Below are 144,179 nucleotides of genomic sequence, written 5' to 3'. Positions count from 1 at the left end.
CCTAAACTACCATAAGTTAACGGGAATTTATTTTAAGAACTAGAACCCATGAGAAAAAAGGGCAGGAACAGCAGCTAAGCTTCATTATTGTGTAGAATGCAAAGCAGGAATGCCTTCAAGAACAAAGCCATCTACTTTCCATCTCTTGTCTCTCTTTTCAAGCATCTAATTTTTACTCTTTTCTGGATTTTGGCCCCATTTACCTGCTTCTATCTGCAGAGTGCTCCTTTCTTTGAGGTCTCAGCATACAAATAGCTGCTGCAAAATGACAGTCATACACTTGTATCTATAGTGTCATCCAGGCCCAGTAACATTAGGTAATCGACTGGGCTGAGTTGCTGAGTCTTAAATCCAAATTCCTTAGGCAGATAATCTGATTAATCCAGCTGGGTCAGGTGTCTATCCCTGCCAATCAGCTGTGTTCAGATAGATGGGGCCAGCTACTCAGGGAGATGTGGCATAGTGGACTCAGGAGATCTAACCAAAGGAAGTATATGGGTAGATGGGAAATGATGGACAAAATGAAGATTTATAAAAGGTGATTTAGGCCTTTTTATTGAGGGCTTTAAATGCTAGGCAGAAGGGCTTTAATTTTTAAATAGTAAATAATTGAATCCATTCATTTAAGCCAAAAATTCAAACCATTTAGGCAAAAGAGAGTTAAACAAAGCATTGCTATTATAAGATTGCTTTAGCAGTAGGAGAATTTGAAGAAAGGAATGACTGAAGACACAAAGATCAGGATAAAAACTGCAATAACAATAGTTCAGTATAATAAAATTTTAAACTGGGTGATGGTAGTAAGAGTAGAAAACAGAGAGAAGGGTTTGGGAGTCATCCCACTGATAACATTGGCTACACCCTGGTTGTAGGAATCAAGATAAAGCATGTGAATGCATGTTAAAACCAAAAAAGAACTATATAAATGTACCAATAAATGTGTCTGAAAGGATAAGCATGATGATATTTTAATGCCAGACATGGATTTGAAGAAAATCCATGTGATAAAGTCTGACAAACTATTGGGAAAGCAGGTCCCAAGGTTAGGGGAGAGTAGAGGCTAAAGATAGGACACTGGACAACCCTCTAGGACTTGAATTTCAACTATAATAAAAGGGAATGTGGGAAAATTTTCTTTAAAAAAGTTGATATAGAACATAAGAATGCCTAAGGGGGATAAAATTATTTTTACCTATTTATAAAATAATTATAATAACAAGACTCCTTCCTTTCACTTTCTCCTTCAAAAGAGTTTTATCTTTTCTGGACTGATCATGTGAATCCAGCTATGGTTATGAAACGAAAATCGATCTTGCTGGTCTTAAAGTGATGTCTCCTCCTCCCTGCTAAAGAAGGAATGGGCATGACCTCACATAGCTGCCTTTCATGGTCCTTTGATAAATTTTTGATTGTGTAATTTCCCTATTGCCGGATGATTATGCATGGCAGGCTGATTCAGAGGCCATTGTCTGTTTTGAAATGAACCCCTAGAGTGCACTAATGGGATTTTGTGCCATTAATGCTGAATAGGGTGGGATGAGAAATCACTTTTCTGATCTGCCTGCTCCTTAGTCTCAGTGCTCAATGAGAGTACAAGTGACTACTGTGAGAAAAAGGATTCACCAAGATGTTGGCCCCGTCTATCCTCCCCCTAAATCCCTACAGTGAATTAACAGGGTCTTACCTTTCCCATCTTTTTATCTCTTCCGGTTAACGTGAACATATCAAGTCATGAGCTCTAATTTTCAGGGTGGGTGAGTCATCTGTCACCCTCTCTATAGCCCACTTCATCCAGAATAAAAAGCATTGTGCTGTGGGGACATTTTATACCAGGGAAAATCAGCTTTGTAGATCAGGCCCTTTGCCAAATTTCTTTTCAAAGGCTTTCCTTTGCAGATTTTCCTTTTCTGGTCCTTCTAACTTTGAAGAATCTGACTGTTTTTGTGCCCTGTGTGAAGGAGTCAAGATGAGCTGAGTCATAGCTGAGCTGTTTATACTTCTTTTGTCTTACTACCATGTAAATCACTCTTCAATTCTATTCTGCAAGAACAAAACCTGAGAAAGGTTGGAAGCTCTGAGCTGGATTTGTGTGCCTCCTTCCCTGCAGGACAGCTTTTCAGTTATAAGCTTAGAACTTGGAGTTAAACCTGTTGTTCCCTCTCTGCTTGCTAGAGTCTAAGAGCACGTTTGCATTCAGTGTGTCCACAATAAAAGTTGTCTTAGTCCTTTACATGGTTTTACATCTAGAGGATGATAAAACAGAGGTAATACATTTTGTGCCTATAGGAAATGGAATTTAACAATATGCACCTACACAGAATGAAAACGAAAACCCGACCCAGAAGTAATACTCTCATAAAATGTAAAACTAAATCTATTTGCTGACAAGCACCACCTGGTGTGGGTATTTCCTTCCCATGAGCTAAGGCACTCTGCGGCCTTGGGAGTTTCCTCTGATCTTCATCAGGAACGTGCATCCTTCCACATGCTTTTCACTTCTGGACGGCTCTGGGTCTCTAAAAGGCAGGGTGGACAGAAACATGCCACCTCACTCAAGACATGCCTCTGTAGAACAATCTGTGGGAAGCATAGAAGGCATATGAATACCTGATAATTGGGATGATTCTGGGAACATTAGGAAGATTTCATGGCAGTGATGCACAAGCTGTGAATGCTTTGATAAACATTTCCCTCTTGGAGAGTGTGTAGGCAGTCAGATGAGTATTTTCATGACACGAATAAATATGTGAGTGCCGTGGCCTTCGCCCCCACTCCACCACACTACCTTCCAACCTTGTTATGAGAAAAGGGGAGGGGGGAACATGTGTCTGTGTAAGTATATGCATGTATATGTAAGTGCACACACACACACATACACACACACTTCCACATAAATATAAATACATACTTGTGCTTAGAAAGAAATGAAAGAAGAAAAGACTCTTATATCCTAAAGTACAGGCTTTAAAATATATGTTTGAAATGATAAGTTCTGGACTCTACCTGCAAGCAGAGTAGACTAGCCCACTGAATATCTCTCTGTAGATTTGAATAGGTCTGTTTTGCTGATAAGTGTGGGGAAAGGAAGTGATTCATTTCAGACAACTAGTTGAAGCTTTAGTTGTCCCAAATAATTATCTCCTACTAGCCGAGCACGGTGGCTCACGCCTGTAATCCCAGCACTTTGGGAGGCCGAGGCAGGCAGATCACGAGGTCAGGAGTTCAAGACCAGCCTGACCAACATAGTGAAACCCCATCACTACTAAAAATACAAAAATTAGCTGGGCATGGTAGTGTGTGACTGTAATCCCAGCTATTCAGAAGGCTGAGGCAGGAGAATCGCTTGAACCCGGGAGGCGGAGGTTGCAGTGGGCTGAGATCTTGCCACTGCACTCCAGCCTGGGCAACAGAGCGAAAGCTCTGTTTAAAAAAAATAATAATAATCTCCTACCACCCCCACCCACTCAAATGTTCTACATCGAATTATATTGTCCTTAAACCAAAGGACAATATCCAGGTATATAGTGGGCAGTTTGAACCATAAAGCTTTAGCTCAGGATGTAGTCTAACCTTGAGATATAGCGTTTGGGACTAGGCACAGTGGCTCATGCCTGTAATCCCAACACTTTTGGAGGCTAAGGCAGGTGGATTATTTGAGCCTGGGAGTGAGCCCAGGAGTTTGAGACCAGCCTGGGTAACGTGGCAAAAACCAGTCTTTACAAAAAATACAAGAATTAGTCAGGTGTGGCAGCATGCACCTGTACTCCCAGCTACTCCAGAGGCTGAGATGGGAGGATCAATTGAGCTCAGGAGGTCAAGACTGTAGTGAGCCATGACCATGCCACTGTATTCCAATCTGGAAGAGAGAGCGAGACCCTGACTCAAAAAAATAAAAATGAAAACTAAAAAAAGATAAGACTTTACACTTATTGGCATAGGAAGTAGATGAAGCAATAGAGGAGGAGGAGATTCACTAAGGAGAATGTACAGTCTGGGAAGGAGTGAGGATTTAGAACAAAGTCCAGAAAACATCAGAATTAAAGAACTGATTAAGAAGTCTTGAAGAAGGCTGAAAATGACCTTTTCAGAGGTGGAAAGTAATAAAGAGAAGTCAAGAAGAGACGGGGTTTTAAGTGGGCACACTGGGTAAAAATGAAGCATATTTTTTGTTTTTCAAAACAATTAATAAAGAGAGAAACTATCTTAGTAAAAGTGCCGAAGAGAAAGAGAAATGTTATTTGAGTACCCACTGTATATCCGGCATTGAGCTAACCACCTTGCATGTATGGTGAAACATGACAACATTCTCAGAACTGAAGTTTTATGGGTAATAATTCAAGATTTAAGAAATTATTTCTAAAATGTGGGACTGTAAGTGCATTTTCTGAAGAATAATGAATCCTCAGAATCCATGATATTCCAGATACATTCACAGTGACCTGAAACAAATCACTCCATCTTTCTGGAATTTAGCGTTCTCATTCATAAAATCAATCAGAGAGTTTGAAAAAATCTCCAAGTTTCTACCCAACTCTATGTAAGTGCCCTTACAGTATACTATTGCATGCTGAATATAGCAATATGGTACAATGGTTAATGACAAGACTCCTGAGGTCCATTAGCCAAAGATCCAATCCTGACTCCACAGCATTGATTTTCTTATTTGTTGAGGGACCTTATGGAAATTAGCTTTTCTGTGCTTTAGTCTCTTCATGTATGAAATGCAGATAACAATAATGGCTCCTAGCTTACAAGGCAATTGTAAGAATTAAATAAGCTAGTATTTATATAGACCTTTGCAGCGTTGCTGGAACATATTAAGTTCTCAATAATTGTTTTGTAGTTGGTGGTGGTGTTATTACTATAATCATCCCAGGTAAGGCATTCACAAGCATTGATATTTTTCAATTTCTATTTCACAGTCAGGACTCAGCAGGAAAGAAGCAGTCCAGTAGAAGAAGAGTTGTTTCAGACTGTGCTTGAGTGAGTGATTAAAATAACAACTTTTAAAATACCTGGTTAACAGCTAAGGAATCAGCAACAACTTTAAGCATCAACTCTGTGCAATGCTCCTTATAATCCTATCCTTGAATATATTGGGAAATTCTCTAAATTTGATTTCAGCTAATAAACAGAAACAGTGGTAAGGCCTGTGTATCACATCAACACATGTTATTAATAACAGTGTTGACACTGTAGTCCATGTATCTACTCATGATGGTAGATACTTTATAAAGTTGGACCATGGTCAACCCAGATTAAAACTACCCAAGGCCATGGCAGGATTGTTCTTTACTTAAAATCATACTAAGATTTATGATCAAGTGTGTGCTCATGCTACAGTTATTGACAGTAAGTTTAATGTTATGCACCTGTATTATGAAAAATATTCTCAGAATAAGGGCACATTCCTAAAAAATATATCTGTAAAATATCCAACTGCCAACTCACCCAACCTTGTGGGAGAATTTAATGTGTTTTCAATTTAAGAAAGATTTGGCCAGATTTCTCTGTCCCATTATTCCCTCAATTTAAAATCTAAATCAGGATAAAAACAGTTTGCCAATACATGATGTCAAATGAGCTACGAGGCTTCCTGAAGAGCAGGTAATTTAGGCCATCACAGAGAATCTTAATGACCATTCCACACACACGTGTTTAGTTTATTTTAAAAATTTTTTTTTTCTCAACTGGAAATGGTGTGGCACAGAAAAATGTAGAGTTGTGGTTGTCAAACTTGGCTGCACATTAGAATCACCTGGGGAGCCTTAAACAATCCCAGTGTCCAGGCCACACCACACACCAATTAAATTAGAGATTCTGCGGCTTGGACTCAAGCTCAGTATTTTATTTTTATTTTTATTTTTTTGAGACAGGGTCTCGCTCTGCCACCCAGGCTGGAGTGCAGTGGCGTGATTTCAGCTCACTGCAATCTCTGCCTTCCAGGTTCAAGCGATTCTCCTGCCTCAGCCTCCTGAGTAGCTGGGATTACAGGCACACGCTGCCATGCCCGGCTAATTTTTGTATTTTTAGTAGAAACGAGATTTCACCATGTTGGTCAGGCTGGTCTTGAACTCCTGACCTCGTGATCTGCCTGCCTCGGCCTCCCAAAGTGCTAGGATTACAGGCGAGAGCCACTGTGCCCGACCAAGCTCAGTATTTTTTAAAGCTCCCTTGGTGATTCCAGTATATAGCCAAGCTTTTGAACCAGGCCTTAGAATCTCGCCAATAAATCTTGCCAAAATTTGATTCATGGACTTTTATGTATAAATGTGTTTGTTTGTAAACTATTGCATAGTTTTAGCTATGAAGATTTTCCTTCCTAATTCAAAAGAAAGGGATTATACTTTTTAGTTTTAGTTTTAATTTGTAAGTTCTATGACTCTAACTAGATAGAGACAAGTTCACTCAAAAGAAAGTATGCACTTTAAAGTATGAGAAGGGAAGACTTAGAGCATTGGTTCTTATCTGTCACTATGAATCACCAGAGGAGCATGTTAAACATGCAAATTCCAGGTGCCTGCACCTCTAATTGGTGATTTAGGCCTGCGATAAATCCTAGAAACACGCATATTAAACAAACATCCAAGATTTGGGTTGTGATATTATAAAGGTGCAGAAGCCTGGGTTCCACTTCTGGGCCTTCTGATCCAGAGGATCAAAATAAGGCTCAATGTATGCATAACTCCTTGATTCATAACAAACCATCCCCATACTTAATAGCTTTGGACAGCGTTTATTATTGCTCAGAAGTCTACGGGTGGTTCTTCTGTTCTTGACTGGCTTAACTCATGCATCTACAATCAGGTGGGTATTGTCTTTGATGAAGTTGGCTGGATTCTCTCACATGTTGGTTGCTGACTAGCTGTTGTCTGTGTGTTGCCTGGTTTAGGACAATTTTGGTTCTTTTTCATGTTTGTCTTACATCCCTCTGACGAACTAGTCCAGGTTTATTCATGGTAAAAGCAGCAAAGCAGTAAAGAGGCACGTCATCTCTTCTGCCACATCCTGTTGTCCAAAGCAAATAAAAGACCAGTCCAGGACACAAAGAAGGAAACAACACACACCAGGGCCTACTTGAGAGTGGAGGGTAGAAGGATGGTGAGGATTGAAAAACTACCTGTTTGGTACTATGCTTATTACCTGGGTGACAAAATAATTTGTACACCTAACCCCTAGGACACAATTTTATCTACATAGCAAGCCTCCACATGTACTCTTGAACACAAAAGTTTTAAAAATTATAATAAAAAATAAATAAATAAGACTAGTCTAGATTCCTAGATTGGGAAATAGACTTCATCTCTTAAGGAGAGGTGCCCCAAAGTCACACTACAAAAAACTTGGACATAGGGAGAGGTCAAAAACTGCAGCCATTTTTACAATAAACCTACCAGATTCGGACATCTATTTGTTCAAACATTTCTACATAAATTATTTAATGTAATTGTCACAATAATCTGATGATGTATGTAGTATTAGCTACATTTTACCAAAAACAAAGGACTTCAGGAATCTCAGAGGATGGTAAAACAGTTGCTAAAGATGTGTAAGGATGAGCTTCAGCTATACTTTGCCGATAAACATTTTAACTTAAATGAGCAGCAGAAGATGAGGTTATTACCCATTTGGCAGTGAAGGTCTATTATAAGTGGAAATACACTGATTATGTGAGATGAAGATATTTTATGAAAGAAGAGGTACCATTCAAATTCAGATCATTTAGATCTCACAAAATTCTTCCATTTAACATGATCCTCATCCAGATAGATTGCATTGGGTCTGACACAGTGGGACATACGCAGCTGATGCCCAATGCTTACGTTTGGCCCCATCTTAGGACTTAGAGGTGGGAAACTGGAAGATTACATTTATTTGACCTTTGGGGAGAAATTAGGAAAACTACCAAACCTCTGACCCAGCCAGGATGGTTTTGTAATATCATTTTGTGTTTTAAAGTCTCTGCAAGAAAAGTTAACTTTTATAAAGAAAAGAAATACATAGCAATGAGGGACAGAACTTTGATTCTGACCCTGTACCAGCTCATTTAATCTGCTGTGCTGTTTCTCATCTCTAGTTCTCTTATCTCAGTAGTTAAAACAGGGGCCTTACCCCCTCCTTATAGAACCAAGGGAGAAAAGCTCTATTTTTATATGTCCAGACAGAACTGCCTTTTCAGCATATGAGGGCAAGTGAGGCAAATGGTTTTGCAGATAAAATCAGAGCTCATTTTTAGACCTAGCGTTGATTTTTACCTTTCTACCTTAGGAGGTTCATTATAGAGAATGGTGCAAAATACTTTAATGATCTTTTATACTCATTGGACATTTTTAACCCAAATAATTCGGTAGCAATTCAACATTAGGTCTTTACTGGGGAATAAACTCATTTTTTTTCTGGGCTTCTGGGGCCTTTCTTCACTGGGATATCAATATAACACAGGATATTTGGGGGGCTTGGGTTGGAGGAGATAGGTGACAGTCTGAACTCAGGCTTTATTTCCTAGGAGACTGTGACATCCTTAGGAGAGAGCTATATGTGTCTTCATCATCTTGTGGCCTAGTTCAGAGACTCTATCTACTTCATATCACTCTGAGAATTTAATGAAACAATATATCTAAAATAATTAGATCAGTGCCTAGAACATAAGTACTTAATAAACATTACTTATCATTGCTTGAAATATATATTCAGTGAATAGAAATGCCATACTAATATCATATAATCTGACTACAGATGATGTTAAGTAATAACTTAATTTGTAGATTATAAAGAATTTCTAGGAGAAGAGAGAAGAAATTTTAAAGCGAAAAGAAATAGTATTGAGGGCTAATCTCAGTTTTTTTTAGTTACTCTTTTCCTATCTTGCTTGCTTATTACATTTTTTTTTTTTTGAGACAAAGTCTTGCTCTGTCACCCAGGCTGGAGTGCAGTGGCATGATCTTGGCTCATTCTAACCACTACCTCCTGAGTTCAAGCAATTCTCCTGCCTCAGCCTCTTAAGTAGCTGGGATTACAAGTGTGCACCACCACACCTGGCTAACTTTTGTATTTTTAGTAGAGACAGGCCTTCACCATGTTGGCCAGGCCAGTCTCAAACTCCTGACCTCAAATGATCATCCCACCTTGGCCTCCCAAAGTGCTGGGATTACAGGCATAAGCCACTGTTCCCGGCCAGCATTTATTGCATCTTTAAGTTTTGTCTCGCTTTTTCTTTATACACATCAGTGCAATTTTACAGCTCCTTCTCTTAGGAATTCTTCCATTTAACATGATTTGTAGTCTGATTTATACTATGTATAAATCATATATACATGATTACAAGGAATAATTATTAAGGTTTTTGTTTCGTTTACGCTCTTAATTTATTTTTAACTTCTTTATTTAATTGTGGTTATCAAAGAATTCCCTGAAACTTAAAATTAGAGTAGCCCCATTTGGCTTGAAAAACAATTTTTGATTATTAATTTTTTAATGATATTAAAGGCTAGCAGTCTCAAACTTCCCGTAGCAAGAGAGGCAGAAAAGTTGAGATCTTGGGTGTTGGAATCAGAGTGGGGTTCCAATCATAGCTCTTCCAATAGAGGTTGATTTCTCTGAACCTTGGTTTCCTTATCCCTCAGAGATGGTTATATTTATTTGATAAGATTGGTATAGTACCTGGCACATAGTACTCAGTGTAGTACTCATAGTAAGCACTCAGTAAAGGATAGCTTTCTATTTTCATTTTGGTAAACCAGGATTAAAATCACTGAGAGGCCCTGACTGACAGGGAACAGCTGGATGATAGGAGGGAAAGGAGCTGGGTGAGTGGTCTGAAGGCAGAGCAAGGCCCCCAAAAAGGTATGAGAAGGTGCTATTTTGAGAAGTGTGAGGTCAAATAATACTGTTTTCTTGTTTGCTGACCTTTCATCAAACCTCTCCATGAAGACAACTTCTCATGATTCTTTTGGACCTGGGTAGATTCTTATATAATGAAGAGAGAAGACACAGGTTGAGAAATGACATAGTCAAATTCCTTTTCCCAGAATGTGCCATTTCTTCACTCCCTTTGATCTGGGGAAGGTAGATATATCAGCTCTAGAGAAAGAAGACCTGCTCCTTGGGAGATAAGCAGTTTCTTTTCTCTGCTAGAGCTGGGAGTAGGCAGCCACCACACACACACACACACACACACACACACACACACACACACACACACACACACACACACACACACACACACACACACATATCTATCTCCTGCACCAGTTTCTTCTTCTTTAGCTCCTCCAAGGTTTCTTTCCTAATGGAGGAGAAGGTGAGCATGAAAGAAACTGCTAAAGGCAAATGAATATTTCAAAAGGAAAAGCCAAGGGACTCCATTAAACCTTGTACACTATTCTGTAAATGGAGAAAGAAGCTGAATAATGAAATGCTCAGAGGTACTGAGGCAATTTCAGAGAAAAACAGGCAGATATAAAATAAAATGCTTCTCACCATGATGAACTCTCAAATTTATTTTTTAGCCTTCTCTCTCAGCCAATTTTTTTTTATATCTCCAACTCCTCGTGCCTATCACTACAAAAAGGCACAGAGGCCATACTGCACAGTGGCTAAAGATAGAAACTTTCTAGTCTAAGAGTCGTGGCTGAGATCTGGTGTCTCACACTGATTGTCTGCGTTACTGTAGAATTGTAGGTTATTTTATCATGGTGTCAAGATGAAGATAGTGAGGGAGAGAGAGAGTGTAATACAGTCCTCACTTTAGAATAGAATGACATATGGCAAAGCACATAAATCTCAGAGCATGGGCTAATCACTTATTAAATGTTTCTTATTATTATGTATTCCTCATCCACATTTTTTCTACTTTCATAAAAAGTGTCTTCTTCTCCCAACTTCTTTACAAACCACAGCTGTGCAAGGCACCTGCCACATTGATCAGGTCAGTAGGCAGCCCTGGCATTTCCAGTGGTAATCAGCCAGTCTGCCCAGCAGACACATATGTTGTAGCAGGCCCACTCCTGTTTCTAATGGCCCTGGGGGAACAGGGCTTTTAAGCCTGTACATGCATGCGACAGGCTAGAAAGCTTTTGTTAATGGCCCATGCACTGTCAGGACCAGTTAAGTCAGTTGGTGTGTAACAGGCAGTACCTTCTGCTTTGTGGTCTGGGCTGCTTTCTGGTCTCTTTTCTTTCCCCTTTTTTAGCTACCTCCACAAAATATAAAAGTTGCTTCTGAATTTCAGACCATCCATGTTTTTCATTATCACCTCAGAGTGCAGTTGGATATCTGTTTTGAACTCCAACCTTGGTGGAATAGGAAACGTGAGAAATATTCTCCTTTAAGGTTCTCTGTATACATTTCTTGAGGGCAGAGATAACAAAGGCACTGACCAAGATATTTTGGAATCAGTTAATCTATGTTCTCCAGATTACAAAATGTTCTGAGTCATTAAAAAAACTGCAATTTCTACTCACAAATATCATTGTATGCCCACTAAATTGTCATCCACAGTGCTAGATGCTTGTTATGCAAAGCAGCCGTGTTCCCAGCCCTTAGTGTCTTAGTGTCTAATAGAGAAGGTAGAAAAACTAAATGGGTGATTATGATACAGTGGAAAGCTAGTATAGCAGTTATATGCCAGAGCAAGATATATGTAGGAGGTGCCCTAAAGTAGATGAGGGAGTTGGGAAAGACCTCTCAGAGGTGGTAGCATCTGAACTGAGCCCTAAAATATGAATAAGAATTAACCAATTGTTTGGTACAATACACAATTTCTACTTTTATCAGAGCAAATTCTTTCAAATAGAATGCTATATATTTGCTCTCAAATCTCATCTCCTACTTAAGATAATCTCACCTCTTTTTGATATTCTATAGCTTATTCATTTACACCTACAATTTAGAACCTAAACAAAACCAAACCTTGCATTGCTGTTTCCCAACCATTTTCAGTCTTTTCAATCCTAAATAAAATGCAGGTTTCCCAAGAGTAGGGGTTTTATTAATGTGGATTTTATATTTCCAATGATTCCTGTGTAGTTTCGTCAAATGGTTGCCTATCTGGAAGGCAAAAACAATGGGATCTATTCCTGACTCTGAAAAGTGTTTGTATGACTTGCTGAAATCCTCATAGAGAGCAATTGCTGATTTTAGTTGCTCCATCTGTAAAATGGGGATAGTATCTCTCTTCTAGCTGTCACATGGGATTGTGTAATGTTAATGATAGACTACTTCTAAAAACATTTAAGTAGTAAAATTCTGTAAAATGGCTTATGGAACAGGCCTCTGATAATTACCCTTTATTGAATGTAATGCTAGACACTCTGCTCGTTGTCCCCTGTATCAGTTAGAACAGGTGAGAGTAGGTTGTGATCAAGAACATCCCCAAATATCAGTGACTTAAATCGACTAGGGTTTATTCTTGATTATTTAACTTGTCCCTTCCAGAATGTGGGTAGAGAACGGGAACTCTGCTCATTGCAGTCACTCAGAAACACAAGCTGTTGGCCAACCACAATTTTGAGTATTGCCAGATGCAATGACAGAAAGAGAATTTGAGGGTCTCACATGGGCACGTACTTGCTCATGCCAGGAAGGCACTGCTACTTACAATTCAATGACTAAAATTAGTCCCATAACCTCATACAGTCACAAGGAGAACAAGAAGTAAAATCTCACTATGTGCCCAGAAGGCAGAAAGCCATAAAGATTTGGTGAACAGGAAGAATGTTCAAAAGACACAGTATATGAATGGTCTACTTTGAACAGCCCTCAGCCAAGTGAAGGAGGTGGACAAAGACCATGCAATGAGTATAGTAAGGGGCGACTTCATGAACTAAGGGACACACATAGTGGACCAATTCATTCATGCAAGAAACATTTATTGAGTACCTGCATAGTACCAGGTACCAGGATCCCAAGAAACCAATCCCTGACTTCAAGGAGCACATGGTCTTAACAAGATGTAGAAAGAGAGAAGAGCATGTATTGAGTGCCACTAAGTGTCAAACTCTGGGGTATCTTTCTGATTTAGTCTCTACCACTGTCCTGCATAATTGCTACTGTTCTCCCCATGTCATATGTACCCTAGTCATTTCTGAGGTCACAATATTATGGTGACAGAGCTGGAAATGGAACCAGGTCTGTCTACTTACTTCATGAGCTGTGCTCTTTTCATCATGTCATATGGATCCCTTGGTCAAAAAGAGAAAATATATAAGCAGCAAATTACAACATGGGAAATGTGATAGCAATATGAACAGTTTATGTATTGTGTACTTTCACAATACCCTGGAGATGCAACTAAATGCCTGGGGAGTATCTGAAAGGCTTCTCCATGGAGGTGACATTTTAGCTGGGACTTTTGAAAGATGAGTCAATATTTGCCATGCAGAAATCAATTCAGTCTAAGTAGTAATAAATGGGGCTTAAAGAAGCAAACAACCAAGTTGTTTATCTAATGTCAAATATCCCTGCAATTACATATTTCCATCTGGCTTCCTTGCCACCAACATCCTTCTAAAATCTCAGACTCATAACCTCACAGCAACCCTCAATTCCCTTCTCTTTCACCTTTACATACCGTTGTGAATCTATTACCAAATTTGGACAAATTCTTCTCTGCATTGTTTCTCAGAACTGCACTACAAGACCAGATCCCAGAGGGTGGTTGTCTGGAGGAGAGGAATGTTGCCTGGTGTAATCATGGACCTTCTATCTGCTTATGGTTTTTTCAACATCAGCAGAGCTGAAGTCATATCAAGGGGATAGAGAAATTCTATTTTTCTCACACAACTTTAGCAACTGGAAGCTTATCTCTGGCTGATTCTGGCAAAGGAAGAAGAAAGGATGCAATGTGATGAATTGTTTCTAAAGGTGTAAGCCTGAAGCTGGAATAATTGTAAAGGTATCCCCATTTATAATAATGTTGCTTCAGCACTTCCCTGCAGATGCTTCCTTCTTTTAGCTCCTTACAGAAATAGAAGAGATTTTTGTTCTTTTTAAAAAATTTCCATTTCCATTTGCTAAATGAGCCAATTTAACTTATAAAAAGAGATTTAAAAAAGAATAAATATAAAATATTGATATATATTTTGGAAACTCTGGATTTATGTTCTGTTCACTCTCTTAACAATTCAACTTGGTCATTCTGATCAGAACATGTTCTTTTATTTTCTCCAGTGGTCAACATTATACATTTTATCCATTAGTGAAAAATCTACCCATTCATTTGTTTATAATGAAGTATGAAATAAAGACCAAACAATTAGAAATAATCTGGAAATTTTGTCAATAATGAACAATTCCATTTGCTATTACTTTGCGTTACTTTGGAACATTCTCAATTAAGAGCTGACCCATGTTAAGGGATATTTATCAGGCAGTTGCTAAAGTCATGAAGAGTGGTGCTATTTTGCAGATGGCATGGTATTTATCTGTTTTCTAAGCAATTGCATGTATGGTAGGTAGGTGCAAGGAACCTGGAAGATGGCCTTTAAACTAGGATGGCAATATTTAAAACAATCTCCAATGACAGATTTTTGGAGGCCTTCAGCGATGTTGGGAATAGTGCCAGCTCTGAATCCACACAGAAAATGAGAACAAACAGGTCCTCTCCAATATATCTAAGAAAGGTTTGTAGGGGAACTGAGAATCAGGGTCTCCCTGAGTGACAGGACAGTGATGACTTTAAAGTGGGAAAATGGGCCCTTGCCTATCTATGTTACACATTTATATTATAAATATACACATTTATAACAATATATAATACATTATATTAATGTATATGTTTATACATTATTCATTTCCTGGATTCCTAAAATGATATAATAATATGTTAATATTTCTAAAATGGGACTCATCTTCAAAAATGTATATACCTAATGTGATAATGCTCTTTTTTGTTATATATTTTAAAGAATTTTTTTTAATACTTTAAGCTCTGGGATACATGTGCAGAACGTGCAGGTTTGTTACATAGGTATACACGTGCCATGGTGGTTTGTTCCACCCATCAACTTGTCATCTACATTAGGCATTTCTCCTAATGCTATGCCTCCCCTAGCCCTCCACCCCCTGACAGGCCCCAGTGTGTGATGTTCCTCTCCCTGTGTCCATGTGTTCTCACTGTTGAACTCAGTGAGAACATATGGTGCTTGGTTTTCTGTTCCTGTGTTAGTTTGCTGAGAATGATGGTTCCCAGCTTCATCCATGTCCCTGCAAAGGACATGAACTCATCCTTTTTATGGCCGCATAGTATTCCATGGTGTATATGTGCCATGTTTTCTTTATCCAGTCTATCATTTGGGCATTTGGGTTGGTTCCAAGTCTTTGCTATTGTGAACAGTGCTGCAATAAACATATGTGTGCATGTGTCTTTATAGTAGAATGATTCATAATCCTTTGGACATATACCCAGTAATGGGATTGCTGGGTCAAATCGTATTTCTGGTTCTAGATCCTTGAGGAATCACCACACTGTCTTCCACAATAGTTGAACTAATTTACACTCCTATCAACCGTGTGAAAGCATTCCTATTTCTCCATATCCTCTCCAGCATCTGTTGCTTCCTGACTTTTTAATGATTGCCATTCTAACTGGTGTGAAATGGTATCTCATTGTAGTTTTGATTTGTATTTATCTAATGACAGGTGATGATGAGCTTTTTTCCTATATTTACTGGCCACATAAATGTCTTCTTTTGAGAAGTGTCTGTCATATCCTTTGCCCACTTTTTATGGGTTTTTTTTTTCTTGTAAATTTGTTTCTTTGTAGATTCTGGATATTAGCCCTTTGTCAGATGGATAGATTGCAAAAATTTTCTCCAATTCTGTAGGTTGCCTGTTCACTCTGATTATAGTTTATTTTGCTGTGCAGAAGCTCTTTAGTTTAAGTAGATCCCATTTGCCAATTTTGGCTTTTGTTGCCATTGCTTTTGGTGTTTTAGTCATGAAGTCCTTGCACATGCCTATGTTCTGAGTGGTATTGCCTAGGTTTTCTTACAGGGTTTTTATGGTTTTAGGTCTTATATTTATGTCTTTAATCCATCTTGAGTTAATGTTTGTATAAGGTGTAAGAAGGGGTCCAGTTTCAGTTTTCTGCATATGGCTAGCAGTTTTTCCAACACCATTTATTAAACAGGGGATCCTTTCCCCATTGCTTGTTTTTGTCAGGTTTGTCAAAGATCAGATGGTTGTAGATGTGTGGCATTATTTCTCAGGTCTCTGTTCTGTTCCATTTGGTCTATATATCTGTTTTGGTACCAGTACCATGTTGTTTGGGTTACTGTAGCCTTGTAGTATAGTTTGAAGTCAGGTAACGTGATGCCTCCAGCTTTGTTCTTTTTGCCTAGGACTGTCTTGGTTATACGGGCTCTTTTTTGGTTCCACATAAAATTTAAAGTAGTTTTTTTTCTAATTCTGTGAAGAAAGTCAATGTTAGCTCGATGGGGATAGCATTGAATTTATAAATTACTTTGGGCAGTATCGCCATTTTTATGATAGTGATTCTTCCTGTCCATGAGCATGGAATGTTTCCATTTGTTTGTGTCCTCTCTTATTTCCTTGAGCAGTGGTTTGTAGTTCTTGAGTAGGTTCTTCACATCCCTTGTAAGTTGTATTCCTAGGTATTTTATTCTCTTTGTAGCAGTTGTGAATGGGAGTTCATTCATGATTTTGCTGTTTGTCTATTATTGGTGTATAGGTATGCTCGTGATTTTTGCACATTGATTTTGTATCCTGAGACTTTACTGAAGTTGCATATCAGCTTAAGGAAATTTGGGGCTGACATGATGGCGTTTTCTAAATATACAATCATATCAAATGCAAACAGAGACAATTTGACTTCCTCTCTTCCTGTTTGAACACGCTTTATTTCTTTCTCTTGCCTGATTGCCCTGGCCAGAACTTCCAACACTATGGTGAATAGGAGTGGTGAGAGAGAGCATCCTTGTCTTGTGCCCTTTTTCAAAGGGAATGCTTTCAGTTTTTGCCCATTCAGTATGATATTGGCTGTGGGTTTGTCATATATAGCTCTTATTATTTTGAGATGTGTTGCACTAATACCTAGTTTATTGAGTTTTTAGCAAGAAGAGGTATTGCATTTTTTTGAAGGCATTTTCTGCATCTTTTGAGATAATTATGTGGTTTTTGTCATTGGTTCTGTTTATGTGATTATGTATATTGATTTGGGTATGTTGAACCAGCCTTGCATCCCAGGGATGAAGCCAACTTGATCATGGTGGATAAGCTTTTTCATGTGCTGCTGGATTTTGTTTGCCAGTATTTTACTAAGGATTGTTGCATGAATGTTCATTAGGATATTGGCCTAAGGTTTTTTTGTTTTGTTGTATCTCTGCAAGGTTTTCATATCAGGGTGATGTCGACCTCATAAAAAGAGTTAGGGAGGAGTCCTCTTTTTCTATTGTTTGGAATAGTTTCAGAAGAAAAGGTACCAGCTCCTCTTTTTGCCTCTGGTAGAATTCGGCTGTGAATCAATCTGGTCCTCGGCTTTTTTTGGTGGGTAGGCTATCAATTACTGCCTCAATTTCAGAACTTGTTATTGGTCTATTCAGGGATTCGACTTCTTCCTGGTTTAATTTCGGGAGGGTGTACGTGTCCAGGAATTTATCCATTTCTTCTAGATTTTCTAGTTTATTTGTGTAGAGATGTTTATAGTATTCTCTGATGGTAGTTTGTATTTCTGTGGGATCAGTGGTGATATCCCCTTTATCATTTTCTGTTGTGTCTATTTGATTCAACTCCCACACAATAATAATGGGAGACTTTAACACCCCACTGTCAACATTAGACAGATCAACGAGACAGAAAGTTAACAAGGATATCCAGGAATTGAACTCAGCTCTGCACCAAGCAGACCTAATAGACATCTACAGAACTCTCCACCCCAAATCAACAGAATATACATTTTTTTCAGCGCCACACCACACCTATTCCAAAATTGACCACATAATTGGAAGTAAAGCACTCCTCAGCAAATGTAAAAGAACAGAAATTATAACAAACTCTCTCTCAGACCACAGTGCAATCAAACTAGAACTCAGGATTAAGAAACTCACTCAAAACCGCTCAACTACATGGAAACTGAACAACCTGATCCTGAATGACTACGGGGTACATCATGAAATGAAGGCAGAAATAAAGATATTCTTTGAAACCAACGAGAACAAAGACACAACATACCAGAATCTCTGGGACACATTCAAAGCAGTGTGTAGAGGAAAATTTTTAGCACTAAATGCCCACAAGAGAAAGCAGGAAAGATCTAAAATTGACACCCTAACATCACAATTAAAGGAACTAGAGAAGCAAGAGCAAACACATTTAAAAGCTAGCAGAAGGCAAGAAATAACTAAGATCAGAGCAGAACTGAAGGAAGTAGAGACAGAAAAAACCCTTCAAAAAATCCATGAATCCAGGAGCTGGTTTTTTGAAAAGATCAACAAAATTGATAGACCACTAGCAAGACTAATAAAGAAGAAAAGAGAGATTTGATTATTTCTTTACCTCCTGCTTTTAGCCTAATTGGTATTTTAGTGGGCTCTCTTTACAACCTGATCGGTCAGATGTGAGCTGAGTTACAAGCCCTGTGTTTAAAGGTGGGTGTGGTCAGCTTCCCCAGCTAGGTTCAGGAATTCTTAGTGGGCCTAGGAAATCCAGCTAGTCCTGTCTCTCAGTCCCCTCTCTCAACAGGAAAACCCAAGTGCTGTTGGGGAGGTTGGCTGACGACTGCTCTAACTGCTTTCTGCTGAATTGGGGCATAGCAGGGGTCATGCTGTTGAGATTTCCTTGGGAGAGGTGCCCTCGAAGTCATCAACATCAGAGCATGGGCTAGCAGGCCAGTCCAGGGGTCCGCAGTAGATCTTAGTCATCGACTGCATCTGGGGCTCCATTTGAAGAACGATTTGTAGTTTTACACCTTCAATTCTGGAAGAGACAAACTTAACAAGGAGATTAAAGATAAAGGGATTGAAATGTATGGCCTAAATGCAGGGTGAGGCACATCCAACAGTTAGTAGGGTTTTGGGCTGAGGCTTCATGGAGCCCAGTGAGAGTGGTATTAAATAGGCTTACTGGGCGAGTATGGGTACGGGGGGTGAAAGTGGGATTTCCTTTAGAAAAACTCCTATACAATGAGGCGTCAGTATTTCTGGGAAGCTGCATTATCCATAGAAGCTCTTGGTGAGGGGAACTACTGGTAGTACAGCAGCATGGAGGAGGTGCAATGAGAGTGAAAGTGGGTAAGAGAACAGTAAAGAAAAAAATATGACAAGGGAGGGCCACAGGGATCTACGATTCTAGTTACTTTCCTCAAGGTTGTCATTTGAAGAGCAGGCACAGATCCTCTAGAGGTTCACAGGAATAGCTAGCATTGTCTCCTGCATTTTCAGGTTCCTTTGGCAGTATCCAGCGTTGTGGGATGAGGATAAGCCAGTATAGGCTGGATACATTCCTCACTGAGGGCCCTGGTTCCTTTGGGTAATTTTAGCCCTAAGTGTTTAACCTGCTGTGAGCAGAGCTGGGCCTTTGGTTTGGAAACCTTGTAGCCACAAGTGGTGAGGAAGTTTAAGAGCGCTTGGGTGGCTTGATGGCACAAAGTTTCTGAACAGGAGGCTAAAAGTAAATCATTCACATACCAAAGGACAAGAGTGTCCAAGTATGAGATTGGGCTAATGCCTGGCCAAATAGATGGCCTGAAACCTTGGGGTAAAACAGTCCAGGTGAGTTGAGACGTTGGGTTCGAAGGATCTTCAAAGGCAAACAAGAATTGAGAGTCAGGATGTACAGGGATGCAGAAAAAGGCATCCTTAAGGTCCAGGACTGTAAACCATTCTGCTTCCTCTGGTATTTGGGAAAGCAGAGCATAAGGGTTAGGTGCAGCTGGTTATACAGGGACAGAGGCCTCATTGATAATCCTGAGATCTTGCGCTAATCTCCACTCTCCATTGGGTTTCTGTACTCCTAAAATTGAAGTATTGCAGGGACTATTGCACGATTGCATGATTTTACTAGGCCTTGGGCTTTTAGGTCCTTAATCTTTTGAAGTACTTGTTGGGCCTCAGGTCTAAGGGGGTACTGCCTTTGGTAGGGAAAGAAGGTGAATCTTTTAGTTTAACTTGAAGGGAATGGGCATTCTTCGCTCATCCATATTGTCCTTCTGTTGCTCAGACTTCAGGATTAATTCCTTCCTCAAGCAGGGGACAAGAAATGTGTGTTCCTTCTCCTATGTTCAGGTGTATAATGGCCCCTGCTTTTGCTAGGATGTCTCTCCCTAACAAAGGAGTGGGGCTTTCAGGCATAATTAGAAAAGCATGTGAAAAGAGTAAAGTTCCCCAGTCACAACTTAGTGCCTGGGAGAAGTATCTAGTGACTGCCTGTCCTAGGACCCCTCAGATAGTGACAGATCAGGAGGACAGTTGTCTGGCACAGAAGAGTAAGACTGAGAAGGCCGCGCCACTGTCCGGGAGACAGTTAACCTCCTGGCCCTCAATGGTCAAGCATACCTGGGGCTCTGTGAGGGTGATGGCATGGGCTGGCGCTTGCCCCGGGCACCCTCAGTCCTGTTGCTGGATCATCTGGTTAGTGGCTTCTGACTCAGAGGACCTTTGTCCCCTGGGGCAGTGGGCCTTCCAGTGATTCCATTGACATAAGAGGCGTGGACGAGTGGGTGGCTTATTTCTATTCAGACAATCTTTTTTTTAAAGTGTCCTTACAGACTGCACTGAAAGCAAGCCATATTAGGCATTCAATTTGCCCAGTCTTTCCCTTTTCCAGAGCCTCCAAAGTCCGCTTGCCTGAGGGCCATGACTTCTTTATCTCATCTTCTTTTATCTCCTATATCTAAGGTAGTATAAATGTTTAATAGGTTTTTGTGGATTCTATTGATGATGTCTTGAACTTGTAGTAGTTTCTAGGCTCCTGTGGAGTACCCTATAAAATACCCTATAAAACAAAAGTTGAGGCCAGGTGTAGTGGCTCATGTTTGTAATCTCAGCATTTTAGGAGGCAAGGCAGGACAATCGCTTGAGCTCAGGAGTTTGAGGCCTGCCTGAGCAACATAGAGAGACCTCACCTCTACTAAAAATTGAAAAAATTAGCTGGGTGTGGTAGTGTATGACTGTAGCCCCAGCTACTCAGAAGGCTGAGCCAAGAGGATCACTTGAGCCTGGGAGTTCGAGACTGCAATGAGCCATGATCATGCCACTGCACTCCAGCCTGGGTAGCAGAGCAAAACCCTGTCTCGGGGATGGGGGGAAAAAAAAGAAGAAGAAAGAAAGAAAGAAAAGGAAACAGATATTGAGCATGTATAATTTGGAGAAGTGAGTCCATCCAAGTTGCCCAGGTCACGGCTTTAAAGCAGCAGATGAAGACTTGAACTTAGTAACACACAGCATGATGTGATAGCTCCAATTTAGTGGTCGCAAGGTTTATCTGGAGAAAAGGAGCAAAGGTAGGTGGGGACAACAACATGACTTTGCCTCTTCAGAAACACAATAAAACCCCTTTCCAGGGCAGTCCTTGGTGCTGGTTAATGATCCCTATTTAATTTTTTTTTTTTTTGAGAAGGAGTCTCACTCTGTCACCCAGGCTGGAGTGCAGTGGCACAATCTCGGCTGACTGCAACCTCTGCCTCCCAGGTTCATGCCATTCTCGTGTCTCAGCCTCCCGAGTAGCTGGGACTACAAGCGCCCACCACCACACCGGGCTAACTTTTTGTATTTTTAGTAGAGACAGGGTTTCACCATGTTAGCCAGAATGCTCTTTATCTCCTGACCTTTTGATCTGCCCGCCTTGGCCTCCCAAAGTGTTGGGATTACAGGCGTGAGCCACTGCACCCAGCCTGATCCCTATTTAAAAAAATGTTCTGGTAAAATGAGCTCTTCCTGTATCCTAATTCCTTTGGAAAAGATTCAAAATAAGTACAAATGAGACTTGATTTTGTGTTATAAATGTTGAAGTGAAGCTTCAATGGTTCTGTTTTATTTTGTTTTCAATTTTGTATTTCTCATCTCATTTTTCTATATCTTATCAAATTATTACATACATGTATATACTATGTATATATACATTTTTATATATGTACCTGCATGGGTATACACATATATGTGTATATATGTACATAGATACATAGTGTTTTCTACTCCAAGCAACAAAACCATACCAATTTTCATTTCATTAAACACCCACTCTATTGTGGCATAACATAAATATATCCAGAGTAAATATTTAAAAATATTTGTTCAACATAGTTTGCTAATAGGAAAGAATTCATGTTCATTAAAATGTATAATTACTTTTACACCATATGCTCGTCTGATGTAAAATAAAGTTAGAGTTTTTAAAGAGACACCTATGGCTTCAAAATTAGATTGCATAGAATATCCTGTTCTTCTAAGCATAAAATGTGCTTCATGACTTTCACTGAAAGTCTGGAGATGGGAGAAGTGTCATTGGTAACACCTAACCTCAATTCCAACTTTAGTTGTATATTATTACATGTTCCTTCCTCTGCAAACATAATGCTGTTGTCCTTCAGCATTTTTAGTTTGTGGATTCAATCTTGAAAAAATATTGGTCTCCAATCAGCTGCAGTTGGAGGCTCCCACTGAGAAGAATGAAAACAGTGAGTGAATCCTGCACCAGCAACTAAGGTATCTAGGTTCTCTCATTGGGACTGACTAGGAGGTTGGCACAACCCAAGGAGAGCAGGGAAAAGCAGGGTAGAGCGACGGCCCATCCAGGAGCTGAATGGGGCAAGGGGAACTCCCACCCCCAACCAAGGGAGGTGTTGGGTAATTGTGCTGCCTCACCCAGGAAACCATGTTTTTTTCCATGGATTTGTGCAATTGTACATCAGGAGATCCCCTTGTAAGCTCATGCTACAAGGTCCTTGGGTCCTAAGCACAGAGCTGTGCAGATTCTCAGTAGCTGCTTGGCTGAAGACTGCCTAAAACTACCCAGTTCCTGGGAGCATGGGTGGCTGTCATCACCGTGGCTGCCTGCTGCCTAAGATGACTGAGCTCCCGAGGGGAGAGACAGCAGCCATCACTGTAGCTCCAGTTGGCCTTTTTCTCTTGCCAGTGCTGGGGAGACTGGGTGATTTGGCCCCAGGAGGAATTCCCCACAGTGCAGCACAGCAGTTGTGGCAGATTGTGGCCAGACTGACTCTTTAGGCCGTACTAGGAGCCATCCCTCCTCATCAGACAGGGTCTGGGAATTTCAGCAACTATAGCCAGGGGTTTAGGGACAGAACTTTAATCTCCCTGGGATGGAGGCCCTGCAGGGAGAGGCAGCTGGAGTCCCCATGGATCAACAGACTTAGTCTTTTCCCTTACTGGCTCTGAGGAATCTGGGCAGTCCAGACAAGTGGGATTCCCCCAAGCGCAGAGCTCCTCGTCCACCAAGGGGCAGCCGGAGTGCTTCATTAAGCAGGTCCCTGGTCTTGCACCTCCTGACTGGGTGAGACCCCCCAACAGGGGTTGCCAGACACCTTATACTGGAGCATTCCTGCTGGCATCAGGCTGGTGACTCTCCGGGATTGAGCTCCCAGAGGAAGAAGCAGGCAGCCATCTTTGCTGCTCTGCAGCCTCCACTGGTGACACCTCCAGGTGTGGGAGGGACCCAGGCAAATAGGATCTAGAGTGGCCCCCCCAGCAAATCACAGCAGCCCTACAGAAGAGGGGCCAGACTGTTAAAAGAAAGACAAACAAACAGAAGGCAACAAAAACAACACCATCAACAAAAAAGTACCCATAAAAACTCCATCCACACATCAGCAACCTCAAAGATCAAAGGTAGATAAACTTGTGAAGATGTGAAGAATCAATGAAAAAACACACTGAAAACTCAAAAGCCAGAGTTCCTCTTCTCTTCTAGATGATGACAACACCTCTCCAGCAAGGAGCCAGAACTGGGCTGAGGCTGAGCTGGATGAACTGGCAGAAACAGGCTTCAAAATGTGGGTAATAATGAACTTTGATGAGCTAACAGAGTATGTTCTATCCCAGTGCAAAGAAGTTAAGAACCATCATAAAATGTTAGAGGAACACAAATGACTTGATAGAGCTGAAAAACACAACATGAGAACTTCACAATGTAATCAGAAGTATCAATAGCCGAATAGACCAAGCAGAGGAAAGAATATCAGAGCTTGAACACTATCTTGCTAAAATAAGACAGGCAGAAAAGATTAGAGAAAAAAAATGAAAAGGAATGAACAAAACCTCCAAGAACTATGGGATTATGTAAAAAGACTGAACCTATAACTGATTAGGGTACCTGAAAGAGGCAGGGAAAATGGAACCAACTTGGAAAACATACTTCAGGATATCATCTAGGAGAACTTTCCCAACCTAGCAAGGCAGGTCAACCTTCAAATTCAGGAAACACAGAGAACTCCAGTAAGATACTCCAAGAGAAGATCAACCCCAAGACACATAATCATCAGATTCTCCAAGGTCAAATGAATAAAAAAAGTTAAGGGCAGCCAGAGAGAAAGGCCAAGTCACCTACAAATGCAAGCCCATCAGACTAACAGCAGACCTTGCAACAGAAACCCTATGGCCAGAAGAGATTAGGGGCCAGTATTCAACATTCTTAAAGAAAAGAATGTCCAACTGAGGATTTCATACCCAGCCAAACTTTGCTTCATAAATGAAGGAGAAATAAAGTCCTTTTCAGGCAAGCAAATGCTGAGGGACTTTCACACCACCAGGCCTGCCTTGCAAGAGCTCCTGAAGGAAGCACTAAATGTAGAAAGGAAAAAACATTACCAGCCACTACAAAAACAAACTGAAGTACACAGACCAACAACACAATGAAGTAACTACATAAACAAGACTATAAAATAACCAGCTAGCATCATGATGACAGGATCAAATTCACATGTAACAATATTAACCTTAAATGTAAATGGGCCCAGTTAAAAGACACACAATGGCAAGCTTGATAAAGAGTCAAGACTCATTGGTGTGCCGTATTCAAGATACCCATTTCACATGCAAAGACACACATAGGCTCAAAATAAAGGGATGGAGGAAAATCTACTAAGCAAACGGAAAGCAAAAAAAAAAAAACAGGGGTTGCAATCCTAGTTTCTTACAAAACAGACTTTAACCAAGAAAGATAAAAAAAGACAAAGAAGGACATTATATAATGGTAAAGGGTTCAATTCAACAAGAAGAGCTGACTATCCTAAATATATATGCACCCAATACAGGAGCACCCAGATTCATAAAACAAGCTCTTAGAGACCTTCAAAGAGACTTAGACTCCCACACAATAATGGTGAAAGATTTAACACCCTGTTGTCAATAGTAGACAAATCATCAAGACAGAAAATTAACAAAGATATTCAGGATTGAACTCAGCTTAGTCAAGTGGACTTGACAGATATCTACAGAACTCTCCACCCAAAAACAACAGAATATACCTTTTTTCTCAGTGCCACATGGCACTTACTCTAAAATTGATAACATAATTGGAAGTAAAACAATCTTCAGCAAACGCAAAAGAACTGAAATCATAACAAACAGTCTCTCAGACCATGGAGCAATCAAATTAGAAGATTAAGAAACTCACTCAAAACCACAAAACTACATGGAATTTAAACAACCTGCTCCTGAATGATACCCGCTGGTGATACCCAGGCAAACAGCATCTGGGGTGGACCTCCAGCAAACTCCAACACATCTCCTGGGTAAATAATGAAATTAAGGTGGAAATCAAGAAGTTCTTTGAAACCAATGAGAGCAAACAAACAATGTACCAGAATCTCTGGGATGCAGATAAAGCAGTGATAAGAGGAAAATTTATTGCACTAAATGCCCACATCAAAAAGCTAAAAAGATCTCCAATCTACATCCTAACATCACAACTAAAAGAACTAGAGAACCAAGAGCAAACCCCAAAGCTAGCAGAAGACAAAAAATGTCCAAGATGAGAGCAGAACTGAAGGAGATAGAGACACAAAAGACTATTCAAAAAATCAATGAATCTAGTAGCTGTTTTTTCAAAAAAATTAATAATATGGATAGACTGCTAGCTTGATTAATAAAGAAGAAAAGTGAGAAGAATCAAACAGACACAACAAAAAATGATAAAGGGGATATCACCACTGACCCGAGAGAAATACAAACTGCCATCAGATAATACTATAAACACCTCTAACCTAATAAACTAGAAAATCCAGAAGATATGGATAAATTCCTTGACACATACACCCTCCCAAGACTGAACCAGGAATAAGTTGAATCCCTTAATAGACCAATAAAATGTTCTGAAATTGAGGCAGTAATAGTCTACCAACCAAAAAAAGCCCCGGACCAGGCAGGTTTACAGCTGAATTCTACCAGAACTACAAAGAGGAGTTGGTACCATTTCTTCTAAAACTATTCCAAACAATTGGAAAGGAGGGAATCCTCTCTAACTTATTTTATGAGGTCAACATCATCCTGATACCAAAACCTTGCAGAGATACAACAACAACAAAAAAACTTCAGGCCAATATCCCTGATGAACGTCAATGCAATAATCTTCAATAAAATACTCACAAACCGAATCCAGCAGCACATCAAAAAGATTATCTACCACAATCAAGTTGGCTTCATCCCTGAGATGCAAGGCTGGTTCAACATATGCAAACCAATAAACATAATTCATCACATGAACAGAACTAAAGACAAAAACCACGTGATTGGTCCATTCCAAGATGGTGGAATAAGAAGAGCTCCAGTCTGCAGCTCCCAGTGTGATCCACGCAGAAGATGGGTGATTTCTGCATTTCCAACTGAGGTACCTGGTTCATCTCATTGGGACTGGTTGGACAGTGGATGCATCCCATGGAGGGCGAGCCAAAGCAGGGTGGGGCATTGCCTCACCTGGGAAGTGCAAGGTGTCAGGGGATTTCCCTCTCCTAGCCAAGGGAAGCCATGACAGATGGTACCTGGAAAAATGGGACCCTCCTGCCCAAATACTGTGCTTTTCCAACAGTCTTAGCAAACGGCACACAAGGAGATTATATCCCATGCCTGGCTCGGCGGGTCCCATGCCCATGGAGCCTTGCTCCCTGCTAGCACAGCAGTCTGAGATCCACCTGTGAGGCAGCAGCCTGGCAGGGGGAGAGGCGTCCACAATTGCTGAGGCTTGAGTAGGTAAACAAATCAGCCAGGGAAGCTCGAACTGGGTGGAACCCACCACAGCTCAGCCAAGCCTGCTGCCTCTGAAGACTCCACCTCTGGGGGCAGGGCATAGCTGAACAAAATGCAGCAGAAACTTCTGCAGACTTAAACATCCATGTCTGACAGCTCTGGAGAGAGCAGCGGTTCTCCTAGCATGGTGTTCAAGCTTGGAGAATGGACAAACTTGCCTCCTCAAGTGTGTCCCTCACCCCCGTGTAGCCTAACTGGGAGACACCTCCTAGTAGGGGCTGACTGACACCTCATACAGGTGGGTGCCCCTCTGGGATGAAGCTTCCAGAGGAAAGATCAGGCAGTGATATTTGCTGTTCTGCAATATTTGCTGTTCTGCAGCGTCCGCTGGTGATACCCAGGAAACCAGGGTCTGGAGTGGACCTCCAGCAAACTCCAACAGATCTGTAGCTGAGGGACCTGACTGTGAGAAGGAAAACTAACAAACAGAAAGGAATAGCAACAACATCAACAAAAAGGATGTCCACACAAAAACCCCATCTGTAGGTCACCAACATCAAAGACCAAAGGTATATAAAACCACAAAGATGGGGAGAAACCAAACCAGTAAAGCTGAAAATTCTAAAAACCAGAGCACCTCTTCTCCTCCAAAGGATCGCAGCTCCTCGCCATCAATGGAACAAAGCTGGACGGAGAATGACTTTGACAAGCTGACAAAAGTAGGCTTCAGAAGGTCAGTAATAACAAACTTCTCTGAGCTAAAGGAGGATGTTCGAACCCATCGCAAGGAAGCTAAAAAACCTTGAAAAAAGACTAGAGAAATGGCTAACTAGAATAAACAGTGTAGAGAAGACCTTAAATGACCTGATGGAGGTGAAAACCATGGCATGAGAAGTATATGACGCATGCACAAGCTTCAGTAGCCAATTCGATCAAGTGGAAGAAAGGGTATCAGTGATTGAGGATCAAATTAATGAAATAAAGTGAGAAGAGAAGTTTAGAGAAAAAACAGTAAAAAAGGCCAGGCTTGGTGGCTCACGCCTGTAATCCCACCACTTTGGGAGGCTGAAGCAGGCAGATCACGAGGTCAGGAGATCAAGACCATCCTGGCTAATATGGTGAAACTCCATCTCCACTAAAAATACAAAAAATTAGCCAGGCGTGGTGGCAGGCACCTGTAGTCCCAGCTACTAGGGAAGCTGAGGCAGGAGAATGGCACGAACCTGGGAGGTGGAGATTGCAGTGAGCCAAGATTACGCCACTGCACTCCAGCCTGGGTGACAGAGTGAGACTCTGTCTCAAAAAAAAAAAAAAAAAAAAGAGAGCAAAAAGAAATGAACAAAGCCTCCAAGAAATATGGGACTATGTGAAAAGACAAAATCTACGTTTGACTGGTGTACTTGAAAGTGACAGGGAGAATGGAACCACATTGGAAAACGCTCTTCAGGATATTATCCAGGAGAACTTCCCCCACCTAGCAAGGCAGGCCAACATTCAAATTCAGTGAATACAGAGAATACCACAAAGACATTCCTTGAGAAGAGCAACCCCAAGACACATAATTGTCAGATTCACCAAGGTTGAAATGAAGGAAAAATATTCAGGGCAGCCAGAAAGAAAGGTCGGGTTACCCAGAAAGAGAAGCCCATCAGACTAACAGCGGATCTCTTGGCAGAAACTCTGCAAGCCAGAAGAAAGTGGGAGCCAATATTTAACATTCTCAAAGAAAAGAATTTTCAGCCCAGAATTTCATATCCAGCCAAACAAAGCTTCATAAGTGAAGGAGAAATAAAGTCCTTTACAGATAAGCAAACGCTGAGACATTTTGTCACCACCACGCCTGCCTTACAAGAGATCCTGAAGGAAGCACTAAATATGGAAAGGAAAAACGGGTACCAGCCACTGCAAAAAACATACCAAATTCTAAAGACCATTGATGCTAGGAAGAAACTGCATCAACTAATTGGCAAAATAACCAGCTAACATAATAATGACAGGATCAAATTCACTCATAACAATATTAACCTTAAATGTAAATGGGCTAAATGCCCCAATTAAAAGACACAGACTGGCAAATTGGATAGAGTCAAGACCCATCAGTGTGCTGTTTTCATGGGACCCATCTCACATGCAGAGACACACATAGGCTCAAAATAAAGGGATGGAGGAATATCTACCAAGCAAATGGAAAGCAAAAAAAAAAAAAAAAAAAAAAAAAAAAAAAAAAAAAAAAGCAGAGGTTGCAATCCTAGTCTCTGATAAAACAGACTTAAACCAACAAAAATCAAAAGAGACAAAGAAGGCCATTACATAATGGTAAAGGGATCAATTCAACAAGAAGAGCTAACTATCCTAAATATATATGCACCCAATACAGGGGCACCCAGATTCATAAAGCAAGTTCTTAGAGACCTACAAGGAGACTTAGACTCCCACACAATAATAATGGGACAATTTAACACCCCACTGTCAATATTAGACAGATCAATGAGACAGAAGGTTAATAAGGATATCCAGGAATTGAACTCAGCTCTGCACCAAGCAGACCTAATAGACATCTACAGAACTCTCCACCCCAAATCAACAGAATATACATTCTTCTCAGCACCACATCGCACTTATTCCAAAATTGACCACATATTTGGAAGTAAAGCACTCCTCAGCAAATGTAAAAGAATAGAAATCACAACAAACCGTCTCTCAGACCACAGTGCAATCAAATTAGAACTCAGGATTAAGAAACTCACTCAAACCTGCACAACTACATGGAAACTGAATAACCTGCTCCTGAATGACTACTGGGTAAATAACAAAATTAAGGCAGAAATAAAGATGTTCTTTGAAACCAATGAGACCAAAGACACAATGTACCAGAATCTCTGGGACACATTTAAAGCAGTGTGTAGAGGGAAATGTATAGCACTAAATTCCAACAACAGAAAGCAGGAAAGATCTAAAATTGACACCCTAATGTCACAATTAAAAGAACTAGAGAATCAAGAGCAAACAAATTCAAAAGCTAGCAGAAGGCAAGAAATAACCAAGATCAGAGCAGAACTGAAGGAGATAGAGACACAAAAAAACACTTCAAAAAAATCAATGAATATAGGAGCTTGTTTTTTGAAAAGATCAACAAAATTGATAGACCTCTAGCGAGACTAATAAAGAAGAAAAGAGAGAAGAATCAAATAGAGGTGATGAAAAATGATAAAGAGGATATCACCACCGATCCCACAGAAATACAAACTACCATCAGAGAATACTATAAACACTTCTACTCAAATAAACTAGAAAATCTAGAAGAAATGGATAAATTCCTGGACACATACACCCCCCTGAGACTAAACCAGGAAGAAGTTGAATGTCTGAATAAACCAATAACAGGCTCTGAAATTGAGGCAATAATTAATAGCCTAACAACCAAAAAAAGGCCAGGACCAGACGGATTCACAGCCGAATTCTACCAGAGGTACAAAGAGGAGTTGCTACCATTCGTTCTGAAACTATTACAATCAATAGAAAAAGAGGGAATCCTTCTTAACTCATTTTATGAGGCCAGCATCATCCTGATACCAAAGCCTGGCAGAGACACAACAAAAAAATAGAATTTTAGACCAATATCCCTGATGAACATCAATGCAAAAATCCTCAATAAAATACTGGCAAACCGAATCCAGCAGCACATCAAAAACCTTATCCACCACAATCAAATCGGCGTTATCACTGGGATGCAAGGCTGGTTCACCATATGCAAATCAATAAACATAATCCATCACATAAACAGAACCAATGACAAAAGCCACGTGATTATCTCAATAGATGCAGAAAAGGCCTTCGACAAAATTCAACAACCCTTAATGCTAAAAACTCTCAATAAACCAGGTATTGATGGAACATATCTCAAAATAATAAGAGCTATATATGACAAACCTACAGCCAATATCATTCTGAATGGGCAAAAACTGGAAGCATTCCCTTTGAAAACTGGCACAAGACAGAGATGCCCTCTCTCACCACTCCTATTCAACATAGTGTTGGAAGTTCTGGCCAGGGCAATCAGGCAAGAGAAAGAAATAAAGCATATTCAATTAGGAAAAGAGGAAGTCAGACTGTCCCTGTTTGCAGATGACATAATTGTATATTTAGAAAACCCCATCATCGGCCGGGCGCGGTGGCTCACGCCTGTAATCCCAGCACTTTGGGAGGCCGAGGCGGGTGGATCACGAGGTCAGGAGATCGAGACCATCCTGGCTAACACGGTGAAACTCCGTCTCTACTAAAAATACTAAAAATTAGCCGGGCGTGGTGGCGGGCGCCTGTAGTCCCAGCTACTCGGGAGGCTGAGGCAGGAGAATGGCGTGAACCCAGGAGGCGGAGCTTGCAGTGAGCCGAGATCGCGCCACTGCACTCCAGCCTGGGCGACAGAGCGAGACTCCGTCTCAAAAAAAAAAAAAAAAAAAAAAGAAAACCCCATCATCTCAGCCCAAAATCTCCTTAAGCTGATAAACAACTTCAGCAAAATCTCAGGATACAAAATCAATGTGCAAAAATCACACGCATTCCTGTATACCAGTAACATGCAAACAGAGAGCCAGATCCTGAGTGAACTCCCATTCACAATTGCTACAAAGAGAATAAAATACCTAGGAATCCAACTTACAAGGGATGTGAAGGACCTCTTCAAGAAGAACTACAAACCACTGCTCAATGAAATAAAAGAGGACCCAAATAAATAGAAGAACATTCCATGCTCATGGTTAGGAAGAATCAATATTGTGAAAATGGCCATACTGCCCAAGGTAATTTATAGATTCAATGCCACCTCCATCAAGCTACCAATGACTTTCTTCACAGAATTGGAAAAAATGACTTTAAAGTTCATATGTCTTAGCATTGCCAAGACAATCCTAAGCCAAAAGAACAAAGCTGGAGACATCACGCTACCTGACTTCAAACTATACTACAAGGCTGCAGTAACCAAAAAGCACGGTACTGCTACCAAAACAGAGATATAGATCAATGGAACAGAACAGAGGCATCAGAAATAACACCACACATCTACAACCATCTGATCTTTGACAAACCTGACAAAAACAAGCAATGGGGAAAGGATTCTCTTTTTAATAAATGGTGCTGAGAAAACTGGCTAGCCATATGTAGAAAGCTGAAAGTGGATCCCTTCCTTACACCTTATACAAAAATTAATTCAAGATGGATTAAAGACTTAAACGTTAGTCCTAAACCCATAAAAACCCTAGAAGAAAACCTAGGCAATACCATTCAGGACATAAGCATGGGCAAGGACTTCATGACTAAAACACCAAAAGCAATGGCAACAAAAGCCAAAATAGACAAATGGGATCTAATTAAACTAAAGAGCTTCTGCACAGCAAAAGAAACAGCCATCAGAGTGAACGGCAACCTACAGAAAGGGAGAAAATTTTTGCAATCTACCCATCTGACAAAGGGCTAATATCCAGAATCTACAAAGAACTTAAACAAATTTACAAAAAAAAAAAACCATCAAAAAGTAGGCAAAGTGTATAAGCAGACACTTCTCAAAAGAAGACATTTATGCAGCCAACAGACAAATGAAAAAATGCTCATCATCACTGGCCATCAGATAAATCCAGATCAAAACCACAGTGAGATACCATCTCACACCAGTTAGAATGGTGATCATTAAAAAGTCAGGAAACAACAGATGCTGGAGAGGATGTGGAGAAATAGGAACGCTTTTACACTGTTGGTGAAACTAGTTCAACCATTGTGGAAGACAGTGTGGCGATTCCTCAAGGATCTAGAACTAGAAATACCATTTGACCCAGCGATCCCATTACTGGGTATATACCCAAAGGATTATAAACCATTCTACTATAAAGACACATGCACACGTGTGTTTATTGCGGCACTATTCACAATACAGACTTGGGACCAATCCAAATGTCCAATGATAGACTGGATTAAGAAAATGTGACTCATATACACCATGGAATACTATGCAGCCATAAAAAATGATGAGTTCATCTTCTTTGCAGGGACATGGATGCAGCTGGAAACCATTCTCAGCAAACTATCAACTATCACAAGGACAGAAAACCAAACACCGCATGTTCTCACTCATAGGTTGGAATTGAACGATGAGAACACTTGGACACAGGGTGGGGAACATCACACCCCAGGGCCTTTCATGGGGTGGGGGGCAGGGGGAGGGATAGTGTTAGGAGAAATACCTAATGTAAATTACAGGTTAATGGATGAAGCAAACCAACATGGCACATGTATACCTATGTAACAAACCTGCACGTTGTGCACTTGTACCCTACAACTTAAAGTATAATTTTAAAAAAAGGGGGAAAAAACCATGTGATTATCTCATTAGGTGCAAAAAAGGGACTTCAATAGAATTAAAAATACCTTCATGTTAAAAACTCTCAATAAACTAGGTATTGATGGAACATAGTTCAAAATAATAAGAACTATTTATAACAAACCCACACCTAATATCATGCCGAATGGGCAAAACCTGGAAGCATTCCCCTGGAAAACTGGAATAAGACAAAGATGCCCTCTCTCACCACTCCTATTCAGCATAATATTGGAAGTTCTGGCAAGAGCAATCAGGCAAGAGAAAGAAATAAAGTGTATCCATATAAGAAGAAAGGAAGTCAAACTGTCTCTATTTGCAGATGACATGATCCTATATCTACAAAAGTCCATCCTCTCAGCCCAAAAGCTTCTTAAGCTGATAAGCAACTTCAGCAAAGTCTTGGGGTAAAATATCAGTGTGCAAAAATCATAAGCATTCCTATATACCAACAATAGACAAGCAGAGAACCAAATCATGAATGAACTCCCATTTACAATTGCTACAAAGAGAATAAAATAACTAGGAATACAGCTAACAAGGGAAATGAAGGACCTCTTCAAGAAGTACAAACCACTGCCCAAGGAAATCAGAGAGGACCCAAACAAATGGAAAAACATTCAATGCTCAAGGAAAGAAAGAATCAATATTGTGAAAATGGCCATACTGCCCAAAGCAATTTATAGATGCAATGCTATTCCCATTGAATTACCACTGACATTCTTCACAGAATTGGAAAAAAACTACTTTAAAATTCGTATGGAACCAAAAAAGAACCTGAATAGCCAAGACAATCCTAAGCAAAAAGAACAAAGCTAGAGGCATCACACTATCTGACTTCAAACTATATTATAAGCCTACAGAAACCAAAACAGCATGGTACTGGTAGAAAAACAAACACATAGACCAATGGAACAGAATAAAGAACTCAGAACCAAGACCATGCATCTACAACCATCTGATCTTCAACAAACCTGACAAAATCAAGCCATGGGGAAAGAATTCCCTATTTAATAAAGGGTGCTGGAAGAAATGACTAGCCATTGCAGAAAATTGAAACTGGACCCCTTCTTTACACCTTATACAAAAATTAACTCATGATGGATTAAAGACTTAAATATAAAACCAAAAGCTATAAAACCCTAGAAGAAAATCTAGGCAATATCATTCAGAACATAGGCACTGGCAAAGATTTCATGATGAAAACTTTTGTCAAGCAAAAATTGACAAATGGGATCTAACAGACAGCCTCCAGAATGGGAGAAAATTTTTCAATGTCTCCATCTGACAAAGGTCTAATATCCAGAATCATAAGGAACTTAAACAAATTTACAAGAAAAAAAAAACACACAAACAATCCTATTAAAAAGTACATAAACAGGCAAAGGACATGAACAGACACTTCTCAATGCCCATCAAAAACCACAATGAAATACTGTCTCACGCCAGTCAGAATGGCAATTATTAAAAAGTCCAGAAACAACAGATGCTGGTGAGGCTGTGGAGAAAAGGAACACTTTTACATTGTTGGTGGGAATGTAAATTAGTTTAACCATTGTAGAAGACAGTGTGGCAATTCCTCAAAGACCTAGAACCAGAAATACCATTTGACACAGCAATCCCATTACTGGGTATATAACCAAAGGAATATAAATTATTCTATTATAAAAATATATGCACATGTATGCTCATTGCAGCACTATTCACAATAGCAAAGACATGGAATCAACCCAAATGCCCATCAATGATAGAACGGATAAAGAAAATGTGGTACAAATATGCCATGGAATACTATGAAGCCATAAAAAAGGAACAAGATCATGTCCTTTTCAGGGACATAGATGGAGCTGGAAGCCATTACCCTCAGCAAACTAACAAAAGAACAGAAAACCAAACACCACATGTTCTCACTTATAGGTGGAAGCTGAACAACGAGAACACATGGACACAGGGAGGAGAACAACACACACACTGGGGCCTTTTGCAGGGGTCAGGGGAACAAGGGGAGAGAGAGAATCAGGAAAAATAGCTAATGCATGCTGGGCTTAATACCTAGGTGATGGGCTGATATGTGCAGCAACACACTTACCATGGCACACATTTACCTATGTAATAAACCTGCACATCCTGCACATGTATCCCAGAACTTAAAATAAAATAAAATATGAATAAAATAATAGCAAAAAAAAAGAAAATATATTATCAACCTAATGGGGGAGAAATGATGATATGCTATGCACATTGCATTAGACAACAAATGTTATTCTTATCCTACAAATATTGTGAAAATGTCCGAGAGCCAAGAAGTCAGGACCAGCTAGGTGGGAGCTTCCCTGGAGAGTCACTTATGCCTAGGGGTTTATTGGGGCTGGGGCAAACATGGAAAGGCTAATATATCATGAATCTTTTAAGTTGTAAATGATGGAAATATAATTTAAGCAAGCTTAAGCACAAAAGGGTATCAACACAGGTTACTAAGAGTCCAAGAATAGTACTTACTTCAGGCATTGTTACATCTAGAGGACAAATGTTACCAGGACTGTCTCTTTCCTTTTCTTGGAAAGGCTCTCTCCACATGGTGAGCAAACAGCCACTCTCTATAGAAGACTCACATTCCCTTGTTTAGAAATCCTACCAAAATGAATGGGGGGGGTTTGTTTTGTTTGTTTGTTTTGCTAGCTTTGGCAGAAAACTCCAAGGGAGAGCACGTCTAAAGTCACGTGTCTGTGCTTAAATCAATCATTGTACCAGGAGATGTGATGGTCTGATTGGCCTGACCTGGTTCTTGTATCTCTTCTATGTTGAGGGTGAGGAGAAGAATCAGAATCGGCTCCATTGAAGCTAAATAGAATAGGAAGAGGTAACGTATCATCAGAGGAATGTGAAAAGATGCTGGGTGGGCCAGAACACAGATGCCTCCTGCTAAGGAATGTAACAAGACAGTGGTCCATGGATGAATCTACAGTTAGAAAGAACCAATTTTAAGGAGCAAGTAAAGTACTTAAAATAAAAATTATTCATATCCCATTTATAGAGATCCTATTGGATGCTAGGAAGTGTCTTAAGAGCTAGAGATACAAACAAAACAGGGAAAGTTCTTACTTTTATGAAGCTTATATTCTAGTAATGGAAGATAGGTAAATAAAATAATTAAGTAAAGGATATAGTATTTTAAATAGAATTAAGACCTATGTCTATTTGAAATATTTTTATAGGAAGGGTAGTAGAAAATATTAATGGGCTGGTCTTTGAAGGCTTCAATGAAAAGGTAATATTTGAGAAATGACCTAGAAAGTGCCATGTGAGTATCTGTGGAAGAGCATTCCAACCAGAAAAAAAGCAGAAAGGCAAAGGCAGGAATGAAGTAATGGAGAGCCGAAAATGCAAAGTCAGGAGTGGAATAGAGAAGGATAACCATGAGGTCATTGTGGCTGAATCTCTCAGCTGGTCGTTTAGTGAATGAATATAACTTAGATTCATGTGGTAGTTTGTTGCCCCAAGTTCATCATCAGGTATGATATGTGAAAGCGCTGAGTTCTCATGGAAATACTTCTCACTCTTGGACAAGGGTATCTTGGTACCCCTAAGGGAAGTTTGTGAAGCCAAAGGAAGGGAAAAAGAGATAGAGACTGATAGACAAGAATTAGAAGTCATTTATTCATTCATCCATTCATCCATTTATTTAGTTTGGCCTGCTATTTTCAGATGCTTCTGGAGTACAGAGCCAAACAGGACAAAATATCCCATGCCATGCCTAAGGAATTTACAGTCCAGCAGGAGTCATCTAAGCAGACAGGGTGGGCTAAATCAAGGAGAAGAAGGCAGGATTCACAAGTCTAGGCTGGCAGTGTGGTTCAGAGGCAGGAGGTCAGAAAGTAGGCAAAGGCAGCACTGTAGAATCCTATTGGTGACCTCTGATGCTGAAGCAAAGGCTGCTGTTCCCCTTCAGGTGGAGGTAATGGTTACAACCTTCACTGAATCTTGATATTGCTAAAACTGGAACAGGGGTGCTGCCTCCCTATGCTGTCTCTCCATTTCCACTTACTTAGTGAACACTCCAATGTTCCTAGGCTGGAGATCTTTTGCTTATTTTACTTACTCTAGGAAGAAAGGAGAAGGCATAAGGGAAGGTAGAAAAAGAAAAACAGATGCCAGTGTTTCTCCTTTCATTTCTATGCTTGTTCTATTTTTCCAACGTGGCAGAAAAAAATTTTTAAAGCATATTTTTCCTCCCATGCTTTTTTTCTAATTCCAAAAGAGAGTTATATCCTTTTTACTTCTAAATGTAAAATGAAATAGCCATATTCTTATCTATAGCTTAAACATAAATTTGTACCCATGGTGAGTTAATTAATTAGCACTTGTTTCCCACAACACTCCAATTTATAAAAGGTTCTACTTGATCAGCTTCTTCAGGAGTACAATTTTTCTTTTTCTTTTAAACTTTTACTTTAAGTTCAGGTATACAAATGCAGGTTGGTTACATAGGTAAACTTGTGTCATGGAGATTTGCTGTACAGATTATTTCATCACCTAGGTATTAAGCCTAACATCCATCAGTTATTTTTTCCGGATCCTCTTTCTCCTCCCACCCTGTACCCTCTGGAAAGGCCTCAGTGTATGTTCCCTTCTATGTGTCCATGTGTTCTCATCATTTAGTGTGTGGCATATGGTTTTCTGTTTCTGTGTTAGTTTGTTAAAATAATGGCCTCCAGCTCCATTCATGTCCCTACGAAGACATGATCTCATTCTTTTTTGTGGCTTCATAGTAAGAACACAATTTTTCAAATGACCACGTCTAGTTTCATAACTGTACTCTTCCCAAGTGCAACCCTGAAGAGTAGTTGGCATTATAAATTGGTGCTTTGGTTTGATAGACCCAGTTTTATTCTAGTTTAGTTTTTAATGTATTTTCAGAGGGTTTAGATAGATCATGAATTCTCACTTCTCCATAGCCCAAACCAGTTTCTAACCACTCCTTGTTGTCTGTATCCAGCTGTTTTATAATCTATACTAAGTCAGCTTTGGCTGCAGTAACAAAAGTACCTCAGACCAGGTGGCATATAAACAATAGAAATTTATTTTTCACAATTCTGGAGGCTGGAAGTCTAAGATCAGGATGCTAGCATGGTCAAGTTCTGGTGAGGGCCCTCTTTCAGGTTGCAGAGGCTGCTATCTTGCTGTATCCCCACATGGAAGAAAGACAGAGAAATCTCATGTCCCTTCCTCATTTAATAAGGGCACTAATTCCATCGGAGTGGGGGGGGGGGGTCTACCCTCATGGTGTAATTACTTCCAAATGCTCCACCTCTAAATACCATCACATTGGAAATTAGGCTTCAACATATAAATCTTAAGGGGACACTAACAGTCAGTTAATAGCAATGCCTTCTCTAAAAAGCAGGGAAACTTCTCAGTTATCTTACTAACTTTCTAGGAATATTAGATATTCAATTCCCAGGTCCTCATGCCCCACCCATTCTCAAGCATTACAGTCCATGGTTATCACTAAGACCTCACATAATCACAGCTGCCTAATGGTCCTCAGAAAATGTTTGGGAACCAGTGATTCTACTATTCCCTTTGGGAGCAGCAGGGCCAGGATTAGGGTGAGGCAAGTTAAGGCTACTTGCCTTAAGTGCAAAATGTAAGGTTACATCAAAAAATTAGTAATCAAGATAGTATTGGGGCTGGGCGCAATGGCTTACACCTGTAATCCTAGCAGCACTTTGGGAGGCTGAGGGAGGTGGCACTTGAGGTCAGGAGTTCAAGACCAGTCTGGCCAACATGGTGAAACCCCATCTCTACCAAAAAATACAAAAATTAGCTGGGTGTGGTGGCAAGCACCTGTAATCTCAGCTACTCAGGAGGCTGAGGCAGGAGAATCACTTGAACCCGGGTGATGGAGGTTGCAGTGAAGTGAGATTGTGCCACTTCACTCCAGCCTGGGTGACAGAGTGAGACTGTCCGACAAAAAAAAAAAAAAAAAAAAAAGTATTTTAATGCAATATTTCAAAATTCAAAATTAATGCAAAAATATCTATGGAAAAACAAATACCAAAATTTTAAATAGAGACAGACTATTTGCTTTATGACTATATTATTGTGCAATAGAATAAGTCCCTTCCACTCAGCCCTCAGTTTACTGGTCTGGCAAATCAATACACTCCACCAGTCCACCAGGAGGCATGTTTACGAAGGTTGACAACAGCGCATCAACGGATTGGGCAACACAGGGTTTTATATATAATCATGTTTTTGTTTGTAGATCAGTTTTTAACTTTCTCACTTCATTGAAACTATGGGACAATACTCTGATAAGTGTATGCAAATGGTCTTCAACTTACAATAGGTTGACTTACGATTTTTCAATTTTACAATAAGTTCATTGGGACATAAACCAATTGTAAGTTAAAGAGCATCTGTATTAGGTTGCACATTTTTCCTTTTGTCTCAGGCTTCTGAGGCTTGGCATGGCACTGGAAAGTCGCAATGGAAACCACAAGATTTAAAGTCCTCTGTCTCTAACATGGCAATCTATATAAAAATTATTTAAAGTACTCATGTCCTTTGAGCTAATTTTTCCACTTTTATGGATCTGGCTAACAAAATTATATTAAACACATTATTAAAAATTTGCAGTTGAAAGTCTAAAGTTATTTACAAAACTGTATGTATAACATGAGTCCATGTTTGTCTTAAATAGATAAGTGGATGATATATGGGAAGAGAGGAGGCAGTTAGGCAGGTAGACAGATTACCTAAGGCTGAATCTTTAAATATAAATATGGCTTAATTCTGCATAGTAAACTGTGGATTATTTTTATCTTTTTCCTTATTTATATTCTCTACCTTTCTATAATAAAATAGTATTGCTTGGATAATTAAACAATCAAATTAACTTAAAATTTAATTACAATTTATGTGCTTCCATAGCCAGATCTTACATAATATGAGATTAACCGAAATTTTTCTCCTCTATGGAAAGGCATCTCACTTCACTGAAAATGTACTTAGTAAGGTACATCTGTAACACTAAACATGCTGTAATTACCAACCATGACACAAACCTGTAAGAAACCAAATCAGGTGACTAATCTGCTGGAAAATGTACATTCAAAATATCTCTGACACCTTGATAATGTTCTCCAAGACGATTTAATAACTCATCATTCTCATAGCTCAATCTTGTACTCATTCCTGATGACTGAATTTTTATCCATGAAGAAAGGGAAAAAATGAGGTTATATCGGGGTAAATATGTGACTGAAAATGGTGGTAGACATGGATGTAGGCCTTGCCTACATAACAGGCAGACGTGGGCTTTGACTCCCCAGGAAGAAAAATTAGGCAAGAATTCTATCTAAAATTAAAGACGCCCATGTTTCTAATGCTCATTAGCTGACATTTATCAAGGAGGATCACCAATCATTAAGTTATTTTTATAACCAGCTTAACAGAAACTGTGTTTCCATGACAACAGTCAATGTTGGGAAGGTAAAAAAAAAAAAAAAAAGAAATTAATGGAACTTGTGGTGATCTTAATAATGCTGTATGGAGCTTATTCATTAATCTGGTTTTCCTGTTTCTGGGCTTCCATGCCAACTGCAGAACTAACTGGCTTCTCTGGGGGTGTCCGACATTGGGAATAATGCATTTTTGAGAACTCCAAGTGCCTCTAACCCAGGTTACTGACACAGAGTTTTCTAATTCTTCTGTGATTTTTCTTTTGAACTGAGTGTGGGGTGGAATCATTGTAAAAGAACCCTTAGATCACCACAGACTGACCAAGAAAAGTGCAGGATTGGTCAGAGCAACAGGCACAAATTTTATCTTTATTCCCTTTTGAAATCCACAGCAGTAGATTTGCTCTCATGAATTAAATGTTATGTGAAAAAAAAAGAGGAATCAAGTTTCTTTCTAGATTTCTGACCTAAGCCACTGGGTAGATGATGGTGTAAAAGACAGGAAAATCAGCCAAATGTGGATTGGGTGATAGAGATAAAGAGTTCTATTTTAGAAATCCTTTTATCTTCAAAGAGACTTAAATTGTATTACATCGTAGCTGAACATTTTAGACCCAAATAATACACCTCAGTCAAAAGACCTTATTTCATACAGACAAGGAAATGATTTTGCTATCAATGAGATGTTGGGTCTGGAGCCCACTGTCTGACCTTATTACTATTTGAAAAAAAATCACCTGTCAGTGTTGAGGTCTTTTTGACTTGTCCTCAACCTAGTTTTTATTTTTCAAAGTAGTCCAGATTTAGGTGTTTCAGAATCAACAACTTAGGTTGTTTCTGAACAGAATTTAGAAACTGTATGTTTCTGTGTCTTGAATGGCCTATTCGTCCCAATTGCTCCCTGACTTTGTGTATTGTCTGTAAGTTTGAGTCACATTGTTTTGCATTTAGTGTTAGGGCTGCAATGATTCTTGGTATGTCTTTTGGGGGCCTCTCTATGGTGTCTTAGAGGCTCTATTACGAGCCTCTCTAATGTGTCTTCCTCCACCTTTACAATTCTATTGAGGAACTAAAAGTTTATAAATGAAATAAATTTAGATACTGATAAGTAAAAAAAAATTCCCAACCCTAACACAAGTAATAAGACCACTAAACAGTATATACTAATATGTGCCTAAAAGATCATAGGCTACTGCTTTCAGTATAAATAAAGATTCAGCAGAAGATGTTTAGAATTGTGTTTTGAAGAAGTTGAATTTTTCCAAGTCATAGGAATGTTGCTTTCAGGTATAGATTTGAGAAAGAGATTAAAGCATTTCTTACCAAAACACAAAAACAAAACAAAAACCTTTGAGGTAAAATAGAATTTTTAAAGCAGTATGTTGCCAGATATCCTATGTGATATAACTTCAATCTATGAATGATCTTTTCAGCAGCTTATTCCACATCTGATGAGACTCTAATCAGATCATGACTGAGCCCCAGGCATTCTTGCTTCCAAGTCTTCCATGAAATTCAGATCAACTCAGAATGAAATCAAACTCTTAAATTGTTTTAATATATGTTATTGATACTTTCTAACCTTTTTCTTTAGGTTGTTTCTCCCAATGAAAATTCGACTTAGTGTCAGTGACCAAGGAAAGACCCTGTTGATTCAGTGAGGACTCATTTTTCATATGGCTTCACCTTTCTTTGATTAATTAGGCACTAGCTCTACACAAAGCTGAGCATAGTTACCGAGGTACAGGTTGAAACTCCGAGGATGACTTATTTCATTGATCTTCATTAGTATGAGGACTTTCTCTTTGACTTAGTTTTCTCTTCCTAGCTAGGAAGTTCTATCTGCAGGTGAAGGTAGAAAGCTGAAGGGAACCCCCTGGCCATGCATGTCTATGAGAGGAGACTCAGGGCCAGAGCAGAACATGACATGTTAGGAATCTGCACCAGAATTGATTTAGAAAATGTAGGGAGGGATATAGAGCATAGATACTTCAGGACTTAGAGATATTGCTTTGTTTCTTATAAGAACTGTTTACCTTCTAATAGAAGGCATTTTAAAAACTGGAACTGGAAAGAAATTTGAAATGGATGTGCTAAATGTACAGCTTTTCTTTATATACTATCAACATCAGCAGGGAATCTGACAGCTGCCCTGTGTAGGAATTGTAAATTCAACATAATTTATAAGCTGAAAAAGATACAATGGACTGGCTCAATACTTGGGTTAAAATAAATTAATTAATCAAAAGCCTGGGGGTTTCCAAGAGTTGTACACATCTCTATAATGAATTTATTTTTTATAGACAGGGTCACTTTAGGTTGCCTAGGCTGGACTTTTTAACTCCTGAGCTCAAGTTATCTTCCCACCTCAGCCTCCCAAGTGGCTGGAACTACAGGCATGTGCCACCTCGCCCAGCTCCTCTTTGTAATATTTACCTTAGCAAAACCTAGAATAACTTTTCACTGGATAAACTAAACTTCTCTTACATAATGAAAATATTCTTGAGGTTATTTTAGTAAGAGTGAGTCTTAGTGTTTTTTTGTTTGTTTGTTTGTTTGTTTTTGAGATGGAGTCTCTCTCAGTAGCCCAGGCTGGAGTGCAATGGCACAATGTCAGCCTCAGCCTCCCGATTGGCTGGGATTACAGGCGCCCACCACCATGCCAGGCTAAGTTTTTGTATTTTTTGTAAAGATAGGGTTTCACCATGGTGGATACACTGGTCATAAATTAGTGTCTCTTATGGGCTGAATTGTGCCCTATCCCCCAAATTTATATGTTGAAGCCTTAAGCTCCAGTACCTCAGAATGTGACCTCATTTAAAAATGAGGCTTTGACAGAGGCAATTAAGTTAAAGTGAGGTCATTAGGGTGGGCCCAATTCAGTATCACTAGTATCTTTACAAAATGGGGAAATTTGGACACAAAGACAGGCATAAAGGGAAGATGTGAAGAGGCACAGTTAAAAGATAGCCACCCATAAGCCAAAGAGACAGGCCTGCAACAGACGTCTCCCTCGAGGGCCGGAGCTATTGGTCTTGACCAGAGCCTTAGGCTTCATCTGTGTTTTCTTTATCAGGGTTGTTGATGTAAAACTGAGAGAAGAAAAAGATGAAAATGCAAGACCCTAGCATGTCCAACCAACTAATGAGAAGGTAGAACAGAAACACAGAGCCATTGGACCTTGATTACTCTCATGATTTATTAATATTCGGGTTGAAAAAGGAGCCTTAGAGCCGCAAGTTTACGCTAATTGGCACATTTGCTTTATTTATTTATTTTTAAAACAAACTGGGTTTTTTGAATTTTTTCCTTTTTGTTCATTCCATCACATTGAAAAGGAGGAAAACAAAAATGATTTTGAATTCACTCGATATTTTGGACTCCTCAGATGAACGGAACATTGCACACACACTTGGAACAGAGAGAGAGAGAGAGAGGAAAGTGGACTCCCACAGGGCCACACGCACCAGATCAAATAACTTGGATACAGTGCAAGAATTTCCCAAAATGATTGAATCATCATTACCAAAAACTCGCCATAACAACACCAAGAAACAAAAAATGTTTAAGCCACACTGTTTGACTTGGGATCTTTCCTGCTTTTTTTTTTTTTTTTTTTTAATGTTTGCCACACAGAGAGAAAGAGGGCTAGTGGGTGGGAAAGGACAGACTCACAGACGTGAGCAGGACAGGAAGGGACTTCAGAGTGGAGCTGAGAAGAGGGTAGGGAGAGACAGGCTCAGGAGAGGGGAGGGTGGGGATGTGGAAAGCCATTTCTTAGAGTTCAGGCATGTTCTCGGTCAGCCTCAGGTTCCTCTTCTTTACCCTCGTCCTGCCGGGCACTTTCCTTAGGTTTGGTTTCATCTACAGCTTCTGAGAAAGAAAACAAGATAGGATGGGGGGAAAAGGAGAGAATTAGCATTTTGTCTTATCTGCTCATACAACGGTGCAATGCATTTCTTCTTTTTATGTCATTTCATAAGAGCATTAAGATTAAAAGAGATGATTAATATCCCAGTTAATGTAAGTTCCAAGTTCAGAAGAGTTTACCTCAAGGAAGCTGTTCAGTGGCACCTATGAAGAACTCAGGAGCAAAGGGATGTGAGTGACAAGGAGACCACTTAACAAAAGTTACTGTGGTCTTTAATCTCTCAGCCTTACAATCAAGGTATCCACATACAGGATCTTCACACAGGGAATCAACGACAATCTTGTATTGCTGTTCTATTAGTGTCAGAAGAATTGTGACAGATAATTTATGTGGACCATCGATCATCTAGTCCAAGTTTCTTACCACTCATTTCCAGTATTGAAAAGTGAAGTAGTTGAATTTTCAGCTCCTGTGGGACAGTGCTAGTCAATTATATAGAAATTGAAGTCCCTAGAGAGGGCAGAGTTGGGTTTTGCCCTTCACATTCTCCTATTCCTGATCACCTGGACATCAAACAATACATGGCACTGTAGCAGCTGCCTTGTGACCATGAAGACAAAAACTATACACTAAGGATGGTGGAGCAAAAAGAAAAAATCATCACTGAGTGACTGTACCACTCCTAGATATCTTTCCCTCAGAAACAAGTCACTAGCCTCTTTAAAGCATTGTAATATAATAGTTTTCAGTTCCTTGCAGCCAAGCACATTCCAACTGAATACACTTATCCATAGGGAAAGTACTGCTTTGCTTAACAGGGAGGATATCATGTCTTTTTGAAGAAAAATTTTCCCTTTGTTTCCCGACAGAACTCAGTCAACTGATTTTATGCTACCTGATAGTTTACTAATATGCTAGCTTGTGGAAAAAGAATTCATTTGCTCTGAAACAACTTGTGTTGCCAAACAATCAACTCCCTGTGTCAGTGTCCCCCAAGACCACCCCTAGGTTCAGTGATTTGCTAGGAGGACTCATGGGACTCAGCATGCAGTCTGCTTCATAACTAAAATTTATTGCAGCAAAAAAACACAAAGCAAAATAAGCAAAGCTGAAAGTTGCGCATGGGCAAAGTTTGGAGGAAACCAAACAAATTTCTAAGAGTCTTCTCCCCATGGAGTCACCCAGGATGTGCTTAATTCTTTCAGCAATAAATTACCATAACACATGGAAGATGTCATCTATTAGGGAAGTTTAACTGAGTTTGCATTGGTAATAGGTCATGTAGGCACCCTCCAGCAAGCAGGTACAAAATTCAGATTCCCAGAAGAAAAATAGATGTTCAGCATAAACCACATTGTTTGTACTATGATTTTAGGCACCTGGAACCACTCTTATCAGTTAAGGAATGATGAGAATCTTCTCAAAATCCAAGATTCCAGATGCCAGCCAATGGTCAACTTTACAAACAAGCCTTTCTAAGGATAGCAGCCCCAGGCCTACTGTATTAACTGTTTTTTTTTTTTTCCTCAATCCCTGATATTGATGATGCCTCTGTCTGTCTTAAAATGGAGCTATTGTTATTGCTTGTCCTCCTCTTAACAACTACTAGGTGCTGATTATTCTTGGAAAGGTAAACTGGAGTCCATGGAATTTTGTTAGGCTAACAAATTTGTGTTTAATTAGAAGATAATAGACATAGCTTGAAAGCACTTGAGCAAGGAACATAATACAGCTATGCTTTGAGGAGATTAAACTAGGAATACTAAATAAAATAGTTTTACTGTACATAGATGTTGAGATTAGAGAAATGGGGTCACTAAGGAGACCATTAAAAGAGCTCATCAAAATGTATGTCTCTTTTAAATCAGCCAGCTACATATTTACATTCAGATAAAGCTGAACATTTATACCCACCATTATTAAACAAATTTATGGAATTTCTTCTCTGAAACACCTATCAAAAAACATTCTTTTAGAGCTCTTCAGTAGCAGAAATGCTTATTTTTTGAAAATAGGTTAGGTTTTTAGAATCTAACTAGACTAGTCTGGTAAATAAAGTAAGCAGCTACGATGGGTAATTTTACCTTATAATACTCACTTTTGACCAGGGTTTTAAAGTCTGACTTATTTTATAGGGTTCATAACTCACTATAAGCTATTCATAAAATATAGCTATTCTAGTGATGCTACCTACTACTACTCATAAGATTTTTTTAAGGCTATAGCTTTCCAAAGTGACTGTAATTACCTCTTGAACAACAGTGCACCTATCCAAGTTTTGCATGAAACTAACTCAGTTCTGATCATTATAATACACTATGCATCAGCAGTATTCCTCAGGAATTATACAAATTTTGGTGTGCTAATGAGTTATTTAATTTTCTACCAGAAGAAAGATTCCAGATTTATTTCAGTGAAGTCCTTCTAAAACAATCAGGAATTCTTTTGGAGAGTTTGCTTGGTTCCCTAACCCTGCTCAAACCTTTGGATATTACAAGTATGCCCAAGGTAGTTTACCATCCTTATCAGTTCCAAGAAGCAATGTTTTTAGTGCCCTTTTCAAACTGCAAAATAAACATAATATTGATTTACACAACCCAGAAACATATAGAAAGATAGTAGTTATAGGAACAAGAGAAGACTTCAAATCTCTCCTTCCAAAATAAAGACATGGGAGCTATTATGTATGCTTAGAGGGAGATTAGGAAATGAGAGAAAAAGGGAAGTAGACTGGGAAAGGTGAGAACTGCATGTTTGTTGAATATAGGGAATAAAACTCAAAAATGCAGAAACAGAAACTTGAACATTCAGATGGTTCTGAGATGCAGCTACACTTTCTGTTCCCTTGTTGGAATACAATCAAGCATTGCCTGGTCCTAGGACAAAAGACGAAATTTGGCACAAATCTGTTTATTATGACAGGAAATTATGAAGCTCTATTGAGAGAGCCTCAATATATATTCATTTTCTCAAATGCTTCAAAGTATTTTAAATGTAAATATTTATTAATTTATTTGTTCAATAAGTTGTTACTGGACACCTGCACTGTGCCAGGCATTCTTCTAGGTACTGAGAAAAAAAATAAAAAAGCAAAATCCTTGCTCTCCTTAAAGCCTTTCATAATATACCTTTAAAAGACAATAAAATTCAGGCTGGGTGCGGTGGCTCACACCTGTAATCCCAGCACTTTGGGAGGCTGAGATGGGTGGATCACCTGAGGTCAGGAGTTCGGGACCAGCTTGGCCAAAATGGTGAAACCCCATCTCTACTAAAATATAAAAGTAGCTGGGCACAGTGGCATGTGCCTATAATCCCAGCTACTAGGGAGGCTGAAGCAGGAAAATCACTTGAACCTGGGAGGCGGAGGTTACAGTGAGCAGAGATCCTGCCATTGCATTCTGGCCTGGGGGACAAGAGCGAAACTCTGTCAAAAAAAAAAAAAAAAAAAAGACAATAAAATTTATAATTATAGAATGTTAGAAATGAGTGGACCCTTTAAGATCATCCAGTCACTAAACCATAAACTCTTCAAGGATAACAGCAGTACCTACTTCAGCTCAACCTTGAATCCCATGTCCAGCACATAACCTCATTCAGGAAAGAACCTCAGTAAATATTTCTTGAGTGAAGGAATGACTGGACAGCCTCATTTTACAGGTGATGACACTGAAGTCTAGGTGCATAAAGGAACTTTCCCTAAATCATATGACTTGCTTATGACCAAGCCAGAGCTAAAACTCAGGTCTATTTGTTCAGTTTTTCCGATTATATCAGGTGGCCAAACTCATTTTAGCAATTCGGCACTAGAAACTAAGTAGCTAGAGTCCATAAGGTTTTAGTGACCTATAAAACTTTAGAGATTAAAAAATTGTTGGCTCCAAAGTATAAAATAAAAACCATAAAATTAAAATTGATGAAGCTCAATTAGATGGCTACAAAAGGAAATGTTAGTCAGTTAGCTGGAACATATAAAACTCTCTCTCTCTCTATATATATATATTTATATATGTATATAGATATATATTTGAGATTAAAGTAATTTTTTACTTGATATTATTGAATATTAAGCAAAATATTTGCTTTGTTTTAAGCGAAGGGATGACTAGTTGGCAGAAAAAAAAGTGGGTCAAGTCAATGGATGCAGTGAAAGTTTTATAGGCCACCAAGAAATTATGGAGAGGAAAATAAAATATGGATGGAGGAAACAATGTAAAGAAACAATCTGTTACAGCTTCCAAAGTGAGATAAACTAAGAACTCATGATAACATTTTTTAAAAACTCTACATCCAAATAAGGGAACAATAGCCAGATGTGGACAATACACCTGCTCTAGCTAGCCCTACTTTTGGTAGGAGACTGCATGTGAGTTTGGGAAAGGTTTTAACCTCTGACAAAGCAGAACTTATTATAAACAGAATCCAAGTTTTGTATAAATAGTTCCATTTAAGCCTGAATATCAGAGGGAACATTTTGATATTGCTAGCTTATTCTCCCACTGATGTCAACCCTAGATAAATCATTGCAGTGATAAATAATGTCGACTGTTTAGTTTATATCTACATTTTCTTACCTGTTCTATTCAGCAGCTTAAAACAACTGCCTGGAAAGAATTATGGATTATGACTTCCCTGGTCCTTTGTATAAAGTATTTAGCTATAGTTAACATTTTCGAGCTCTTACTATGTGCTCAGAACAGTGCAAAGTGTACCTGTATCATTGCATTTAATTCTCACATCTACCTTAATCACCCCATTTCACAGCTGGGGAAACTGAGACACAGGGAGACTGAATGGTTTACGTAAGGCCACACTGTAAATTCCAATGTAGGACAGAGTTATCTCAGCAGATTTTACTTTAGTTGCTTTCCCTGGTTTTACTTTTGCCCAGAAAGAATGGGTAAGTTCAGAGTGATAACTAAAGCAGGGAGTCCGGTCCACAGCTATGTAGGTCTGAAGATTACAACGTTTAAAAATTGTACCATTAAAAGCAGCTAAAAATGAAGGGAAGAATCCTGATAAGTCTTCTGTAGTATAAAATCTGGTCTTGGCACTTTCCAGCACTAATTATGTGATTTGTAAATGCTAGAGATGAGTTAATATGTAATCTTTAGTATTTTGTGCAAAATCTTTGATCATCATGGTGAGTGTCAAAGACAAATGAATGGCTGAGGCCAGCTGGTCACTCCAATTACCATGATCCAATTAGAGTAAATAGTCACATTCCTCATCTAGTGGATCAACCTCCCTCTGAGACAGTTATTACTTAGGAAGAGGCTATAGAGTCTAGAAGATTGAAGTGTGATTTTCAACACCAAGTGACATGGAACAAGTGAGTAGAAGCAATGACCGGGAGCTGGCAAATGAGGAAAGCCTGGAAATGCTAGTGAGATGGCTGAAATCCAGGAAGGTGAAGCGTAGAATATGCTTGTTCTTTTCCAGTTTGCCTCTGAATAGTACTTTTACTTGTATTAAACATTAAAACTTAATATTAGTACTGTTATTTTGTTTAAGACATTACAGGAAAAACAAAAATGAGTCACAGTATTATGCACTAAATGTCTGTGTTCCTTCAAAATTCGTATGTTGAAATTCTAACCCCCTAAGGTGATGGCATTAGGAGTAGGAATCTTTGGGAGGTGGTTAAATCATGAGGGTAGAGGACTCATGATTGGGATTAGTGTCTTTATGAAAGAGACAACAGAGAACTAGCTAGTCTCTTCCACCATGTGAGGACACAGCAAGGTACAGAGAAAGCTGGCCCTTACCAGAATTTGTCTGTTGTTTATAAGCCACCTAGTTTATGGTATTTTATTATAGCAGCCAAAGACACTTGGGCTGTGTGTGTGTGTGTGTGTGTGTGTGTATCTATGTAGTGACCATTGAATGAATTTCCTAAGACTATTACTATTATTTACCTAGCGATGGCTTCTTCCCAAATCCATCTTTACCAGGGCAAAATCAATCCCCCAAATCCAGTTCTATTATAAAACAGAATGTGTCTAAAACAAAAACAATAAACAAAAATCGATGATGTGTTTTAGTTTTAAATTTAGTTTTAGTAGTTTAGGCTTTTTTTCCTTTTAGGGGAAAAAAGTTTTTTCAAGACACAAATTTTTCAAATGGAACATAGTCATATTTTCAGGAGTAAATAACCTTATTTATAAGAGAGGCTTAAGCTAGAGGCTCAAAAACTTGATTAAATTATTTAATGAAGTTGATTAAATACTCTTGCTGTGCCACGATTTAGTCTCAAAAATTATATTCAGTCATTTGGACAGATAATGTTAGAATCTGATAGAAAGCTGTAACCTGCCCATGCCATGGCATTTTAGCCTTGACAAAAACATTGCTCTTCCAAGCCCAAAGACAGCTTGCTTAGAGATTACCACCACGTTCACTGGCAGCCTCCATGAATTTTGTCATTTCTGTGTTAACTTAAAAAGAGAAAGTTAACATCATAGAAAGTAAATTCATACATTCTTGATGCATGATAGCTCAAGGATCCTTCAAAAGGGAAGAAAGAAAATGTTTTCATTCATTCATTTATTCATCCAGTGAAAGAAATTGAGTCTTACTATGTCCACACACTGTTCCACGAACTGCAAATATAGCAGTGGTGACACAGCCATGAAAACACAAAGCCAAAACCTCTAAGTTCTTGGAATTTATATGCTAGCAAATTACTGTAATAATGTGTTGTTTATTGGAGAAAGAATGGTAAAGGAAAGAACAGCTAGATAAGAAGCACTCAGCCCTAAGGAGCGTAATTCGTCCTGGGTCACTTCTCTTGGATTTGCAAAGCTGACTAATTTGAATGAATCTCAGAAGTTTTGAAAAAGGAAAAACCACAGTAGTTTCCATATTCTTGATCCACAACCACAATTCCTAAGAAAGATCAAAACCACACTAAGACAGCAATAAAGATCTAAGTTATCTCTGCATGTATTTACAACAATGTAATGGTAGCCTTAAAGGATTCAGGGGATTGAGTGGACAATTTCACAGTGGTCCTTGAAAGATGTATGCCAAACTTACTCTCTGATTCTTGCTAAAACAGAGTTTGGAAGCAGTTCTTGCCTTTGTGCATTCCATTCATTTCCTCGAAAGGATGAGAATAGCATGTCGATGCATTCTGTTGGTGAGCAAATACCAGGAGCATATGCAGCAGCGGCTGTTTGTGCGCTCAGCCAGGCAGCCTGGTTGCAATGCTGCTGGAGGGATGGCGATGTTCCCAGCTGCCATTGCCTACGCTGAGCTCTAATGGCCCTGTTTTCTGGCTCCAGTCCAGGCCCCTCCACAGCCCTACATTACTGAAATTAGGTTGAGTGGATTTCCGAGTAAAACATTACCTCTTGGGACCTGCCCAGCTCTCCCTAGCCTTGTCAACATTGATTAAATAGAAGCTGCTATCATCCTGGGGCCATGCCCACAATTACTCTACCAATCACCAATGAGCTGGGTGTTTGCTTCCTCTCTTTTTATTTTCATCTTTCTTGAATATTAAGCATCATCACCTCAAAAGCTCAAAGGAAAGTAATAATAATAATAAAAAAAATCTTTGGCAGCTAACTCATATATGGCCCTTTTGTTGCTCACACAGTCTTTTTCTTTAGCTATATACCAGATGTCCATCTGGAGCCTGGATCATGGCTTTCAGTGGTCACTGTGATCCACATTTTGCTCATTTAATTACCATGTTTCACATTTTAAGTTCCTTTAAATCACTGAGCCAGTATATTTCATTTTGATGTGAGGAGAATTATGCAAGTAACATCTCCGCCCCCATTTCTTCCTTACTTTCCAAGCACTTGAAAGAGAGAATAACCTTTTTGCTAATAACACTATATACTAAAGGATTTCAAAGAGTAACCAAGAAGAAAAATCAGAGGCAGCACGATAGGGTCTCAGTGATATCTGCAATATGCCATCTACATGTCTACTTTTCCCCTCAAGTTTAGGCCTAAGACCAGGCTGATTCCTATTCTAGCCTAGACTTTGCCACTAACTAATCATATGACTTCAGAGAAGATGCTTTTCCTTTCTTCGTTTCAGTTTCCTAATGTACACATAATATGAATAATAATGCCTGCCGTACCTTATCGTGGGTTGTTTGGAGTTTGAAGGGAGGTATTTGAAAGTGCTTTATAAAATCTAAAGTGCAGAATGTAGTTTGTCGAGATTTTAATCCAATTTATGGGGTTTGAGATTTGCTGAATTTTAATCCAATCTTCAGGAAATGAAGGATTTGAGAAATTCACTCAACCTAATTCTAGCTGCCAAGTTTAATAGTCTCAAGAGAAAAGCAATTCTTCCACTACCCCCCAAAAAACTTCTTTCCCAGACAGATGATTAAGAGACCTTCTCCCCTAGAATGTTTCTGTAAAGTCTGACTCTGATGAGGAAACAAAGATATGAATGACTAATTAATTAGAGATCACTACTCAGAAAATAAAGATATGAGTGACTATTAATTAAAGACAGCTACTCTTATAAAACTAGGACAGAATATAATATTTCTAGTCTATAAAACAAAAGACAGTGTTTTTTTCTGAATGGAGAAAAAACCCAGAGATATTTTTTTAAAAAATTAAAACTAAAGCCAAAGAAGGTACAAGCTGACTAGTCTTGAAAACTTCTTAAAACATTATTTATAAAGAATGTCTATCAAATCATCAAAAATTAGTGTTCTCTCTTCTTCCCCAACTAGAAATATGCAGAAACATCAATAATTATAATTTACATGGCTTGCCTACTTGCCCTCAATAATTTTTGGAATAAGATGAAGTAAACATATTAAGTTAAATGATGTTAACTTTATTTCTTACCATTATTACAATGAATAAGTCAACTTCTAAAGGTTAAAAATTAAAACAAGAAATTAAGGGTATTCTCACTTTAGTATAACAGTCAAATAAATCACTCCCTCATCCCTGCTCCCAGCTAAATTACATGCTGAGCTGGCAGTGGAATCTGTGGGTCTATTGAGGCATTGCTTCAGTTTGTTTGAGGGTTGGAGGGAAGAGGTAGAATGCAGAGTCAGCCTAAAGATAAACACTGATGGCTCCAATGGCACTGAGAAATTATGAGAAATGCCATGACAAGAATAGAAAAATAATGCGATAGTGAGTGTTGTTAACTAATAGTGATGATTAGAGACATTTCAACCTAGGAATTTTTGTTTTCCTCCTTTCTGTAGGGGTGTGTGTGTGTGTGTGTATTTAGAACTTAAAAATCCCATGTGTGTCCAAACTTTATCATGGATCTCTAAAGACCTGAGTTTCAGGAGCTCTTTTCTCTCAGCATTTTCAAATTCTTGTGAGCTTGCCATAAATTGATTGCAAGTGGTCATTATCACAGTTGCAGTGTTGGCTCATAGCACTTTGCCATCAAATAATTTCCTGAATTCTTTTTGAAATAAGGACTATTTTATTCTCCCAGGGGAATTCCAAATACATGCGTGCGCATGCACACACACACACATATGACTGTGAAGAATTTATAGCTTTATTTAAGAACTTTGATATATGGTATAACCACAGAAATCTAAAGCTTGAAGGAACGTAAGAGATACTTTAACACCCAATTTTTTGATGAGAAAATTGAAGCTGTAAGAAATTAGGTAATTTCTCTATGGTCATAAAATTGAAAAACGCAGCACTGAAATCCAGGACTCCTGACTCACAGCCCAGTACTCTTTCCTTTATGCGATGATATTTTTCTAGGAGACTGGGGCAGATGACATTCAAAACCCAAAAACATGCTTTATCTTTATGCCTTGGCAGGCTGGATTCACTGAGACATTGAAGCTGATAGTTTGGTTTAATTATCTTACCAAACATAAAAATGGAAAAGAAGGAAAAAAAATAGGCTATGTTCTTAAATAATTTGAGTGGACAAAAATCATAAAACCTAGGTTTCACTTTGGGAGGGTTCATTTTTAACAGAATTTTATTATTAACTATTTTTTTTACCCAGTTTTCACTGTGAAGGGACATTAAATAATGAAAATTTTTTGCTATGAACTCTAACCATGGACACAAGCAAGAGGTTGAAGAGCTAATTGGTCTCAATAAAAACAATTTATACATCCTGAAAATTTGGTTCAAAACAATTTTTAATGGATTTCTCAGAGATTTGAACTAAACCAAATTATAAAACAAAAACTGGAATACGCAGAACCATGTCACTGATATTCAACTATAGAAGTGCTTTTTTATGCTGATCAATGAATCAGAAAAAGAGTTTGTTATTCTCCCTCTTTAAAGACTCCATAAATCAGTTTTAATCAGGTTTAAAACAAACAAATATGTTTTAAATATTTGAGTTAAAATATCTAAATTATCTCCAAACAAAATTTGATTTTAACACTTATTTCACTCAGTTCAAACTTCTCAATTTTCACAGTAAAAACTAGGTCAAGGTATAGCCTATGATATCTACAGACAAAAAAAAAAAAAACAGTAGGTGAATAATTTTTCTAGGTTGACTTGGAATGTGATTTCCCAGAAAGCAAACTTTTGGGAAACTTTCATTTTCTATGGTAACCATAAGTTATCTACATTGCTTGGCACATTATAGTGAATCAGCACTTTAAATTGTAGTTCTCAAACCATACACATGAATCCGTGGGTGCTACAGTGAACTCACAGGAGTGCCAATATGTATTTTTAAATTTGAGAGAAACTATCTGTTGGATACTGTGCAATATACTATTATTAAGCTCCTTGAACCTAACTATCTAATAAGCAGAGGTTTAGGGGTGCCGTGAAAAAGTTATCGAGCCATAAACTGGAAAAGCTTGAAAACATATGTTTAAAATTAACATTAAAATCAACTGCTCATGTGTGTGTATATATATATATATATATATATATATATATGTTCATGTATACTTGCAAAATGCAGCAAAAATTAAGAATGCCATTTGAGACTTTGAAGTGCTATAAAGGACAGTTACAATATGACTGATTATCCAGTAATAACCTTTTTTCATATTAGCATTTTAAAAAGCTACTTAGTCAATGTTTGTACATCACCTTGAAAATGAAAAAGTGCTTTATGATTTGGTTCATTAGCATATATTCTTTGACATAGCCCTTAGAGTGAAATAAGCAAATTTATGTTATTGTTTTAGAACATGATCAATTTACTAACCTTTAATTCTACGAAGTCGATGTTAATTGTATGTGTTTAACACTCTGAAAAGAAGTTTACAAGAAACACATCAGTAATTTCAATTCTACATCTCCCTGTTTCACTCCACAGGATCCCAGTTGAGAAGAATCCCAGCTAGGCGAAAATCTGAGCTGGGATTTCAGCCTCCAGCCTTCACAAACTCAATTGCCTAAGAGGCCAGGCAAACAACATTAATGTGAAAATCTGGCCAAGGGTAAAATTGGCAGTGGGGTCTGTGGGGAACTGGAGAGTGCAGGTTTTGCCTAAAGGCATTAAAAAATGCTAAAGAACTCTCGCTGCAAAAGCAAGAGGAGGCAGGGCGTCTGGAGTAAGACATGTAAATTTGTGGACTCTGACTTAAAATGAAAGAGGTTCCCATTAATCAAAACTAATCAAAATAAAAGGCAGTCTCATACTTGCCTTCAAGAACTAACTTTAAATCTGGGGTTCTGAATGACAGTGCTGCTTTTTCTATTTTACTAAATTTAAACTACTGGCATTTAAGATTTTTCAGTGAAGTAAAAATAAATAATACCTATTTCAGATTTTATAAATGTTCCACCAAAGCAAAAAGAGATAGCAAAAAAAAAAAAAAAAAAAACCAGCCAGTTGTCAATATCATCTGTTCCCTCACTTGCCACTCAAATATTCTACAACTCTACATCTCTCCACGTGCCTTCAGATGTCCTACATTCCTTGTAGTAGATGCTGTTGGTGCCCCTCTCAGATCTTCTTTACCAGGTCCATGCTCCCATCCCCCAGCTGCCAGAGGTGTTGGCTGTTAACAGCCCCACCTGCCACTTGGATAAGGTATAGAAAATAGAAGCCACCTCAACCTGGTTCCTGAGGGGTCATGCCCCTCTGCCTACCATGACTCCACTCCAGTACCCTTGCTTTTGGACAAAACAACCTCTATGGTGCAGTTTGTGCTTCAGAGCTCTCTGTTGGATCAGGCTGAGACCACATTTCCCCTGAACTCTCGTCTTTGCCTGGTATCTTCCTCTGCTCTATCCTCTTTTCTCTCACTCTCTTATAAGTTTGCACCAATAAATTATATGCAAGAGAATTCCCTTCTTGGACTTTGATTACGGAGATCTGGACCAAAGATATCTCTTTAACCAAAAATTAAAAACTGGAGTTGGGAGGCAGACCAGCCAATGATATCAGTGAAGGATGTAGTAAATCTTCAAGTTTGACTCATTTGGATTTACTGCTTATAATTCCTATGACCCAGCTCAACTACATTTTCAACCTCCAAACTTACAGTAAACAGAATTCATCACTTCATTTTCATATGGAAGTTATATGCCTTGCATTATATCATAGTTTGTGGTATCTTTTTAGTCTTCTTCAGTTGACTGTGGACTAACTTCTCAAAAGAAAAGTATACATTTGTTGGTGTTTTAACTCCACAAAAGCAGAGGTTTCTTTTATTTTGTTCACCAGTGAATACCAAGTACCTAGAAACATGCCTGGAAAGTATGCTTCTAGATACTTGGTATATATGTGTGTGTGTATATATATATATGTATGTGTGTGTGTGTGTGTGTGTATCCCGATATATATATCTTGAATGCTTTGTGACATGTAGATGTCACCAAAGTAATTAAAGTAACCTCAATTACCTCGGGAAGAAAACCTGTGGTCCTATAATGTTACCATGATCAAAGGAAATAGCAAAAGTTTGTAAATTTAAAAATATTGGATTATAAAAAGGAACCCCAATGCTATTCTGTTTCATAGCCATGAAAATCATTATCCCATCATTCTCCATTTTTTTGCTAACTTTAATTTTATACCTATCTTCTAATTTTATAACCAAGAATTCATATATAAAGAAAAAGTAAGAAATAGATATCTACTATAAGCATAACTATTTTTAGATGTGCAGAGTAGTAGTTAAGAGAGTTGATTCTAGAGCCAGAGTGTTTACATTTAAATTCTGTCTCTCAGGCTGAGTGCAGTGGCTGATGCCTGTAATCTCAGCACTTTGGGAGGCTGAGGTAGGAGGATCACTTGAGCCCAGGAGTTCAAGACCAACCTAGGCAACATAGGGAGACTCACCCTCTACAAATAATTAAAAAATTAGCTGGGCATGGTGGCATGTACCTGTCGTCCCAGCTACTTGGGAGGCTGAGGTGAGAGGATCACTTGAGCCTGGGAGGTCAAGGCTGCAGTGAGCCACTGCATTCCAGCCTTGGTGACAGAGCAAGAGCCTGCCTCAAATAGAAACAAATAAATAACAAACAAATAAATAAATAAATTCTATTTCTGACAGTATGACCTTGAGTAAATTACTTAACCTCTCACTGCCTAATTTTTCATAATATTGGTACCCACCTCGTGGGGTTGTTATGACAATTAAATGTGTTCATTTAAAGTCCATATCAATAAATGACATATTTAAGTAAGTGCTTATAAGTGCTGGCCATTATAATATGACTAGAAGGGACCTAACATTGATTAATGTTTACTATGTGCCAAGCGTTGTGCTAAGAGGTTTCACATATAGGTAATCAATATGTATCTTTGCTGCTTTTCCATTTCTTCATAAGTAAAATAGGAATAATAATATCTACCTCATAAATTTGTGATGAACATTAAATGACAATAAAAATTTTAAAATGCCACTTCTTTGCTCACATGAATGCCTAATAAATGAGTTATCTTCAACCTTTTCTCTTCTAACTTATGCTTATCCAATCATAACTCACAGCCAAAGAGAAACTGTCTTCAAATATCCTGACAAAGAAAGAGAAGAGTCTCTGACTTGTAAAGTTTCTGCTTGTGGAGTGAAAAAAAGAATAGTTTTTTGAAAACGGCTTTGAAGTCAGAGACCAAAGTCCAAAAATGATCACAAAGGCAAAGGTGACCATTGGCCAAACTTGAAGGGCAGCAAAGAAGAGAAGTCATGATTCAGTAATACAAGAATCAAGGCTACCAAGCAGTAATGCCTTCAAGGGCAAAGACCTTTCTGATATCGATGGTATTTCAAAGCAGAACAGCCTTCTCTATTTCACATCTAAAGAATAGCAGCCAGTTGATTAAACAAACAAAAACCTTATCTTTGAGCTAGCTTCATTTGTAGAAAAACTATGTTTACCATACTGAATGAGTAAAAGACCAAGTCACAGCCTACCCCCAGCTGGGTAGTAAATCTTGCATCCAATAGGCAAGTTACAGAGAGGATGGCAATTCTCCAGGCTTAAGACATTCCACCCAACTTCAAGAAAAATTCCCTTGTTCAATCATAATGCTGGAATCCTATACTTGAAAAGGACCCTAAGACTTCTTTTTAATAATGGATTCCTTAAGTTTCAGGAAAACGGTAAGATGCAATGAGATTTTTCAGCTTTTTTGTGAGAAAGTTCTCATTTCCAGGAAGTACTGAAGTTATTTGGGGACAGGCATATGATGAAGGAGAAATCCTTTGAGAAGACTGCGCTGATGGGGTTCTTCTTTCTACTTATGCAAAACACTCTCGTTTCTGGGTGTTCTCAAATAGGGAATCCCAGCAGACTTTGAAGAATAAGGAATCAGAATGGGGTAGGAAGTGGCTGTTCTCTTGAAAGTTTTCTAGGCAAAGAGATGTCATACTTCTTTTGGAATCTTGTTCAAACATGATTGAAGTTAGCACCGACCTCCACCCTCCACAAAGGATTTTCTATAATTCCTCCTGCTGCATTTTGGAGGAAGTTAATAATTTTCAAAAAATTATACCTCGTGTATTTGATGTTAATTATTTAGGTCCATACTTAAGAGGTGAGGAAAAATTAAACAGGCTAATCATGTTTGTTGGTAATTTTTTATTGAATCTACTTTCTTAGCTTTTCCTTCTCAGTTTTTCACATTCATTGAATGATTGCTTAGGCATTGTACCGGCCTTTTCAAAAGTTTGGGTTTTTTATGTTTTGGTATTTCTATTATACCCATTATTTTCAACAATATCACCCTAGATCTCATCTAATGAGATCAATCATAAAAGTGTTACTGTAGTAATTCCTGTCTGCCAGACTTTGAGAAAGTTAACGAACTATCTTTCAGTTATACTGATTTCCATTTAAAAATTCAATAAATTATTTTAAATGTTTTAATATATGATGAGTTAATAGTCCTTATTATAAAGTTGGTATTTCCAATATTTACCTTTAAAAGCAAAAGCAGATCTAGGTTTGCCAAATCCCATGATCTGATATTTGATTAAATGATTTAATTATCTGACACCAGGGTTAAAATACAGAAACTAAAGCCAGACATAATTTTAGCTCTGTAAGAATGACACCAATAGTGACTACAGCTGCCTAAAAATATTTCCTATTTATATCTATTGCTTGGGTAACATTTAAATTTTTAAATAAAAGCACTGCATTTATGAGTCATATTCATTCAGCTCATGCCTTGCCATGGTTCGGCATGATGTGTTTGGGTAGTACTTGAGATTAGCCAGACAATTATTTATCTTTGTTGTTTAATTTTCCCTTATGGCTGTATCTACACAGCACAAAGTAAACTAGAGACTTGGCAGTTGTCTTGTTAATTTTATCAAAGCAAATGGCTAAGCCACATAAATCAGGACAAAAATACAAAATCTGTATATACTGTCACAGACTCAGCTTGTAGTTGTTCATGAAATTACAAAGTAACAGAAGCTGAAGGAGACCTTAGAGATGATCTGATTTCAGTTCCTTATTCTCTATGAGAAAAGCTAAAGATGAAGAGTTTTTGTGACCTGTCCAAAGACACACAGCTAATTAGAATTCAGCGATCCTCCATTAGATCATATTGCCTTTCATAGCCTTGGGGAATGAGTAAAATCTGCTTGATTTTAACTTGCATCTCTTCCCAGAGTCCTAAATGTACTGTATTACTCCAATCCTCTCTCCCTTCTTTCTTCCTTCCCTCCATTCCTATTTTTGTTTGAGAAATGCAAGGTAATTCAATACAATTTTGCTTTAAGGCCTACCAAAAGTAATTTTAGATACTCTGGAGGCTTGCAGAATCATGGCCGAGGATTACTGTTTTATCAAATTCTAACATGTTATGTTCAAATTGCGGGAGGTGAAGTGGATATTTTATGCAGAAAGAAAATAAGTGGAGACCTCTAAAATTAGTAACTAAGGTTGAATAGTTAGCATTTGATTATGGTAGGCTTCATAGACGAAATGGCTTAAGAGTTACTGGAGAATGAAAATCCAGAGATAGCTAAAATTACTACAAATGCTATCATATCTAAGAATTTAAGAGATCGTTGCACTATCCTGAGGAAGAGGAAATGAAAGTGTAGATAATTCCTCCCATCTATCACCCCCTTCACCTCCAGTGCCAGCAGAATGTTAAAAAGCCAACTGTGAAGATTTAACTCAGTTTGGGAGTTAATTTTTAAAATATTATTATAACAAAAAAGCCTTGCATTATATACTTGCATGTGTGTAAATAAATGCAATCTCCATCTCTTACTGGGACAATTCATTTTGCAGTCATTGTGTGCCTTGGCTTCCTGGGGCCTGTCAAATTATGGTGCTGCTTTTGAGTAAAAAATCACTTTAGGAATCAATAGCACTCACTGGAACACAACCAGAACTATATTGAAAAAGTGATATTAGTATTTGTACTGATTTTTTATTTTTTAGTCAAAGATCTCCAAGCTGTTTACTTATTTTTAGTGGCAAAGAATGTTATAGATTTGACTATTTGGGAACACTATAACAATAAACAGTTAAAGAACAAAGAGTCATGGAGAGTCCGTGTTTTTAGAGGATAGCACTATAGAGTCATGTATGCTCTGCCTATCATATAATACAGCCATTTGAAAAATCATCCCTCACTTTTCTCAACCCAATGTTTTTTTCTCTCCAATAAAGCCATTTTCCAAGACATACTTTACATCTAGAAACTGCCTCCTATTTATTATCTACCTTATTTCAAAATCCTATTTATTTGAAAGCAATCAGAATACATACAGAAACTTCAGAGTAGAAAGAGGCTGTGGAGATCCTCTAGCATTTCCCCACCTAATGCAGGAATCCCCTATGATACCCCAGGCAGATGGACAGCCTCTACTTTAACAGGCATTCCAGCTCTTCTGTAAATTATTCCAGATACTCAGCTGAAATCTACTCCCTCTAAGTTTCTATGGAGTTCTGTCTTCTGGAATAACACAGAACAAATATATCTCAAATATATTCTCTGGCACATGATAGCCCTTCAAAAAGGCAAAAATAGCCTCTTTCCTCATAAAGTTACAAACATCTTATTTTCCTCTTCAATCATCAAACTTCACTAAAAAATAAACTGGAATTGTGCCATCTTTTCCTCACCTCTCCTTCCTTATTTCTCTGTGAACTGAATTTTAGCTTTACTGTTTTTAATAACAGTGTTCTCCTTGATTTCATAAATATACATATTCCCAATCCTAAGGCCTTTTCTCATTTACCATTGTTCTTTATCTTTCCTTAAGTACTCTTTATTTTGACTGTTGACCTTTACCTGAGCACTGTACTCCAGAAAACAACAACAATTAGGAAAGTCCCTTAGCCTTTTGCTTTCTTAAATCTCCCACATCTTTTTGTACTCCAGGAAATGGCTAACCTTGAAGAACACTCTTCTCCATATGACTTGCGTCAACTCTTTCTCAGGACTCCCTTAAGACTCAGAGATGATCCCCTTCTTTACCTGTAACAAGGGCAAATATAGACCTTTCCCCTTTTGCCTGAACCTGCTGACAAAAATAGATACAGATACTCTTAACTTTCCATTCTTTGTCTCATGGATGTTTAGCTGAGATTAGAATTTTTTCCTTTGAAAGGAGCTACACACACAGAGAAACAAATCCTGTTTAGTTGACTGGACTTCCCCTGATTGCAAAACAACACAGAATTACCTGACCTATAACTTGTCTACTCCTTTCTATAAAAGTCTAATGGAAAACCACCCTGCCAAGACATGATCTTGAGACCTGGAGTCTCTTGCAACAGATGAAGTAAAATCATCTCCTTAACTGTTGGTGCATTTTGGCTTTGACACCTTCTTAAAATATTCCTTTTTCTTAGCTTCAATGAGCACTATATTCTGGATTTATTTCTGCTGTTTTCTAGCTTTTCTTTTGCCATTCTGGGTCTAGTTTTTTTCTTTCTGTCCCCTAACATGACCTCAATCCAAGACTCAAGTCAATATTATCCTTGTAGACTCTGTATCAGAAAACTCATTCCCTCTAATGACTTCAATCCTGACCTCTATCCAGGTAACCACCTGATTTATATTACCACTGTCTTATCATTAATCCTTAAAGATCACTGTAAGCATATTACTTTCTTTATCATGAAATCTTAACTCCTTGTCTCATATCCATCAAATTCCAAATTCTACTTCCAACTTCTTAAATTCTTAAATTCCAAATTCTTACTTCCCAAGTAAGTACAATCTTGACTCCATTCCTGGCTCCAATCCTATGTCTTTATTTGAGACATCACCTGACCATTATCTCTACAAGTGTAACCAGATTGGCCTTAACATTCTCTCAGTGATTCAAATTTAAAACTCTCTCTCCCAAATGCACCTATATCTGTTGATTCTTCTTTCTCAGAGGCACATCTCTCTAACTGAGGCCAAGAAATGGAAAGAAAAGATTTAAAAATAGGAACTGTACTAATACAATTGATGTTAAATATATCAGACTCAAAGAGAATTGAATCTAGCAATGCTACTACAATTTGGGCATGGAACCAGTAATAGCCAATGGGAGGAAGGACAGGTTGGGGGGGTGGAATGTCTGAGGCTTATGATTATGGGAAACAGTAAAATAGAAGGTCAACAGCAGAAGTAGTAAACAAACATTGGAGGTTGGTAGAACACAGCAACTAAAAAAGTCCAATGTAAATCAACCATGGACATTGGGGGAAATCTGTCAGCCAACAATACAGCCTTCTAATTATAGGTCCAAGAACAAGATTACCATCTCCAAGAGAATGGATGAGAATAAGGCTAGGCCTCAGTCTTGGAGAAACCAGAATCTAAAAGAGATAAGATAGGAATGTAGGTAATGTAAACCAAGCAGAAGTCTAGTTAATGGAACTGTTCCCAAGTAAGAAACCAATTATTGGTGGGTACCATTTGACTTGGTGGTGAGCCAATTGTGTGTAGGGCTCTTTAAATGACCCTACCCCAGGAATAACAATGACACTGATTCCACAGCCAGGTACAGAACTCACTTGAAAGAGAGATGGTGAGTGGTGAGTGATCTCACAGAGGGGCCCAGAGGATATATGACAGTACACCAAACTGGCATTTCAGGGGGTGGCAGAGAAGATACTAATATCAGAACGAATAGAGTCATATCTTAACATATCATTCTGTTCCCAAGGTGGACCTCTTCCAAACTTCTTCTCTGTTGTGGATAGTGGTAGCTAAAATAGTCACTTAAAGCTGACAGATCATAATATGAACGGGAGAGGAGATGGTTGCTGCCCCAACAAATTATCTGACACCCTTTAGTCTGAAACAGGGAACATAGCTTTCCTTGGGATTTAAGGGAAAGTGTACTAAATTTAAACATTTTGTCATAGTCTTACTGTCATTTGACTGGGTCATGTTTGATGTCTGCTGTCAGTCTGATCTACATGTCCTTGTCATCACTGCTAATTCAGGTAATAAATTTCTCAATGAGTAGTAAAGATAATTATAAACTCATCTGTGCCCTGAGGCATCCTGTGTAATTATTGAGAGAAAAATGTGAAAATACTACAGATAGAAAAAATAGAGTTAATTTTGTTTCCTACGTTAGGTTTTTATGAGATTTCAGAAGGAGAATTCGTGAATTCAGGAAGGTGTAGCAATAAATTTGGGGTAAAGATGGCATAGAAAATATTTAGATGTGGGAGAAAATAAGAAAAAGACTTTTTCACTGAAGTTAACTTCAGTGTACATAATAATATAGAGAAAAATTCTATGGAGCATCAACCGCTTACAGCCAAGACTAAAAGGAACACACATATAGTTGAGCAAAGGTGGGTTTATTTACATGTTACAGCTAGGAAGACTCTATGCTATGGAGAATCATGAGGTGTCTCACACGAAGGGACTAGAAAGGCTTTATTTGGACAGGTGTTAGGTGATTTGGAGGTGGTTTTAGGGAAACAGAACTTTGCTCTGGATTGGAATGCTGTCACAAAACAGGAGTAATTTTATTTTTAGGCATCTCAATAAATATCATCTAGGAAGAGGGAGGAATAAAGTAAGCATCATTATTCATATTGGCCAGGCTGAGGAAATATTCTGACATTTTCTGGTTTGGACAATGTGCATATTTAGTCTGCGTTCAGACATGATTATTATGGTGGTCTTGTTTTGTCCTGATCCATCACACAAAGTGCCCTTGTCTGATGTTGGTGTTCTGCAAAATTGTTTATATTAACAGGAGAACACTAAGGCTAACTTGTGAGCTCCAGGCCAGCTCCTGGCTGTCAGAAGCTGCTTTTCTCTTTCTTGAGACAAATAAGGAACAGTTAAACTTGACTTTTCCAGATCTGAGGTGTCATTTAAGGCCCTTTCTTATACTTGCCTGTATCCCACTGCATAGTTTCCTGTCTAGTAATACTACAGGCATGTAATTCCCCTGAGCATCATAGAAAGAGAAATTACATTGATTGCCCAGACACAATGAAAAAAATTTTACCTCAACCCAGTGCCATCAGCTCAAGCTCTATCCTGAAAATGCTTTTACTGGCTCTTAAAGATGCATATGACTCCCAATGGACTAGTGGCACTGTTTCCTAATTTAAAATATTTTAATTAAATAAAATCCTTCTTAAAGAAGAAAGAGCAAACCAGATCAGAGTCTGTCACCTCGGTTGTCTTCTCACTGCACTGATATGACCAGACAGCAAGTTGGGGGTTTTCACCCTCTCTCATCCCCCTCTTCCTTTAATGGCCTGTCAAAAGGAAACTCCATTCAGTGTTGGCATTAATGCCTGCTGTAAATAAAAAGGAAATGGGAGGAAAGAGGAGGAGGGAAGAGAGGGGGTGTTTGATAGAAGCTAGATTTGCAGCTCAATTGCAAGGCATCTCTCTCAGAGTGTCTAGACACCAGCTGCCTGGTTACCATGGAAACCCACTAACTTTGGCTGATGGGCTGAGTAGTAACGACTCTCAGGAGATCTGGGTGGGTGCATAGTGGTGGGGGAAGAGGAAGGAAGGTTGGGAACGATGGCACAGAGGGTGTTAGAGCAATATGGGAGAGAACAAGTGAAAACAAAATTCTCTGTAAGAGAGTGGCATTAACCCTGTTACTGTTTCTCACATGCACTTCACACATGTGGTGACAAGGTACAAATCTGTCTTACTCAGCAGGTGTCAGGATGCAGGATGCTCAAGATGAATAGCAGAGGTAGAATGATTGTATTCTCATGAACCTCCTGCCAATGCCAAAGTACTTCCTCAGTAAACCAAATCTTTCCATGGTAGACAGACACAAACAACAATTGTCCACATAAGATCAGGAGCAGGGAATTCCAATCCACGAGAATGGCTGCCACTGTTACAAGGAATCAGCAGCAAAGATGAAACACAGCCCTTTATGCCTTAGGTGTCCTGCCTTCCTGCTCCTCCCATTTTCTGTTGTCATATGTAAGGGTTGGGCAGCTGTTCCAACAATGGAGGATGGTGGTGGGAATGCTAAGGCTATGAGTAAGAAATGAAGGATTACCAGTTTAGGGCCAAGTCATTATATGTACAACCATATTTTGTTATCTAACTTATAAACAGATTCCTATTATCAGGGGTTCTGGTCCATAGATTTTAAAGTTTTATAGTTGCTTGCTGTCACCCTGGTCCCTTCCCACTTTCCTTTGGGATTGGGATTTTTCAGGTAGCACTGACACCCCCACACCCTCATCTCTCTCGTCACCTAAGTATGTGCTCATTTCCACCCTCTACCCACACTTTTCCACTCCACTTTCTAAGTTCCACCACATACAAACATAGCCCCACAGACATAAGCAGCCTTTTCTCATCAAAGATTGTCTACAGCTATATGAACTAGATTTGTTTGTCTCACAGTGTTCTGCATTTATTCTTACCAACCACAGTTAGAATCTTAAGAGAAGACCTACTGGTTTTATTGGAGTAATCTGAGTCACAAAACTATTTTCTAATTGTGCAAAGCTAATAGATGATATGAGACTTAATCCTTGGACTCTGATCATGACCAACAGAACTGGTTTTATATATATATATAATATATATATTTTATATATAATATATATTATATATAATATATATATAATATATAATATAAATATATATTTCATATATAATATATATAATATATAATATATATTTTATATATTTTATATATATTCTATATATAATATATATTTTATATATAATATATATTTTATATATATTCTATATATTTTATATATAATATATATTTTATATATATTATATATATTTTATATATAATATATATTTTATATATATTATATATTTTATATATAATATATATTTTATATATATAATATATATTTTATATATATTATATATATTTTATATATAATATATATTTTTATATATTATATATATTTTATATATAATATATATTTTTATATATTATATATATTTTATATATAATATATATTTTATACACACACACACACATGCACACACACGCACATGTACTCTGTGAATTTTTATACAGTGGTTCCTTTGAAGAAATGCTCCCGCATGGGAAAACGTTCCAATCACATTGAGTTATAATCAATATGTAAGCAAATTTAACATACTACAAAAGGGTTACTAATAGCTAAATGCTGAGTTAACCATAATTTATAAGTGGAAAATTTTAATCAGCCAGAGACTCTTTGTTAGACATTAAAGTTTCTATGACTTTGATTTGATGATTCAACACGAAAGAAAGGCAGCTCACTTCTAAGCAAAAGTGTGTTTTGCCATCTATTTCCAGTCTGGGCAGAATTCCCAGTGATTTTGAATTTGCTAAAATGGTTCTCTGCTTTTAGAGATATATCCTTTGCATTGAAAGATGAAACAATTTCCTCCCTGTGGCATGGACTCCATGTAAGGAGGGCTTGTGAAGCAGTGAGGCTAAAACAAGGGGCCAGTGCCCTGATGCCACAGACACAACCCAGTTATAGTTGCTGTCCAGCGGCCATCATCTTCCAGTCATTAGGAGGATGGCATTACATGTGAGAACTCTATGAGTCACCAAAGAATGTACAGGGACAAAGGACGGTGAGGAAACATGTGCTTAGGTGGCGGAGAGGAAGTTCCTTTAGAACTGCCTGTTTAATACATGTGCTTGGTATCTTCTTCACTCATTGAATGAATTGATATTTATTGAGCATTTACTGCTTGTTCCAGTTGCTGAGAATACCACAGTGTACGAAATAATAATAAAACAAAAAATACCCTGTCTTCATGAAGTTTATATTATTATTATAAATAAATAAATGTAATGTATAATATATTAGAAGGCAGTAAGCACTATGAAAATAACAAAATTGGCTGGGTGTGGTGGCTCATGCCTGTAATCCCAGCACTTTGGGAGGCCGAGGTGGGTGGATCACTTGAGGTCAGGAGTTTGAGACCATCCTGACCAATATGGTGGAGCCCCATCTAAATACAAAAATACAAAATTACAAAATTTAGCCGGTGTGGTGGGCGCCTGTAGTGCCTGCTACTCAGGAGGCTAAGGCAGGAGAATCACTTGAACCCAGGAGGTGGAGGTTGCAGTGAGCCGAGATTGCACCACTACACTCTAGCCTGGGCAACAATGGCGGGACTCTGTCTAAAATCAAACAAACAAACAAAACTAACCAACAAACAAAAATTCCTGAAAATAACAAAACTGGGAAAGAGAAGGGGAAATGCTGGGATGAGGTTGGGGTGACAACATTAAACGAAGAGAAAGTTGCTTTGAGAAGGTGATATCTGAACGGAGAGCTGAAGATGGTTAGAGAGTGAACTCTATAAATTTCTAGAGGAGGGAGGTTTTGAGGCAGAGGGAACAGTAAGTTGCAAATTCCCTGCATATGAGCATACCTGTTTGTTGGGGGGGGGGGCGGTGGGGGGCAGCAAGGAAATCAGTATTGCTAGAAAGGACCAAGAAATGGAGAGTAACAGGAGAGGAAATCCAAGTGGTGACCTAGTGGATATGCTGAGAACATGGAGCTTTAAGGACTTGACTTTTGCTGAAGTGAGATGGGTGCTAGAAAAAGTGAGATGTGCTGAGATTCTGGATATATGTTGAAGGTGGAGCCAATAAGACTTGCTCATAGATTTAATGTTGTCAAAGGAAAAGAAAAAAAGGAATAATTTTAAGGCACATGGCCTAAGTATCAGGAAATGATGGACTTGTCATTTCCTGAGATGAGAAAGACGGGAGAAGGAGTAAGTTCAGAAAAAAAAGACAGAAGTTTGGTTTTCAAGAGATTTAATTTGAGGTATCTATTAGATATCCAAGTTGAGATGTAGAGTAAGCAATTGTCTGGAGTGGGGAGAGAGGTCCGGGCTATACATGAGCTCGGAGAGATCACCGAAGTCATAAATGTAAATAAAAAAAGAGAGAGAGAGAGAATGTAGAAGAGAAAAGAGGAGAAGACATCCAAGAACTGAGCTGTGGGGTAACTCAACATTTCAAATCAGGGAAATAAAGAAGGAAGGGCAAATGAAACTGAATGGGACTAGCCAGTGGGTTGGCAAAAATAATCAGAATAGGCAACATCCTGGAAGAGCAGTCATGAAAGTGTTTCAAAGAGTAGAAAGTGATCAACTCTGCGATGCTGTTAATAGGTAAAAGAAGATGAGGCCTTAGAATTGGCCATTGGGTTTTGGCGACGTGGAGGTCGTTTGTGAGTTTGGCTAAAGTTGTTTCACTGGATGGGGAGTTTGGGGAGTGGGTAGGAGGTAGATGTGATTGTTGTGGATTAAACGCAGAATAGGAAGAAACAAACTGGAGAGAGTATAGACAACTCTGGTTGAGAACACAGACTCAGGAGCTAGACTGCCTGACTTTGAATGTGTTTCCCAAATGTGATACCTCAGGCATGTTATGTATTCTCTGTACTTTGATTTCTCCATCTATAAACAGGGGAGTTTTTACCTCATAGGGTTGCTGTGTATGGATGACACATGTAAAATGCTTAGATTATATGCTCACTAAGTATTAAATAAAACAATCCATATTGTCACTTCTCTTAATTCTTAAAAAGTTGGGGTCCTTGGAAACAAGTTCTATTTTCACTTCTGGAGACTAAACTAATAATAAATGTTATTTGAGCAACTGTGATGAAATTTCTGGAAATGTTGATCTATTTTAACAGTGCTTGATGACAGACTTGCATTGAACCACCTCAAGGGTGTGTCACATTCCATTTCCCAGTTAGTCTAAGGTTCCAGTTTTAAAAAGCATAGTCTAAGGATCCAGAGTATTTAATGCATTTAAGGTTTTCCAAGCACTAATATTCTTTAACTCTGAAAGATCCTAAAATTTTTCTTTTCTGATCACATTGAACTTCTGTGGTAGTTTATGTAAAGCACTTTGAAATCTACAATATTCAAAAGTGTTAAGGCACTGATATTTCCATGCTATAAAAACAGTTCAACTGGCATTTTGTCAAACAGAAGTCTTTATCAACTAACACTTCTGCACTACAATAAAAATTCGCATTTGTATAATGATCCTGAAGCATTTTATGACAATGATTACTATACTTCTAATGTTGTGTATGTTTTATTATATCCCAGATCTGTCCCATTGGAAACCCAATCATGACATGAATAGCAATTATTAATCAAAATATTTGATAAACCAGAATGTTTCATTCCCCAATTAACACTGGATAGCACAAAATTTACTGTAAATGTGCTGTTCCTTTTCTATCTTGAGGATATGCATGTTGAAAAATAAAAAATAATTATGGAAAGGGAGCAGAAATGAGACTCTGATATACTCACTAGCCCTGTGGCCTAAGATAAGTCATTTAAGTTCTCTTGCTTCTGTTTCCTCATTTGTAAAAAAGGGACAGTGATATCCCTCATCATAGGATCATTGTGAAGCTTAAACAAGAAACTCCATGTGGAGCTTTTAGCAGAAAGCCTGGCACAAGATAAGTAAATGTTATCTGTATTTTGATCATCATCGGTATTACTGTTGCTATTGTAATTATTCTATGGCGAGGGCCTAATAAGTGAAGCCAGACCAAAGACTGAGTAATTCAAAGCTATCAAATATGCATTAGGTTGGCTTCACATTTTAATTAAGGCTTGAGTTAATATTAGAAATATAGAGTCACCATTGTCTTTGTGAGGAAAGCCCGATTAATTATAGAAGCTCAATAGACATACAGGGCTTATGATATATTCATAAGGATTTATTCCAGATAGATGGCTTTGGGGTGGAGCTGGAAAAACAAGCTTTGCTTCGATTTCTGGGCTGCCTGTAACAGCAGCGGCAGCCACTCAGGGCTTCAAGAGACGCTCTCACAGCCTCCTGAATGACTGCTCCCCCCTCCCCTGCAAGTGACGGGGACAAATGGCTGCTGTCTCACCACACATCTCCTCTTCCCATCTCCTCCACCCTCCGCCAGCCCACCGGGCACGTGCCAACAATGAGCTGCCTGCCTCACTGGGATGCTCAGCTCCATTAATAAGCCCTGGAAGGCTGATAATTGGGGATTCGTGGAGCCTGCAGTTTTTCAATAAGCCAGGTTGTTATGGAAACCAGCAGCAGACCTCCATGTCCATATTATTGATCCTAAACAAAATAAAATAAAAGTGGGGAGCAGGAAAGGATCATTTCAATCCATCCTCTCCACTGCCCCGCCCCGCCCCAGCCCCCCATCATTTTATTTTAGAAGTCCATTACCAATTTGCACACGTGAGACTTCACAACTCTTCTCTCTTTCGGTTTCCTTCTCAGCACTCCCCCACCCCTTTCTTAATTACAACTGAATGTTTTTTCACCTCTAGCAGAAAAATCAGCTGAGCAGGGTACCAAAGGCACACCAGAGTAGACACTCTAAATCGAATTTAACACCATAGCATTAATGCTGTTTATTTGAGCCAAGAAAATCAGCAATGAATATCAATGTGCTTTCCTCACCGTTAAAATAAATAATAATAATAATAATAATTTAACAGGATTTTTTTAAATGGTCCCAGAGTCTCCCCGTGGCTCTTAATATGTATTGTTCTCTAGCAAGACGGCCAAGCCACCACCCAAGATGAGTAGCCCTGTGTGTTGAAACCAGGGCCCAGCTCTCAAATTGTCAGAGGAAAGGGGGCAGCATTTCCTTGGACTACTTTTAAAAATTAGCTGACAACCTTCTTACAATAAAAATCCAATTACTCCTTTTGGTTAATAAATTCAGGTATGATGCAAAGAAGACACCTGAGAGGGAGGCCTGGAGAGAACACTAAATGAATCCAGCCTGGAGGCTGCAGTGGGCCCGGAATCGCCACCTCCATCTCTATGTTGAAAAGACGAGGACACCATTGTTTCCTGATCAACTTCCCATTTCATCCCAGCAGAGGGCACCAGTGTAATTCTGTTCCCAGCTGTGGAGGCTGAGTGGAAGGCAGGTGTGTCAGGCGTCACTCTCCAGGAAGAAATGACCCCAGGCAAACTGCATAGCAGTGCAATAGGAACAACTATTGTGATTGGGTCCTATTTTGAAGTTAATCCTAAATCAATTTTGATTTTTTGGTCCTTCGGATATGACCAAAAACTCAGTCTACAAGTAGATTGTTAAGTCACTTTAACGGGTACGCTGAAATAATATTAATATCTTTGAACTGAATTCATAAGTGTGGATTGTGCTTTGTGTACACTTCATAGAGACATCAGAGTCATTCTGGGAGCAAAAATAATATGGTGAAGTAAAAACTTTAACCACCCTCTATTTGCTGTTGGACCAAGACTGAAAACTTCCGACCACTTCAAGGTCCAACATACCCTACCTTCTCACTGGCACAAACTACTAAGGCCGGTATCCTCACCAATGCTTCATCATAATGCTCATTTCTTTTCTTCAGACCCTACCCACTATCGTGGTCTCTGAATTCCTTTGCCACAACTACAGACTGCAGTTTGCAAGCAGTCACAAACTTATTTTGTTCTATACTGGTACTGAGTCTTTTTTGTTTCTGTTTTCTTTTAAGAGCCTTACTTTTCTCCCCATCCAGACTGTAACTTCCATGACAACAGATATTCACTTTTATAATCTACATCCCTCACAATGCCTGTGTAGTGTGGAAATTATACGTATTAATAAGTACAAATTAACTGAATGACAGTAGAATACAGTCCTTGCGATATCTGGGTTTATCTCCTCTATTCTGATGCTAACTCATTGTGGGACCATGGCCAGACCATGCAACTGAATCCCAGAACATGCTTCATCGTTCATTAAAACACAGGCGCACACAACTTCTCCTGGAGATTGTTCAAGCATAGTGCATCATAATATTTTTGTGCAGTGGTCCCAGTAGAGTATCTGATGAAAGACAAGGTCATTTTGCCAAGAATATCATCCATATACACACACAGTATAACATGTTGCAAATAATCTTAGGAGATGAAAGAACCCTCCTGAAGCCCATCCAGTTCCCAGGCTTAGGCAATTTTTAAGTTTCCATTTAGGTCTAAGACTGTAGGATTGAAATCCAAGATGTGACAAGTTATAGCTGGTATCTACCTGGAAAGAGTGTGTTAGCTATTTCCCTTAAGGTATCCCAACCTTTTCTATTGAATCCCTAGATTGCAGTTTCTGAGGGACAAATTACATGAAGCCCAAATTAATCCTAACATCACTACCTGGTAACCTTGGCTGACTTCCAGGCTCAATCATTACTGATAATGTAAGGACTTGGTAATGTTGCTGAGCTACAAGGTAGGCCAAATAGAATAGACTCTGACTCCCAAAAGAGACTGCAAATCATTATGTGTCTCTCTTGCTGGCCATAAATCATGTCCTATTTGCACGTTAATTTCCTTCATAAAATCAGGTGTAGTACCAAAGAAAAAGAAAGTTTCCCAATAGCTTCAGCTGAAAGGAACAGGAACAATGGTGACTTTCTATTAGGCACTTACTATGTGTTCAATAAAATACCATAATAGACACCTTTTACACATGATCTATTTAATACCGACAACCACCAAGTTCAGCAATGAGGATATTTTATTTCACAATAACAAAGCTGACGTTGAATTAATGGCATAGAGCTGGTTAGGGACTGGACCTTTGATTCAAACATAGACAGGTCCGATTCCAAGATCGCTCTGTTATTTCTCCTCCACTGCAGGCCTCCAAGCAAGAGATTTGGCTAAATTCATGTTGGTTGCAATTCTGTCTATTGTTGCAGTATCCACTGAATAATATATTTGTCTTTTGTATTACTTTGAATACAAAATAATACTCTGAAATACTTTACTTTGGGTCACCAAGAAACCATTGTTCTCTTTATTTGCTGGATGAAGTAATTTCTTCCACTATTTTACCCGTAAGAAGATGACAGATTATCCATGCTTTTACCATCTTCAATTTTAAGATTTGCCCAGAGGGGGCCAGGCGCAGTGGCTCATGCCTATAATCCCAGGATTTTGGGAGGCCGAGGCAGGTGGATCATGAGGTCAGGAGATTGAGACCATCCTAGCTAACATGGTGAAACCCCATCTCTACTAAAAATACAAAAAGTTAGCCGGGCATGGTGGCGGGTGCCTGTAGTCCCAGCTACTCAGGAGGCTGAGGCAGGAGAATGGCGTGAACCTGGGAGACGGAGCTTGCAGTGAGCTGAGATTGCGCCACTGCACTCCAGCCTGGGCGACAGAGGGAGACTCCGTCTCAAAAAAAAAAAAAAGAAAGAAAAAAAAAAAAAAAAGATTTGCCCAGAGGATCTTCATATGGGGAGAGGAGAGTATGAGGATGAAAAGTGATTATTTCAGATTATCAGAAGAAAACTTAGGCAAAATGATATTAATTGAGGACCTACTCTATACCTGGTTCTTTAAATATGTTACCTCATTAAATCCTCATCACAACTGTTTAAGGGTAACATTTTAATCTCCATTTTATAGATGAAGACATTGAAGGTTATACAAATCATTAAAACCATGCAGTGAGGAACCTGAGGTTGAACCCAGGACTGTCCAGTTCCAAGACTGTCTCTCTATGAGGTGTTCAAAGTAAAAAATGTTTCTGAAACATGCCTTGTAATCTGAAACTCCGTATGGAAATAGGCCTACATTTAAAATTGTGAGATTATGAAACTCAATCCTTTTCTTTTCCTGTCTGGAAGCAAGCAGAGACAATGTCTCTTGGTTTGTTGAGGCAGCGCTGGCTGCAGAAGGGCTCAGACAATGGTGGGCAGGGGGTGGCGGGGGGGGTCTCTCCTAGGGGAGCTGTGCCCCATCTGCCACTTAGATCTGCTCAAAGACAGAAAATCCATTTGCCAAGGAACCCTTTAGGGCCTGCTGTTTGTGAAGCCAAGAACAGAGAGCGCTAGTGCTGGAAGATCCCATAAAACCATCTTCTTTTACCAGCAAGGAAGGTAAATTGGCCTTGGCCATCCATGGCCAGAGAGCTTGTCAGAAACAGAGCTACAGGAAAGCCATGGCTGTCTCTTGGTACTCAGCTCAGTCAGTGCCTTCCCCTGCTCTTCAGCGCCCCTCCAGCCCTGCTTCTCCCACACCTCTTGCTTTCTCACCTATTATTCCTTCTTTCTCTTTTCTACCATCTATTCTTTCTCCACTTTGCCCTTGCTTATTCTTTCTGCCTCCCCTGATCGATTTCTGGTCCTCTTCTGCTTTTTTTCCTCCCACTTTTTTCTCCATTTTCTACCCCATTATTCTTCCCTCCTACTCTCCCTTTTCTCTATAGGAAGTAAAGAATCTCTATCCACATCCCCACCTTGTTCCTCCTAAGGGCCCACCTTCCTTTTTCACATTCTGACCAATTTTCCTTCCCAATCAAATATCCTCATTCAGACTCAGAGTGTCTGGGTGCCTAGGAAATATTTAGAAATGGGTCATGGAAAAGAAGTTGCTGATGTATAAAATTCCAAAGAACTGGACTGCAAGCAATAAAGATGGACACTTGCCTGAAAAACTCTTAGCTTTTCTTGTGGGGCTTCAAATTTAAAAAATTAAATGGTTCTTTCCCTTTCATGCTGTTTATGAAAACAAATCTCTCCATAGGTGCAATCCATATTATTGGCCAGTCAGAGGATGTCTATTGAGAGCCTTCTATGTGCTGTGCTCTATTCTGAGCACTGGGACTACCATGCAGCCTTCAAGAAATGAAAAGTCTACTGAGAGGGAGAGAAACTGAGGATGACACAGATAAACACAGTCGTTTTAGGCACTAAGAATGCTACGGAGAAAATAAATTGGGTAATGTGATATAACTGTTGGCATTGGTAGGGGTAGTGTTGTTCTGCCCAAATGGTCAGGGAAGACTTCTCTGAGTAAGCGACATTCAAATGGAGACCTGAGTGCCAAGAGGCAAGGGCTAAGAGGTGACCACGGGAAGCTCAAGGGAGAAAGCAAGTGTAAAGGCCCTGGGACAGGAGCAAGCTGTACACATTCAAGAGACCTTAAGAAAGCTATTAGGGCTAGAGAATGGGGAAGAAGGGCTGAGCAGAAGGACGTCTGATCAGAAAGCTAAGACGTGAAATCACATGAGGCCTCCTAGGCTGCGGAAGTAAGTTAGATTGTATTCAGATTGCAAAAAGTAGGCAAGCATTGGGAGGTTTTCTGTGGGGCATTGATATGGACAGGTATAAATTCATAGCTTTGTATGAGTGGTTTTTCGAGTAGTCTACTTGAATTTATAAGGAGAGAGCATGGCATTATGGGACCTATCCCTTTTACCCAGCTGAATTGTGTCACGTTGTGATGTTAATCACTGAAGAGGCATTTAGGATGTCAGTCTGTGGAGTTAAATAAGAATTGGCCCCATTGCCCAGGCATGTTTCCTTTTGGGGCACTTGCTTCAACAGAGGCACAAACAGCTATTGTCCACTAGGGCTAAGGAGTGGGAGAAAGAAAGGCGACAGATTTTTTAGAATTTTTGAGACTGATTTCAGCCTTTAACCTTCTAGAAATCTTATTTTTGTGGATATTCCAAAATTGTATAGATAGAGTTTTTTAAGTAGGATCCCATCAGAAGGAATGCATTATTTATACAATTATGTTGACACTGGAGTAGAACTAAAAAATATTACTGCATTATTAGCCTATTTTTTAAGTTAAAGTACCCATGGATATAATAATTTTAATAATTTGAGGCCAGGGGCAGTGGCTTATGCCTACAATCCCAGCACTTTGGGAGGCCGAGGTGGGTGGATCACTTGAGGCCAGGAGCTTGAGACCTGGTGAAACCAACATGGCGAAACCTCATCTCTACCAAAAATCCAAAAAATTAGCTGGGCATGGTGGCACACTCCTGTAATCCCAGCTACTCGGGAGGCTGAGGCAGGATAATCGGTTGAACCCGGGAGGCGGAGGTTGCGGTGAGCCAAGATTGCACCACTGCACTCCAGTCTGGGTGATAGAGTGAGACTCCATCTCAAACATAAATAAATAAATAAATAATAAAAAAATTTCGTTAGTAACCCTGGGTGAGTCACTCAAATTCCATTTGTTTATGATTTATACTAAAAGTCAAATTTTAGAATTTGAGCAGTATCTGTTTGTAAAATAAACAATTCAAGCTAAGTACACATTGGATGCCTGCCTGAAAAGATGAGTTTTGAATTATGTTGAGTTTTAATCTTGCCAAGATTGAAGACCTTTTGAATTTGGTCTTAAGTTTAAAACAGTAATTTTTAATTATTATTAGTTGAAATGTCAAATCAAAGTTTAACCAAGATCATGAAATAGTTTGGTAGAGGTGTAGGGGATTGCGAGATAGGACCCCAATCCTAGGACCCCAATCCTTGTTAACCTGGCCTCTGCAAAACAACCGCAATTCCCAGAAACTACTGCTGAGATGCTGCTCCATGAACTACAGGCTCCAGCAACACAACTCAAAGTTCACTGACTGAGGATTCTAGAAAATAAATTTTCCTTGGGATTACGATTTGTAAAATATCATTTAGAAAATAAATTCTGCATGGTTTTAATACCAGTGGAACTAAAATTAAATGGAACAGTGGTTAGTTGCCTAAAGCCATGTTTAGAAGTTACTCAGACCAGTCCTATCTGCGACTACACAATAGGACTGTAATATGAATCAATTTTCTGTTGACCTTATAGGTAATACACAAAACCTACTATATCATCAATATGGGTGCAGTTATCCATACTCATTGTGAAGATCAGCTTACAGTAAATGAGATCGATTGGCATTGACTCTTTTGTTGCTGTCCACATGTAGACAATAAGTAGCTGAGAAATTTCTGAAATTTGCATTTTTCAAACTGTACTTCAAGGCTCAGAAATGATCTACTTAGAGGGTAGGGATAGATGCAAAAAAAAAAAAAAAAAAAGAAGGGGGATTTCAGGACATCTTCAGTCATCTCCACTTTCCCCTATCATTCTCAACCAAAGCTTCTCAGCTTTGGGGTTTAGTGTATATAGTTTAAACTCATTTGAGCAAATAGTGCCTAGGCTAACAATTTTGAAAATATCTGCCTTCAGCAATTACTTACTCATCTGATTCTACCTCTGTGAAGACATTGTTTCACAATGTTCCTCCTAGCACGAAAAGCATCTTTCTCACTAAAAATTAGTATGAGGGAAGGAAATAGTCAACTCTTCCTCTGCATTAAATGTTAAATGGTTGCAAATCAATCTGAACCCTGAAATCATCTCTGAAAAACCAGCTGAGAAGAACTATTGCCTCCATCAACATGTCTATTTTTAAATTTTCCTTCTTTTCTTATGAAAGAACATAATAATTTTCAAACTAAGTTAATCATGAGAAAGAGGTTTTAAGAAAATCCTAAAATTTAGTATTTTGGGTTCCAAGATTTGAGAATTTTATATCTGATGATTACTTTTAACTCATGTTTAAAGTTCCTAAGTATCCATTTTATTATAATCTCATAAATATAATAAATTATGCACTTTCCTTTAAAAAAAGATAAAAAGCCTTTCAATGCATTAAAAAGATACAGCTCAGATCAAATTTTGAGGACAATGTACAAATTCCTTCAGTAGCAATTGCTTTTCTAATTGAATACAAGAACACCAATTCTAAACTTTACTTTTTTTCCTTAACCTTTAGCAAGTGTACAATGCTCAACAGAAATGACTGCGAATGCTGAAAGTACTTCTCATGCCATCACATATATATGTACATAACTATGTGGTTTTACAAATGGATATTTATATGCTTCTATACTGATACATTATTTGGAAGTTGATAATTACTACTCTTGGTATTTTAGAATTATCAAAATAAAATCAATCAAATTGCTAAAATATAATGATCTGGGGTATGCTGGAGCTGACTAACATTGGCTGCTGACAGCAAGATATTAGCACTTCTTCCCAACTGCTTATTTGGAAATTACACATTGGTAGCCTGAAATCAGCTAGGATGGGAGTACTTATACCATAGAAATTGGCAAAAACTACAAATAAAGGCTTTTAGAGTTTTGTTTTATTTTTTGGAGAGCCAGTTTACCAGCATGTCACTGCAGATATCTGAGAAAATCATAATGAATGGTTTACACCTTGGTGGCAAGAAAAAGAAAACTAACATATCTTCCAATAGGGGCCAGGTTCTCTTATGAATCTATTATAATTAAACCACCAATATCAAAGGAAGAGGAAGGAGGAAATAAAAAATCTTCCACCGCTGGTTTTCCTTCTAAAAGGATTTGATTACACCAATGGGGAGAACGCTGAAACCACATTACTGAACTCTGCGCTTTCTTAGCCCTTTAAACTGGAATAGAATTTCACAAAGTGGGGCACATTCTGTCTTTTTACCAAATACATGAGGGTGACTTTAATTTGCAGTTTTTGTGTAGGGAAGAATCCTTTCAGCCTCCCACTGCAATGTCCCTCATGGTCTGTAATCTGAATAGCTCACAGGCTGTACACAAATTATGTATGCACTAGGGAATGGGAAAGCCTGTTTACTGGTCTGTGTCCCAGCACTGTTGGTTTGGGAACACAATAACAATTCACCCTACAGTGGAGCAACAGCAGGTTCAATAGACTCTTACACACCTTGCAAAGATTACTTAATTGTGTCAGATAAGGAAAGGAAGCCAAGGAACCTGGCAAATCATTTCTTCCCTGGGTGTTTCTGTCACACACTGGCAAGGGCCACCCACAGGTCATTCATGTGGCTGGAGTGAAATTAATCACCTGCTTTCAGTAGGGAGCAGCCTTGACTTCCTCTAGTTCTCAATATGTTTCTGAATATAATGCAAAATGCTCACACTGGTCTATGAAGCCCTAAATGGTTTGAATTCTGGCAACCTCAGGGATGACTTACAGGCCTGAGTAACAACTAAACTTTCCAATGAGCTTCTGTATTCATTTTCCTGGGTCAGTTTAGGATTTTCTCTACGGCATAATATTATTCATTCAAAGTATTGTCATAGATGCAGGAAAAGCAACAATAAACAACACAGACATGAAGCTACTTTTTCCACTGAAGGTTAAAAAGCTGCTGCAGAATTATGACCTGAATCAATTTATTTATATGTGTGTGTTAATTTGAATGAAAAGTGGTGTCTCAAGTTTTTAAATAAATGATATCTCTTTTCATTGGATATATTTTATCCTTTAAGATTCAGATGAGGCAACCTCTACACCAAGAACTCTTCCTGGATGTTCCCCTAATTAGCCAAACCAGGGTTTTAGTTCTTAGGCACTATAAATTTCATCGTAGATAGCTTTAGTCCCAACTCTTAACTCTCCTCAACCCATTGTAGGTTCACAAACATATCCTGATTACATGACCAGCCGAGAAACGACCATTACTCTTCACACACACCCTCAGAGAGACGAAGGGTGTTCCTGGAGCCATTCTCTACTTCTTTTTGGGCTGAAGGGTGAAGAAAATGTGAAACTTACCATTATTCCAGATTTTCCCTACAGTCTGAACTCTTGGGCAGCCCTTTCCCTACATATTGAATGTGTGTGTATACATATGTGCTTGGAAATTGGCAGAAGGGTATACTACAGGCATGGATACAGTGCTTAAACATATCTAAATTATATCCTTCACTTTGTCATACACCAGGGAAGAGAACATTTTTTTCAAGGCTATAGAAATGTTCATCTCCACTTTATCTGAGAGACACACACATTCATCATGCACCAGTAAGAAGGGACCATTTTAGGTAAATGGCTTCTGGTTTCTATTCCAAATTCCAAAAGATTCTACTAACTCATACTGGAAAAACAAAATAAAACAGGGGAAAAAAAAGCCTTCAAAAGTTATTTCACTGTATATGTGCCACCAGGATAGAATATTTATGTTGAACATGTTTTACAAAGAAAGGCAAAAAGCCTTCCTAGAATACTTTCTTCCCCTGAAGATATCTTAAGAACTACAATTTCCCTTCCAAGTAGAATGGTGTGAGATGATCAAACTGAAATATTTTAATTCTCATAATCCTCTAATGTGTGATTTGGTGATTACAAATAAGTGTGAGGATTGCTGAGTAATCACATCTAACTTGTATATCTTCCATACCACCTTTTCTCGGGACGTTCAATAGCCCAATTCAAATACTTAGGCCTGTTAGTTAATTTCACTATTGGTCAAATATCCAACGACTGTGAATGCAGAGTTTAAAAAAAAAGAATTGGAAGAGATTTGTATTAGCTTATCCATATAATACTTTATGTTTTAATGACAGTCTACCGACAAAATTTTAAAAAGCTTATCAGATGTCTATCAGATGTATCCATTGCTCTACATAAGCATCCAAGGTTTTATTAACCCTTGAAGCTGTTTAATTACTTTAATGAAATAAAAGCATGTAAAAATACACTGATATTGAATTAAGTGTAAGATGGAAATGAAACTATTGATAGCAAATTATGGCTGTCTATAGGCTATAGCCACTGTAGCTATTATAGCTATAGTTTTCCATCCAGAGACAGGGTTAGGAGGATTATGAATCAGAAGTCCAGTCATATCAGAAAACATCATTTTCAACTCTTTATATTCAATCTCAAGTGTAAGACAGGATTAGAAACCTCTACTGAGATATTCTTGCTGTCTTCTGGGCCTCTAGTCTAATAATAAACATTCTTAGAATTGACTCTTCTAGATTCTTTGCCCCTCTATCTAAACTTCTCTACTATCAACCCCATCCCTTAAGCCCATTATCTAATAGTTAAGAAAATAAGGGACTATGGAAAAGTGAGGATGGTTGGCTAAGAAGCCATATGTCCCACACTTCAAAGATGCCTCCTTGGTCTACCATTGCAAGATTGTCGTGTGTGTGTGTGTGTGTGTGTGTACAGGTATGTAGAGAAAAAAGAAAAATATTTTATGAATGTGTGTTAATATCTGAATAATAGTCTATATTTTAAGAAATATTAATTTTTAGTTCCAAATATAGTTTCACAACTTTAAAATTGGGGGAAGAACATGTCTGTTTTCCAGATTCTTTTATGAGGTGACAGTAACAATTTAATAAAAGCTATGAAAGAATGAATGAATGGCCTCAACAATATGAGTCCTGTGACTCCACAACACATTCCTTCATCTTGTCTTTTGTCTGCTTACTTTTTTAACTAAAGAGTTAATAAAAGGGCCAGGCGCAGTGGCTCACACCTGTAATCCCAGCGAGGCTGAAGCAGGCGGATCACCTGAGGTCAGGAGTTCGAGACCAGCCTGACCAACATGGTAAAACCCCGTCTCTACTAAAAATACAAAAATTAGCCAGGCATGGTGGCAGGTGCCTGTAATCCCAGCCACTAGGGAGGTTGAGGCAGGAGAATCACTAGAACCCAGGAGTCAGAGGTTACAGTGAGCTGAGATCGTGCCACTGTACTCCAGCCTGAGCAACAGAGCGAGACTCTGTCTCAAGAAAAGAGTTAATGATTGCTCTTTAATTTGTCTCTTCTATTAAGTTCTTTAATATTTTAGTCATAAAGGTACCAGATCCTTTGGAAATGCACTTGCCAAAGGGGGGTAGACCTAAACAAGAATATAAAAAAGATACTGATTCTGATAAGCTAAACTTAGGGTAGCAATTGCCTATAACAAATAAAATGACTTTCATCTGATTGAGATATGAAAATTTCCATTTCTAGTTTTCAGATCCTCCTGGCATAACTGATGTATTTGATGGAGTCAGTAATACATCTGTTAAGAACAATCAATTTCAACTGATCTTTATAGCTCTCTCAGGTCTAATAAAACAGTACTTGGAGCATTTTTGAAATAAGAATCTAAGACTCAGAAACAGTTTAATATCCCTAATAATTCTGGGGTGATAGGGCTGTGAGGGAATTATGATCAGGAATTATAGTAGTTACTAGACACCCATCTGTAAATGCTATCCCTAATAATTCCCAGACAAGAGTCTGGAATATCCAATTATCCAAAGAAGAGAGATGTTCTTATATTATAACACATTGTTGGGGTCCTTAGACATTCCTCTCCTCTTTGTTTCTTCCAGAATAGCACTTGGATAAGTGTCAGCGTTCAGCATGTGACCTCTCAGACTCTCAGGGTTTGGCTTCTGGTTCAACATTGCTAGCTGTCAACAATGATTAAGTCCCATAGTCTCCCTAAAGCTAAGATTTCTCCTTGTAAAAAGGGAAGGGAAAATTACACTACTACATTACTACCACAGAGTGGTTATGATGATTAAATGGAACAATCCCCACATAGCACTCAGCACAGGACCTGGCAGTTAATACATGCTCATTAAGTGCTACCTATTATTAGACTTTTATATGTTAACTCTTGAAAGAAAACCTTAAAAACCAACTATCATAGTCCCTTTTCCTAAGGATGAGATGAATGAGGTCCAGAGAAGCAATAACTTGCCTAAAATCTGGTTGGTAGAAATACTGAGACTAGAACCCTGGTCTCTTTATTTCAGTTCAAAGATCTTTTCCCTGCATTACATTACAGGGCAGGTAGGACAGAGAATATCCTAGTAAGGTCCTGGTTGGTATTTCCCAAAAGCATCAGATCACAACAACAGCTAAGATAAAAAAGAAAATGCAGAAACGAGACAAAACATAACACCTTAATAGAGAGAAAGAACTGTAGGGCTACAGTTAAGGTGAGGATTTAGAGTTCAATCAGTTTGATCCTTGTTTTGTCACTGGCTGTATTTGTGGCCAGAATATCCATTTACTTTGTCCCTATTCTTGGAATATAAAAATAGAAAGAAAAATATTATCAAATGACATTGGGCTGTTGTCAAGAAAAGCCAATAAAAATGATTACTCTAGCAATATAAAAGTGCTCCATAAAAGCTTAATAATCAACAGTATTTAAGAGGTATACCACTGAGTATCTGACAGGGTGCCCATGTTTTATAAACAGCATTTATGGACTTCCACAACCAAAATTTTCATTCTTTGTGAGTTGTGTATAAATTTAGGAAGTGGTTGAAACCACATTTCAAATCAAAGCCGCTCATGAGGCACCCTGCCAAATAAGTGTAAATATCCTTGGAAAATCTCACGTCTAACACACAGCTTGGTAGAAGTGGACCTATCTTTTGGAAAGCTGAAAAATAGATGGTTACCTTGGGCCTTAGGGAAAATATTGTTCGGGGAAACGTAAATAATTTTTTAAATTCAGAAATATGAGCTGGGTATTTCATTTTCTTATACACAATTATCATTCTAGAAATTCTAAATTTTGCATCTATTCTTTTTGTTAATAATTTGAGTATCAGGACATACATTATATAAAACGTTTTTATAGTAAGCAGCAGACTGCATCTTAGCCCCTGAAGCACTGCCTCATTCATGTTTTGTCCAAAGTGCATTGGCATAGGGAAGTGCCCTGTACCTATCTGCAGAATTTAATTGAGATTATAAATATGATTGTTTTCAGTATCATTCCCTGAATTTCATACTACCCCCATACCAAGAAAGAATTCATTAAGGTCAAAAGACTACATCTTGTTTTCGTTTTGGTTTGGTTTACTTTTTCTGAGACAGGGTCTCACTGTCACCCAGGCTGGAGTACAATGGCACACAATGATGGCTCACTGCAGCCTTGACCTCCCGGGCTCAGGTGATCTTCCTGCCTCAACCTCCAGAGTGGCTGGGACCTCAGGCACAGACCACCACACTCTGCTAATTATTTATTATTTGTAGAGATGGGGTCTCCTTCTGTTGCCCAGGCTGGTCTCAAACTCCTGGACTCAAGTCCTCCTGCCTCGTTCTCCCAAAGTGCTGGGATTACAGGCATGAGCCACCGCACCTGGCCAAAAAATCATATCTTATTCATCTTTGTGACTCCAATACCTAGCACAGAAGAAAGTTAATATAAAGGGAAGGGAAAAAGAAAGGAAGAATAGAAAAAAAGGAGAGAGAATGGGAAGGAAGGAGGGAGGAAGGAAGGATAAAAAAGAGGAGGAAGAGAAGCAGGGAGACACTAAGTTAATTTTTCTATTCAGGGAATGGCAATAGGAAACTCCTCCCTCTTTTCTTGATCATTACTGATGGCATCAATTTGCAAGATGTACTGAGACCATGAAAATAAAATGCAGCCAAGATCAACATACAGAACATTTAAAGTCACTCAGAGCTACACTTCCAACTAGCATCAGTCAAGGACCCTGTGGCAGCCACCCAATCAATATCACTGATTGATAGCCCTCTGGATAGGTTACCTTGGTAGTACCACATCACTGAATATGACCACAGCAGAGTCCTCTACTGGGGAAAATCAATAGGCTACCATGGAGAAGAGGAGACATAAGAGAGAATTCCTTCACTGAGAGCCAATGAGCACAGTGACACTGCTCAGCAGGAGACCCCAAGGATATAATCACTAAAGGGGGCTTCAAAGTTCTCTACTCATGACTGAATGGGGCAGTGTCCCACAGATGTTTTAAACACTCCTCTTCCTCTAAAGGAATCATTGTCAGAGGTGTGCTGAAATGTTTTGGTCCCAGGCACGTAAAAAGCTGGGCAGGCAGCGTGGCAAACTAGGGAGAGGTGGACATACTTGGAGAATTTAAAACAATGACAATAACCAACCAACTTCAAAGATCAAAATACAAATGACATCCCCCCATAACAAACAGGTTGGTAGTAAATAGTAAAAGAAGTAAAATAAATAACATTTATAGTTCCCCCAACATTTCCATAGGTATTAAGGTAATAATCATATCTGATCTAAAATTTTTAAGCCTGATATTGACAGAAATTATTTTCTTAGATTTTCTCTTTGTACCTATTTTGCCCCTTAACCCTGTTGCACCCTCTTAGATTGTCTATCCATGCCCCTCCAGGCAGCTGTAGAATCCTAAAGCAACCCATGGTAGCCACCCATTTCCGAACAGTACAGCCCAGTGGAAGATGCTGCTACTTTAACCCAGGTTAAAATGAAATACAGTGGAAGGCAGAGGAAATGCAGTACAGGGCATCTGGGAATTTGGACCCGATATGATGTGATAGATCTCCTTGTCACCTCTACCTTCTGTGATCCCATGAGATTCATCACAGCAGAGTAATTTGTGCTTGTCACATAAGAGCAGGCAAGGCTACTAGATACCTCAATCCAGAAAGAAACGACAGGCAGCATTTCTGAATCTAACCAAGAGGACAATACCTACCCAACTCTAAGAAACAATGTAAATTGCCCTTTGTGATTACCTTCAAGTTGAACTTCACCTATTGTTTCAATCACCTTTGAATGCCCATGATAAAGTCTGATTAATTAAGATATTTTTCTGTCAGAATCTGTAACATTTAAGGTAGAGAAGAGTGCTGTTTGCTTTCACTGACCAGACACATTTTTAATCAAATAAATGAATAGAATAAGCAAATATGCAAGAGAAATATATAAATGAGTGAACAAATTATTATCTGTAATTTAAATTTCATCAATTTATATTCAATATTTGACATTTGTTGACAACTTACTACATAAAATATTTCATTAATTCATTTGGAGTTAGTTATCATAACCTGAAACATAATAAAACTTAATTTCTTTTAAAATATATTATATATTAGACTTCCTACTGATTCAAGAAATCCTTCTATCAACCCAAATCATAAGCATATACCTAAAATCACATCGTTTCTCTGTTTCCCACAACTTTAGAAATCCCAGTTAAAAAATATGGTCTGTGCCATGTCAGATATGTTCTGTATTTAAAAGCATGATTAATTTCTAAGATGTATGAAAATGACACATGAAGTAACTTGTGGATACGCAAAGTGATTTCCAGACATCATACCTGAGGCTCAAACCTTAAATCTAAAGAAAAGTAGTTAAGTTTTGCTTTGCTGAGTAAATTAAAACCCACACCCCACTTTTTATCACATGCCTTACCTTTTCCAGGGAAAAATTCCCATCTTCTAAACCTCAATGTCTGGCCCCTGGGACAGTTGTGTGTTAGAATAAAGATTCAAAATGAAAAGAAGCATACGATTTATCCAGAGCTGGAATATGCCAATAACAATGTTAATTAATATAATCTGGCATGATATTCATAGAATTTTAGGGATACGATGAAAGAAGTAGACCTAAAATATCTAGAATAGTCACCTACCATATTGTAGCATCTGATTTTGGGGAAATGTATATCAAGGTAAAAGTCCAATCACTACTTTCTCAATCTGATGGTCAGATGCCAAAACATTCCTCAGACCACTCTCATGGAGTAGGTTTTCTCCCAAGGAGCACACGGTGGTTCAGTCCGTATTTGGACCCTTGGATGACAAACATCATTGGTTAAACCGAGGCGCTTCTAAAGGAGTAAACCCAATCTTTTAAATGGACACAGAAGAAACTTTATCTTTGAGGATCTTTGGGGCTGGAAAGTATTTATCGGTCATATTAGACTAGAGAAAGATCATGGAAACTGTTGGCCTCCTTTACCACTGTGGATGTGTTGGGGTGAGGGAAGGATCTAGTCTCCAGGGACGAAGCTCTGTTGAATTTATCTCGCTCTGGGAATATTCTATTCCAATTCTGCACAATTGAGCAGTAATAGTGAAAACCCTCCAACTTTCAAGTTACAGCTCCAAACTGAAGAGAATCCAGTACCTTTTTGTAATCATAGGAACCCTCAATTATTTATGCATATTGTAGAAAGTTGTGTCTTCAATAATAAAATGATTATTTATGTTTGACTTCACAACATATTCTGTATTTGGGGTTTTTCTTTTGTTTTTGGCAACATCGACAGACTTATTTTCCTAATTATGTTTGACCCCAATTAATGTTACAATTAACATTCGCTGAGCATACCCACATATACACACACTACTCAACAACCGATGGTGGAGAGAATGCCCAGAAACATAATGTGAGATAGGGAAGGGTGGTCTGAGATTATACTTTTGCTGCCAACAATTCACACACTAGATAATCTGGATCAAGAAGAGGATGGCTGTATTTATACCAGGCATTTTCTAGAGCCAAATAATCACATTAGCTAATTCCCATCCATAAAATATATGTAGCCTCAGTAATTACTTATTAAACTAAGTCTATCAGCACACAGAATACTTTTTTAAAGCAGATTTATCTAGTTTGACTGCATATATCAATCCAATTAAGGTAATTGCCAGATCTTTCTAGTACTGGCTGCTACATAGACCTGCCTGAGTCCTCTCTGGTAGTCCTCTCTGGAGATATTTGGGAATGTAACCTTAGCTCTTAGTCCTACCACTTTGGGAAATTAAGCACAGCTTCCCTTGATTTCTGGAAAACATCTTCTAGACTTTTTCCTCTCCCTCGATGACCCAGGTGGCCTGGTCTTTCGAATAGCAACTCCCCTCCCCATCCACCCATTGCATCTGACCCTCGCGGTTGCTCACCTATGTTCTCTTCAGCTTGGCTGCTCTCCCCAGTCTCCGTTGGAGGCTGGGCTGTTGCCTTGGCAGCAGCATCCTCTGCAGCAGGGGTGGTGGCAGCAGCAGCAGTGACAGCAGCAGGCACATCGGCTTGTTTAGGCTCCTCCTTGGCTGGGGCATCTTCGGCCTTGGAGGACGGCGAGTTATCAGTGGAAGCTTTAGTGGCACTTTCTGTCTCAGCTGAGCCGGCCTTCTCCTCTGAGGATGCAGGAGCCTGGGGGGCTGCCTGCTCTGTGGCAGCATCACCCTCCCCCTTCTTCTCCTCAGAAGGAGTTTCTCCTGCTTTGCCGGGCTCATCAGGCTTGGAGCCAGTGGTTGGGGCTGCTTCGGCAGTAGTGGTGCCTTCTCCCTTCTTCTCCACCCCATCGGCAACAGGGGCTTCATCCTTCTTATTAGCTTCAGCCTCAGCAGCTTGGACATCATCCTTCTTCTCTCCTTTGAGCTTTTTCCTTGTTATGTGTCCACGGAAGCTAGCCTGAATTTTGGTTGCGGCCTTATGAGCTTTATCTTCTGGTTTGATACCATCTTGTTCAATCTTTTGGTCGTCATCATTTTTTTCAACCTTTGTCGAGAAAAGAAGGGAAAAAAAGGAGAGGGCTTCAATGACATTCTTCTCCTTTAAATCTCAGCATTCAACAAGTATTTATTAAGTGATTTATTTTGTGCCAGGCACTGTTTTTGGAGTTAAGAATTCAACAGTACCCTGGAAGTTCAAATCAAGCCTCATCTTTCTCCCACAGTATTGTATGGGAAAAGTAATGTCTTTCGGACCTTCCAGAATCACTGGCCTTTTTTTTTTTTTTTTTTTTTTTTTTTTTTTTTGAGATAGAGTCTCAATCTGTCACCCAGGCTGGAGTACAATGGCGTGGTCTCGGCTCACGGCAACCTCTGCCTCCCAGGTTCAAGCAATTCTCCTGCCTTGACCTCCCAAATAGCTGGGATTACAGGCATGTGCCACTACACTTGACTAAGTTTTGTATTTTGTAGAGACGGGGTTTCATCATGTTGTTCAGGCTGGTCTCAAACTCCTGACCTCAGTGATCCGCCCACCTCCGCCTCCCAAAGTGCTGGAATTACAGGCGTGAGCCACCGCATCTGGCCACTGGCATTATTTTCTACATATTTTCTTTCCCCAGCTCAATGTTGCTCCATGTCAAACTTAAACCAGCCTTTTTTTTTAGAAGTACTTTGACAACTCAAATCACATTTACAAACTGGGTGCAGTGGTTCACACTTGTAATTCAAGCACCTTGAGAAGTGAAGGCAGGAGGCACTTGAGCATAGGAGTTCGAGACCATCCCTGGCAACATAGTGAGACCCCATATCTACAGAAAACTTTAAAATTAGATGGGTGTAGTGGCATGCACCAGTGGTCCTGGCTACTCAGCTGAGGAAGGAGGCTCACTTGAGCCTGCGAGGTCAAGGCTGCAGTGAGCTGTTGTTGTGTCACTGCACTTCAGCCTTGGTAACAGATTGAGACCCTGTCTCAAAAAAGCAAACAAACCAGAAACAAAAACAAAAAATAAATCACATTCACCCCAGGTTTTTATCAAAGAGCTCTGAAAGATAGAGGGTTTACAGGGTTTTTGAGAAGGACTTTGCATAAAACTTAATGGTTTAAAAAAATATTTTGCAAAAGTCTACTTTCCCCCAAGTTTTAAGCCTGATAAGGAAATTAATAAATTCAAGACAAAGAGTATAGTCAAAGTTTAAACCATAAATCCCATCAGGATTTTATGCAAAATGTAAATGAGTTCCAGGTCTTTAAGGGATTTGTTCAGAATGTGACAACTTAACAATGCTGGTCACAAAATAATGTCCAACTTTCTCTTGCATGTGGTCCAACATTAGCAATAAACATACCAAACCTTCAAAATCTGAATTAAAAAAGACCACTATTCCTGAATTTTAAAAAATGATGGGAAACACTGTTTCTCCTTTTGAAAAAGTAACATATATTAACTAAGTCACAATTCTTTATTCCCAAAGCAATTGGGAACCTAAAATGTGTTCGTATTATCATCAATAGAGCCATCTTAGTACTAAAGACAAGAGACTAGCATATACAATGTTACCTTTTGATGGCAACATTTGTAGCCTAATATATGCTGCAAATGACTATTTTCCACATGAAAATTAATTCAGAGGATAGGAACAGCAGGTATGGTCATAGAAAGAATTGTGTAGGCAAGTACATAAAATTTTATCCAGTTCCATTGTTTACCATGGTGCCCCAACATGGCTACTGATAGTCTCCATTCTTAGATTTCTTTAACTTGAGCATTGAACTTTTGTTCACTTTTGTGAACACTGTTCTAGCAGAAATAACAGCAAAGAACAACACAGCAACTTTCCCTCAAAAGACCACTAATAAAAGAATGTTTACCATGTAACATGTTCGGCGCCTGTTCTCAATCTTGGATTGTCCTTGACCTTTGCTCCAGTTTAGGAGATAAGCTAATACAGAACTACTCAGGACAAGTTTTCCACCTGTCAAACCAGCTCTGCCCCAGTGACCCAGCTCCTGCTAATCATGATGTGGGGCTGTTAGACATTCTTTGGACAAGCGTACAGACCTATTGCTGCATAGGACCATCAACATACCAGTGGATACACAAAAGTATTTTTGAAAATGAGCTACATGTACGAGTAAAAGCAGGTTTGATAATTTTCTCAGTCAAATTCAAGTCAACTTTTCCTTTTTCCTTAGTTAACCATGCATGTATATACACACAAAGATTAAAGGAGTAAATGAAAAGCACTTTGGAGAGGCCCGTCCTTCTCCCTCCTCCACTGCTCAGTTCTCTGATGTACTATCACCTTCCCGCTAACCTGCTGCTCTTGATGACTCCTACTGGGATGAGCACAGCCCAATCTGAGACACGGGAGCAGCTGTGCCTGCCAGGAGCTCTCTGCTCAGAGATGGAAGCATAACCCTGTAAAATTAACAGTTGTGAATGGAGCATGGAGCCAAGATGTTGATAATTTATTTTACTCTATCTTGAGTTTTCTGAATGAAGCACCATCTTATATATTAGGACACCTGCACTTGGGCATTGATGCCAACTGGTTCTTTAATACAAATACTGCTGTTTGTGAAAGTAGACAAGTCAATTGTTTCAGAAGGAGCAGGTGTCCACAAAGGACTCTCTAGTGACTCAAGAAAGCTAACATTTTAGAGTTCTGTCTTTTCTTTATGAACATAAGGCGTAGGGGGATGAAACTCTTGAAAAGCTGGAAATCACAAAGAGAAGGAAGCTGAGAGTCTACATGATATAAACAAAGAAACTACAAGGATAAAGAAAGGGCTCTCAATTTTCTCTCCCTCCTCTTTCTCTTTCTCTCTCTCTCAATTTCTTAAAGCATCTGCAACTTCAATTTTCTAAAAAATCAGAATTTAAGCTTCTGAACACAGCATCTATGTTAGAATGACTTTTTAGAAAGGCTAAGACTAGACTAGGGTGCCAAGATTGTGAGACAAACCTCACTTAAACAACCCAGAAGTATAAGAAATTCAAGGGAAGCAGGAGTGAGCAGAACGGGGGAGAACCATGAAAAACAAGAGTTAGGAGAGAGAGGTGAAGACAGTCTTATAAGAGCCAGGTACCCAAATAAGTGACTATACCCAAAAAGATGCTCAAAGTACTCCACACGCATGTAGCTCATCCTGGAGAAACTGCTGGACTTCATCATTAGAGATTTAGGAAAACTAAATTTTAGAGATTAGTTGGGAAAAAAAAAAGACAATTAATAGAAGTTTTTCCAGATAGCAGTAAAGAAACAGACACAGGGAAATGAAAGGAAAGGAAAGGAGAGGAGAGGAGAGGAGAGGAGAGGAGAGGAGAGGAGAGGAGAGGAGAGGAGAGGGATGTGGGAAGGAGATGAAGAAATGAAAGAGGAGAGGGGAGGAAAGGGAAGGAAATAAACCAGGCTAAGAAGAGGTCAGACTTCAGTGATTGAATAGAGACATCCATAAATAAAATATTTTAAGTTAAAACTGGGTTTGAAGCTAGACACCACTGGATTTTGTTTGTGTGTCTTTCTTTTGTATTTCTAATGATTCTATTAGTATTCCTTAAACTGCAGGTTATTTCTTGGTAAAATTCTTTTCACAGTACAGTATAAAGGTAAGTGGACTGGGAGTGTATTTTGTTGAGTATTTTGTTAAGACAAGGAGAAAAAGAACATTTCCCAAAACTGGCTATGTGGAGTAGCCCCAGGTTCTGAGAACACTTTGACCCTTTCCCCACTAGAAATAGAAGCACTTACTTAAGATGAAGGACATTCAAGCCCAGAGAAACCAGACTACTCAGAACATTCAGCAAAATACTTTCACTTTCCAAAAGGGACAGCCCTGGCCCTGAAAAGTTAAGTGACTTGCCTAAATTCATACAGCGAGTGAGGGAGGCAGTGGCCCAGCTTGTATTTGACCTCAACTCTTCTCCCCTCCCACCTACTTCCAAGTCCAATTTTATTGTATGGCTGACCTGGAATAGCTTGGACTTACTTGTAGTAGATAATCCATAAGGCTTCACATCAGCATTCTCATTCATTTATTCATTTAAAAATACTCAGTGCCTATGTTAAGCACTATACAAATGCTACTGAACGGAAGGATACTGTGTCTACCCACATAGAATCCCTTTGAAAATACACTTAAACCACATCATAGTGCTTTAACAATAAATAACTTCCCAGGAATTTGCAGTAGACACCTGATCTTACACTCTTCTTTTCAAGTAAGGACAACACTCTAAAACTGCGAGTTAAGATGAAATGTCCAGAAAAGGAATCCTGGTATCTAATGGCTAAAAAGTCAGCTCATAAATGTCACTAAAGATAGATTTATTTTTTAAACTAAGTCAAATATGTTGTAGTTTTCATGCCTATCAGAATCTTGTACAGCCTGTAAAGGAACCAGAATAAAGTGTTGATAAATATAAATGAAATCTAGGAAGTACCTACTTACGGCTCACTTTATTTTTTATTAATAATTTATTGAGGTGAAAGTCACATAACAAAATTTCACTCTATTTTTAAGCATCATTGATACCATGGCAATTGACTTTAGGGAAAATGTGCAAGTATTAAAGTAGTTCACAGTGGAGCTTCTGTACTTTCTTTAAACCTAGACAAAGATAAAAAATACAGTAAAATATCCCTTAGGGAGGAGAGAGAAGACAGTGGGCCAGCCTCCTCCAGTTCTATAGATGGAATGTCACTGCCGGTTTCGGTGCAGGTGTAAGGAAGAAAGTGTCCTTTAAAAAGATGAATAAGCACAGCGGGCATACACCAGATCCCCCAACATGCAGTCTGGTTTGAAGACCTAACTGCAGGGTATGAGGGGAATGGGGAGCAGAGTGCACAGAGAAGCAATGAAACTGTATAAGAAAACAAAATATCTCATATTGGAAACTGCAGTAGTAATGTTAACTTTTCAGGTAAGAGCTGGTGATCAAAAGATGGGTCTTCAGTCCACTTTAATGTATTATTTATTCAACATGTACAGCCCACCTGCTTCCAAAATAATATGAGGTGGTATCTTCAACACAGTATAAAGCATTATCAGAGTAGAACTCAGTTTCCAGTCTGAAAAGTTGTTTTCTTTTATTTTGTATATCTATAACCCTATTATGTCCCACAAAGACATAGAAGAGGCAAATAATGTATTGCAACTGATGCCTTCAAACAGAAAAAAAGTCAGCCTTTGAGAAGTACCTTGTCTATTTTACTTACAGCTGAATGCCAGTTTCTAGAATGGTGCCTGGCACAAAGTAGATGCTCAATTAATATTTGTTGGATGAATCCAAAATCTGAGCATCTCCATTAGTGCTATTTCAGAAAGATGATGACACGTGAAGAAATCTGGATTCGATTTTGTCAATTTTTGTTAAAATCCTTCACTTCTCAGTGGTGGAATTCAAGAGCATCTAACTACAACAGGTATATGATTCCCCAATTATAGAAATTAGTAAGCAGAGGTTTAACAAGGAGAGAAATAGCAAAGCTATAGAAACGCCATTGATCATAATAATAAACAAGCACTTGAAAATAGTAATACATCTAAGATAAAGACAACTGATTTATATTTATCTATTGATTCGTTAGAGTCATATCAATAAAATTATTTTTCTGTGTGTGTGTGTGTACTTTTTCTTTCTTTTTTTTTTTTTTTAGACAGGGTCACTCTCTGTCACCCAGGCTGGAGTGCAGTGGCACTATCTCAGATGACTGCTGCAGCCTTGACCTCCCAAGCTCAAGCAATCCTTCCACTTCAGTCTCTCAAATAGCTGGGGCTATAGCTATGTGCCACCATGCCCAGCTAATTTTTATATTTTTTGTAGAGATGGACAACATTTCACCATATAGCCCAGGCTGGTCTCAAACTCCTGGACTCAAGCCATCTTCCTGCCTCGGCCTCCCAAAGTGCTGGGATTACAGTGTGAGGCACTGCTCCCTGCTTATATGCGTTTTCACTAGCAAAACTGGTGAAAATGGCTGGGTGCTGTGGCTTATGCCTGTAATCTCAGCACTTTGTGAGGCTGTGGTGGGCAGATCACCTGAGGTCAGGAGTTTGAGACCAGCCTGACCAACATAGAGAAACTCTGTCTCTACTAAAAATACAAAATTTGCCAGGAGTGGTGGCACATGCCTGTAATCCCAGCTACTTGGGAGGCTGAGGCAGGAGAATTGCTTGAACCCAGGAGGCGGAGGTTGCGATGAGCTGAGATCACGCCATTGCACTCCAGCCTGGGCAACAAGAGCGAAACTCCATCTCAAATAAATAAATAAAAGTGGTGAAAATATTCATGGGAGATTGCGGGAGAATCTCTGCTCCCCACTATTTATAGTTAATCTGTGTATTGCTCTCCAAAGCTTAAGGGGAGTAGGCTGGGAATAACTAGTCCCTTAGTTATTCAAGGAAGGAAGTCTCCTTCCCTAAACAGGGGTTGGAAGAGCCCAGTGTTGCGACGAGGCACGTTAATCATGCTGGTCATGTACCAAGGCACAAGCCAGACAGAATCACTTGACTAAACTCCTCTAGAAAACTTTTGGGTATAGCAGACGTAGGTATAAGTTACCTAACTGAATCAACGGTCAAAATCACTGAGACTCAGGAAAATACCTATGGGAAGTCAGCCCTGGGAGGAAGCATCTCTACTCTTGAGCAATGGGAGCAAACCCTCTGATGAACACTGCCCATTACAGAAGCACATGTTGATTCCCTCAAGAAATGACATGCTCAAAGGACAGAAGGGCTGGCAAAGTGAGGGGGACACTAGACTCTGCTCTCAGAGAGGTTACTATGCCTTTAGCAGCCACTGTGAGCTAGGAACAAAAGGGTGGAACTCCCCATCACTCAGCTAAAAAGGCTATCACAGACCAGTCCATGAGAGGGACTGTGAGGCCTCTTCTGCTAGCAACTGAAGACAGAAGAAGAGCTGCAGGAAGCCAATGCATCAAGAAAAAGACAGAAAAGCAGTCTACCAGCAGACAAACCCCTGTACTACCACCAGAGGCAAATCTTTCCCAGCTGAGAGGCCCCAAGAGCAAAGCACATGCCAAGCTCCTGAAGATGGTCAGAGCTCACCAGCAGGAAGAGAGCCCCAGAGCCCAGGGAACTTAGCATAAAACAATCTTCCTTCCAGGTAAGACACTGCGAAGTGTCTTTTGTTGGATACTCAAAAATGTGAGATGCAGTAAGATAAGTATTTTCTTAATTACTACAGTCTTCCTACTATAACAAATAATGATTGTTCATCTATTTTTTCTTAATTAAACCCCCTTCATAAGTTACAGTCTGAGTCAGCAGGTACTTGAGACATTTTGTTCAATGAATAAATGAGTCAGAGGCTTTTCTCACCCACTCTACCACACACCCTTCTTCAAATGTTGTCACTCTTGGTCCACTTCTCTGTCTTTCCCCTCTTAGTTCTTATGATCATCTGCTGTATGTTTTTATTTTATTACTAACTGAACTTCGCTTGGGCTATAAACAATCTGAGAGCAGAACTTTATCTGTTTTTTTACAATCTTCTAAGCTTCAGTGGCTAAAATAGTGCTGGCACATAGTTGATACTAAAAAAAAATGTTATTTTTAGTTGTTGCATGACCACATGCCACACTGTGTTGGTGCTCAGAGAGTGTGTAAACTCTCTCTGTGTGAACACTCAGCTCACTGGCTGGGTGTTCTCGCTCCAGGTCACTAATGCTGGAGCCTTCATCACACCACTCTCCAGCAGTCATTTTCCTCTCTCTTCTTACATTTATAAGTGCACAGTATATATATTTAGTATTTCAATTCAATCCTCATCATGATCATGTGAGGAACACATCACTGTGACTGTTTTATAATCAACACAGATGAGGAACCAGGAAGGAGCCCAGCGTCATCCAGCTTCTGAATGACAAAGCCCTTGCTTAGTCCTCCTCCTGTAAAAGTCAATATTCCCTGGTGCTTAAGAGCATGGGCTGCGGAGTTAGACATGTGTAAGTTCGAATTCCAGCTCTGCCAGTTACTTGGTAGATCCTGACCTTGGGCAAGTCAGCTTTAGGTTCCTCATCTGCAGGATGAGGGAATAAAAAAACTATCCCATTGGGCTGATATGAGAATCAAATGAGTTAATGCACATAAAGCACCCAGCACAGTCCCTGACACTTTGTACATACTCAGAAAGGGGTGGCTGCTACCATTATTCTCATCATAATTATTGCCATCACCATTATTCTCTCAGAGTAATTTCTAGAGCATCGTGACATTAAGTTAAGGCATGTCAATAAGACAAATACCAGAGGAGATTTGGTCATGAGACTGTATTCATCCTGATGATTGTAGGTATCATCACTCAGAGGGTGGAAAAGCTATTTCTTAACTCGACAGTACTACTGAGCTATATCTATTCTCAAAGAGATAAGCAGGAAACCATGTAAAATGTGCCACAGTACTCAACTCTGTTCTTTCTTATCTTGGGAAGGGGGAAGATCTGTTTACATTGTCAAAGTTAAACCACAGTCCCACTCTACTATCACCTGACACACACCAACTGATTCCTTCTCAGTCTTCTCTAACTTACCCATCCCCCAAAACTTCACCTAGTGTAGGAGCTTAGTGATAGAAATTCACTGAAACTAGAAATCTATTCATTCCCAAAATATGTGACCTTCACCCGACATCCCCCAACCACACACACACACAAACTAATTTAGCCACTATTTCATATACAGTATCTATCCCATTGATCCAACTATATCCCTCACACATCTAGTAAAACAATTGCCTCTGCAGGTTCTGAGAGCTACTCTATGAGCTTGTGTGTGGTAATACTCAAGCCTGATAAAAGTTATAAATGAAGCTGCCAGACATTTGTAGGGGACTAGCTTAAGAGCATCTGGTACTGAAGATCATTATAATTTGAAATTGCCAAGCCAAGTATATCCAATGCACCCCCACTGGATAGTTAGTAAAGCCCGAATATTATATACCTCATATCTAGTAAGGATACACAATACGTGTCAGAATGCATGCTAAAAGTCTAGTTGGTGGGAGAAGGAATTTAAGACCCCATTTGCCAAAGGCTGTGGTGGGGGGAAATGACAGTGGTTTAAATTTATGCATTATAGGTTAGAAGTACTTTCAACTTAAAATGATTCCTCTGAGAATTATAATGAAGAAGGCTAAGCAAGTGTGCCATCCCCTTTAAAAAAATAAGGAAACACAGATTGTGGAAAGCCTCACAATTAGTAGAATGGGTCTTAAACTTAGCCCTCCAACCTCTTATATTTTAAGGAAACTAATAGAAAATTCAATCTAAGAATTCAACAATGAACACTTGAAAAGTATGACTGAATAAGTAGCAATCCTAATATCAGCTCTAGGACCACTTGAAGTAGTTTTAACGAGCAAAATTGGTCTATATTTCAGATATTCTGAAGGTGGTGGCTCCAGAATCTCTGTGTAGGAGGCATTAGGGGAAAGAACATGTTTGCAAGGGAGAGCTGAGTGATTTTTCTTAAAACTGCACTTGTATAGCAAGCACACTGCTTTTTGAAGTATACTTATTTATTTGAGGGGGGCCCATGGGATGATTTTGCAAGGACAGTGTTACCTATCAGCAGTAATTTGTATACACCTTAACATTCTACATTAATCACCAGGTGAGTGATTATCCTTATAGAACAGTATTTGAGAAATTAAAAAAAAATAAAAAGAGCAAGTACATTTCTCCCTGATTCTAGAAGGTATGTTGTTGTATTCTTCCACATGTAGAAAAAAATAACTGAATGCCTTTTTTCAGGACTGGGGTGGAAGCGGATTGCATCAGGTACAAGGCGTGTGGTTTGAGCATGCATAGACTTCCATTTTAATTAGATTTCTGTCCCCAAGCTGCTGGACAGTTTAAGGAAAAATATGCAGGACTCTAGAAAAATCTTTAACTGTTAATTTTGGATCTAAGTTTGTTCTTGTTGCTCATGTTCCTATTGTCCTTGTTCTTATTTTCTTGACACCCTCTTCATTTTTGGCACTGGATTCTCTCTCGATGATCTGTCATTGACACTCATTGATTACTTGTTACCTGGCATGGTTTTGGGGTCAAAAGATCTGAGTTTGAATCCTGGCTCATTCACTGCTTAAATGTATGACCTGGGATAAATTACTTAATTTCCCTAAATTTCAGTTTTCTTATCACCCATATTAGAATCCTATTACCTATTGTGCAGAATTTTTTTGAGGATGAAAGAAAATAGTATTTGTAAAATGCCTGGAAGAAGACAATACAAATGAAGTACAAATTGTTACTTTCTGGAGACTGGGGATTGAGTGAATTATATGGTAAATATTTTATAGTTTTCTTTTATAGCTCCACAGAGGGATGTTTCAGGGATATGCACACTTAAAAAAATAATAAATGCCTCCCACTAACACATATAAAAAAGCGACCTTTAAAAGTAATGACATAAAATACCCTCATATGCTTAGAGAACATAATAATAACAAATTCTAAAACCATATGTCAAGCACTCTTCTAAGCACTTTTATATGATATATACACACCCCAAACATATTTATTGCATATAGTTTGTATATTAACTAATTCAATTCTAAGAACAAAACTATGCAATGGGTACTATTATCTTACAGATGAAAAGACTAAGTAGAAGGACATTAGTTAAGTAATTAAGTAATTTGCTCAAAGTCATACAGCTAGTAAGTGGCAGAGTCAGGGTTTGAACCTAAAATACTTGTATAGGTTACATGTGAGGTAAAATTACCCTTGAAATCCAGAAAGTCAAGAAGCCAAGTGAATAAGGACTAGGTCGATCTGCTCTCTGAAGGTTTTTCCTCAAGCCTCCCAGGCAAGGTAAAAAGTGGAGTGCGGGGTGGCATAATTCAGAGCAGGACTTTGTCATCGCCAGTGTCTGCCAATGCTGGCCTAGTTCACTGTCTAAAAGACTAGGCTGTAGAGCTGTCAGTCCAATTTTATCTTCCTGTTTTGAGATCTCTTTACAATAGAAAAGTAGAAATAAATTTTTTAAGCAAGGGCTGAGGTGTTATGACCTCGTCACCCAGGTGATGCTGTGACTCATTTTCCTTGTGAAGATTTTGACAGGGAAAATTCACACTTGAGATGTTGAAAACAACCCAGAGACCAGGTTCCCTTTTAATTCTGAAAGCAAAAGAGAAAAATATCAGAGAGCAGGGAAAGCAATACTGGGAGAAGAGGGAGGGAGAGGGCATCAGGTCAGGAACTATGGCTATTTAATAAATGAGAAAAGCAGATGAATGGACTAGAGTCAACCTTATGCATTGTTATCAGAAGGAAGGGATTGAGCAGGTGGTAAAGAGAAGGTTCTGCGATTTATTCCTGAGTGTGAGGATTTAAATTCAGCCTGAGTTCCTGAATTAAACATTGCTTTTTACTTGAACCAACTATTCGTGTTCCTTTTTTTCACAATTGTAGTGAGGTATATAAGGAAATCCATCTAGAACTGTTTCACGCGTGCCGTACAAATTGCTCTGAATCGAATGATACTCAAAAAGTATCATATTATTTATGCAGCATAGGTTGTGGAGAAAACGTATATGTTTGATGACTGTGTAGTTCATGGTACAAAGCACCAGCACACCTCCCACTTTGTGGTTCTGCAGGGAGAAACACCGAACCCTTTGGAGCCATCAAAGAAAGAAAATTCCCTTTTATTTAGTTTGGAAACCAGGCAAGCAAATTTTACAACTCTTGAATTAATTCCTATGAACCTGCATTCAGGGATTAATAATAATCTAATCTTTGAATGAAAGAATTTGGCTAAATTGGGTAAAAATAGGGAGATATTGTCTAATTCTGCAGTCTTGAGGTCAATGAAAATAACTTTCTACTTGACATATACACCACTATGAGACATGCCACAACCCTCTCATAAGTGATGTCACATGGCCCAAAGGGATGTACAGAGCACCAAATTAGTGAAACTCCAACAATGGGGAGCTTTACAGATGTGTTGCTGCATAAAAAGTCCTGGAGACTCTCCTGAGTTCAAGAGGTGATGTCACCACTCTTACCAGGATTCTGATTTACTTCTCAGAAACCAAGAATTCCCCATATTACTGTATCAGCTCAGAATTATACCCAAGACTAGGAATAAATGATTCCCAGAAAAATCCAGTAGCCAACTCTCCCTGTGGTTTGCAATTTGACAGTTACTAGGTAGAAAATTCCCTAATTTCTCCCCAAGCCAAATTTGCAATTCAAAGTCATATCAAAACCCGGTAAGCTGAACAAACCAAAGTTGCCTGATACCTCTGCAGCCTCTGGTAAATGAGTATGCATCTGTGTGACTATGCCATGATATGGAAGATATGGAAGCACCCAAGAAACATACAACAGAAGGTTTAAATCACTGCAGAGAATCAAGGCAATAACAGAAGTAGCTGGTGGCGATAGTGCAGTGGGTATGCAGGGAGGACCTAGACGAAGATTCTCCTTTTACCAAATGTCAGAAATTCTACCTAGAAGTACTATTCTCATATTTTAAGGTTTAAAACTGACAATAAAAGCTAACACTATAACATTCAATCTAAGAAGCTCTCTTCCTTAGTCTGTCTTCCACTCTGTGCAACGTATTTTATCAGAGTAAGCTAAAATAGAATTGTGGTTTCATTACAATACGCCCTTCCCCTTCCCCCCAACCCCCACCAAAAACAAACTTTAGACATTCCCATTGCTTATCAAGCTAAGAAAATATGCATTGCTTTGGCATTTGAGAAATTCATGAAATGATCCCTATCTTCCCACTTCTCTTGTGAGCACACCCTGTGGTTTGCAATTTGACAGCTCCCAGGTAAAAAAAAAAAGAAAAAAAAAAAAGCCCTAGTTTCTCCCCCAGCCAAACTTGCGATTCAAAGTCATATCGCTGGGCGCGGTGGCTCACACCTGTAATCCCAGCACTTTGGGAGTCTGAGGCGGGTGGATCACGAGGTCAGGAGATTGAGACCATCCTGGCTAACACAGTGAAACCCCATATCTACTAAAAATACAAAAAATTAGCCAGGCTTGGTGGCGGGTGCCTGTAGTCCCGGCTACTCGGGAGGCTGAGACAGGAGAACGGCGTGAACCCGGGAGGCAGAGCTTGCAGTGAACAGAGATCACGCCACTGCACTCCAGCCTGGGCGACAGAGCGAGATTCCTCTCAAAAAACCAAAAACAAACAAACAAACAAACAAAAACAAAGTCATATCAAAGCCCAGTGGGCTTGACAAACAAAAGCCAAGTCAAACCACCCTTTGGGTGACACTGAAGTTTGCCTGCCTTAGAAGAACCTCTGCCCAGTTATATCTTAGCAGCTTGCTCAACTCAGATGCTGCACAAAGGCACTTACAGCTAAATCTAGGCGTCACATGCAGAAGTGCAGGATAGAAGAGAGTGGTGAAAAAAAGCACAAAAAACTTGCTGGGTTCCAGTGGAAGGGCCAGACCAGTGAGCTAGCAGCATGCCAGCTGCACTCCCAGCTGCAAGGGAGTGCAATGAGCTGCAGCTGGGAGGACACTTGTGGAAGGAAAAACAGTTTTTTTTTTAACAATCTGAGTTGAGTAAATTGCTTATGTGTGAAAGAAACATTTTGTGGAACCAAGTTAAATGGTGCTAAGTCACTAGACAAAGGATCACACCCTCCAGCTCAAGACACCTGTCTCTAGGGACTATTTCTAACAATCTTAGATCTGGATGAAGACAAGGCAGTGAAAGCTATCCAGATTAGCTAAGGGAGCACAGTGACCTGGCAACAGAAACAAAAAGGGCTTCTTAAATCCCCAGGGCTGTTCCCTCAGCCAAGAAGGAAAGGCAAGGAGGACAGATGCTGTCTACAGCCTAGCCGTTCCACATGTGGACCAGCAACATCTGCACCACTAAGGGCAGTTTGGGCTGGCAATGCAGACTGTCACCCCGCCCAGGCCCACTGAACCAATATCTCCATTTTAACAAATCTTTTGCACATTCAGTGATGAAATATACTGGCCCACAACACTCAGACTAAACACACCCATTCTGAGAAATCTACAGTTCTTTTTGAATATCTCTTTAAATGAAAAGTTTCAGACAGTTTCAGAGGTGCCTCTATTATAAAATTCAGAGAAATAATTAGCAGCAAGAAGGCCAGGCCTGACATATCCCAACCTGACTCCAACTTTATGAAAGTCTCTTCACTTCTCTGGACCTGTTTCTTTGTCTGTACATTAAGGGAGTTGACTAGGAGATTTAAGACAAACATTCAAAGTGTAAGTTTGAATTGTGTGCAAATGTATATATGTTCTGTTTCCCTATTTCTCTAGAAAAGAAACATCTAAGAAGTTATCTGTGATCTTATTCTAGTATCTGGAATGGTATTTATAGGTATATAATTATAGGTATATAATTACTGGAAATTTTGGAATATGTATACAACATGAGGATCTCCAAACTGAGAGAGCACCAAACTTCTCCGCTGGCCAGCCTCCCATGTGGCAAGACCCTTGACTCTGTACAGTTGAGGATGACTTGACCTGCATGCCTCTATGAACTGTTAAATAAACCACCTCAACAGGAAAGCAGACATCATCCTTTAGGCATCTAATTCCTACCCTCTCAGAATGCAGTAACAAACCCTTCATGATTCAGCAAAAAGCTAAACATTCCCCCAAAGCCTCTGCGATGAAAAAAGTGAAAGATTCTAAAGAAATGCCTCCCTTCACAAGTTTTAAAGCCAAGTTTTTAGCTGTGTTGAAAATCTGAATGGAACTCACTGTCCTAGTTGCGGGGGAGGGGGCTGCTAAAAATAAATAAATAAGATATGCGAATCACTGTTATCCTCTACCACAGTTGGCTTCAACCTATTTAAAAAGAAAAAGAGGTCAGAAAACAGAGAGGGAAGGTTCTAACCCTCATGAGCTTCCTACACTCATCACTGGCAGATGCAGTATTGTCTCTCTACAGCTCGTCTACCCTCGTTGGTCCCTTCAGTCATCAGCTTTTAGGGATGGGGACCCATTCTGACCCTAAGAAGCTTGCTGCCTGACACCTTGCCCCTCTTCCCTTTTCTCTAATATTTTATTTTAATTTTTGGCTCTCCTTTCATGTGGACCTGAAGCCACTTACAGCCTGTGACAAAGCCCATCACATCGTAGTGTTTAATGTTCATTCACATTATTGAATGAATGAACAAATGCATGCTGGTGCCATGTGTTTCCAAGCGAAGAGGAAATCTCACACCAAGTCTAAATTTGGCCACGTCTACAATCATCTCACTTCTTTCCACCTGCTTCGTTTACCCTCCCCCCTCGAAAAAGAAACTTGTGTGCAATTGTCTATAGAACCTGCATTTCATAGTGAGAAATGGAAAGTTCAAATGAAAAAGCCTAGAAAACTTTTTAAAAATAGTAATAATCATGAAGAGCCATTGTTTTCCAAATGGAGTCTCTGGCTTTCACTCCTCAGCTGTTTGTTCCTTCCTGTGCTGTCTTCTAAAGACACAGCATTGCTGTTTAGTTTCCAAAGGTCCGCTTTTGCTGACAAAGAAACCTTCCTGCCGGCCGCTCTCCCACTACCCTGGCCCTGTTAGAGAAAGAGGCGCAAACAGCCCGAAGAATGCTAAAGTGCTTTTTGCCGCCTCCAAGCAAGGAAAAAGTGGGCGGGACAAGAAGGTTACTTCCAATTGACCCAGCTTTCTCTCCTCTTCCCCACCCGCTGCTTAACCTTGGCTGACCCAGGGCTGCTCAGTCCCCGGAAGCAGGCTGCGGTTGCTGCTGCGGGTGGCAGCTGAAGGCGAGCGGGCCAAGAAGGGCGAAGGAGAGAGCCCGGCGCATCGCCCCTGGGTGCCCTCCTCCCGCGGAGAGACCTGGGGCCCCGGGCTGACGCTTTTGTTCTCCGAGCCCCTGAAAGAAGCAATTATCTCCCAAACAAGAGATTGTGGAGATTCGTTAAAATGAAAGCGAACTCCCGGGTGTTCGGGGAGCAAGAGGCCTCCCCGGAGGTCTGCGGAGTTGGAGGAGGAGCCCTGCGGACCCCAAGCGCCGTGTCGCTGCCTCTGGGGGGCTCTCCGTGCAGCGGGCGGAGGCCGCGCCACGCCCTGCGGTCCCCAGGGTCTCAGCGGCTGAGGCCACGCCCGCAGCACGGCTGCGAGCCCGCGCGGTGGGGGCGCAGAGAGCCGGTGACTGACGGCAGCCGGGGAGAAACAAAGAGATGAGATCACACTGCAGAGCCGCCGAGGGAACGCCTAAAGAAGGCAGAAAATGAGACGCGAAAAGGGCCTCATGGAGTCAGAACGCAGAAGGTGGGGTAGGAAGGCCAAGGCAGAGAAACGAAGCCCTGACTTGGAGAAGGGAAACCAGGCAGTTTGTAAGCCCAAGAGTAAGAAGCAAAGTGGGGAGAAGGAAGACAAGCCAGAACCAGCCCTACCTAGGAAAAAAAAAACCAAAAAAGTTTGCTTCAACACTCTCCTCTCCTCTGCTGCCCGTCACGTTCTCTAAACTCCCATGATTTGTGTCAGTTCTTTACATCGTATTTTGTTTTGTTTGAGTCTGGGGTCTAAGGATGGGCTTCAGAGTATCCCTGAAGTAGTGTGCAGTATGTTTGGTTTATATGATTATTTCAGTGTTGAATGCTCATAGCTTTTTTATATGTCGAAGGTATGTAATACCCCGAAGAAGGTTAACTGTTTCTAGGCAGCACCATTGTGGAAAAGAAAAAACAAATAGAAAACAGCTAACATGGAAATGTTACCAGGGATGAGGAATTTAGTAATACCTTGTCTCTTTGGTTAATCAGATTAATACCAGTTATCTAATCAAAATAAACATTTTTGGCTGGGTACGGCGGCTCACGTCTGTAATCCCAGAACTTTGGGAGGCAGAGGTGGGGAGGATTGCTTGAGCTCAGGAGTTCGAGGCTAGCCTGGACAACATAAGGCAATTGTGTCTACAAAATATATTATTTCATATATTATTAATATATGTTATATTGGTTTTGCCTGGGGCTCCTTGAGGCAAGTCACCAAAGGAGCAAGGCCAAATCTCATTACATAAGATTATTAACTAGAAAAGACTAATTTGTTCTAGGGCCATACTTGTACCTGATAGCTTCTCACCCAACTGTAAGTTGATTAAGGGCAGTGACCTTATCTGGTTTGTCATTTTAACAGCAGCTCCTAGCATAGTCCGTGGGACTTAGTAGGTAATGAAAAAATATTTGCCAAAGAAATTAATGAATTAACAAGTGAAAGATAGTCTTCTCCCCATCTCCCCATAAACTGAGGCCCGGGATCAGTTTCACCATCTGGTGGTAACTATGGGTAGTTGAACAAAATCTCACCCAGTGTTCCTTTCTTCGGCCTGGGGGTGAACACACACCCAAGCAGTCTTTCTCCTTAGACCTAAGCAACTCACCTCTCCTACACTTCCACTTTAGCTCATCACTTGCTCACATAAGCCACTCATTTCCTCTTTTATTCTCTTTTTATCTGTTTTCTCTTTGCCCTCTCCCCACATGATGTTTCTTCCAACCTTTGCCCATCATAAGAAATCATTTTATCCATCCCTCCTTTCATTTATCTTGAGACTCTCATTATGACACAAAAGTAACTAATACAAAAGAGTTTTGCTATAATTTTCATTCTCAGTACTGTTGGGGGTGGGCTACCATAATACTTGTAGACTAGAAAAGGGAAATTATATCTATACACAAATATGTGTGTATATAGTTTTTTATATATTTGCATTTTTAATGAAATTATATATGAGGAAATGGTTCTATTACACTCCAAAGCCCAGTAACATTATTTTCTTCTATGTTTCCATTGCAAACATATAGAATTTCAGTTACATTTTGGATCAACCTGAGTTTTACAGACAGGTCTGGAAATTTTAGGTTATTTCTGTGGGGAAAGCCTTTTATGTCTCAAGTTTAACAATTTCTTGTTGAAATACAATCCATTTTTTACTAGGAAATTGCTTGCTTTTCTAAGAAACTTCTCTAAGGGGCTGTTTCACTGATACACTTTTACTTTCTGAGAACGATGGAAAGATAACATTTCTATTATTACAAAATCGAACTTTAGGTAGATTACATCATTTTCTCCCAAACAAATTTCAGATTAGCAGAAAAAGTCCTCTTTTACCTAGATCAGGGATTCCCCACCCTCAGTATATGTATTTACACCAAAGAGGCTTGTTTAAATCCAATTCATAGGTTCAACTTTCAGAGATGCTGATTGAGGGAGCCTAGTATAAAGAGCCCAAACTGCATGTTAGTAAATATGCTAGTGGGCTGCATCTATGGTCCTTAGACCTGAACCACAGTCCTGATTGGAAACAGCTTCCTTGATTTTATATTAAACAATTCAGAATTTTCTATTTCTACCCCATTACCTCTTTACTTTCAAGTCAAGTGGATACCCAGCAGCCGCTGTCCCACACAAATGACCAAGAATCACTATTCTAAATTCCAGCATGCATAGACCCACTGAACATAAGACACAAGGCCTAGAAGAGACCATCACACCATGACATTTCATAGCCCTTGAAACTGAGACCAAGAGAGTGAGTCAGTAGAGCCCCAGATAGAGCTGGGGCTACCTCATCACCCCCTGTGTTTTTGTTTATGTCCCCAGGGCACAGAGTATGAGAAGGGTGAATTTTGGACAAAGTAGATAACTGAATTAGATCATTAGTGTCAAAGGCATGCTTTGACCTAAGGCATGTGGCAGGCCTCAATTTATTATCCTTCCATCCCAGGCCTGAAAAATCCAGATTAACAGACTAGACTGTTCCTGTTGTATTTCAGTCATTCTAACATGCTTTGATCCTCCTGGGTAGTTCGTGTGGAATTATAGAAGCATAGCTTGAAAGAAATAGTTTATACTTTTCTGTCCCAGAAGCAAAATGCCCCAGTTTTGTATAATGTCATTGAATATTATAGTATTCAATGAAAATGCAAATTAACTTTCAGTGTTTTATCACATTTACTAAGTTACGAAATATATATTGGTCTTATGCAAAGTTTTGGTACATGTGAAGGTACTGATAGCCCCAGTTCAGGAGAAATCCCATCCTTCAGGCAGACACTAGATCCCTGTATATAATATTCTACACATACTATTTGACATGATTTAAGAGAATTTTGCAGAGAGAAGATAGTGAAGCTTATAGTGATATGAATATTTGTAATAACAGACCTGTTCAATAGCTATTCTAATACAATAAGCTGACTTTAGTGTTGTGTTTTAATTTTTAGGGATAATACTGATTACCATATAGTCACATAAATATATATCCTGGGGAAAAGCAAGTATCTACAACAAAATAAATTCATTAGCAGAAAGGATTTCATCTAATTCTTGTGTCCAAGGTAACATTGGCTTTTTAAATAAGGAACCATTGACTCTAGTTTCAGGAACCTGATCCCTGCCAGACCCTTCAGCAATGAGTTTAGAAATATTCTGGTGTTCACAGATTGAAAATTTGACCACCTTGATGCAACCTGGCCTCACTAAAGTTTAGTCTATACCTAAGTTACACAGATCTCAGAGGTGTGTGGGGCATGAGAAGTTTCCTAATCCTACCCTCTACTCATACATATTTCTTGCCTGGAAAACTTTATAATCAAAGATTTATTACTACTTTCTTTAGATGTGGAGATTTGCCCAGTATCACTAGAAATTTTTAAATATACCAAACCATCTGAATCATTTCCTAGGTGTCTCTGGACTTCCCTGCTAGATGCCCCCCGTGAATTTCCATATTCTTTAAAAATCACCTCACTCAGTAATAGACACTAATGAGACCTCTTCACAGAATGTTACAGCTGCACTGTACTGTGTACATTTCTGGAAAATGGACTTGGTATTATTTTCCCCCAAGAAACCACCAATTTACACATCTGTTCTTTGCAGCAGTGGATATAATTATCATGATGCTGTTTATAGGAACATGACCCTCTGAAGGGGCACTGGCTAAATATCTGTAAACAGGGATAAACATACTGTGTTTCTTTCTCAAGCAATTTGAGTAATTTTTGCTGGAGGAGAAACGAAAGCCATCTTTTGTCCAGCCAACGTTTGGCAGGATTCGCCTTTCTGAAAGTGTGACTGTGTGTGATTCGTTGTGCCCCAGGAAGGCAGATTTACTGAAGCACTCTTCTGACTCAGGAACATAGTGTTCAATTAAAACAGAGCTTTTAAAAAAAGACTGCTAAGAAAGGTGAGCTGAAGTAGCATTGGGTCTGCTCATCTTTTCCTCAGATCTTCCTGGGATGAGCTGGGGTCTTCAGTAAGGACTATTTGTATTTTCTAAGTATCTTTTTCCAGAGAAGAACTTTTCAGATAAACTCTCCTCCTTTGCTGTTTCATCTACTGGATAAGTGGACAAGTGTGTGACTTGCTTAAGTTTATATTGAAATTGAGTAGAATAGTCAATATTTGAATCACTTGGTACTTCATTCTGAGCACCAGGCAATTCTGTTTTATATATATTGTGGCCAACTTATAAATTAAAGTGAAAACAATTGAAATATGGATGTATTTTTTACACCACAGCAGAAAACTTCAAATCTGTGAGAGTCAATTGAGTTGAATTTTTCAGCCTTGACAAAGGCAGAATCATCCAATCACAGAAGGAATGTGTAAATGCCTATAGACAATGGATTTGGTGTTGGGGGAGTGGAAAGGGGAGATGTGGAGACCAATATTTGCTCTCTACTCTTGATCCATGTATTGTAGAAAATGTTCATTAGGGCTAATTTTTTTTTTTAATTTCAGATGTAAAATATCTGAAAAGTGATACATGAATCTATCTTTCATAGGAAAATTCATTAAACATGAACAAGGCAAAGTGTTATTTTTAATATAATAGCAATACCTATATTTGGATGGCATTACTCAAACTCTAGGGCCAGTGCAGAGTGAGGACTTCAGAGATAAGGCCCAGAGGCAAGATTAGAAAACCTAACATACAACCAGGATTAAGAAGCAGGTGGCATGTCTCTAAACAAGGGATTTGAACTAGATGGTCAAGTCTTTTTCAACTCATTAATTCTAAGAATCTGTAAACTTAGTCTTGGAAGAAATAAAAGTTTTAGGAGGCGCAGGTTACCCTTGGTGAAATAGTGGTATTTCACCCCGCCACACAAAGTAGGGGCAGACACCATTCTTCAAAAACTTTTTCTAGTCTCCTTTGACATTGGAAAAATTACCTTTTTATTTATTTTATTTTATTTTTAAGACAGAGTCTCACTCTGTCGCCCAGGCTGGAGTGCAGTGGCAAGATCTCAACTCACTGCACCCTCCGCCTCCTAGGTTCAAGTGATTCTTGTGCTTCAGCTTCCCAAGTAGCTGGGATTACAGGCACGCACCGCCACACCCGGCTAATTTTTTTGTAATTTTAGTAGAGACAGGGTTTCACCATGTTGGCAAAGCTGGTCTTGAACTCCTGACTTCAAGTTATCTGTCCCCCTCAGCCTCCCAAAGTGCTGGGATTACAGGTATGAGCCACCGCACCTAGCCCAGTACCTCATATTTTGGGCAAAAAAGACAAAAATTTATATGCCCTGTTGTCAGTATTCTCCCAGATGAGGTAGAGAAACCCAGTCTTGAAGTTTTAGCTCTGCCTTCCCTCTCATTTGAGTGTCTGCTTAGTCTAACCTAACTAGATCCTTCAACTTGCCTCATAATTTCTTTGGCTGGTAACTTCCTCTTTCAGAAGTTCTGAATAGCAGAACACATTCAGTTGCAGAGGTATATAAAATTGTACGGAATCCACTGTTAATAAGTTACAGAAATTCTCCTGTCAGTACATTTAGTAGCTACTATTTTGTCTCAAGACGGTGGTCTGAACCAAAATTACACTTCATATCTATTCATTTTCATCAAAATCTGTCAACCCTTTAAAAAATTACCACAGAGAGAAGTATATGCAAAATATTAGGAACTTAGGTGAAACGTCTTAATAAAAATCATTTATTGAACACTGCATAGGAGGCTGGGTGCAAAGGCTCATGCCTGTAGTCCCAGTGCTTTGTGAGGCTGGGGTGGGAGGATCACTTGAACTTAGGAGTTTGAGACCAGCCTGGGCAAGAGCGAGAACCTGTCTCTACAAAAAAGTTTTTAAAAATTAGCTGGGCATGGTGGCACATGCCTGTAGTCTCAGTCACTTGGGAAGCTGAAGTGGGAGAATTGTTTGATCCCAGAAGTTGAGGGTGCGGTGAGTTATGATGGTGCCACCACTGCACTTAAGCCTGGACAACAGAGCAAGACTCAACAGAGCAAGACTCTATCACAAAAAAAAAAAAAAAAAAAAAAGAATGCTGGATAAGAATCATCAGGAATACAGGAATATAGAGATGTAGAAAATACAACTCTTTCCCTCAAAATAATTACTGTTTAAATATGGTAACAACAAATGAAAGAATTAAATAAATAATACAAAAGATAATATCTTCAGAATTAAATGAGCGGTACAGTTTATTTGTGGAGAATTCAAAGGGAAAGATGGATTTTGGGGAAAGGTGATGGACTCAGTTTCAATGGTAAATGTTTGGAAGGAACTAGACACCCAGTAAGCAACTAGAAGCATCTTAGTACAGGAAATATACACTTGAGTGTCTTTTATGAGAAGGTGATAGTTGAAGCTATGAAGGTGGAAGAAAATTCTAATTAAGAGAATTAAAAATAAAAGATCAGAAAAACTAAGATCATGTTTTTGTATCACCTCTATCTAGAAGACAGAGGAGAAAGTAAAACCAGCTTAGAGGAGGAGAGTAACAATTGAAGAGGGCCAGAACAGGGGCCAAGAATAGAGAGGATCCTAAGAAGTGTTCAGCACAGTCAATGCGAAAATGTTAAGTGAAGGCTGAGAAAGGTCTTTGCAAATATAAATTACAAGGCCACTAAGGACCTCAGGGAAAGCAATTTTAGAACAGTGGGGGAGGGAGGGAAGAACAGATTACATGTGTTTAAGAAAAGCACGGGCCAGATAAAAATGGAGGAAATTACTATATTCTTTTGAGGTGTTTATCAGAAAAAGGAAATAGAGAAACTACAACCTTCTGCTTCTGCGTTGGTAAATAAAATGGAATGCAGCAAGAGAAAAGAAAAATATAGAAATGTACATATGAACTGAGTTTAGGATAGATTTTTTCTCTTGATGCCGAGGTTAGGCATCCAATGAGGGTTCAAAGTTGACTCCCTCTCATCTAGATAACTGGCAGTAAAATTTATCTTGCCAAATGAACACAAAAATTCATGCAACAAATTAAAAACAAATGATATACTTTTCAAACACTAACTTAACTTTTCAAACAACAGGTCTTCCGTATGTGCAGAGTGTGCATGGATGTGTGTGTGTGAGAGAAAGAGGGAGAGAGACTTGACTTCATTTAGCAAGAAACTCATAATGTTGCAGAACCCTGCCTCCAGTGACCATGCTTCATTTACTGAGGGCCTGTTGGCATATGGGTTCCAAATAATAAAAGGTTTCTCAGTGTGACAGAATTGGATTTTACTTTCTTTATTATTATTATTATTATTATTTTTTAATGTTTTTTGCAAACATGTTTCCAGGTAAGATTTCCAAGGACATCAGTACTGAGTGAAAAATAATCCTTTACAATCAATATGAATGAATACACTAACAAGTACATCATTTAGACCTCCATGCTTATTTGGCAATTCCAGTTATGAAAAAGGTACATAAATAATACAAACAATTGGCTTGACATGTGGCCAAACTATTATTTTTTTTTCCAGACAGGGTGTCTTCCAGAGTGGAGTGCAATGGTACAATCACAGCTCACTGTGGCCTCCATCTCCTGGGTTTAAACAATCCTCCCACCTCAGCCTCCCAAGTAGCTGGGACTACAGAGGCATGCCACAATGCCCAGCTAATTTTTTTATTTTTATTTTTTTGTAGAGACAAGGTCTCGCTATTGAGGCTGGTATGGAACTCCTGGGCTCAAAAAAATTCTCCCACCTTGGCCTTCCAAAGTGCTGAGATTACAGGCATGAGCCACCATGCCTGACCAGATTTTACTTTCCTCCACACACTTTTTCCTTCCCCTTTAATTTTTAGAAGGAGTAAGACTAGAGTAAGAAAAGACTAGAGTATGATTTTAAAAGACTAGAGTATGATTTTAAAAATTATAGTTATATATCAAAGTTATGCTATTAGAGATGGTTAGGTTAGCAAGAAAGCACCTGTGGATCTTCCACATGTGCAGATTCTAGTGCTGAGTCTCTAGAGTAGAGCTCAGTGCAATGCCATAAGAACCATAAAGATCTAATGTCCCACTTCAAGTCAAGGATGGAAGTGGGACTGGGGAGAAGGAGGAACAGAGAAATAGGAGATGGTATGGGAGGGAAAGAGAAAAGAAAGGGGGCTCACAGAGAGAGGGGGATCCCAGATGGCTACCCGAAATAAACTCTTAATGGACTGAAAGGTAATTCAGTAGAAAAAATACATAGTTTACATTCTTCTGAAACTTCATGTGTGCACATAATCAGTACTGAGGTTTTCTTTTGGGTTGTGGATATACTATAATGCCCTCGCTGATATTTTGGACCTAACCAAGAGCTTACGCCGGTGTATGCTGGGATGAGTTGCACTCTTTACCATAGAAATACACCCAGTGAAGGGAGCCCTGTGAGGGATGTGAAGAGAAAAATAACCACAGGATGAGAGACAATGTAGCTTCCTGCTAGGTTCCTAAATTAGTCAGTGTTTTCAAGATGGGTCCACCTCCAACAAGGCACTCACTCCTGGACGTTTGCAAGCATCATAATCATCTGAGGAGCTTGTGAATGAAGTGTCTCCTCCAGAGATCATTTTAAAAACCTTCTCCAGGTGACACTATGTCAGGTGATCCATAGAACACTTGGGAAAATGCTGTCTAATTCATTCCTGTCAGTTAGTAAACTCCCCTGAAGGTTTTTCTTTCCCATTTTTACTCTGAACAGCCAGCCAAAGTTCTTCACTGAGGGAAAAAAAAGGGGAGGGTTTCAGGGTTTCAGGATTTTCTTTTCTTTTTTTTTTCTTTTTTTCTTTCTTTCTTTTTTTTTTTTTTTTAGAGACAGGGTCTCACTATATTGCTCAGACTGGTCTTGAACTCCTGGCCTCAAGCAATTCTCCTGCTTCACCCTACTGAGTAGCTGGGATTAAAGGTGGGAATCATCACATGCAGCATCAAAATTCAGGATTTTGACAAGATCCCCTGAATATAAACCATCCCATTTCGATACATTTCTTGTCCTCTTCTTTTTCCTTTCTGTTTCAAAGCTGTATCATTTCTCCATAAGGAACCCTGCTGAGATCTAAACATTTGAACTTATCCTTTCTTTACTGTCACATTGATTTCTTCTGTTACCCTTTCAGTCTTCCCTTCTCTATTATTCCCTCTACTTTAAAACAGGTTTCTCCCTACCTTGAAAAATAGCACCTTTTTATTACAATCTCATTTCTCTTTCTCCATTCGACACTGTTATGGTTTGAATGTTTGTGTCTTTTCAAAATTCAAGTTGAAACTTAATCCCTAATGCAATAGTATTAAGAGGTGGGGCCTTTCGGAGGTGATTAGGTCAAGAGGTCTCAGAAAATGTCCTCATAAAAAGGCTTGAGAAAGTGAATTTATTCCTTGTTGCCCTTCTGCCATGTGAGGATGCAACAGTAAAGCACCATCTTGGAGACAGAGACCAGGCCTTTACTAGACACCAAACCTGTTGGTGCCTGGATCAGCGTACAGAACTGTGAGAAATAAATTTCTGTTACTAATAACCAATCTGTGATTTTTTTTTGTAGCAGCAGGAATTGACTGAGAGGAATACCAAATTTCTAGATTTGTGGTCTATGCCAGTTATCTGTATTTCTTCTACTTCAATCTTCTTCTAAGCCTTTAAACTCTGGCTTTCATCCTCACTACTCAACTAAACTACCCACTCGGAGATTATCAATGGTCTCTTTATTCCTATATTCAATGGTCTATTCTCCATTGTCATCCTTCTTAATCACTCTGATTTAATAGTACTGACCATTTATTTTAGAGCTTTCTTTTTGTTGGCTTCCCTGATCCCATATGCTTTTACTAACTGCTCTTTCTTTTTCTCTGAATGAAGTATCTTCTGCCATTGAAGGGTGAGTAAGCCCTTCTCTTAGCTCTTTTCTTTCTAACCCTTCCTCAACTAATGCCACGAAGATGAATAAGCTCTCAATCAGCCTTTGAGTCATGTGCCCCCTGTACCCTCTGCCTCCACTTCTGGACCTTCAATTAGTGATTTCTTTCTGGATGTTTTCCTCATGCTGGCCATGCTGGAAATAAAAATCATTGTCTTCCTCACCAAATCAGTTCTTCCTTTTATCAGTTCTGCCAATAGCCCATCCATTCCAGTAAATCTAAGCTAGAAATCTTATAATCATATTTATTTCTCCACACATCATAGGGCAAGTTAGGGGGATTCTCCTGGCTTATAGGGTGCAGTGGGTTTGAAATAGGACAATGGAGTTCAGTGCTGAAGATGGTGTCCAAAGCTAGAGAACAGAGCAGGAGAAACAGCCCAGTGGACAGAGGAGTCCCAGTCTCAGAGGCGAGGACAGCATATCAGATAGGGTCTACCTGAAGGAGTCAGAAGCAGAAAAGAAGGTTGAGGTATACAGCCAGCAGTCCAAGAATTAGGGAAATAAAAATGGAATGCAAGTAGATCTGCAGAAGGGCCCACAGTATTGCATAAAAGAAGGACTACTTCCATGACGAGCCTTGTCACACTGTCATACAGCCTAGACTACAAAACAACTGGTTAGCCAAATTGAAAGGATCATGGACTACATGTATTGGCAGAGACTTTTCTTCATGTGTCATAGGCACTGAAAATGACCCATTTTTCTTCAAAAAGTCTGCAATTCATTTTACATTTAAATTTCAATTATGAACACTCTAGTCCATGGTTTTATTTTCTCTTCTATATACGTGTTTCAAATAATAACCTCTTAACTTGCTTCCTGCCTCCAGTCTTCCATGCAATCCTGCATGCATAAGTGCCATAAATGCTTTTTACATCACTTTGCTCCCCTAGCCAAAAGCTGCTAATGGCACAAAGTTCTTGCCCTATCAGGCCGTTTTTGTTTTGTTTTGTTTTGTTTTGTTTTGTTTTGTTTTTGTTTTTGTTTTTGTTTTTTTTGGCTATGGTTTATCTTACAGGCTCATTTTCCCTCCCCCCTAATTCTTACCATCAAACACTCTCCACTATTTTTTAGGATGGTCCCCTCAAGGCTCCATGACCATGCCCCATGTTATCCCACTTCTCTGGAATGCCTTCTACTCTCCCTTCATACTGGGCACTCTCCTAGTTTTTTCCCTCTTTAAAGCTTTCAGTTTCCCTTGCCTCCTCCTGTGAGTCCTGAGCTCTTATAGTACTTGTATATTTTAATTACAAACTGCCTTGTTTTGTTATTTTTGTGAGTGTTATTCCTTAATTTGTACATATTTCTTAAATATCAACCTTCTTTCTTCTCTGTTTTAGTTCCCACTGCTATTAAAAAACAAAATAAACATAAACTGGTTAACTGTAGTTAACAAGAGAAATTTATTTCTCACCATTCCAGAGGATGGGAAGTCCAAGATCAAAGTGCTGGCAGATTTGGTGTCTAGTGAGGGCCTGCCTTCTGTATAATAGACCGAGCCTTCTCACGTTCTCACATGGCAGAAGGGTCACGGAAGCTCTATGGGGTCTCTTTAAAAGGGCACTAATCCCATTCATGAGGGCTTCACTCTCATGACCTAATCACCTTCCAAAGGCCCCACCTCCTAATACTATCTCAGTGATAGTAATCCCAGATGTAATCCTCAGATGAGGATTTCAACAGAGGAAATGTGAGGGGAACTAACATTCAAATCATAGCACCCTCCTTGTTGGTGGGGTTTGTATCCCTCTGCCCCCATCACAATGTCCCATACTACCTCTAATAGACTTTGGTTCATTGTAGGGGTTCAGGAAATACATGTTGGTTGTTCAGTTTCCTGAAAAGAGATACTTAATATATAAAGTGGAGTGAGAAGAGGGTTTCTGACACATCTTTTATATTAAGACTCATTTGCAATATGGTACCAAATCACAAATGAGTCTTAATAGAGAGGTCTCTTGTGGTTGGGGTCCATTCTAATTATGTCTTCTCCATAAGAAATGACAATCTACTAACTTAGAGCACTGTAAATATTTCTGAGGGTTTATATTTAATTCAAGATATCCGAAGGGCTTTCCCTCTTTTGTCTCAGGTTACTTCTGCTTTCCTCTATTTCTTCAGTATGATTTGAAGTTCTCTCTCTTTTTCTCTTTCATTAGAGCCCTTCTGAACCCCCACCTATCCTGTTAGGCAATATTGCCTATTAGGCAATTATCCCTGAATCCTTGCCACATCAACAAGATGAACTGTGCAAAGTTTAAATGCTATAATCTTGAGGTCTTATTCTTCAGCTACTATCCTTGACCAAAAGGCACTGGTTAATTGAGCCTTTCTGGGATCCAATAAATAGAAAAAAATTTCTAGCACAGTAGTAATTAGTTGTATAAGCAAAGCAAACCTAGGAAATGACAGCTTTGGAAGTTTCCACTGTGCATATAAACAGTTGGCATAGGCAGAGTTGCTTGCAGGAAAAAAAATCTTTATAGGTCACAAATGTTGGACAGATTGGTGGCCTAGGCCAGACAATCTGTTTATCTAAGGCTGACTTACCCTTGGCACTGAGTTTCTGGATCCTGACAGTGAAAGAATAATAGGAGATTCTTAGATCATGGTTTAAGAATAATCTTGGCAAGAGGCATAATCCAATATGGTTTAGTTATAGGAGTATATTTTAAATTTTAAAACTTAGTCCAACACTTAATTTTTTAAAATTATTACTAAATCAAAGTTCCAATAAGTGACAATTGACCATTATCTTAAACCCAAACTAGAAATCTAAAAAATCCCTAAAATTCCGGAGTTAAGAGTTTTGTGTCTGCATATGTTTGCATGCTACTTTACTTTTTATTTTGTGAGACCTTGAAATGCCTTACATCTTGCCACAGCCAATGATGAAAAGCCTTAAGAAATATTTTTCTGGGGATATTTCTAAGCATTTTACAAATATAGTTATTTCATTTTAACTCTTAAGATTTATTCCAATGCTTGATTTGTGTATGCAAACAAAACTAAACTGAGTTAAGTTTTCATTCAATAAAAAGAAAGAGTGTTCTAAAATATATTAAGGGGTTTGGGGACTTTTAAATCATTTTTGGGTTTTTTTCCACCAAGATACTAGTATTTACTAGGTTACAAATATGAAATTTTAGTATTTTGCTTCCATCTCTGGATAAGCATAGAGAATGACCAGGTACAATGAAGTTTGACAGAAGCCAAAACAAGAAGATAAGGTGAAAGAGTTCACTAAGTTAACTGTTCAGCACTTCCACTCTGATCCTTCTTTGGTCTCTACATCTGACTTTTTGAATAATGAGGGGTAAAGAAGAGTTGGTTGGGCCTCACTACTTTAAGTGAAGGCTAATTTGCTTTTACTCACTTGAGGAGTGTTGTATTAAATGAGTAGCATCAACACAAAAAATATTGGAGATACTGCACCAAAGCCTGAACTCCAACCTAGCAAGGATGTCACGGAAAATAATTAATGAATCCTGTAAAGGGAATAGACATATCTGATTCATATATTTACCCTATATCCTTTAATTTATAGTGGGACTAAATAAAGATTTCCTAATGAATAAATGAATAACTCATAGATAAGATGCCTTCTAAATTTCTTCTAACTCTTGAGATACCGTGAAAGCAATAGATGATCTATTGATAAACAAAAATGATATAGGGGCCAACAATACATACACTTTAAAGTTGTTTCTCCCTGGAGAAAGATAAAAGATTGAATAGCTTCTTTAGGCTCCCTGCCTCAACAAGACTGTTAGATGGATTCAGACATGCTGAAGTTACCTTACACTAGCAGAGCTATGACCTCACTTCTATCTGGAATAAAACCTCTGATGATCCAGCTTTGAGAATGCCAGGGGCATTGGGTTTTGATTTGAGATCAGGTTATAACCACAGAACCCAGTGTCTGACATTGTGCCACTTGCCATTACATATTTTATCCTTCAATTCCCACAAATGAAATTTTCTTCTGGAATGTTTTCAGAGATTCATTTTTAAAAATTTCTCTATTTATAAATCACTGATGCTGAGAAAAGAAATATGCAGCATTTTAGCTACAACCACAACTATGTGGATTCACAGCATACTCAGTAACCATAAAGGATTTTTCTTTTTGCCTTGAAACTTAAATCTTTTCTAGAAGATCTTGCTATTTTTATCTTGGAATGTTTTTGCCATGTTGACTCTTTGAAGATTAACTGGGAATGGAAATAGGGTGTGGAATGGATGCTCTGTCTTATTCAGTGCTTAGAATGCTTCACGGTGACTGACTTATTGCTACAGGTTTGTTATCCTTTTATCAACCAGTGTTTGAACTCCTCCCACTCTCACCCATTCATCACCCTGATAGTCCTGTCCAAAAACTATCAGGTAAAATACAATAATCATTCAAAGCCACATGGTGCCAGTGGCAAAGCAAGCATTTCCCCTACAGTGCCTGCAATAAATAAATAAATAATACAGTTACACTTGACAATTTAATGAGTATAAATTTACCACAGCAGGACAATCCTCCCCAAATATTTAAACAATTAAAATATAAAAGGAGAAATAAATAGGCATTTTGTAGTGGTGAGCAGGACCAAATTCTTCTTTCATCACTCTTGGGAAATCCGCTGCATCACATACCTTAGACTGACAGCTAGGTTGAAAGAAATATATGGGTTACTGCTGGTTCAGATTAAGGAAAAGCAATCAGGAAGGAAGTGGAGGCAGGTGGAAATGGATGCATTAGCTGTAGCACGTGTTTAGCTTATTATTACTTCTGGATATAATTTAAGTGCATTCATATATTCATTCAATAAATATTTGTTGAGTACCTGATATGTACCAGGCACTGTACTAGGTTCCAGGAAATATAAGTCACCAAAAGAGTAATGGAGTTTACATACCACTGGTGACAGCAGATTGTAATAAGTGTCTTGAGTAGATACAAGGGCTGGAGAAAATAAAATGAAAGAGAACAGAAGGGGACAGATAAGGAGTGTTAGGGTGGGGTGCCATTTTACATAGGGTAATGAGAGAACTCCTTGATAAGATGTAAACAGGTGAGTTTGAGTAGAATCCTGAAGAGGTAAGGAAGCTACTCATGTGAATATGTTGCAACAAAGTATTTTAGGCAGACAGAACAGTGAGCGCAAATCTCCCAGGCTATTGCAATAATCCAGGTGAAAAATATTAGCAGCTTGCTCCTGATTTCTGACTACAGGGTTACATCAGTAAGATTTTTCAGTGCAAGCAATAGAACCTGAAATGGATTAGGATAATATCAGAGAGCTCACAGTATTAATGGCAAGGCTAGAGAAACAGGCTCAAAAATTAGGCAGCAACCAAGTGAAAGTGGACCCAGGAAACACAGTCAAGGCAAAACCACCAACTGATTAGAGCATGGGTCTGTAGATACCATAGCCACAGACCATGGATACCACCATCACTGAGGATAATTTGTAATTGCCATTGCATCTTTACGTCATTCCTTGAAGATAAAAAGTGACTGAGTCTAGGTATTGAGATGTCTACATTTCAGCTCCTTGCAAATGATGAGCCTCTCTGGTTTCTAAGTAGAGGCAGCCTGAAATTTTTATTCAACCTTTATTAGCCACATCTGTAAGATAAGGCTAATTACACCTCTGAGTTCCAAGACTGCAAGAAACAATGTATACTAGCATTAAAGAGTGTTGAGAGCATAGGACATGAAAAGTTTAAGTCAGTGGCATTAATAACTCATTTCTCAGTTAATCAATTGTATTTTCATTGAACTTCAGATGTGTATGCATACATTCACACAAACACACACATATACCCCTAAAATCCAGAAACTAGTCCTTTAAGAATCACCACAAAAAGCTATTTAGGTATATGATTCACTTAATGTAGATAAAATATCATTATCAACAACAGCATCAACAATAACAAGTAATAACTAATGTTAAGTGCTTACTATGTGGCAGGCATAGTTATAAATATTAACATATTTAATTCTTAAAAATCTTTTGGAGTTGTGGTACTTAAGTCTTTAGATCTATGGATGTTCTGTTATTTACAAAATTTATCCCCCAAACCTCCAAGGCTTGTTGATAGTCACATCTATACAAGAAGAAACATTAGTGTAAGCCTATAATGGGAAATATTCTTGAACAATTAGGAAAATACTACCTGAGATTAAGTAAAATTATTTAAGAGCACATTCTAGAATACAGACTTTTAAATAGACACACATATGTCTACCACACTATACTATGAGCTAATTTAGGGTAAAGAGTGTTTCTTCAAAAAAAAAAAAAAATCTGTATTTCCAGTACCCAGCATAGTTCTTGGCTCATGGTAGATTATTAATAAATGTGTTTTGAATGAATAAAGGATTGTAATATAATATTAGAGGAGATATTGTGTCTAAAATTGGTCTTGATGATAAAGCCTAATTGAAAACTAAGATGAGTAAGAGTCAAAAGGTGGAAAACAAAAAAAATAACTTCTAAGTCTTCATTTGTAAAAGAGCCCTGTTTACTCCTGAATCACATAAATGCTGAGTTAACTTTAGAAAATTTAGGCATATATACATCTAGAAATTGGGAGTATGGTTTTCTTTCACCCCTCTGAAAAGAGTAGCACTGACATGGGAAGAAATTCCATCTTAGCCCTTTCGAGTTGAATGGCCTCGAGCATAAGACCTCCTAACATCTGCACCATGAAGGATTGGCTGTAGATCAGTGTTTCAAAATCTGCTCCCCAGGCTTCAACAGGGGGTTTCAGAGGAGACAGGAGGGAGCTGACTAGACAGATCTCTGGGCCACCAAACTCTGCTTCAGCCGCAACAACATCTTTTTATCTGTTTTACATTCTTGGATTCTGAGAAATATTTCAATCTGGGTCAAAAAGATGCTGTGGTTAAATAAATACAAGATAAAAGAAAAACAAACTAGATAATTCCTAAGCTCTCTTTAGCTCTACTAGTCAATGATAATTATCACCATCAGGTATAAAGACAAAGAAGGTGACAACTTTTCCTTGGGAGCTTGAATAAAAATTTAGTAGCTTTAACTGTGGACCCAGTATGTGCAAGCATTGCATAGTGCCTTGTGAAATTGAAAACAGAGGAAATCTCAGTAATGAGCCTTTTAGCAGTCTCTAGGGAAACAGGAAAGCACCGTGTGTGTGTGTGTGTGTGTGTGTGTGTGTGTGTGTGTGTGTGTGTGAATATATATATGTATAATATATGCACAAAACATATAAATGCACTCTTTCTCTCTATATATATATAGTGTGTGTATATATATATATGCACACCCCTATGTGTGTATGTATACACACACACACACATACTCCTATGTGTGTACGTACACACATACATACTCCTATGTGTGTACGTACACACATACATACTCCTATGTGTGTACGTACACACATACATACTCCTATGTGTGTACGTACACACATACATACTCCTATGTGTGTACGTACACACATACATACTCCTATGTGTGTATGTACACACATACACGTGCACGCAACACATAGACAATATGAGAAAAGGGGAATTGCTAAGGAGGTTACTATAGTGAATGCCATATGGAACCAGACAGGGAATGAGGAAATGTTTAAAATGATTTTATGAAGAAGGTGATTTTTCAACAGAATTTTTGAAGGCAGAATGTGGTTTGGTAGAATGGAGGAAAAAACATTTCAGGGCCAGGTGTGGTAGCTCTCACCTGTAATCCCAGCACTTTGGAAGGCCAAGGCAGGAGGATTGCTTGAGCCCAGGAGCTCGAGACCAGTCTGGGCAACATAGTAAAACCTCATTAAAAAAAAAAAAGAAAAAAGAAAAAAAAAAGAATAAAGCAAGAAAGAGAGAGAGAAAGAGAAATAGAAGAAAGAAGAAGGAAGGACGGAAGGGAAGGAGGGAGGGAGGGGGAAAGAAAGAAAAGAAAGAAAGAGAAGGAAAGAAAAAGAAGGAAAGAAAGAAAAAGAGAAAGAGAATTTCACATGGAGAAAATAGTACCAGTTTTATTGTTAGGTGGTAATAAAAGCTCATACATAGGGAGAGTGCCCGGTAAACGTCATTATTCCTTAATCTAATCTCCAATTTTCTTGTGCCAACATAGACCTGACCTCTTGACCCTTCACTGGAATCCAAGGGAAACCCCTTTCTTAGTTCCAGAGAATTTGGAAGAAATTTGGTTTAATCAGAGTAACCGAGACTTGTTGGGTATTCTTGGAATGTCGTATAATTACTGGCAATTTGAATTTACAGTGGACTGACACTGCAGTGTCTCTGGGTGTACATCAATTGAGGAGTCCAGAGCCTTGAGGTGGAAATGGTTTTCCACTCTGTCAACATATAGTTTTGTTGAGAAAACAGCCTAATAGTAAAGCCTGTGAAAACTGGAAGCAAAGGAATGTATGACCAGATAAGTGGAATAGCAAATGAATTATCTTCTAGAAAAGGCTCTAAGTGGTTTTACCCATGACTGGCGGGTCTCTCAAAATTCTACCATATCCCACCAAATCAATACTGAATACTTGCCTGTCTTACCTGCTTTCTTGGCAACCCAAACTACTCATGCATCTTCTTCACCTTCGACATAATTAAAAATTTTAAAGTACAATGGAAAAAAAGTGACATATTTTTTCAGCTAAAGTGTACTTCATCTTGCTTTCCTTATGGTCATCCATTCTCTAAACAGAAAAATTATATTCTTTTGGTCCTTCCTAAATTTTATTTTTGAGTGAACACTATCCCAACCTACAAGTGAGATGTATTTCCAAAGTTTATTTTCCAAGTTACCAGTTTGAAACTTAGACTAACATTTCCTGAAAAAAATAAATCCAAGAGAGTGTTTAAGTTTCCCATCTAGACCCCAAAGAGGTATATTTAATTTCTATGTTATTTAGCTTCACTTTAAAAAGATCTAGCTACCTAATGTTTGTGGACCATTCTTTTCCCTTCTTGATTCTCTTAAATATTCTTGCAAAGGGAACAGATTTAATTGGAGATATTTTTCCCTCACCAGAATTATAAGGGGAAGCCCATTCCTTCCCAGATCCGTCCCCCAGGAATTATATTTTTGTGTGTAGGAGACATAAGTTAGGGTTGAGAAGTCATTGATTTTCTGGCCGTTTGTAGTTTTATTTCCCTTTAGGAAAATCTACTAGTATTTTTCCTTTGTTTATTGGTTTGGGGATAGATACAGTAACATCAGACAGATGGATACTTCCCCCATAATAAAGGGGGAGAAGAAAAAATAGCAACAACTAAGTGTTATTGTACATAGTTTTTTAACTAGAGAAGGTAAGAGACAGTGTACACGTAACTATAAATTATATTATTGACAAAGGGGAAGATCTGAAACCTCACCAGGATTCCTGTGGGAGGAGTACCAGAAGATACAAGCTTTAAATGTGAGGAAAGGCTAACTGTTCAGCACCAAGCTTAGGAAGCAGAATAATTGGCTAAAATGATATAGCTGTATATTTTACAGTGAGTACTCATCCTTAGCCCAGATATTAAGAAGTTTATAGTGTCAAGGATGGCTATCTTTCTGACTATACTAAAGTATCTCTCTATAAAATGGTGACCGTTATTTGCTGAAGCAACCAGCTGGTATCACTTGGGTGAAATCCAAGTCTGTATGGTCTTAGCTCTGTGTGAAATATCTATTAGCTGCCCAATTATGGACTGTGCCAGAAGTGAACTGTTTCCATGACTGATCATTGTAAGCTGGCCAACCTTTGCCTTAGTCCTAACCAAATTTTGCCATCTCATACTACTCAGTGGACACTGGTATTTGTTCATTTTATAGGCTGCACTTATTCAACTCAAATTTAATGAGAAACCATAGTGTGCAAAGCATTCAACTAGATCTATACATGGACATAACTCCTACCTGAAAGGAGCTCCTGGTATAGCAAAAGAGATAGACATATACATGAATACGTATAATAAAGTCTATTGAATGTTGTAATACAGGTATGTACTAGACATAAGGCACAAAACGAAGAATAATTGTATTAGGCTGGAGGATCAGAGAGTCTCCATAAAGAAGAAAATAACTGCAGCCACATATTTCCTGTTTATTATCATGGAAATAAACAGGAAATGTGTCATGTAGAAAAGGAGAGGAAGGAAGACATTACAGACAAAAGGAACTGTGTTTAGAAAGGGAGAAAGGATGAAATAATATGGGCCATTCCATGAAATAACACAATTGCAATAGAGTCTGGGATGTGAAGAGGGGTGGGTTTTAAAGCTTGAAGAGATAGACAGTCACCAGAATATTGAAAAGTAAATACTTAAAAAAAAATCAGATTGAGAGCATCCCAAAAAGATAAAAAAAAAAGTGTGATGTGTTAGAGAGTGACTTGGACACCACTCAGATGGAAAGGCTTCTCAAGTAAAGAGCCAGAGAAAGAGTATTCTGTGCACAGGGAGCAACACATGCAAAGGCCTTGAAGTGTGAACATGTTTTATGTGTTTTAAAAACTAAAAAGAGGCCAACAGACTTGGTGACCAAGAGGCGCATGGTTGTTAAGCAGAAACTAGAAAAGGAGGCAAAGCCTGGATAATGTAGGATTTCTTAGGCCTTGTATTAAGTTTGGTTTTGATTCTAAGTGGAATGGGATGCTATCAAAGATTTTTAAATAGGGGAGATACACAATCTTATAGACACTTTTCAAAATACCACTCTGGCTGCTGAGGGAAAGATTGTAAAGGGTTGAGGGTAGAAGAAGGTGATTATAGGGGGAGAGTATTGCATTAGTCTCCATGAAAAATGGCTGGGTTAGAGCTGACTGGAGATGGAGTGGATAGAGTCAAGACATATTTCTTTCTTTTGTTTATTTATATTTTTACTATGCCCTCATCTTGCATGAATGACATATTTTTGAGAGGAGGAAAGAAAGGAAGGAATGAAAAGGTTTTTTATTTATTTGGTTTTTACTTATAGAAACCAGAGAAAGAACAGTAGCATCCAATGAAAAAAAGAAGATATAAGGGTTCTGTTTCTGAATTACATGACTGGATAAGAAAGGGGAAGAGATTTGGGAGCAAGACATGGTGACTTACTTTTAAGACCTGTTGAGATTGGGGTTCCTGCGGGTCAGCAAAATATTTCCAGTAGACAGTAAGATATAAAGCTCTAGAGCCAAGGAAGTAGGTTTGGATGGAGAGCCTGGAGAATTTGAGATTCACTAGTCCAAGTGAGACTTATGGGCACAAATTAGATTATTCACAGAACTTGTGTTGAGTAAGAACATGCAAGTATAAGGACAAAACGCTGAATAACACCAACTTTTCAGAGGTTGGTAGAAAAGAGAAGCCAAGCACGGGAAAAAAGTGCAACCAAAGGTGTAGGTGGGAAAAGCCAGCAGTATCAAGTGTTATGAAAGCCAAGAAAATAAAGAGATTCAAGAGGCAAGGTATATTTCATGATGTCAAATGTCCCAGAGAGGTAATGCAAGATGGTTCCCCCTGTCTTTCTGAGAAATTATTTGGCTTGTACATTGCCTTAGAGTCTAATACAGAGCTTATCACAGAGTAGATACAATATGTGTTTCTTGAGTCATGCACTGTACCGGATATCTTACCCTTAAAGAGTTTGCAAACTACTTGGCAGAATCAGGTACATAAAAACGCAAATGGATGGTTAAGGCTCAGTTTGATGAATGCCAAAGCAAGGGACAGGTAGTATGTGCTGCAAAAGATCTAAGAGGCAAAACAGGTCATGGAGAACTCTGTTAGTCAGGAAAGCCTCACAAATGAGATAAGTCTTGATTCAGGGCCCGGAGTTTAGGCGAGATTGAGCTAGGCCCAAAAGGGGACTTTTCAAGTAGTGGCAGTAACAATGAACAAAATTATAGGAAAATTAATACTTAAATTTATACTAAGTCTGGGTGGGACAGAATATCCAAGTAAAAGAGGCATTTTGCTATAGAACATGTTTGTTAAAAGTTGGAAAGCCTTAGAGATGATTTCATTCAATACTTTCGTTTTACGTAAAAGGAAATGACAACTGAGAGAGACTAAATTTATTTAAATTCACAAGCCTAGTCAATGCCAGAGCCACTAGGAGATAAGACAAGAATAGGAAATTGGTAATAGATCCTAAGGAGCCTTGAAACACAACCATAAGTAAATAAATTAGAATTAACCTTGTAAACAAAGAGAAACCATTGAAATTTGGGGAAAGGGGGGATTAAACGTAAGATTAGCCAGCAGGCAATATGTAGAGAATTTTGGTAACTGTCCAGCCTTTTTTCACCTGGAGTTTCTCATCTGAACCACAGAACATGAAAATGAGTGACTATTTTCTCTTCTTCCAAGGATGGTATATAACTGGTACCCATCTAGATGCACAAGAGAGGGATTAACTCATTACATACATATGGACATTAGGGCCTTAGGGCTTTAAGGGTTGGGTTTGGCTCTCTTCTGGAATGCTGGTTAAGAAAGACTGGCAGAAGATGAAAAGAGCATATGTGAAATACATTACAAAAAGAATTTGGTAACTGATAGTATGACTTTTATAACAGAAGGAGAGTAATCAATTATTTCTGTTATGAGCTGGGAAACTGAGAATGTGCTGGGATCTCTAAAAGATATTGTTAAGAGTAGGGAAGTAGAAAGTCTAATTTGCAAAGAAGATAGTTAGTTCAACATGACACTTTTTGAGGGAACCACAAAGAGTAAAAGGAAAAATAATATTTTTAATATTTGGAGACCTTGAATAATGGAAAGTTAACTTTCCTATTGGTATTCTTATGGTTCTCATGGTTTGATTCTTTACAGATGGAGTTTTACTATATATCCAAGTTGAGCAAAAGTAACAATTTTGGTAAGATATGATTAATAAAATAGACTTAAGTATGTACACAAACCAATCAGTTTCCAATGACACGGGAATGATAATGCAGGAGAACGGTAGAAGCTTGCAGGAAAACCATTCATTGCTGAAAGATTTGGTCTAGCATAAGATATGGCAACAACCATGACAGCAAAATTGGCAGTTCTGTTTTTAGCTAAGAATCAATAGTTTCGTTCCACTAAGTGAAGATAAAAACTGAATTGAGTCCTAAGTTTGGTTATGCATATTTAAGCATACTAGTGCTCACACTTATTTTTTTTTTTTTCTTTTCATACCTAGTCCTGCAGAGTACTTCTTGGATTCTTTTCTGAATACTGTTTCTCTTGGGCTTATTGTGTTTTCCAGATGATGTTCAGAAGTGAGGTCTGAGCCATCTGTGGTCATTAACGATCCCATGGCAGTTTTTACTAGAAGGTTATGGCCCAATTCCAAACTGAGTAATTTTATTTTATAACTCTAGTCTCCTCCCTTTTCAATTATAGAAATCCTTATTTCCTCCTCCATACTGGTTTCACTCAAGAGGTGTAACGTACAAAGTTTAAGATGGAAGAAAGAATGTGTAAGCAAGGAACTCTTGTCCTTAGGTTTTCTATACAGTTCTCCAGTTAATTGTCCATCATTATGGATGCACAAATCTGGCTGAGTTATCAAAAAGCTACCACCTTGTGTCTTTCAACCAAAGGCAATCAAAGTCCTGAGGCACACTGAATTAAGAGGATTATCGTGAAAGACTTTTTCAAATGAATATTTAATACCAACCTGAGTTCTCCAGAGTAACTTTCCCAGGTGATACAGAAAACAATTTCCTTCTCTTTCATTAGGATAAACAAGTCCTTGAGAGTTAAGGAAATATTGCAGATGTTGCATTTCAGGAAAAAAAATGACGTTTGAATAGATCAAATTCCCAGTTTGGATTTTACTAAAGAAAGAATTGGTGTTTTTTAAGTAAGACAATATCATTCTCCCTTATGAAGTCTCTTATTCCTTCCCATCTCTCAAATAAAATAATACTTTTTAAAATTGATTTAAAGACCGAAATGCAATGTCCATGCAAAATATAACTCAATGCTTATTCCTTTCCCCACTGGAATGTTAGTAAGAGTCTGGACAACCAAAGTGGGCTACCCTCAGTACAACATGGACATATAAATCTAACTGCAAGTTAATTATTTAGAAACTGGGGAATTTTTATTATTTATTTATTTATTTATTTTGAGACAGAGTCTCGCTCTGTCACCCAGGCTGGAGTGCAGTGGTGTGATCACAGCTCACTGCAGCCTATACCTCCCAGGCTGAAGAGATCCTTCCTCATCAGCCTTCAGAGTAGTTGGGACTACAGGTATGTACCACCACACCCAGCTAATTTTTTTATTTTTTGTAGAAACAAGGTCTCACTATGTTTCCCAGGCTGGTCTCGAACTCCTGAGTAATCTTCCAGCCTCAGCCTCCCGAATTTCTGGGATTACAAGCATAAGCCACCATATCCAGTCAATTTTTTTCTTTCTTTCCTTTTTAGGTAAATAATGAGACAATTGCCTCTATTAAAATTTGTGTAGACCTGTAGAATAAATCCCTTGGAAACAGCTGTTATAGGAACTAGTTTGGCCATTAAGAGGAATTTAATTCTCAGCTTATATTCCAAGCAGATAAATTGGTTCCGGAATCAAAGCAAAGTAAGAATAGGAAGAGGATAGGCATCCTCACAGGTTCCAGTCAAGCCTAGTTATGCTGACTAAGAAGTTCTGCAGCCACTTAATAAAAGCAACCGATTTCTGAGTTTGCTTAACCTTTGGAGATCATTTTGTTTATTTTTTTTCTTTGCCTCATCTAGCTCTTTTATCTAGTCATTAATGAAAGGATATTAGGGTCTTCCCAACTTTCATTTTAAAATAACATTTTTGAATAGTTATTGGAACTGGAATTATAAATAATGGATGTAAGGCTAATTACCAATATTCTACATTTAGAGCAAATATTTTACAAAGTGCCAATTTGCTAAAAATAGATAAATGTGGTTATTATTGCTGGAATTAATTCAAGAACATTCAAAATGAGATGACTAATGTCAAGGAGTAGCATTTCTGTAATATAAATCCAATTGAGCTGTTTTACACCCATTATTGTCCAATCTTTTTGCAGGAACTAGATCTTACAACCTGAAAAAGAGACGTTAGAGCAAAGCTACACCATTCCAAATTAGCAAGAATATATGGTAGCTAGTATGTCCTCCTAGACAGGTGGCACCTGCCAGAGGTAAGCCTCAGGAGGATGGTGAAAACCCAGTGTCTGTCATCTCCACACTGAAACTGGTACGGAGATTTGCTCTGACCTTTCTTTTTCAGGTGTATAAGCTCATAGGTTCAGTTATCTGTGTGGTTACTACTTCCTTTTAGAGCCATCAGTGATAATAACCCTACCAATAATATGTAATACAGACCAAATTGAAAATAACCAAAAGGAAAAATGAATAGTCCACCACACTTGAGATAAGTTCCTCCTGACTCGGGTAGCTAACCCACATGTGGACTATGTGGACATATAAGTATATACGCAGGAGACTAATTCTCAACCAACTTACCTTCTCACTAGATTTACAAGTGTGGGCTTACCAAAATTGTCTCTAACCTATGTCACCCAGCCCTTTTTCCAGTCAGAGATATTGGCCCTGTGGCAGTTGCTAGGTGACCCAAGCAGGACCAATAAAATTCATTCATCCTCATTCTCTCTCTCTTTGTCTCTCTCCCTCTGTCTCTCTCTCCCTTTGTCTGTCTCTCTCTTATCTCTCTCTTTCTCTCTCATCATTTAAAATTTGAATTGTAGCTGGGATTATTAATAACTGAGTCTTTTTTTGATGCAGGGCCCCAGAAAGAGTTTATGAATTCCTGTTATTGAAATTCTACCCTGGTTCCCATAGGCTTCGTTGTTCAACTTACTAATTTCATATGATCGCTTTTTTTTTTCCCAATAAATTCCTTTTATAGACTCTTAAAGTTGGTTTTGGATACTTGTTCCCAGTCAAAAAACCCATATATAATAGAAGTAGTGTGTTCTGAGGCAGAAGAAGAAAGAAACAGGGAGAAAGGGATGTAGCTAGAGTGAAAGATTAAAGGTGATACCATTAACCAACTATAAATATAATTAAAGAAATCATTATTTCCTTCTGGACACCAGTTTATTTTCAAATTTCTAGTTAACACACCTTTCTATTGCAGTCTACATGAGCCCTTTGTATAAAAGTATTTTGGCAAAATATGTACAATACTTTTTTTTTATGCTAAACTTTTGGCTTCTAGGAAAAATAGGATTTCTTAGACTAATTTGATCCAGTTATTATACTTTAAAGTATTTCTAAATGTTATCCATATGTTTAAAAACTCAGTTTCTTTGGTTTGTAGAATTCTGTGCTTATAGGAGAATCTGTTAAATTTTGTTGTTTTAAAGTGGTAATTTATCCCAGTCATACCCAGGGACACAGAAGAACTATAATGTCCTTTGTGGAGATCTTGAGGGCTCAAAAGATTATGGCATTTAGAGTTGAGTTTGGAAAGGTTTAGGATTACATATCACCTCTCTAATCAAGGTTTATTCCTATTGTATTGAGGAGCCCTGAAGTCAAGTTGTGGAAATGGTGATCAAGTGATCATCTTTGAAATGTGCTTCCCCCAACCAAACTGTATCTACATTTTCAGTCTCCCAACCAGCCCTGCATTTTCTCTCCACTCTTCTGCCTGACTGGGCCCTCATGTGATGGATGTGAGCACAGCATGCCTGGCCATCTTAGTGCTGAGAACCCAGTTTGGAGGTGAAGTGGGGGTGGGTATAGAGGGGGAGGCAGCAAACTTAGCAAATGGAGAAGAAAAGAGATCTAAATGTGAGGAAAAGACTAAAACAGAAAAAGATGAAAAGAAAAACAGTGGGTATTTCTAATGCATTTGAAGTGATCCTTGGGTCTTATAACACTTTGAATATTGGCTTATCTAAATTCTGTCACTGAAGTTTTCAAAGGAAATAATAAACAGATACTATGTTCCCATCCATTAGCACAGTTAATATTTACTCTGAGCCGTGCCCGGCTCATGCCTGTAATCCCAACACTTTGAGAGGCCGAGGTGGGTGGATCACTTGAGCTCAGCAGTTCAAGACCAGCCTGGGCAACATGGTGAAACCTTGTCTCTACTAAAAATACAAAAGTGAGCCAGGCGTGGTGGCATGCAACTGTAGTCCCAGCTACTTGAGAGGCTGAGACAGGAGAATTGCTTGAACCTGGGAGGCGGAGGTTGCAGTGAGTCGAGATCACACCACTGCACTCCAGTCTGGATGACAGCAAGACTGCATCTCAAAAAACAAACAGACAAAAAAATTTACTCTGTAGAGTATGGGAATCAGGTGGAAATGGGGAATGTGTGTATTCTATACAGAGAGCAAGAGTACTTCTTGTTTGCTTAGAGCCATGAATACTTTAGTGCTCGATCTATGAAATTCCTTAATTAATAATACTTACATTTCAAAAACACATTGTTTGCAAAACACTTTTATTGTTATCTCTTTATTTGAGACTCACACCAACCTAATTTAAAAAAGAAAAGGTAAGACAGGATTTGGAGGTTCTTTTTATGTACCCACTACACAGATGAATAGACTAGGCTCAGAAAGGTTAAATTACTTACCCAACATCACATGACAAGCAATTGGCAGAACCAGGTCTAGAACCCAGGGAAAGGATTTATTCCACTACAAAGACATGAAACAGGACATTAAACAAACAACATCTAAGAAAATAAGATCTGTAAATAATTAAGGATAGGAAATCTGGAAGATCACATTCCCATGCTAAACCTGAATGAAATGACTGCAAGTGTGTCTCTCTGATCTAAGCAGACAGGAGAGGGAATTGAACTTTGACTACATCCACCTTGTGAGGAGGACCAATAGAGCTGAGCTTGCATTTACACAAAGCCCACGCTGAATCAGTAATCAGAAATGGTCATCTGTCCCAGAACATCTCCCCTAATGACCCATCATGATGCTCCCTCCCTTCCTACATTTATTACTTCAACAAATATTTATTGAGAATCTAAGATGTGCCAGACATAGCTTAAAATACCTGTTTTGTCTATAAATACTTTTTAGAAAGTTGAAGAAACACACTTTTTCTTAAAGTTCTCTTTCCATAGCCTCACCCACTAAACACTAACATGAACTGGTATTACTTAATCAGAAAAACTCTACCTGGGTCTGACAGGAGGAGAAAATAATCGAAAAACTCAATGCCAAAGAGATTGGGAGCAGTAAGCAAGATATCAAGTGAGGGTATGGCAATTGACAAATACTACTGAACCTTACCAGTTGAAGACAAACTTCACTTACAAATTATTTAGTCTTTCTGCTGTTCTCAAGGACATGCCAATTCAGTCAGAGAAAATACACTACTTAGCGTCTGGCAAGAGTGTTTTCATGGAAAACAGTGGTTGCAATTTGTTCCATGCTGGGCACAATAGGCCTACTTTAGAACCCAAGTCCCTTCAGTCTATTTAAACCTAAGAAAAATCCAATTCATCTGGCACTAACATTCCTTTAACAGTCATTTAAGGGACTACTTACCATTCACCCTCCCTATACCTCCAATCATGATTTCTCTTTGTGAAATATTATTATGTGGATACTTCAGAGGGAAGAAAAGAAATCCAAATGAAGGTAAAATTAATTTTTGAGCACACACACCTAAGCACAGGCCAGCACTACATGCATTTAAAGAAAAAAATATTGCTACTCTTAGTTGATTTATTTCATGGATCACACGGATTGATTTACGGTCTATTTGTAATAGTTGTGAAGCAAAGCAGTGAGTGCAAGTACTTGGAGCCTCAAAGGAAGGGCACGTGAAGATCCAGAGTTGTGGTAACCAGAGAGGGTGGGGCTGTAATGTTGGTTGTTGGACGGGGAGGACATGGAGGGGAGATAGTGCCAGCTATGAGAGTTCAGAGAAATACAGTCTATAAATGGGTTCATTTTGTGGCTGCTTTTATTAAAAACTGATGGCTGTCATGTCTATAACTGAATAACAAGAATCACTGATGATCAGTTCCACTTTAAAATTTCATGCCAAGACATTTTTTAAAAAATCTCCTAGTGATTCTATCCATTTAGATATGCTACAGCCTGTGAAAAGACTATAAACCTGGTTCCATATTTATTTAGCAAACAGATTATTCATGGTTAACATGAGTTATTTTATGTACCAAGTATTATGGTAGGGATAAAACAAGAATTATGTTTTCATCCTTTTCCCCAAGAAGCTCACAGTGTAGACACCAGTATGTGAAAAAATAAATGTCAAATAGTGCAATAAGTGATAATAGAGATAGTACAAAATACAGCATGGGCAAAAAGAAGGTAGAAGAAAACTTAATTAGGAAGGTTAAGAATGGCTTCAAAGAGCTAACTCTTGCAGGGAAAGTGGGAATATTTCAGGCTGAAAGGGAAGGATGTGGGCAGAGAGTGGAGTACAAGTGAAGGCACCAAGGCCTGAAATCTTGGCATGGTGTCATCAGGTAAAAAAAAAAGAGCGGGGGGGCTGTTGGAATTTGGCACTAGAAAAGCAGGCAAAACTAGATTGTGTCATTGATGCTGAAGAGTTTATATTTTAACAAAGAAAATAACAAAACCAGATTTGCATTTTGTAAAGATAGCTGTGGTGTTATTTGCAAGGTAAACTAAAGAACAATGTGGTGGTACAACTCCACATAGAAAGTTACTGCTTTTGTCCAGATGAGTAGTCATGAAACGTCTGTGCCAGGTTATTTATATAAACAGGGTAGAAAAGCAGAGGATTTATTCAATCTTTTAAACAAGAATCAAGGAATCAAAGGATTTAGAAACTGGATATGGGAGTTGAAATAAAATACATTCAGGATTACTCTCAGGTTCCTAGAGCTCTGAGGCTGGATGGACAGTATCAGAGCAATAATTGTAGTGAGGAAGATCAAGTGTGATACACAACAGAAGACACTGTACCTAACAAACTTGAGTGTCTCTGAAATGAAGCACTTAGACCAAGATAACTATGGATCAGAAGCTAAAAACAGACATCTGATCTACAGATCTGGAAATCACACAGGTGGCTAAAGATTTGGACGTGGATGACCTGATGAGATCACCTAGGATTAGTGAGTCAAACGAGAAGAGTAGAATGAATGAAAATTATGATCCAGGAGATCATAGATTTGGGGAGGTGGGTGAAGAGAGCAAGAGAAGCCTATAAGGAGATTGAGCAGGGTCTTATCTGAGAGGGAGAATAAGGAGAGCTATTAATATCATGCAGACCCAGTAAGGGGACAGCTTCAGGAACAGGGATTGACAACAACACAAAATGCCAAAGAGACATCAAATAAGATGTAAAATGAAGGGTCACTGGATGTGGCACCCTTTCAGAATATGTTTTTCAGTGAAATTATGAAAATCAAAGCCAAATTAAACTAGATGGAATAGTGAATGGGGAGTGAAGAAGAGGAGAAAATGACGGTGGAGAGTACTTGGAACTTTGTTCTAAAGGGAGAGTGAGACAGAGAACTATAGAGATGGGGACATAGAGTCAGGAGAGGATCTTTTAAGATAGATGAGGCAAAAGCATATTCATAAACTATAAGGAAAGGAGCCAGTGCAGCACAAGAAGATGAAATCTCAAGAAAGAGCAGGGCATGAGGGAGTGGGGCTCTGGGGAAAACACAGGGGGAGGAGCAAGAGCACAAGCAGAAGGCTCAACTAAGACTAGAAGGAACTCATCTCTAACAGGGAAAGGTAGACACAGCAGGCACTAGATCATCCTGCAAAACTGGGGCCTCTAAGACAAGCCTCAAATTGCAAAACTTGGGGAGAATAAAAATTTCTTATATTGATCTTTATTTTCACATCAAGTATGTTTAAGCCCTACAAAAATCCTTAAGGTAAGCAAAGTGTTCATTTGTGTCTGGTTTTTGGTTTTTACTCTTCATTCTACAGAAGGAAACTGAAACCCAAGGTGATGTGGTTTATTCAAGCTCACAGTCAGTAAGTGGCCTCCACTAAGGACTCACAGTATAATATTCTTCCCAACACTTCTGAAAATGTTATGAAGATTTAATTACAAAGGTACAAAAGCCACCTGACCACACTTCACAAATTCAAAAGGGAGAATTCCTGCATGAAATCACTTCTTTGGTTTGCAACAGCCACTGCTTGGTTGCCCTAATGCCTTTATTAATACTAATAGGGAAGTGAATAGTTAAATGCTGCTATACCTTCTCTTGAGATGACCTGGTTATGTGCATTCTTTGAACTATTAATAGAGGAAGACTTGTCTTACTTTATCAATACGATTGGTTAATATATATGCTCTATTCTTGCCTGAAAGAAGCCCAGTACCCTTCCTTATGGGGCCAGGTAAAAGTCTGAAGTCTGTGGATTAATTCAGCCCCAGGAATAACACTGGCAATTTCACTACGACAGAGGCAAAGGAGACCCCAAGCCACTCTCCCTCTCGGTGAACAGGAGTACTGCCCTTTAGCTTGAAACATCAAAGGAGGTTTCTGTAGTTTTGCCAGCTCAGCAAGAAAGAAAATTAACTCTGCATTTTCTTATTCCAGTTGCCTCAGCATGGGTTGGTAGGGGAGGGGGTGGGGAAGAGAGTTACACAGACTCTGTCAGCAGGAGAGATCAGGGCTCATTGTGTATGCGCCCTGGCATGGGTTAGAAGGAATTATAGAGTCACCAGAAATGAACACTTTCTAGACTCACTATGAATTTTCTAAGGTTCTCTGCAAGTCCAGATAATTTGGCAAAAAAAAAAAAAATGAATGAAAAAAGAAAGAAAATGCCCTTCAAATGTTTTTTCTGTTTAAATTTGGAAACCTGTGGTGAAAATCACTATTAAAAAAAAAAAAAAGAACGAGAAGCTTCAATTATATTAAGTAAAATGGCTCAGCTTAATTAATTCACTAAGTCCCTGAGTGACACTGGGTGTGGCTGAGAGAGATTTGGGAGGAATCCAATTTATCACTAGGAAGAATCGCCTGCACCAAGCAGCAAGGCAGCATCCTTCCACACCTTCCCAACACTGCAAGGAAAAGGCAGAGAGGTCGGAATTCTAAACCACAGATCACACTCTCAGAGATAAGATTTATTTGTTGCATGAGGAAAAAAGCAGATATTGGCATGGATGGGGGGCTGGGGAGTAGAGGGACTACTTGCTTGCATGAAATTCTTTACACTTCAATTACAAACTAAAATCATTATTTTTCAACAAAAGAAACATCTCATAGTTTTCTTGCTTTGTAGACATAAATCACACCTTGCCAAGTTTTTAATCATCTGCAATACACATGGCAATTAAGCTATTTAAAGTAAGCCCCAAGATATTTGAAAATCATAAGGCAATACAATCTTAGGGATTATTTTATTTTATTCCTCCTTTGCCCACTCCTTTACCATATTCTCATCTCTACCCCACTCTCATTCTCTTCTTCCTGCTATAGTAATCTATAGTGATAACTAATGGCTAATAGAGATCATTTATGCTTTCTTCTCACCCACTGGCAATGTATTCCAACTTAGAAATCCAAGGTTGCTTCTTTATGCCGCTCAAGTGGAAGAGGAAGGAAGTGCAAGCCCTTCAGCCCCCCTCCCACGTTTCTGCTGGATTTTATGGGTGTGGCAGAGCTTAGACCTTTGCAGGTTTTTGCCCTTGTTTTATTCCCTGTTAAGTACTAAGATGATGAATAGATGCCAGCAGAAGGATGGACACCACTGGATTTTGTCATAAATGATACAGAATTTCATCCACAAGCAGGCAACCTGCATGAGACTTAAGTACTCATGCTACATAAATGCCAGTCAGTGTAGTGTGAGCCCACGCCCTGAATACACCATTTCCTTTAGTCTGATTGAATGGTATCCTAAATACTGGCTAATGTGAATGATACACAACAGTGGTATATAAGAGACATGACCATTTCACACAGAAGTACACATTTATAAAATGCATGAGCAAAGTAGGACAATTTCTATACCTTTAATTTTCTCTTGAATATAAATGATGCTAAAACACAGGGAGGCATGTGGAAACCACTTACACATGCAACTGTAGCATATGAAGTATGTGGATGCTGTATACATTTACATGCGAATTTCTACAACTCTAAACACAATTTCAGCTTCATCACTTTGCACATCAGAGTGAATGCTTGGGGCTGTTGGTGAGATAGAGCCCCAGGGAAGGCAGCTGTCTTCATTTTGGGAAGGGAATTCCTTTAGCCCTAATTCCTTTTCTAAAAATCATACATGATTTCCTTTATTAAAGGAGATGTATGTATACTTGCATGTGTACACATAGGGTGGGAACAAATTATGAACCTGAATATTTTTCTTTCTAAAATTAAAGCTTTTTAAGTGGATGGCTTTGGCTTACTTAGTGCTCCACCTTCCTAAATTTTATTTCCCCAGCTCACCAGTGAAATAACCTTAGGACTTTTCTTTGACAGTGTTCTTAACCCAGACACCTGTATTTATTACATTTATATATTAAAATGAAGGAGGACACAGAGAGAAAATGCCCTGGTTTGATAAAATGAGCCAATGGAAGCATCAATCTCTGTAACCATAGGGCAGTTTCAGGAGATGCTGCAAATACCGCCCCCAACTCAATCCCCCACTATCCGACTTTTTCCCCCAAATAGCCCCACACAATCCAGGATGTCTGCTTATTTATTTATTTATTTATTTATTTATTTATTTATTTATTTATTTATATATTTATTTATTTATGTCAAATCTCTACTCCCACTGCTCTGACATTCTGCTTCAGTCTCCCATCCTCTTCCTGCTCCTTCTCCTTCATCCTCACTCCCCACCCTTCTTTCCAGGGCGCTGGCTAAATGTGCTAAGCTGGCAGGCTGTTTCTTCTCCACTCTCTTCCACCCCCTTCGGATTCAGGGAGTGTATTACAAATTGCCCAATTTCCAATACCTGCACTGGAAATTATACCCAAATTCCATCTCTTGCACCCCACCCCTAAGGCAATCAGTCTGCGAAGGGCTTCTTTGACCAAAATTGCCCCCACCCCACCCCCACCCCCACCACAGTCAAGCATACGCACACACTCACCCGTATCCCACACCCATTTTTCTCTTTAACCTTCGCCAAAATCACTCAAATGCATTCCAACAAATGTTTGAAAGCTTCTTTTGGAGACTGCCATGGCATGGTCGGTTGCTGCGGAATACCACACTCGTCATTCCTTCCCACTCTCACCCCAATCAAGTTTCTAAAATGTCTTTCAAGAAATAAGCGAGCAATTGGAAATGGCTGTAAAACCTGGGCAGTGGGGGAGGGAAGGAGGGGCTCTGATTCTTGCTAATCTTGGATGTGTCCCTCTTCCTGATGAAAATGAGTCACCATACTTATTATCCAGGATGTTAGCCTGTCTCTGGTCACTGACAATCCCAGGAAAGAAGCAAGGGAAGGGGAGAAGAGAAAAGACCTGGTTTCCAACAGGTAATACCCGGCTGTCTTTCCCATCCCATCGGAGCTCCTAGGGGCGTGGTCCACCCTGTCCTCCGACCAGCTGGTGCACAATCGGCTGCTGATCTTAGGAAGGGGATTTTCCCCTTCTGCAGGGCCAATTTCTCCCCCAGCCCCAGTTGTCTTCGCTTCTCTTAAAAAAAAAAAATCTATCAAATCACAGTTTCATTCATTCATTGAAAAATAAATACTAAATAAATAAGACCTGCACGTTTTTCCATAAATACCTGCGCCCCTTCGAAGCTCATGCATGCACGAAATAAGGCATCTTCCGCAGCACATGTGAGAAATTGTATGACAGAGAGGCAATACTCAGTTCTGAATATTATTTCCTCAACCCTGCTTTTTGCAAATAATATAAAGAAATGCCTCCCCATCTTGTAGGTAGAGCCCACATCATCTCCCCCACACCCCTTTCTACGTCCACACCCTCAAGACCAGAGACCTCAAATGCTGAGCATTCACTAATAAGCAAAAAAAAAAAAAAAAAAAAAAAAATTATTTCTAGCCAAACAGGCATGTTTTTTCTACCCTCATCCTAATTAGTAGCAGCATTCCAAAACCAGAGCATGAAAGACAGAAAAGAATAAAAGCTGGGATGCAACCATCAGTTACCATATGCTAAGGAAGCGCGAGCACCATGGCCAGAGCAGAAGCAGTAAAAAAATTGTTTGCCTTTACGGGGAAATACTGTACTCTGGTTATTTCACAACAGCAAGAAGTAAAAAATCTTTAGCTCTACCTGTTTGGTTCTTCTCATACAGCACAGCATGGTTGTCTCGTCCCTTGCCTTCTTCCTGCCTTCTCTCCTTTCCTTCTCTCTCTTTCTTATTCCCCCCCTCTCCACCTCTTTTCTGCTCGCTTGCTCACTCGCTCTCTCGCGCTAGCGCGCTCTCTCTCCCTCCCTCCCTCTCTCTCCCTCACACACACCAGGGCAGTTAGCAGCAACTGTAAGGTCCACAGCTATTGCTCATCGCACATGCTCGCTCCCTCTCTCTAGCGCTCTCTCTCTCTCTCTCTCTCTCTCTCTGGTGCTCTCTCTCCGCTGTCCTCTCTTCCCTCTCTTCTCCTTTTTTCTCCTTCCCCCCAATATCTATCTATCTGTCTTTTTCTTCCCTCTCTCTCCGTCTCTTTCTCGGAATTGTTCGCTAGCCTTCAGTGACTAATCACTTCCCCCAGCCCCTACCCCCATTCTAGACAGTCGCCCCCTCCCAGTCCCCTGCCAGCCTCATGAATATTTAAACACCTCCAATCTGGACCCAATTACCCACCGACTTTTCCACTGCATTGAGAGGGTAATGGGGTGGGGGCAGAGAAGGATATTCCAGTCAATCCAGGAGATATGATAGAGCATGTTTTAGGGAAGAGGGGCTTGAGGAATCCTTGTATTTCTTTAAGAACTCTTTTCCTCTTTTCCTAGTATTATAAAAGCAAAGAACATCTATTTCTAAAGAGGAATTGTAGTCAGTCCTATACAATATAAGTCATATCTGCCATTACATTTTATGCATAGTTAATAATTGTGGAGGTTAATTTCCCTCAAAAAATGAAATAACATGTAAATATCATACACAGTTTATATATTCTTCTCAGTATACATATAACCTGAAATAAATACAAGGCTTAGATATGCACAAGCATATTTTATATATGTTCCAATATCCTGGAAGAAATCCACATAAATATATTGCATTTTAAACATTCTAAGCACTTGAGCTCAGAAATAATAAACAATGTTTAAGAATTGGCATCCATATCTAAAATCACATGGTAGTTTTTTTTTTTCCTTAATGCACATATACCTGTTTGTAAATTGTGGTTTCTTCTAATTTTACTGAAAAAGCTGAGCACATTCAAACAGGTCTGTGTAATATTGACGGTGATCAAAATGATATTTTACAATTTGGGCATGATAGATTAAAGTGAATTCATCTGAGATGAGAAGAAACGATAAGTCACGAAGCCTACTTCTTGAATTCCTTCTATGGCCTTTCATAATTTTGGGGGAGGAACATGTGACTCTTAAAGTGTGTATAGCACAATTTTTAGTTATTTATTGTTGAATGAGTTTGAGTGTGTTACTGAAGCTCTTTGCACCTAATTTTCTCATCTTTACAATGGAGATAATAATGCCAATCTTGACAACATGTTTTGAGGACTAAATGATATAATGCATGCAAAGCACAACAGTCTCTCTGAGTGTATAATAGCTTTACTCCAGAGACTGTACTTTTCTGAAATTCGGGTGACATTTGCAAGTGAATATCTCAAAGAAGTTTTCAAACTATTTCTTGTTGTTCATTAGTGATGACAAGTACCCCTAATTAAACAGCTCATATTCTTCATAGTCCCTCCTAGACCTCCTAGACATAAACCTAGTTAATAAGTGGCAACTAGGCAGCTTATTATTAGGCATATTTCAGGATCACTGAGCTCAATAAGTGCTTAGTACATTTTAACATAATTTAAGATATATCCATTTCAAAATGGACTATCTCAGACAGGTACCTGGGGATGATGGTGATGATGATACCCAGGAGGTGATACTTAAAATTAGCCTTAATTATTCCTCAGGAGTCTTCCTGAGAATGGCCTGCTTCAGATCTGCTGATTTGGTATTTCATTCTTCTCAGTTTGCTTCGTAGTTTTCATATTTATGATTAAAAAACAGAATTAGTTTCTGAGTTTAATAATTTTTTAATGTTACAAGGAGCCCAATTTTGAAAGCCCAGCCGCTTTCAGAACAGCCTTCTGTGATTTTAAGTGATAAAAGAGGACAAAGAGTGGGTGAGAAATGGCTCCTACCAGAAACATTCCGGTTGCAGATTAGGAACACCCTACCTAGCCTGCTAGTGGCTAAAGAGCAATGAAGGGAGGGGGCAGAGAATGTGGGGATTGGGGATGATGGAGAAGAAATTGCACCCTTTGGTGTTTAAACAGGATAACTCCATTGATAAGACCATTTCATTAACTATGTGGCCAAACTTAAAGTAAAGAGTGGGACTAATTCCTTTCCCTTTCGATGTACTCACCTCAGCCATCCCATTTATATTTTCCCCCCTTTATCTATGGGAAGGAACCTTGGAAACAAAGTGGCATAATGAAGTTAAACAAGTTAGGGCTTAAAACTGGGCACAAGCATTGATGAACTTTGTGACTAAATATGTGAAACCACCCAGCTCAGAATCAGCTTCCTCATCAGTTTACATGCATTATTTTATCTAATACTCAAAATGAGGTAGGCACAAGTAGTAATCCCATTTTGATGGGGATGCTAAAGCTAAGGGAAGTTAAGTGTCTTGACTAAGTCACAGAACTAATAAGTAGTAAAGCTAGGACTCTATGTCTCTTAACAACTAGGCTACATCAATCACCACTTAATAGGCCTCTACTCTTCATTACTTCTAGTCCTTAAGAGATTAAACTGCATAGTGGAAGTTTTAATGTTGAAATGAAATCAGCATTCAATGTTGAAATGAAATCAGCAAGATCCATCTTTTAGGCCCAACTCTTACTTCAAGAGCCATGGAGAATAAGCTGATATCTTCATGCAACAGAGAGCCCTCTATGTATTTCTGACGAGATGTCTGCTCCTTCAACTACCCTCAGGTGTCTCAGTGTGTAAGGTCCTCACCATTTTGGATGCCTTCCTCTGGACGTACTACATTCTGTCAATGAACCTTTAAAAATTACCTCCCAATTTGGGAGCCTAAGATTCCAAATTTAATTTGAATAACATGGAATCAATTCTAATGCATCTTTTTCTCTAAGCAATGGTGGTTATGGATGGCAAAATAATAAGGGAGAGAAAAGCACAAACTGATATAAGCTTTGCAAAAAATATATAAAAAATAAAATAACCGACATCCCGATTTTTGCCAAGCAAATACAAAATAGACCCACTAATCCTTGTACTTTATAACTAATCCTAGACAATGCATAGGCTTAAGCCCCATGGCTAACCCTTTTACAATTTTAGATTAGCAAATTAACTCATAATACTATCAATTAACTTCTTGACTATAGGTTAGAC

The 144,179-nt window shown here is 38.9% G+C and overlaps 1 protein-coding gene across 2 annotated transcripts; it reads right to left on the bottom strand.

Annotated features, from left to right (window-relative positions):
- Nucleotides 1-44,167: 44,167 nt before the first annotated feature.
- On the bottom strand, nt 44,168-141,281 carry GAP43 (growth associated protein 43). Of its 2 annotated transcripts, XM_004036097.5 has the most exons (4): nt 140,889-141,281; nt 100,307-100,701; nt 89,000-89,597; nt 44,168-44,861 (listed from the first exon to the last, which is right to left on the bottom strand). In XM_004036097.5, exons 2-4 carry the CDS (start codon nt 100,442-100,444, stop codon nt 44,773-44,775), a joined length of 825 nt encoding a protein of 274 aa, XP_004036145.3. In that variant the 5' UTR covers nt 100,445-100,701; nt 140,889-141,281; the 3' UTR covers nt 44,168-44,772. The 2 variants fall into 2 exon arrangements, with proteins under 2 accessions (XP_004036145.3, XP_004036144.3); XM_004036096.5 differs by lacking the exon at nt 100,307-100,701 and having other exon boundaries at nt 140,889-141,257.
- Nucleotides 141,282-144,179: the final 2,898 nt, after the last annotated feature.

Source organism: Gorilla gorilla, chromosome 2, assembly GCF_029281585.2.
Source record: "Gorilla gorilla gorilla isolate KB3781 chromosome 2, NHGRI_mGorGor1-v2.1_pri, whole genome shotgun sequence".
Classification (NCBI taxonomy): domain Eukaryota; kingdom Metazoa; phylum Chordata; class Mammalia; order Primates; family Hominidae; genus Gorilla; species Gorilla gorilla.
This window is presented reverse-complemented; position numbering and strand designations above follow the sequence as displayed.

What these genes read in the sequence shown, in the direction of transcription:
- GAP43 (XM_004036097.5), bottom strand. Translation starts at nt 100,444, where the DNA reads ATGACAAAGTCCTGCTCTGAATTATGCCACCCCGCACTCCACTTTTTA. An exon ending in TGACTTTCTGGATTTCAAGG is followed by an intron (nt 89,598 to 100,306) that starts GTAATTTTACCT and finishes TTCTCGACAAAG; the next exon opens with GTTGAAAAAAATGATGACGA. An exon ending in CCAAGCTGAAGAGAACATAG is followed by an intron (nt 44,862 to 88,999) that starts GTGAGCAACCGC and finishes TTTCTTTCTCAG; the next exon opens with AAGCTGTAGATGAAACCAAA.